Source organism: Amaranthus tricolor, chromosome 11 (assembly GCF_026212465.1).
Source record: "Amaranthus tricolor cultivar Red isolate AtriRed21 chromosome 11, ASM2621246v1, whole genome shotgun sequence".
NCBI lineage: Eukaryota > Viridiplantae > Streptophyta > Magnoliopsida > Caryophyllales > Amaranthaceae > Amaranthus > Amaranthus tricolor.
In genome coordinates this window covers 23,883,292-24,027,470 of record NC_080057.1, presented here as the reverse complement: position 1 = coordinate 24,027,470, position 144,179 = coordinate 23,883,292, and the positions used below count along the sequence as shown (strand labels likewise).

Genomic DNA, 144,179 nt, shown 5'->3' with positions numbered 1-144,179 from the left:
TGATAAAATTAGTTAATAAAATTAGCTGACTAAATCAATCATTGTAATTGGCGATTAATTGTTTACTATTTACCCTTTATATTAAATTTTAAAATAAGTAAAATGAGTAATCAACTAATATTGTTTTGTCATGTTTATTTCTTGTATTGATAGAGTGATTCCCAAGACGCTCATGCCTCGAGAGGTATGTCTCCCTATTGTACTTTGTCTTCCTTCCAAAAAGTCTTAAACCTTTTATTGTTCTTACTTCTAATAGAGTAATACCACTACACTGCATAATACACCTTTTCCATTACTTCTAACTTCCTGACTGGCTTATCTTAGTGCTTAACTATTGGCAATCAACAAGTCAAATTATGACGTTCCTTTATATTCCTTTATATAAGAGTCTTTTGATTTAGAAGGATAGATATTGACTAAATTGGAGTAAAAGTACACATTAATTTTTTAGGTTTCTTTTTAATTTACATCTTTTCGCAAGTTTAGAGCCTAAACACAAGAAATTAATCAGATAGAATAACATAGAGCATTTTGATTGTATTAATTTAAGAGGTCCCGTGTGATCGGATACCCAACTTACTTAGAACCACCTATTTCTAGTATGGTTTGGATATGAAATAGCCCCATCCATAATACTTGTTTTTTCAAAAAAAAATTGATGGTGTTGTTGTTGTTTACTTTGTGTGTGTTTTATAAAGTGATCAGTAGAATTACAGTACTGCTGCTTTCTTTGTGCCTTTTCTTTCTTGGCTTGTTCAGTGATCTGAACCTTTTGTTTTCATTCAAATGGTAAAGGAATCAATTAGTGGTCAGGGAATAGCTGAATGTAGAACACTTCTTTTATCCCGTAGGATTTGCTATAAGAACAAAATTTTAATGACAAATCTAATAAATGGATAAAAATGTTTAATTAGTTAACGAATTATGTTAATATATGTGCTACACTGATAGAGGTGTTTATTTGAGTTATGGGCTCGATTTCGAGTCAGGTGTTTCGTTTCGGTTTAATACCGAATCTTCTGTCCACATTGATTTTAAAATAATTTTAAATTTATTTTGAAGTCGAGTTAAGTCATGTGCAGTTACAATGTCGGGTAAATATCAAGTCGTTGGGTCTGTTTTGAATACTGGTTTTGAGGTTATGTCTTGTACTAGCCTTGTTGCAGGCCTGATGATTGCCTTTTCTGGTTAGGATTACCACTAAAAAAGTATAGTTGTTTGTTTATTGAGAAAAAGAGGGCGTAAAAGGTAATTTGTTTGTTTGTTTGGTGGTATTTTGGCAGATAACTGGCGAAACTGTAGGGGAAGTCAAGGCTGTGGCAGATATGCATCAAAGAAAAGCAGAGATGGCTCGCCACTCTGATGCTTTTATTGCATTACCAGGTCTTTTTTTAATATTTTTATTCCTAATTTATCATTATTAATTTTGCTATATTAATTAATATATATTAAAAAGTTTTTGAAATTGAAAGTTATAATACAGCGAATAAATTAGAAAGAAATTATAGAGTTTGAATATTATAAGAATAGAAATTCGATTCTCATCGCCTACGGGAAGATTATTAAGTTTTCCTCCTCTTGCTCGTAGGAAAATTAATGAAAAAAAAAATAAAAGTATTAGTAAATGGCAAGTATAAAGCAAAAAATAGCTACACAATAATTTATTTGTACTTTTTATCATTTAATACTTTTTATATATTGCGTTTAATTTGTAAGAAAAATAATTATTATGTAGGATCTTTATTAAAGTTGAGGATTCTTTGCATGCAATCTATTATTCCCTCAATTAAAATTTTATAATTCTCTTTCTTATAGAAGTATCAATTTTATTGAGAAGTTTGAGTAACAAAAAAAATATACTCCACTTTCTATTCCTAATAGATTGCAATAATGACATTTCACATGCTAAGAAAATCGCAACAATAATAAAATTTTGTAATTAAGATTAAAAATAAGAGAAAACGTGAAAAAGAATATGTTGATAACAATTAGAAAAAAAATGGTAAAATCATTATCTTAACTAAAAATACAATAAAAATAAAAAATAGACTAAAATAAGAAGCGTTACAATTGCTTAAGAACATTGACGATATCAAAAATCTTTAAAGAGCTTAAATCATCTTTTGTCATGGCATAATGACATTACTGCAAATCTCCTAGTCACACCACTATCTCTATATAGAAGGCATAGAAGCTAGCTACATACTCCTTCCGTTCCATTATACTAGCTGTATATCATTTTTTATGCAATTCAATGTGTAATTTTGATTAAGTATATCTCAAACTATTATTGACTAAAAATTATAAAAGTTTGATAATAATATAAGTATACGATTAGATAATTCAAATAAGATTACACTTGACTATATTTTTTTTCTTACACATAAGCTGCAATATATAAAATAAATATAAGTCTGAAGATTAATATTACCGTTATGTTTTATGTAGCGAGTATTTCAAAACAGAAAAAATATAAACATTACAAAAGTTACTCTATAATCTTCGTTTGTACTATATTGGCTTAAAAAACTCTCACAATTTTTCATTCTATTGCATTTTTTTTCGTACTTTTGGTTTTATGATTTTTTGGAAGTGTTCGTTAATGATTTGTACACCCTTTGTCCAGGTGCTTATCTTTGTCATGTTAGTTACTATTTTAAAACCTAACATACTGCCAGAGTCGATACCCATCAATAGGATAAAACCACAGTTCACAAGTACAATTTATCATAAAATTAGATGCCTATTTGCCTATTTTACTTTACTCCATACTTATGCGATGAAAACCTATCCTTTAACTCAATACTTATGTCCCTTTGGATATATATATATATATATATATATATATATATATATATATATATATATATATATATATATATATATATATATATATATATATATATATATTTTTTTATACTCCATCCCACTTTTTTCATCAATTTTTATGTATATATTTCTTTGTCTTTTGTTTCACACAATTTAAATATTTTATCTAAGGAGATTGTTCCACTATTCTTCCAAAACTTGAGTAATAAATAACTATTTTGTTTGTTCTATTTAATTTGCCTTATTTTTTATTTTAATTTATTTTAATATATTTGTCAATTTTTATATCATCTCTCTTACTTTTAAATAACTCACTGAACATATTACAAATTTAGTAGTGAATTATTGTCCAAAAATAAAAATAATACAAATTAAATAAAATGAATCAAAATGAAAAATAATGTAAATTCAATAAGAGGAAGGGAATATATATTAACAAACTTAGTGAATAAAGAAAAGACACCTTAAATGGGAAGAAATATTATGTTATGGAATGACTATTTTGTATATTTCTTCTACTTCTTTACATGTCAGGCACCCAATTATGCTCCCATTTTCCCATAAATTTTACCTTCCATCCCAATTGGAGTTAGTACCTGCCCATTTCTGGGACCATGCAGTCTTTTTCTTCTGAGTCCTCATCTTACCATCTCATTAAAAGTGTTAATTCGGTTTATCGATCGATTTTGAGTAAAGTGTTTCGGGTCAGTTTAAAATTAAGACTTATACCTACATAAGTTTCTACATAATAGTAAATCTATCTGGATGTCGATTCAAAGTCGAATTTAATTATAAAATTAAGTAAATGTCGGATGTTCGAGTCTGCACTTGTGAACCTATTCTCTTCATAAAATTGCATCATAGTACACTCATCCTTGGAGTACTCACAAGAACTGTATCTGATACAACTCATCAACTTACATAAAATTCTCCTATTATAGTGTAAATTTTTTGCCGATTTTAATCTTTTCGGATTAAAATTCTGATATTATTGTTATATAATGCAATTTTTGCAGGTGGTTATGGAACTCTAGAAGAACTACTAGAGGTGATAACATGGGCTCAACTCGGCATTCACGACAAACCGGTATATATATTTCATTGCAACATTCTTAACATGTTATCAAGGGTCGTTCTAAGAGATGACTATAAGTTCGACGGTTGAATGTTTGACAGATAACTTATATGTTGGTGTCCGTTGATTTCTTCTTTTTGACCTATTAATTAGTAAAAAAAGTCAAAAAATTATTTGGTAAAAGTTTCAATATCCCCGAAACAATATTGGTCACCTTTAACATGTGTGATTTCTACTCAGGTTGACTTTTTTCGTTAGTTTTTGACACTGAAACATATTCGCTTAATGTTTTATCTTTTGAATTTGTAATTCACTCAAAATTATACCAAAAAAATAGCCCAAAATTAATCATAATTCGTTTCGGCTTGTGATTTGCCAGAATTATTAATCACTTCAGTCAATATCTAATCTTAAGAATTATGGTTCAATCTACAAATTTGTAGGTGGGTTTACTAAATGTGGATGGGTACTACAATTCACTTCTCACTTTCATCGACCAAGCTGTGGAAGAAGGGTTCATTAGTCCTAATGCACGCCATATTATTGTTTCTGCTCCTACCGCGGAAGAATTAGTCAAAAAATTAGAGGTAAATAATACATTATTCTGTTACGCTAACACCCTTAAATGACTTCCACTTAGATTGCCATTAAATGACTTTTACTTAGGGTCGTGTTTGAAGAATTAGATGTACGCAACATTATTCTTGTTAATGATAAAACTAGTGATGTTCAAAATAGACACGATGACCCGAAAATCACCCGACCTTGTAACTGATTTGACCCGATGTCAAAGATTATTTACAATTATATAAAAATTAATATGGACTGAAAACCTGATTTCAAACCGACTCGAAACACCTTACCCGAAATCAATCCAATTACCTAAATGAACACCTCTAGATAAAACATAGGAAGTGTTTCCGATTAACCCTTAATAGTGCAAACGTCATGTACAGCTTCAAATAAATAAAAAATGCACCAGATTTATTGAGTAAATTTTATTTCGGTCCATTATAATCCAAAACCAAATGACTATAAATCTTTGACCGCATCAAAATAATAGACATAATATGAAAATCACTTCTTTATTGTTTATAGTTTTAATATGATTTTTGTGGCTTTCCATTCAGGAATACATTCCTTGCCATGAAGGAGTCGTTTCCAAAATGTGCTGGGAGATGGAGCAGCTTGAATACAGCCAGCAATGCGACGTATCTAGATGATAATGAATCATATACTCTTTCGTTTTTCTCGATTTGCATCATTTTCAATTTTAAGTTGTTCCACCCAATTAACATCATTTCCTTATTTAGAAATGAACTTTACCATATTCTTAATCCTTTTATTCTCATCCGTATATTTTTTTCATCATCATACCTAATGTATTCCGCTAATAGAAACTCATCATCATCATATATTAACTCTTTTAATTATCATTCACACAATTCACCTTATTTATTACCAACATTTCATATTCCTTTTAAAATTTACCCGATTTCTCTTTGATGCAAATCCAGTAGAACAGAGGGCTTAATTGTTACTAGTAAATTGAGAGGAAGAGGAGGATGACTAATTTCATAGACTCAAAAATCTTCAGTAGGAGGCTTTTTTTTTATTTTTTTTTATTTTTGTAAATTTCATTTGAGACAATTTCAAATATCTAGGCCTCGATCCAAATCTTCAAAATTTCTGGTTTTTTTTTTCTGAATTGTAACTATTAAAATCTAGTAGAAATTCCCCTCTGATTTGTGATATTACCTTTTTTCACTACTTCATCGGTAATACAAGTTATTACTCTATCATTACTCTTTATATTCTATCTTTTAGTTTAATTATTTAATTACTTTATTATATTATATTCAACTTATTAATTTCCGTGTTAAAAGTAAATAAGGGAAAATAACTTAAATGGGCGAGCCTTTGTCTGTCATGCTTTCATTAATTAGATATTTATAATACAATATTGTTGGAAAAAATAATTCAAATGTGATTCCATATTGAAGAATTAAAGAAAGGTTGACTAATATATAAGTTTGATGGGTTACTCCTCCTATTACCAATTGGTTTTAGAATGGAATCTCATCGGATTTGTGTGCAGTTAACTCTCCTCTTATGCGGGTCTTGTTGTGTTCATCCCAATAAAAATTTATCAAATATGCCCTACTTTTAACAATTTTAATTTTACCCACTTGCCATTCGACTTAAAGATTAACTCATATAAAATCTTATGCTAATGATTGAAGTCCTATAATATATTATCGTAGTTTGGTCTCTCCTATAAAACTAGGAAAGACAGACAAATGGTGTCCTGCTTTGGGCCACATGTTAGTGATACACAAGCAATACAAACATTGGACTAAAAATGCAGATGACCCTCCATTCTATTTAGTGTAAGATATGTTGAAACAATGAATGAGAAAAATATCAGACAATTCTCATCTTTTAAGTGCCAAATATGTAGTGATTGTCTCCTTCGCTTTTATTACTTGCCTACCTACATAAGCAACTCTTGTTCTATGAGTATGGTAGTGGGTCTCCAATCAATTCATCTTTTTTTTATCTTCCATAAATTCTCGTGTGAGACAATCTCACCATGAAACGTTTATTTACATATAGGTTGAATAGTCCAATTAATAAAATTATTAGCGTATGAATTCCTTATTTTAAGGTTGTCTTATCGAAAGACGGTCCCTCACAAAACTAGCTCTTAGTGTTTTTTTCCTTTTATTCTTTTATGGGCTAGTTTGGTGGGTGCGTGGGTTGATTTGGGTCCATAATTACTTGTTTAAGATTAAGTTAAATTGGAACTAAAAAGTTCATTGATAAATAGTGTACTAATAAATGGGAAGGATATGGTGGGTGTAGCAACTTAATTATGTCTTTTTCTTCTTGATGTGATTAAGGATGTCATTAGGAGGCCTTGATTTACACACAAGTACTCCTCATTTGGAAGATTTAGAGTTACAAATGTAACTGCCCAACAAATAGGTACTTGTAAAGAAATAAACAAGTGAGTCATAGGATGTTCGTAGTAAAATTAAACGGACAAAGTCATATTTGGTGGTGCAATAACCACAATACCTCGTTATCGCATCATTCTTACCATTATTGATATTGCGGCCGAAATTGTATTTATGCGCTATGAAGAGATGAGAATTGCCAAGTACTCATTTCTCTGTTGGAAATGGCCCTCAAATTCATGAATTCAATGACTTGGCCAATGCAAGGAAACAATTCAGTGGTCGACTACAATTGCAAATTGCAAATTGCGGATGATTTAGGGCGGGTTAGCAAGCTATAATTTCCCTACACCCTGTTATATTAAGCTGGAATTATTATGGATGTCGCATATTATCAGGTAACATGAGGTGTACACACTTCATAAGCCAAGGATATACCATCCCCAAACCATATGGCAATGTGAGGAAGGGCTCCAATCACTTATAAAGTGTGCACACTATCTTTAATTCATTGATGTTGAATAAACCATCCCAACAAACCCTGGGTGTACGCACGATTGCTCTTATGGTGTGAAAACGACCTTGGTGAAGAGACACAAGAATCAGAATGTTTATCAATTTCTGATGGGCCTTAACTCAAAGCATATACGGTAACGTGCAATCTCAAATTTTGATGCAAGACCCTATTACATCAAAGGTTTTCAACTCAAGAGATTGCACGTAAGGTGGGGCACCACATACGGCAAGACGGAGCAATGTAACATAATTCGCCAGCTAATTCGTCTTTTAAATTCAAAATTCGCTCAAAATTATTGAAAATAAGCCCAAAATTAAGTTTTTCGATTCACGATTCGCAGGGAGATTAGCGAATCATGTGACTGAGACGGAGTAATGAGCCCTGTAACCCTAGTCATTGTTCTTATTGTGGCACAGTAATTTCCTGAATGACGGTAGGGAGCTGCTAAAGGGTGGTGACAAGTCTAGTCCTAGCGACAATAATCTAGTCCTAGTGACAGAGGTGGTGGTCATAGGAGCGTATCTAATGATGCATTCAAGGCAGATTGTAGTGGTGTTCTACTACTCTTGAATAGCAATTGACAGCAAATTTTACGTATCATCAAATCTTTATCACGAAGGAGACTAAAGACTGTCGAGTTATGTTGGGCATTAGCCTAATTTTGCATAGTGTTCTCTGTTTCTGATTTTCATGTCATTCTTGTCTTTGTGTCCAAATTATTTGCTAAAATGATTAATTATACTACAATAAGTGATAGGCTATGTGTCATACACAATTGTAATTCCAGAACCTAGATTGAAACCAGTGAGCGGAGTGACAAGTATTTTTTTTCTTTTGGCAAGTATAGGTATATATAAAACCCAAAAAAGCAGTCCGAACTCGGAATACAAGGGGGGCCCCTAAGAGGGGCTACAAGGGACAAAGAGCCACAAAAACCAAATGTAAGAAAAAGTGGACACAGACCTATACGGCCCAACACAACCTATGCACTAAAAGCTAAAAGCAAAAAAAAGCCACAAAAACCAAATGCAAGAAAAATCGGACACAGACCTATACAGCCGAAAACAACCTAGGCATCAAAAGCAAAAGACACAAAAACCACGAGGAAGGAGGGAAGGAGAGGTCAGCCACACCAGGCCACAGCACCCACAGCCTCAAACAGCAGCAACATGGTCACACATAACAGCAGGGTGGGAGCCTGGGAAGCAGCACCAGCAGTCCATGGCTCCCAAAAACAGCACAACAGACTTAAACTGAATCCCCAAAACAGAATGCTAATGTAAGTGTTGTACTTTGGAGAAGGACAGTGAGGATGTGTCGTGCTGTGATGTATTGAGATTTTGAATGACACATGAGGGATCGATGTGGAGCGCTTGAGTCTTCACTAAAGATGCTAGGCCATGCCTTGAACAAGACAAGGCATGTGTTGGTAGGTTGCTTGAACAAGGCAACGTGAAAAGACCAAACAAAAGAGGCCAGCAGTAGCCGCTCGTTCGAGCAGGCCTATGCTCGTCGGAGAAGAAGTGCAGGCAGCAGACATAAGGTGAGAAAATCAGCTGCTCGTTAGAGCATTGTGTGAGCTTGTTCGAGCAGCTAGTCTTGGATTCCCAACAGTCAGTTTTTGAACGTTTATGGGCATTGAAGGGGGTTTAACTTCGAGTTTATTGGTATGTATTGATGTAGCGTTAATATGTTGACTTTAGAATATGGTATACCCTCTATATAAAGGGCATTCATATTCATAAAAACAACACACAACACACAACATAGAGTGAGCGCTAATACACAAGTGAGGGGCTAGGGTGTTAACCAAGAGAGCTTTCTTTCTTTGTGTTAGTATTGTAAGATCTCCATTGTTGGAAGATAGTTATCTTGAAAGGTTGTTCTCAAAATTGGGGGAGTTATTTATATTGTATTACTGAATCCAAATATAAATAAACATTTGCTTTGGGGAGGGATCCAAGATACCTCATATACATTTTGTGTTCTTCCATTGAATCTTATTGTAGTTTTCAACTTGTTTTTCATTTGTAAACCTTATTTAAGCTTTCATTTCACAGAAGATAAACACACCTGAGTCCTGACTGCAACCGCTCCAAGAAATCCCCCACACTAACAGGCTGAAGCAACCTCACAGCCCCACAGAAGCAAGAATTATGGCATCATCAGCTTGGGCACCCTTCATGAAAAAATTTATCCCTTTTACCTTAATTTTCAATATAAAGCGCACCATGAGAGTTGTGGTGTTTATGACCCATCAAACTTGAGTGGAATTTGTTTGATTGCCACACAATTAAATAAATGAGTTAAAGTTTTGCAAAGTGATGATGGAGGAGAAATTACTTGTTTATGCCATTTAATGTTAAAAATGAAGTGATGCAGCAAACTATTTGAGTTAACACTCCACAACAAAATAGTAGAGTAGATCAAAACTACTAATATCTTCTTCTAAATATTGCTTGATCCTTGCATGTTTAAGTCAACCTACCTTTGAATCTTGAGAGAGAATGTGTCTTAACGGCAGCATATGTGATCAATCATACTCCATATGTTGTTTTTAATGGGAAATTTGTTTATGAGGTGTCATTTAGAAATCACCAAATTACTCTATAATACAAGTGCTTGAGTGTATGTGTTATGCTAATTTGTCCTTGAAATATGGATAAGTTTAAACCAAGGTGTGTATTTGTGGTCTAACCCTTTGGCCAAAAGGGTTAACGGGTTTAAGATTTGGATACGAAGATCTATTGTGTTTGAGTGTCTGATGATGTTTTTTGTAAAACAAAATTTTTTGTTTGAAACCATGGGTTACCCGATGAAAGTAAATGGCAATAGTAAACTTGAGGTGCTTCATCAGCAAACATCAATTTTTGTTGATGATAATGGATCTATTGAAGACAGGGGAATACTCTATTGTACCATCTACTAGTGCATCGCTTGTCCACCTTGAACATGGGATGTCTTGCCTTTGATGATGCCTAATTTTGGATTCAAGTGCAGGAGTCATAGCCAAATATTCAACCAAGTCCTCTAGTGAATATAGGACATAGGACAGGGTCGTCGTGTACGTACTTCTTGAATTCACTTAAAGGACCTTATTACCAACACTATTCAAAAGAATGTTGTTGTCAATGTCACTAGTTCACCTTCTCCAATGTGGTCCTTAGTACACCATTTTCAATAACTAACTATGCTAATTGTGATAAATTCTATCACAAAGACAAACATTATCATGAAAAATTGAGGTCATTTTCTGCTTAAACATCTGCAATAGCGTTAAGCCAAGCAAGATGAAAAACGAAATTAATGCTCTTCAACAAGGTACATAGACTTTGAAGACATTGCCTCCCCGTGAATGTGGAATGTATAAAGTGAAACTCAAGCAAGACAAGTTGCTTAAACATTTGAAAGGACGACTTATTTTTTGGTAATCAACAATTTCCAGGAACTGATTTCAACGAAACATTTTGCCGCTGTAAACAAATGGTAATTGTTCATACTACTTGTATTTGTTGCTCGAAATTGAGAACTTCATCAAATGAAAGCTCACAATACCTTTTTTTCATGATGATTTAGAGGAGAAAACTTAAATGAAACTTCTTGGTAATCTTGGGTAAAGGTTTCCGACTTTGAAAGGCCTTGTATAACCTTCGCCAGGCACCTAGACAATATTTTTCCAAGTTATCTTATATCTTGAAGGTGATAGGATTTTAACAATCGTGAAGTTGAGCTATTACTTTGTCTATGAGTATGTCTTGATTTTCCATCGAGGTTGTATTTCGATAGCCAAGCAACATAGCACATTGCGGGTAATCCGGTGTTCCACAAACACATTCATTGTGATTTTGTTTGAATTGAGATTAAGACTGCTAATATTACTACTTATTACATTCACACAGGTGACCTATTCATACACACTTTTACAAAGCTCTTGGCAAATCTCAGTTTATGGCTCTTTGCAAGTTGGGAAATCAAAATCTTCATACTCCCACTCAAGGGTGAGTGTTAAAATATGTAAAAACATATTGAGGTTCATTATGATTCAACATATTTTTTTAAAGATTGGTTAATATTGTGTTTGTGTGCACAAATTTAGGAGATTTGTTAGGATATGCAAATCTTTTGAACTGTATGAAAATTCGGTAATTGGCCATAATCAACACATAAACACATAACACATTTTCTCCATTTGTGTGAAATTATCACAAATTATGCACAAATTACGCACAAAATATGCACGAATAGCTAAAATGCAGATATAATAAAATAAACAATCAATTACATTGGAACAGGAGGAAGTCAAGGAAGAAGAAGTAAGCCATTACCTAAACAACAGAAACCAATGAATCCTTCAAACGTTCCAGAAAATCACTCGATTGCTTGATCTTCTCGGAGTTTGTTTTCCTCAGATTTTCCTCATTTGTGATTTCTAATTATCACTCCAAATTGACCTAACAAATCCAACAGTAAAAGAAGTAAATTCGTAAGGATCAAATTCATAGACAAAGTATTAATCAAAGAAAGCTGACTTTGATTTTAAGGATTATATACAGCAATTCTAGGTTTGCAACCAATCTTTTATCTTCAAAAAATTTGCACCAAGCCAGGAGCAAAGAAAAGAGTTGAAGTCTGAAACAATTATCGGACAACTATGGTGATTAGTCTCATAGAATGTGGATTACCTAAAATTTGTCATTATCTCTCGTACAATGGCAACTAACTTTAAGCTTGAACAATTGAACAACTGAACAACAATGGCTGTCATTCACCTTCTTGTTTCTTCTTCTTTGATCATCTACAAACGATGTAAGAGAATATGTCAACGAACGCATCTCCGAAAATGGCAATGACGCCGCCATTGTTGCGCTGTCATTCACCTTCTTGTCCATTCTAAAAGTGACGTGCTTTGTAGCAATATTTCTAAGTATACGAATTGGGCGACAATTTTGCCTTTTTACGGTGTAATATGACATAATTAGAAGTTTTGTAGTACTGTGAAGAATTTAGTTTTTATAGCAATTGTTTGACATTTTTATGGGATTATCAGAGTTTTTAGCTAATGATTTTTATATTTTCTCATAATGAAAGAATATTATTACAAACAATTAAAAAAAGAAATTCATTTCTTAACTCGTTGCATTGCATGATATATCAAACAACAAGTAGAACAAATAATGTAATTTTGTTTGATATATATACCAAATAATTTATTACAATAACATTTAACGTTTAGCTATTATTGTGAGAGACCGCCTCTCAAAGAGACAACCTTAAAATAAGAAGTACACATCCTTAATTTCTTTTCAATTTGTATTAATTAGACTATTTAGTCATATATTTAATGCGTCTCTTAAAGAGATCATCTCTTACAATAATTTGTGATTAATATTATCCTTAAATTCAACAATAAATTAAGTATACACAATAGTTTTGTATTACTGACATATTGACATGTATACATTGTTGTCTAATTTTCGGTTTAATATTCTCTCTGGTCATTTGAATTTGTGATAGATGAAATTAGTTTTCGATGGAAAATTTGGTCTTATCTCAATTTGGACATCTACCAATTTCTTTTTTTTTTTTTCATCTTAATCTGTATTAAAAAAAGTTTTAGCCGGCAAATAAGTAAAAAATGCAAGTGACTAAATTAAAAATATAGATAAGATAGGGACAAACAATAAGTTTGAAGATAAGATTAAAGGTGAAAAATGAGAATTACAAAATCATCCTAGAACTGAAAATGTGATAAATTTAAAGAACAAACTAAAAATGTGCCGAATCTTATTTGTAAAAAAATTATGGAAAATTCAAATAGACATAGGACTATAAGCATAGTAGTACTGTTGATGCTATTTAGTAGGCCTGGTAAAAGCTGACCCGACCTGTTAACCTAATCTGAAACCGATCCGAAATTAGCGGGTTTGGGTTTAGATTTTTTTACCTAATTAATTAAATGGGTCAACCTGACCTGATCTATTTATTAAATGGGTTAAGTTCAGGTTGAATATTTAAATCCGAACAAAACCTGTATAACCCATTTATTAAATGGGTCAATTAAGGTTGGATCGACCCATATTATCTGATATTAACCGATTTAATATTTAACCTAAAGAGCCCAACATCAGAAAATACAAACCCTAACTCTATTAAAATACCCTACCCGTTTCATGTAGTATATGTATGGCATTCTCATGTGCCAACCCTATTAAAAAAACCCTAAACCAAAATCAAATTTTGAATTCAGAAGGCGTCGTTTCCTTTTCATTTTTCATCAACCCTTCAATCTGAAATCTTCACTGCAGATTTCACTGCCTCAATGCCAAACGTATACAATCATCTTCTTTTTCTCTTATTTTTTTTTGCGATTTATATTTTCTACGATTTTTTCGTGTTCTTATTTTCATGTTCATTGCTCTTATTTTCGTGTTCTTATTGTTCGCTATTCTTAGTTTTGTGTTCTTATTTTTCGTCTTCTTATTTTTGTTTAAGTTCTTTCGTTCTATGTTTTTATTCGTGTTCACTGTTCTTATTGTGTTCGATTCATTTGATCTTTTTCTTTTACTGTATGGCTCGTATTTTGTTGTTCAATTTTGTTCACTGTCCACAATTTTGTTTTATACTGAATTTTGTTTTCGACTCAGGCCGTGTTTTGTTTTTTTATATATTGTTCTAAATTTTCTGGATTCAGAACTATATTGGTTAGAAGTTTAAACTTTTTTTTTTATTTCTTAGGTATTTGATATCACTGAACCTGAACATTTAAAGTTTACTCAGAAGAAGATCTTGTGGAGGTTAAAAGTAGGGACGTAATTAATAAGAACTAAGAAGGATATAATGAATTGAAAAAATTGGTCACATGACCCAGAATATGAAATGTATTAGTTGAACTTTGAAGCATATATATTATGAAATGTGAATGGCAATGTAATGGCAATGTATTAGTTTATGTATTTACTATTTAGTTTTTAAATTTAGAATTATAAATGATATAATGAATTGAATAAATGGGTCACATGACCCAGAATATATGGGTCAAATGACCTGAAATATATAGGTTAAATGACTTGAAAAATTCGAATAAAATCAAATAAAAAAAAGCAAGTTAATTGGGTATTTAGCAGGTTGACCCGACCTGCTACAGATCAGGTCGGGGTTTTAGTTTCTGACCCATTTAATTAAACAGGTCAGGTTTGGGTTATGAGTCTATTGACCCATTTATATATGACCAGAACCTGAAAATGATCTAACCCAATCTGTTTGACGCCCCTACTATCCCTACAATAATAATATTGGATCATTGTCTACTCGAACCCATAGGCATAATTCTTGCAATACCTTTGATGAGAATAAATATAAGTTCAATCACACTCAATGGCTCTTGTGTAATGGTCCTCACTCAAACACACTAAAATTTAAATTTGTGGTATTCAATGAATTTTGAACAAGAGAACAAAAATTGAAAAATAATGGGGTGTTTGGCAATTAGTTGTTGGTTGTTGGTGATTGGTTTTTTAGTTGGCTTGTTTGACCAGCTGAAAATATTAGTTGTTTTTGTTGACTTTTAAGCTAGCTAAAAAAGTCAGTTGTTTGTGAAGATGTTTGGTAAATGTGAGTATTAGTTGTTTGTTGTTTATTAGAGAAAAAGTGGATCAACAAGCCAAAAGCCTACCAAAAAAGCTAGATGGAGCAGCTTTTTCATTTTGGTTTAAAAGCCAGCTTTTCAGCTGTTTTAAAAGCTATTTATCGAATACTTTTATTAGCTATTTGACAAACCAATAAGCCAAAAGCCAAAAAGCTAAGTCAAAAGTCATCTACCAAACAATCTCATATGCTAGTACTAAATTAACCAATAAAATCATACCAAGATTATATCTGGTTCACCCAAGTAAAAATATATCTTCGTTGGTGGCTATTATTTTATTGAATGACTTATAACAAGGTAACCCTTGAACACAAGAATCTTCTAATGGATTAGTTATGACAAAGAGAGATAGAGTTTGATGTGTTGCTCAGACTAGGATTTATAATGCAATATAATCAGGAGACTAATCGGAGATATTTAGAATAAGTATTTCACATATAATAATCAAAAACTAACAAAAAAACTCAAAAAGAATAACAAAACTCCTCTACTACACATACTAGTCTTGTAAACGAAAGATGATCTTCTGAATAGGGTTTGCTTTAATTGCCTACACTTAAAGATCGCTCGTCTAAGAACCGGTTAGTCCACATACAATTAATAATTTTTGTCCTCAATACAATATGCTAGCCTGAGCATAAAGACTACACGTCTAAGAATTGGCCAATTTAACTCGTGTCATGGGAACATCAATATGCTCGTCTAGGGCATAATGGTTGGCACTCATCCGAGCACCTAATGACGTATAGTTACCGCCTCGATCGTGTTGTTTGTACTTGCATAACTCATTAGTTGCAAGCCGAGCAATAACTAGCTTGAGCAGCCAATTTCCATAAGCTCATATGCTTGCTTGCTTAAGCATGTCCAAATACCTTCCTTCAAAAGCATTAGTTATGTCAACCATACCATAATGAATATTCACTTGACTATGATTTCTCAAGGGCTATAACCCCATCAAAACTTTAAAATGTAAAATTTTTAGGAAAAAGAAAAACGGAAAAATATAAAGTGAAAGTCTTACCGTATGAAAATTAGTTTATCCCATCTACTTGGTTCACTTCTTATTTGATATCCTCACATTCTTTTTAGGATAAATTGTAAAAAATAAAAACTATTGTTTTTCCGCCGAAAGTAAATTCAATTATTATTTATTTTTAAATAAATCCAACAATTGTTTATTTCTAATTGCTTGATCACAAAGATGCTTTGACAATGGTAATAGACAATAGGTTGATTTATTTTAAGCAAATATATCTAACATGTGTGTTTATTTAAAAATAAACAATATATGAGTTTATTTTCAATGGAGCAAACAAAAGTTGGTTTATTATTGATAATTTTCCCTTGTTTTTAATCGTATCTATAAATTTATGGTTTCATTTCATGTTTTCTACTTATTTTTAAAACTCACTAACTTTTTTATATTATTTATCAACTACAAATTAATAAAATAAAAATTAATGCTAAATTGTAAAATAGAATTGTATAGAGTATGTATTTCCTCCCATCCTATTTAGATACAACATTAAGATTTTCAGGCAACTCGATGCAAGATTTAAATCTTTATTGTCTATAATTACATACATGTAAAAGTTATATAAATTTGATATTTAATAGCTTCTTCTTAAGAGGAATCTAACAATATTTCAACTAAAAATATAATTTCTGAAATAAACTAAGAAAACACGAGACAATGTATAAGTATTACATTTAATTATGACAGGAGGAAATATATGAGATAAAGAATCATGAGTAACCTAGTAGTTGAAGGTTCTCCTATTTAATCCTGTAAAAAAAATTAATTCTCACAATCTACATAATACATATAGATTAACTAGTATAAAAACCCGTACAATGCACGGATTTTTAAATATGTTGAAATTTTAATGAAATTTTAGACTAATACAAATATTAAATGAAGATGGGTAATAAAGTATTTACATATGTATATTGTAATTGAAAAAAAATTAAATATAAAGAAAGCCAAAATAGGTTGTTAATTAGGAATTTATAGGTTTTGAAACACCTCTATATATACTACATTCTTCGTACGATGACATATTTGACCATTTTTGTCGCATATGAGAATTCTTAGTCCTTTCCTTCTAGTCACTCTAGAAATGGCGACATAAAATTTTGTCCATGACTAAAAATAAGTTAAGGTAAGAAGAGACCAATATGAGATATTGTTTGTCCTTGACTTTTATTAATAGTCATTAATATTCCATGTTCCCCTGTCATTATAAAATTCTTGAATGTAATTTAAACTCATGGTTATTTTATAAAATATTATTAAATAACACTAAGAAGAGAAATAGTATGAGCAAAAAAGTGGAATGGTCATATATGGCTATTTATATTGTAATTTCTACCATGAAAGTATTTATACATTTTTATTTTTATAGAGGAATAATTCAATTACAGAAAATCAGACAATATTTTAAGTTGATTGATTTTTATTGTACTATATTTGGTAGCTAAGATAGTTTGATTGCCTACACACTGATTGAAGGTGGTTGATTTTTTTTGCATTAATTTATTTGTTTCCATAATTATCATCTGGTTTAATATTTTTGACATTTTTCCTAAAATTTAAAATTGTAATTATGATAATCTAACAATGTAAATGACTGAATTTAATGATCAATTAAATGAATTTATGCTATTTAAGTTTTTAACAACTATTGCTGGAAAAAATGGTAATTATACTTCTAGTAATTTAATAAATTGTAGTATAATTGGAATAAATGTAATTTATTTTGCAGTATAATTTTCTACCAGTGTATTTTCAGTATTTTATCTATTTTTCAGTATAATTTTCTAAATTATACATTTATATGTAACATTGTAATTGGAATAATTATGATTTATTGCATCCATTAATGTATAAATTTTTTCAAAAATACAAATGTGTAAACATGTTAAGTCAAAAAATGCAAATAAGTCAAATTCCATCAATACTATCTAATAAAAAAAAGAAAAATAACATGCTTACAATCAAATTACCTTTTGCTAAAATACAATAAAATTAATAGAATGTATAATTCTCCCTCCTCTTCTTGGCCATAGAGAATTCTCTTCACCTTAACCCCAATATATAAAAAGTACTTCCCACTTCCCACTTCTCGGCTAGTCTCTTGAGAGACTGTCTCTTTAAGAGACGTATATCCAGCCAGCCGATTAAAGATTAATGTCTACTTACCGTATTTTTAATGCCTACTTACATTATCCTTAATGCTTAATTGTCATATCCTTAATGCCTACTTACATTATCCTTAATGCTTAATTGTCGTATCCTTAATGCCTACTTTCAATATCTTAGATGTTTACTTTTTTTTTTTGGTAAGTAAAATGTGTTATATACTAAAAGGAATAACGTAATACGCGCTCTAGTTGGAAGCCCCCCAAACAAGCCTACGCTCTAAACAAAAATAGGAGTGCGATAGCTCTATGTAACCCCCAAAAGCAAAAATCTCTATCTAGTTACAAGCATCTCTCTCATTCTATGCCTGAGCGGGACGAAGCCAGAGGAAACTCTGGTGGAGGCCCGAAGCGATACTGACATGCAAATCTTAGACGCTTACTTACATCCTTCTTAATGTCTATTTATAAAATTTTAAAAAATACTCCATATAATAAGCCGACCTAACTAGAGGTGGTTTTTCAAATAAATCGTTTTTCACAATAATTTCTAAACTAAGGTAAAGTATGACATAAAAAATCATTAAAAAAAGTTAAAGAAAAGAAAAAAAAAAAAAAAAAAGCAAAGTAAGAGGAATGTAATTATTAAAATACAGTCCACTCCTAGTTCCTACTCTTAGTTAACCAAATGAGACAAAGGAAAAAATAAAATAAATAAAAAGTTAAATATACAACTGTGGTGATTGTTGCTGCAGCTATTTGGACTCTTTTGTTCCTCTGTCTTCCTTTTTCCATGATCCAAAGCTTCCATTTGAATGAATCTTCCCAACTTCTAGAGAGAGAAATTAACCCCTTTTTGAGTGAGAAAGTGACAAAGAGAAGAGATTTTTTTTCATTTTATAGGAGAACAAAACTTTGTTTTATTTGCAAATACTCCATTAATCTTGTCGGTAGAGAGAGAAAATTATGAGCGAAATCACCACTCAGTTTTTGTATATTTTTATTTCTATTTCAATTGGGTTCTTGATTTTCAACCAATTTTTTGCTAAAATCTTAGGTTTTACAAGTGGGTTTTAATTTATTTTGATGATATTTATACCCACTAAAGTTCTTGATTATATGCAGATCTTGGTGTTTTTTGATATAATTTCAAGATTTTTATGTTTTGTATTTTAATTTAAACTTTGATTAAGATATAAATTTACCCTTTTAATTATTACCCATAATTTATTTGTTGTTGAAAATGGAAAATTTTTCAATATATTTTGAGAAGATTAATGGTGAAATTTGAGAGAAATGCTGTAATTTTTGGTCAAATTAGAAGAATATTTGGGTTTTTGAGCTGATTTTTTTTGGGTGAAATTTACTGTACTATTGTTAGATTTAGTGGGTTTTCCTTTTCTCTGGAGTTATTGAAGCCTCAAGTGAAGAAATATTTACTGCAAAGTTTAATTCTTTTGGAATTTCCATTGATGACGAGCTTACTAAGGTAAGAAATTTATTATTTGTGAAATTATTTTTATTTGGGTGACTTTATTTTTCCCAGATAATTTCCTTTTATGGCATATTATACCCAGATGTGTAAAAGTTTGTTCATTTTTTTCCTTGTTTTTACAGAGAAATTTTGATTAAAAAGTTTGTTGTAAGGTAGTTTTTTGGAGGTGGGTATTAGCTTGATCTTATCAGGTTTTGTTGGGAATTTAGCCATGATTACTTTTATGGATCCAAAAGATAAAATAAAAGAGGTTGATAATTGTTTAGATTCTCAACTATGGCATGCTTGTGCTGGTGGAATGGTTCAAATGCCATTAGTAAATTCTAGGGTTTATTACTTTGTTCAAGGTCATATTGAACATGCTAATGGAAATGTGGATTTTAGAAATTTCCCAAGAATCCCATCTTATGTTTTGTGTAGAGTTGAGGATATAAGATACTTAGCTGATCACGAAACCGATGAAGTTTATGCGAAAATTCGATTGATTCCGGTGGGTAATGAGATTGATTATAATGATGAAGATATAGGTGTTCATAGTGGTGAAGTTCAGGAGAATAAGCCTGCTTCATTTGCTAAGACTTTGACTCAATCAGATGCGAATAATGGGGGAGGATTCTCGGTCCCTCGTTATTGTGCAGAAACTATATTTCCGCGGCTGGATTATTCAGCAGACCCGCCTGTTCAGAACATTCTTGCTAAGGATGTTCATGGGGAACCATGGAAGTTTAGGCATATTTATAGAGGAACTCCTAGGAGACATTTGTTAACTACTGGTTGGAGTACATTTGTGAATGCTAAGAAGCTAATTGCAGGGGATTCTATTGTGTTTTTAAGGACTGAAAATGGGGATTTATGTGTTGGGATTCGGAGAGCGAAAAGGGGAATTGGGGGTGGGCTTGATTCAACTTCGGGGTGGAATCCGGGATCCAATGTTTTGAACTATGGTGCTTTTTCAGGTTTTCTTAGAGAAGACGAGAATAGGATAGCGAGGAATGGGAATGGTATTGGTTTGAACTCGGGTAATGCTTTAGTGAAGGTTAAAGTTAAGGTTGAGTCTGTTATTGAATCGGCAACCCATGCCGCTAAAGGGCAGCCTTTTGAAGTTGTTTATTACCCTCGAGCTGGTACCCCCGAATTTGTTGTGAAGGCTGGACATGTAAAAGCCGCACTTCAGATTCGTTGGTGTTCGGGAATGAGGTTCAAGATGCCGTTCGAAACTGAAGACTCTTCTCGGATAAGCTGGTTCATGGGCACTATATCCTCAGTTCAGGTTGCTGATCCGGTGCACTGGCCTGATTCTCCTTGGAGGCTTCTTCAGGTATAAACCTTTGGTTTTGTGTATGTTATTGTGATCATTTCGCCATTTTATTGGACTTGCTAACAATGCATGATTCGTGTTATTTGTATATGTGACGATTGTGCATCCTTCGGAAAATTAGAATACCGAAGTTCTTATAATTGCTTTAATTGTTGGTAAGTGTGACTTTGAGGAGAATTGGCCAATCGGGTTAAGTTTTTTCTTTTATATATCGGGGTAAGCAGGCGAATTCTCTACACGCAAAAGGGAGGGGGAATCAATCCTTCATGTAGGTGGTGAGAATCGAACTTGTGTCAAAAGGGTGAAAGGGAAATCTTTCAACTGGTACAGATAATGAATGATTTCTTGCTTTCATATATAGAGTTTGAAAAGGCATAAACTAGTCAAATAAAACCTATGTCTTGTCGAATTAAAGTTCATGAGCAGTGAAACATTCACCTTTTGAATTCGTGATTCGTCCAAAATGGTTTGAAAATATCCTATAACCGACCATAATTCGTTTTTTTGATTCGCGATTCGGATGGCGATTAGCAAATCATGTTCACATTGTCTAAAATTTTGCTAGTATGCTTTTCCCTTTCACAAAATTCCGATTTACCACTTTCCCTCGTAAAGTAAGAAATTTTTTCAATATTCTGTAACCTCTGAAAGAGCTAGTTTAACATGAAATTCTTTACTTCCCCTTTCGAAATCATTCGCTGACGGCTAAATCTTTGGTTTGCAGGTGACCTGGGATGAGCCCGATTTGCTGCAAAACGTAAAACGTGTTAGTCCATGGCTGGTCGAATTGGTATCCAATATGCCGGCCATACATATGTCCCCCTTCTCGCCACCCAGGAAGAAATTCCGCCTTCCCCATCACCCAGATTTTCCTATAGACGGCCAACTTCCGGTCCCCCCATTTCCCGGAAACTTCCTAGGGTCAAGCAACCCTTTTGGATGTTTACCCGACAATTTTCCTGCTGGCATGCAGGGAGCCAGGCATGCTCAATTCGGTCTTTCACTGTCCGATTTTCACATGAGTAAATTACAGTCGGGTCTCTTTCCTGCTGGCTTCCCAGCACTTGATCCCACTACTACACTTTCCAATCGACCCTCGAGTTCTTTAAGTTTTCAAAAACCCGCCAGCAACGATAGCGTATCTTGCTTGCTCACAATGGGAAACCCAAACCAGTCTGTCAAAAAACCCGATGCTACAAAACCCCATCATTTTGTTCTCTTCGGGAAAGCTATATTGACCGAGCGACAAATGTCGCTAAGCCGTTCGGGTGACGCGGTCTCACCTGTTCCTACGGGTAATAGTTCATCAGAAGGGAACGTGGACAAGGCAGGTAATGTTTCGGATGGCTCCGGGTCAGCCCTCAACCATGACCGCTCTTCTGTGGAACAACATCCTTGGCTCAAGGACAACCGTCCCGAAATAGACATGGAACTAGAGACGGGTCATTGTAAGGTCTTCATGGAATCGGAGGATGTTGGCCGAACTGTTGAGCTAACGTTGCTTAATTCTTACGAAGAACTTTGCAGCAAGCTAGCAAGCATGTTTGACATCGAGACTTCCGACATGCTTAATCGTGTAGTCTACAGAGATGGGACAGGCTCATCGAAACAAATCGGAGACGAACCTTTCAGGTAAGAACATTGCTTAGCTAATGTTGTTTTTAAGCCTTTGTTTCATATAGTGGCTAAACCGGCCGCTTAAACCAACTATTATGAAGGTGTTTGGTGCAGTGAGTTGTTTATTTGTGAAAAAACAGATTAAAAACTCAGTGCTTTTTAGTTTTGACATAAGCTAACTTTTCAATTGACTGAAAACTATTTATCAAACACTTTTCTCGTTGTTTTACCAACAAAAAACCCATAAGCCTAAAACCAACTAAAAAGTTATTTACCAAATACACGAAATTACTAATATACTATGTTTTTGCAATGGTACAGTGAATTTGCGAGAAGTGCAAAGCGATTAACGATATTGATGGATTCAAGTAGCGATAACGTAGGAGCGTAGAGATGAAAAATAAAGGAGTGCAAATGTACAGGTAGATTTATGGTTGTTTCAAGATGACCTATGTGATTGATGAAGATAAGATGTGAGCCAATTTTGGTCCTCAAAGTGTTAATCTTCAAATACATTTCCTTACCTATAAATTTTAATTTGAATGATGGAATCCTCAATTCTAATACAATTAATGTGTTTAGTTGGTAATGTCTCTTTGAGTGCATTAATTTTGCTACAGAAAAACTTCATATTTGATGGATCCTTTTAGAAATTCATAATTCTTGGAGTACTAGTCTATAGTAGTAGGAGCATGATTTTGGATATGCACTTTTTCTAAGTATTGCCTTTTTTTGGATTATAGGGTTGGCAGAAGGAAAGTTTGAGATAAGAATTTTGTATAAATTTATTCTATACTATTTTAGCGTGCACAAATATAAATATATAATATTTTTCGAGGATTGAACTTGATTGTACTTGTCTAGTGAAAAAACATATATTTTTTTTGTTCCTTTTAAGATTAGTGCACATTAAAATAGTGTCAATTAAGTTCATATAAGATTTTTTTTCAAGTGAGAGTTAGATGAAAATTGAATTTAAATTAGAGTCGGGGGACCCCTTTGGCCATGCTCTCATTTATGGGTATGAACTGCCGCCGTCATTCCCTCTCCAGACCCTGGCCTTAACTTTCTAAGAGCGAGATATACTGAGTTGGATGATGATACGATTATAACTAAAATAAGACCTAATTGAAAAGACAATAAACAACATCACATGGAATGTCTTAAAACTCACACGGCCGACTTCATTATTAGTTGTCACTACTTTACCTTCGTTGAGTTCCCAATTATTTGGGGATTGACAAATGTTAAGGATGAAAAGTTGTTTTTCTTACTTATTTTTTTTATGAATTTGCATTTTAAGATTTAAAAAATTCTCAGATATTTGAGTTTTAAGGTATAAATTCAGAAAGACATAGAAAATATTTATAGATACAAAAATATCAATTCAAAAAGACCATTGAAAAATGTTAGTCACTAGACATAATTTATTTTTTTATTTCATCTTCATACTCCCTTTTATCCCATGAAAATTGCTATATTTCTATTTAAGTTTGTCTCATAAGATTTGATACGTTTTTATATAATATTTTATCTTTTCATCTATTTCACATATTTTTCTTTCTCTTCCGAAGTAAATATTTTTACTCACTTTCTTAAAAAAAGCCAATTATAAACTTACTGCTAATCGCATGGGATAGAGGGACTGAAGGAGTATGTTTTTTCTTTCATTTGGAATTTATCTTATTCTATTAATATTTACTACTACCAATTAATATTTCAAAAAAATATTATTGTATTTTTTGTCCCTTTAAATTTGCACTACATGATTCAGAAAACTCTTTTATATTTAAATTTTATAGTGCAAATTCAAAGAAAGGAAAAGTAAAACCAAAAGGACATATTAGTACTTTTACCAACTTGATTAATTGGCCATTTTGGCTATGTGACTGAGGAACAAGGCGTGGATGAGACAGAATGTAGATTGCAGATTGTAGGTTGTGTAAATAAATGACAAAATACAGAATTTTGATTTATTAGAGCTTAGAGGCCTTCTAGTGCCCTAGAGAGAGGGATAAAAGTAAAAAAAAAAATAATTTAATCATTAAAAAATTGAGTATGTAAATTAATTCCTTCATCTCTTCATTGAATTAGCATTATTTGTTATCTTAAAATATTAAATTTATTTTGCATTATTTTTATTTTCAGACAAAATTCACTGTCTTTTTTAATCTCATCTTTACAATATAATTTCTTTTAATTTTATCCATATAATTCAATTTCTTTTAATTAATTACCAAATTTTTATTTTGTTTCCGTAAAATAATTTATTCTCTTTTCGATGCTAATTTTATAAGTGAAAAACGTAAAAATTAAAATTAAAAATTAAAAAGAAAAGCCAAAAAAACAGAGTTGGCACTTCACAGAAAGAGCATGAGGGGCCTACCAAAAAACAAAACAATAAACAATGAGTGAAACTGACATATTGGAGGTTGCCATTTCAACATCATGTCTTTGGTTTGTTGCCCACCCTCCTTGTTATTTCTTCTAACCAATTGTAAAATAGATAAAATTTAGTTTAAAAAATAGATTAAATTAAAGAATAAGATAAAAAAAGTAAGTGAAAAAAATAAATAAATACTTAAGATGAAAAGAGAATATAAATTTGCAAATAGATTAGAAAATTAAATGTGAAACCATTACCAAAATAATGTGTCAAATTAATAAAACAAATTAAAATAAAAAATAATGCAAAATAAAAGGATCAGACAGATTACTTATCGACTAACTTCAATTTGTTTTGGTAATATATTTTTAATTTTGACAAAGAAAGTTAGGTTATAAACAAACTATGGACGAATGTATTTACATCCATTCTCATTAAGCATGGAGTAAGGCATGCTCTAATTTGTAACTTTGATTCATATATCAAAATGTTTATGTTCACTATCTTTGTTATGAGTATCTATATAATATCAAATAAAATTATTAAAGCTAATATATTTTAAAAATACGGAGCTGAATTTTATCTTTTATTAGATTATAATATTACTATTATAAGTAGCAAAATTATAAAAATAAAGAAAATATATAATGATTATTTTTTTATTAGATTAAGTCATTGTGATTTTATATTTCAAAATTCACCTTACAAATTTGAATATATGATAAGGTGGTTCATTCATTGGCAAAACTAGAGTCTATTTAGTGCTAAGTAGATGTAAGGTAGTTGTTAATAGTTTGATAGTTGTGGGAAACAAACTAACACAATACTTGTCTAACTTGCTATATAGAATATTACACTTTGGCAAAAGTAATTGTCAAAATATAATATATTATTTAAATTAATTTTAAATACTTAATGTTTTATTTAATTATTAAGTTTATGATTGTTTGATCTAAAATAAATCAAATTTCAATAATACTTAAAATTTTATTTATTAAGATTTTAGCTCGCTCCCCCTAAAATTTTTCAAAGTGATTAAGATTTTACTTGGCTCGTGAAAATATGTTTTTATGAATTGATTTTATGTTAAGTTGTTTCCCACGAAATTGTTAAAGATTCGCCATTAGTGTGTAAGTTACTAAAATATTTTTTTGTCCCTTGAAATTTGCCATACTTTTGATTAAGTCCGTATCTTTAATTTTGGTACAATTTTAATTTAGGTGTCTACTATTTTCTCAATACTGATCCACGCAATTTAATAGGAGTAGTCTCTAAAACGGATTTATTAACATATTTCCTCTGCACGTTTTACTATACTTGCTATAATTGACTTTTTAGCAATTTAATGTGTTATTTTAATCATTATCATATTGAACTATACACATTTAAAAATTATAAAAAAGTTAATGTTATGAAAGTGGGCGATTAGATGATTCAAATAAGATCCCAATTGACTATATTTTTCTTTACACGTTAGTCGCAATATGTAAAATAAACTTAAATAATAAATAGTATTATTAATAACTATAATTTAGCAAATTTTTCAAAACTCAAAAATATATATATATATATATATATATATATATATATATATATATATATATATATATATATATATATATGAGTTATGAGTATTGCAATCTATTACAGACCTAGGTGCAATGAAATGTAAAGTTGTTAACCTAGGATTGTTGTTGATCAAAGTCTAAGTTGACTTTTTAATGTATTTTTGTAATTAAAAAAGGAGTATGGATTTAGGACGATAAGATTTTAACAAGAGATTTACAGATAACAAATCAATGGGCGGCATGTGGATGTATGTGTGTGCGACAAATCTACGAAGGGAAGGAAATCAGATCTGACATTAAAACATCTACAGTTTAGAAGGCAATAGTCACGCCACACCACATGTTTTAGTTTGTCGATTTTTAGTCATTCTTATTATCAAATTTATCTTATTTTTATTAATTTATTTAACATGAGCCATATCTTCTTTAAAATTTTTATCTATATTGTTAACTTAGTTTTTTTATCCTATAAACAATTTTTTTTATTTTTCTTATTTTCCCTTTAAATACCTATGGAAAAAATTTGACAGGACAGAGAGTACTAAATAGTACTTGATTATTATTTCATCCCTTCCCTTAATTTGCTACTAGTCGACCCGTCAAAAAATCAGGTCGGATCATATTTATGTTTGAGTCATATATATAAATGAGTTAAAAACCTCTTAATTTAAACCTTACTCGTTTAGTTAATTAGATTGAAAATCACAATATTGACTTAATCTATAACTGATAAGGTCCATTTGATTTCGATCTACTAAACCCGTTTAGGTTTTTTTTTTTTTTTCATTTTAAGGTTTTCATCGACTACATATTACTTTTAAACCTCAATTTTAAATTTTTAGATTATGAGTTATTTATTTTGTATTTTCTTTGAAAATAGGAAAATATTAAATGGGTTATACAAGTTTGACTTTAACATAAACCATTTGATAATAAACAGATCAGATCGAGTCGATCTATTTATTAATAATTGGGTAAAAAAATCTCAACCTAAATCCATTTATTTAAGGATAACTTCCAGTCGGATTAGCAAGTTGGGTCAACTTTTTGCTAAGCCTAGCTATTAGGGCTTTATTTCGTAAATAATTGTTGGCTATAATTGTTAGTTGACGGTTTGGAGTTATCGTCTAATTCAACTAATTGAAAGTATTTTGAATGATAAATCTCTTATTTAGGCTAATTATTTTGAAAATAATTCTTAAAAAAATTTGATGATTATTTATTAGAAAAAAATAAATTAAAAATTAAAACAATAAAAAAATATCTAATAGTTAATTAGACACAAGTTCAAAAAACAAATGTAACAACTAACAAACTCAAACATACACAAAAATAAATTTTTTAACTCGATCAATACAAGCAGAAGTAACACACAACAGATGGGCAACAACAAAGCACATAATAATGGTATTCCTAAAAAATAATGGTCTATTAATTAATTAAAATATTGGGATTGCAGCATATATTTTTTAAATAAATAGCTCCAAACACAAGGTCAAGGATAGCAATTAAAGCAAAGGGAAGTTATTACTTAAATTAATTAGTTTTATTTATTTAATTAAAAGGATTAACAAATTACTTCATCCCTTTTATTTATTTTGGATTAATTGTGATTTTAGATCGCTCCATTCATTTTGAATTGTATTTATTTTTGAATAATAGCCTACTATTTTTTTAATCAAATTCATATATTTCAACTTTTTTTTGAATTTAATCATACAATTTATTCTGTCTTTATTTATTATTAATACCCATTTTTTCTTAAAAATATTTTTTTTAGTTGATGCAATTCTATGAGGACTGAGGAGTAGAGGTTATTGGCAAATAGCTTGTTAAGATATTTTACCTTATATTGACACAAATAAATAATTAAATGGTTAAATCATCTAATTTTAATTTTAGTAAATTAGCTTGTACAAAATTTATTACTATGTATAAGTTGTTTTTGAACATTTTGCTACTAACGGTGTGTTTAAACTAAATTGGACAAACCAATTGAAAAAATCAACTGCTCAAATCTATCAGCTATCAGTCATTTTATTAAAAATTAATGTACCGATATCAAAATAAAAAATTATCATTTCCAAATTATTTGTAACATTATAAGATAATGCACTATTCATTCATCACTCTTAATTTGTAAGTAGTTTTTAATCTATAATTTAAAATATAGTCCAATTAAATCTTATTTAATTCATCTTAATGTTAAAATTATTAATATTAAATTTTTATAATTTTTTATTATATATAATTAAAATTATTAAAGATTAAACTAATATATTTATATTGCGTGAAAACTCAAATATTACAAGTATTTTGAAACATATTGTTTTATAAAAAAACACATTCTCAAATAAAATCAGAAGGCACACGTGAGAGTGAGAGACCCCAGGACCCACATGGAGAACATAAGAGGTGGTCAACAATTATGGGTTCACGTGTGAATGACATCACTTAAAAAAAACCAGTAGAGCATGTTGCGGCGTTTGGTGGTTTGGGCTGTTTCATCTTCTCATCTCATATTCTCATCCCATGTTTGACCCTTCTTATTATTATTTTTTTTTACCTTTTAGACTATATCACTGCTCTTTTTAGGGCCGGCCCTAAGAATTTAGGAGTCGGGGGTGAAAAATAAATTACGGTCTAAATTATATTTATAATTATAAAATTTATAATATAAAAAAAATATTATACGCCAATAATAGAGCTCAATGTTATTCGCTTTTAGTTTGATAATCATGCATATATAATTCAATAATTAGTAAATAAGATAACAATTATCATTATTAACATTGTAGCTTGAAGATTAAATGCACAATTTAACCACATAAAAACTCAAGTTCGATGTATAAGAAGGCAAAATTTATCCACTTTTTTCGTGGGCCTTAGGCGCAAGCCCTTCTTACCATTGCTTAGGGCGGGCCGTGAATCTTTTGCATGTCAATGATGCATGTTTTTATAAATTTTCTACATAATTAATAATAAAATACATAATAAATAATAAAATACTAAAAATAATTATGAATTGACTAAATAGTTGAATGATACATGGTAAATTAAATGTTAGAAGTATAAATTATATATGACATGGATGGAAACATATTTTGAATTGTTAATTATCAGTTTGAGTTATTTGATGATATAGTTCCTTAATATATATTGTATCAGAATCAATATAATAGATAATTTATGACTTCGAATCTCATATTAAGGTGGTTATTGATTGGGGAAAATATTTCTTTATATAGCGAACTTTTATAAAAACTATTTTCCAAAACAAATTGTGATTAATTTTTACGTTTTACAATATTTAGTTATATATAACATAAGTTATGAATGAAGTAATGATATAAAACTTGAAATCATGAGATGGTAAAATATGCATTGGTAGAAAATGAAGTATTATTAAGATTTATAAAAGTACTAGGTGATTGTCCTTGCTAAGCACGGGTTATTTAATATTTTATATAAATAAATAAAAAAATATTAAAAGAGATGAATAAGATAAAGAAATTAATATTGATATGCAATTTGAAATATAGATTTGTGTACCATAATATATATTACGACGGAAAATAAAGTTAAACGATATATAAACTTAGTGAAATGAATACATTTATAAGAACTTTTATCAATTATAAATATTGAACCACTTTTTTGTATAAATATTGTATGTTAAAGTATAAATATTATTATAATCATCACATATTAAAATCTTTAGTTTTTGCCTACTTTTGACCCATAAAACAACTACATATGATCTATCACGCATTAATAAGTATTAGATATCGTCCATCTCTAAGCACGACTTATTTCGCCTCAATTTGAATAAAGTTATCAATTTTACCAGCTAAAAAAATATACATCAATCAAAACCTCCAATAAATCAAATCCAAGCAATTCATATCCATAATTTAAATTTAATTATTTAATTAATAGTTCATAAAATTTATACTTAGTATAAAACCCATAGAAAAATATCAATTAAATACATTTGCTGTTGTTACCTAAAATTTAGTGTCTAGAATGTCTTTTAATTATTTAATTAATAGTTAATTAACTTGCATTGGAAAAAATTTACTTTTTAAGATGTATTAATTTAAGATTTTTATTAGAAGAAGTGATATATTTGTAAAGAATGTAACATATGTGATACTTTATATTTCCTTACATGCATATATTATTATTCAATGTAAATAAGACAATAATATATTCATTATACAATATATGTATAAATTTAATAAAATGATGGTAAAAGTTTAAAAAAATTGCCACAACAATCAATTTCCCAAAAGATTTAATATAAAAAAATTATAATAAATAAAGGCACTCCTTTTATATCAATACCTCTGTATCTAGTGTCGGTCTTTTTAAGGTGGCATGAGGGCCTGTGTAACGGGCCCATAAAAAGTTAGAAAAATGATAGTTTTAATATTCAATAGTTAGGGGCCTATAATAGTATTTTTAGTAATTAGGAGCCCACAATAAATACTTTTCACCAAGCCTCTCAAATCTCAAGGTCAACCCTAATTACCTTCACAAAACTTGGGTTAAAAACACAAAAAATTGTATTAAGAGTATATATTGTAAAAATAAATTATTTGAAATATATTATCTTTTTGTAGCTAAATTCTTTTGTCGCATATGTCTATGGTATCACCTAACTTTTGCTCCAAATTCCATTTGGGAGATGATTAAGCTATATTAATCTAATTAACTTTATTCTTAGGTTTCACCTAATTTCCCCATCTTATTATAATCCACTTATTTGAAAATCACAAAATAGAAAAACCATTACAAATATAATGCAATTATACCAATTTGTAAAAAAACAAAAATTTGATATAGGAAAATTAAATAAATAATGACAGTGAGAGTAACAATATGAAAACTTTGAGGTTTCATTAATAATAAGAATGACATGATAGTAACATTTACAAAATATAACACAATTATATCAATTTTGTGTCTTTCCTCACTGGAACCAATACTGATATTAGATAAGCCCACCAAATATTCTATAGAAAATTTCAAAAAATTAAACTCTGTATTAAAAGAGCACACTCATAAACTCTAAAATAAATTAGGAAAAAAAAAATATAAGATTTAAAAATATATCAAAAAGACTCCAATTTAAATGAAAAAGGACTCTAAATTTTTTTTAGACTTATTGGATAACTCATATCTCCTGCAAGTAGTAGTGTTTCCCTTCTTACTTCTTGTAATCAACTTGAACAAATTTGCTAAATTAAAAAAAAAGAAAGAGATCCATGTTTGATCATTCAAAATAATAACAATAATAATAATAGGCAATTAAAATCTAATTTTCTAAATGAATCATTCACATGCATAGAAGAAAACATGATATCAAAAATCAATAAATAAAAAAATTTAAGAAAATGAAAGAGATAAAAATGTACTAATACAAGAGATATGGCCCATTCATCGAGATTAGTTACGTACTTTGCTTCTCTCTTTCGCTCGAATTAACTAAACTAAAAAAATCTACAGAGAGATATAATCAAAATAAAAAAACTCAATTTTTAGATATGAAAATAGAAGAAAGATAGAAAAATTTTATTAGAAAAAAATCGAAGTAATTTTCCAACAACAAGCTGCAATGATCTTCAAAAAATGTGAGAATTAGTTTAATGAGATAGAGAAAGTCAATAATGCTATAGTAATTAATGCTTTAAATGTAAGGATTATTATAGTAGATAATCTAGTATTAAAGGCTATTTGAAGCAATAATGTATTCAGTACTCTAATTATTAGGCGGGAACTAAACTCATGAGAAAATAACATGTGTCCTTAGATGGTCTCTATTTTAGTATTAAATATAGATAAATATCTAATATATATAGATAAAATTTTAAAATATAATTAACTACACATCTTTTTTTGTTTTGTTTTTCTTTTATTTGTCAATTATTATTTATTTTTTTATAATAACTGTGAATAATTTTTTTTAGTGTTTAACGGTATCTTAGTTAAGCACAGTTTAATGCATGCTCAGTCATCAATGAGTTGTGTTGACTTTATCGAAGGGTTTTTTGTGGTTTTTCTTGCCACATTGGTATTCTAAGACCTTATTATTTTATAATGTTTATCACAATTTAATTAATATATGAGACGTTTTATATTGTTTATCATAATTTAATTAATATATGGGTGTTGTCTCATTTAGAGCAAATATTATTTTCTCAGATAAGTTCTTAAATTGAATTATCACTTAGCGGATGTGCTAGCATTCTTTTTGCCTATTGTATAATAAAAAATAAATAAGTAAAAAATATGAAAGGTTTTTGTTCAAATATAACAAAAAATTATAAAATGGAGAGAGTGATAATTTAAGTGTTATACATTCACCGTTCTAAATTTTTTTAGTCAAAGTGCAACCAACAAAATTGAAATGAAAGGAATACTATATTTGATGTCATGTTCATTCTTTTGATAAATATATTAAGTATATAAGTGAGAATAAAGATAAAGTGTATAATTAAACAGTATATAAGAGAAAATATATTAAGTAAGTTCAACACACCATAGAGATATCAAATAGAAGTATATGAAATGATTAATTAAAAGTGTGATAAACAAACTAAAATAAAAAAAAGCGGTACTCCATATATAATGGATGTTGTTTTTCTTTTTTTTCACTATACTTATTATATTTAATTTTTTAATGTAACTTTTTTATTTATTTATATTTTGAGTTATGTGCAATTAAAAATTATAAAAATTTAATAGGAATATTATGAAATATAATATTTTTTCTTACATATCAAACACATATATAAAATAAATTTAAATGATAAAAAATACTTTAACATAGTATTTTTTTTCATTTTATTATACTTTTTATTGATGATAATATTTTCTCACTGAATATATGGCTATTAATAATAAGTATACCATAGGAAAAGTAAAGGAGACAAAGGTGATTTCCAATGCATTGTAATAGTGTGTTAGTGTTATTGTTTTCAGAGCTTAATACTTGATGTTTGCCATAAAAGTAGGCGTACATTATTACGTTATAAATGTAATGTACTTGTACTCCTACTATACTACTCTATACAACAGTAGGCCCCACATTTAATTTAATAGAAGTACTTAACAAAGGGAATTAAAATAAGAACTAAAAGGATTGCTTCCAAACTACGGCATAGAATTAGATAGAAATTGTAAATCCCCATATAAAAAAAAAAGAAAAAGAAAAAGCCAAGAGACAAATAGTTATTGAGAGATCCAAGTCACGGAATTGAAGGATTTATAAACCTCTTGTTTGGTTTTTCCCCTTTGTTGGTCTTTCTTCACTTTCAACCATAGAGTAAAAATAAAACCCTATCGCATTACGTTATTCATGTTATTAAGGTTTTTAAAAACAATAAATCGATATTTTACGCGTTGTAACAGTATTAAAAAATTGCGTTTTGAGCTGTATTAAGGTATATCTATTGATTTCGCTCGATATTTAGGTGTTACGATATATAACGTATATCACTCCCGTTACCGCATCAATGTTTCATTATTACTATCGCAACTGTCACCACATTTTTATGCTATGCTTTCAACTACTTATTATGATTCCGTTTGTCAGTGAGACAAACTCAATTTTTTTATGTTCTTATTATTTATATTAGTTAGTCAATTTAGAACTATATATATTGGATATGTCTCATTGCAAGACCGTCTTATAAAATAATTTGTGTTTTACATTTTTATGCTTTGTAAGGTTTTATATATGTTTTTTCAATGTAAAAAAATATACATAAAATGCAAGGAAATGTTTCTTCACTAACAAAAAGAATTTATTAGAAGTATAATTTAACTTAGGATTTAATATTTTTTTATTTTTGGAATTGTATATGTTTTTTCTTTTGTATAAATATAAAAAGATTTTATTAAAAATATTTGCTACTTTCTAAGGTCCTTGAAAATTAAAAACAATATTGTCGACTATAGATTAAGAGGAATTGATTGATATTGAAAAATATTGTCCAATTGTTTGTAATGAACTAATATCCACGAGGAACTAAAAGATTAGAAATTAAGGTGAGACTTGAGAATTTGACATAAAATTTTGGGTAATACTTTAAAAATAAATATTCTATGTCTTTATTTGACAAGTGATAAAAGATTGATCATGAATTATTGAAGATTTAATTACAATTATAATTTTGCCAGTAAGTTATATTGTACCATTAAAACCAACAATTAGTGTTTCTGAGAATTCAGTTCAACATGATCGAATTAAACATATGGAGATTGATACACATTTTATCAAGAACAACTTAGAACCAAACGTTGTTTTGACGGGAGTAAACTTGTAATACAAATCATTGTATAAGGTGCTCTTACACGTAAACATGTCTTATATGAACTAAATAGTTCAACTATTATAACTTTTAAAAATTAAAATATAAACTTTTTATTTTGAGATGATTTCGGACGATTAATAATAATGAGAGTTGTTTGTTGAATTATGCCAAGTTACACAAAAGTGGGAGTAGAGTACTAGGCCGGGCCTAGTAGAGTTTTGGGCACCCATACTTCATGCTTTAGGGATTGCAACATCCCTTCCACTCAAATAATTGAAGTCTAGAGAGAAATTGATTCTACTAGTAGTATATATTCTTGGTTAGAGCCTTAGAGGTCCTTCAAATAATTCATTCTGGTAAATGATCATTTATCTTTAAAGTGAATATTTATAATTTTAAAATAATTATTTGATTTACAAATTGTTAAATAAGAGGGTTTCACGGTGAAATAATCTCTGTTAGGGCTAATTCACTGTACACTTGCAATCTTAAAAATGATCATCTATAACTTTTAAATGATCACTTATAATCTTAAAATGATAAATTATAACCTAAAAATGATCATTTACAGTTTTAAAGTGATCATTTTTATAGTCTTTATGTGATCACTTATCTTTGAAGTGATTACTTACAATCTTAAAGCAATTGTTTATAATTTTTAAGTGACTATTAATAACTTTATGTGACCAATTATAACCTTTATGTGATCACTAACAGTTTTAAAATGATAACTTTTTATAGTCTTAAAATGATCAATTTCAACCTTAAAATGATCAATTTCAACCTTAAAATGATCACTTACAATCATATGATCAAGTGGTTGGAATGTATGAGATTGTACAAACCTTTCTCACGGTGAAACAGTCTCATACAAAACTTGATATTGCTTCGATTCACTTGAGTCATGAGTAGACCCTCCTTGATCCTAAGTCCTAACTCCTAACATAGCAACAGCTCTGCCCCCAAATAATCCTTCAACATCAACCATGAATACGGTACTATGAGTCGGAGAATCTTTTAAGTAACAAGACTGATAAGAAAAAAGTCTCACAAGAACAGGCTTAAAAACAAACATGACATATACATGTCTAACAATTAACTATTTTCCCAGAAAGTTAAAAGAAAATTTCCAACAATTTACAATAACTGCTCTGGGGACGTAATTCTACAGTTAAATGATGAAAACAAGATCGCCTTAACTACATACGACACATTCTCTTCAACGAATTACAAAGTACATTGATACGAAAAGTCGAAAACCCAAGAAAAGCTTAGTTATAGAGATCATCTTCATCAGCTCCACCAGCTGAAGCAGCAAAAGCGTCTGCACCAGTAGTCCCACCATTAGAAGTGTTGGTGTTGAAACGAAACTCGGTGCCAAACCTTCTCGACTGCTGCAAGGTCTGAGCAAATGCCTGATATTTCAAACATCAGTGTCACTAACGCTCCTCCTAGCATATTTCATTGATTCCTCAAAATGAGCAGCCTTGATTTCAGCGACTTCGTCCTCCACATTCGTCCATGGCTTCAGCGTTTACACTTCTCCGCCTCTCACTTTCCATGTCCTGTAAAGGAGAAAACAAACCTCAAGTTTGATTATATCGCAGCACGAAATACTGGATTTCATGAAAAAGAAACATTCATTTGAAGAACCAAAAGGTACACAGAAAGGCTGTCAAGGAACCAATTTAACCAAAAGTTTAACATTTAAAGTGAAATATTTAGCGTCACGTATGAGGAGGGCTTGTGCTATATCCACATTTCAACCAAAGGACTCTGATACCATGTCAAGGAACCAGTTTAACCAAAAGCTTAGGTTCCTTGACAAAGGCAGAGCGTGGACTAAAATTCACTCGATAAAAGCTAGATATATGTTTACCTTTTCGATATTTTCTCGAACAGCATATTTGCAAGCCCCTCTGACATATTTCCGTGATATCGGCCCCACTGAAGCCCTGAGTATACTTGGCAAATGCCCTAAGATCAACATCTTTGGCAATAGGGGACTTCCTCAAGGCAGCCTTGAATATGGATAAGCGGGACTCTTCATCTGGAAGAGGAATAGATCAAGACGACCAGGTCTCAGAAGAGCTGGATCAATAATATCCGGTCTATTTGTTGCTCCAATGATAAAAACAGTATTTTTGGCAGTCATGCCATCCATTTCAGTCAACAGCTGATTCAAAACCCTGTCAGCAGCACCACCTGTATCGCCCTCGCTGCTTCCCCTCTGTAATACACCCACAGACACATGATTGTAAGAGACTTGTAGATGACAAGTTGCATCATAAATATGGGAGACCATGCAAGGTAAATCACATAGTAAAAACAACAAAAAAGTGTTCTGTTTGGCCCTTAATTAAAATAGAATATTAAGGATTAAATGGCGTTAGCCTAAAAAAAGAATTTACTTGGACGGGGAAATTCATAAATTTCACTACTATCAACTCAAACACAAAGTAGAAAGACCTGTTTCCTTCAGTGAAGAACTAAGTTCAACCAAACAATTATGTGTACACACCTGAGTTGCAATTGAATCAAGCTCATCAAAAAACAAAACACATGGTGCTGAACCACAGGCCTTGTCAAAAATCTTTCGAACATTAGCCTCACTCTGTCCAAACCACATTGTTAGCAGTTCAGGTCCTTTTACACTGATGAAGTTCGCCTGACATTCATTAGCAATAGCCTTCACCAGCAAAGTCTTTCCACATCCAGGAGGTCCGTAGAAAAGCACTCCCTTAGAAGGCGACATCCCAAAATTTTCGAATTTCTCAGGATGCTCAACAGGATATTGAACAGTCTACAGTAAGAAATCCAAGAGTGTTTAAAAGTCACAGTATTAAATAGAAATAAGTGTCTGGTACATGATTGAAAGAACATAAGGGAATAAAGGACATGCACACCTCTTGAAGCTCTCTTTTGACATTTTCAAGGCCACCAATGTCAGCCAAGGTGTCATTAGGAATTTCCACAACCTGAAGTACCAAAAGCCGTACATAAATACATAATCAATAAAAACAAATTAAGTAGGGGATTTGTTAATAATCAAATAATCATAGCATAAACCAACCATTTCACGCAGAGCGGATGGATTGCTCTGCCCAAGAGCAGTCTGGAAGTGTTCATTCGTAACAGCCATGGAATTAAGGATCTCAGCATCAATAGTCTCATCATCCAGATTAATGTCATCCATCTTCTCTCTGATGCATTGAACACAGCTTCAGTACATAAATAAGCTAAGTCGGCACCAGCATAACCATGTGTGTCCTTGGAAATTCTTTCTAAATCAACCTGTTGGATGAAAAGGAACACAAGAAACTATATTAACAAAGCTGATAACTCTTAACAGCAATTTCTATAGGAAAAATAGAGGTTCATACTTCAGAGAACTTCATGTTTTTAGTGTGAATGCGGAGAATCTCAAGTCTACCAATTTCATCCGGGCACACCAATATCTATTTCTCTGTCAAATTGACCAAACCTTTTAGGACGATTAGTAGCCCCCATAACAATAACATGTGCTCATGATTGAAGCCCATCCATAAGAGTCAAGAGTTGAGCAACAATACGCTTCTCAATCTCTCCATTGGTTTTCTCACGCTTGGGAGCAATTGAATCAAATTCATCAATGAAAATGATGGAAGGGGCATCATTCTCTGCTTCTTCAAAAGCTTTTCTGAGATTGCTTTCACTTTCCCCAGCAAATTTTGACATGATTTCTGGCCCATTAATACAAAAGAAAAATGCATCAGTTTCATTCGCCACAGCACGGGCTATTAAAGTCTTTCCTGACCCTGGAGGTCCACAGAGCAAAATTCCTTTAGGTGGCTTGACACCAATTGATTTGAACAACTTTGGGTGTCTCAATGGCAGTTCTACAAGCTCCCTAATCTGGGCCATCTGCTTCCTAAGGCCACCCACATTATCATAGCCAACCTCATCTAATCTATTTTCATCTTCTCGTTTAATAGGATCACCCTCACAAAAGATCTCAGTATCTGGGGCAACTACGCAATATTCAGGAGGATCAGTCTCAATGACCTTATATTCAACACTTCTCATTCCTCCTCTAATAAGAAGAAAGTCTCCTTTCCTTACTGAACAGTAGGCTTCAGTAAAATAAGCTGAAACACGCCACAAAAACAATTCAGCAACTCAACCATTGAAGAGGATTACATAGAACTAAATCAAGGCCATTACATAAGACAGAAGCTAATATAGTATGGAGTTTCAGCTCAGCCCATCAATACATTATAAGTGGTTGCATAACATGCAATGAGAAATTTACAGAACGTATGTTCAATTTGATTTTAATATTTCCATATCATAAGCTCTAAACCATTAGGAGAGCTTGTTAATTAAATCTGATACTAGGAATTCACATCTCTAAAGTTCTCATATTTATAGTTCATAGATGATTAGCAAATGTTCTAAAGACCCTTCATCAGGCTAGAGAATTGGTTCTCTGTCCTAATAGAGAGATTTGGCTTTCCTATACAATTGACTTGGCTGGTTTAAGGGTTAATTTAAGAGAAACTAACCCATAAAGAACCCTTGAGGATCAGAAAATAGAAGACATAATTGACTTGTAGCAATTCAGTCTAATACAACAAATGTTTTTTATAAAAGAAAATTAACAGAAAAACTTCCTACTTAGCTAGTTAGCTCCCAATAAAAGGACTCAACAAAAGTAATACTTGAGCTTAATACTTGAGCTTTAATTTGCAATAATGATTAATGAATCATGAGATATCTCAAAAGCTGTGCTATGCTGTTGTTATCTTCTTCCAAGTGTCGCTTAGCCAACATAACAAAGTTAAAATTTTACTCAACATGACAATGTACTTCTTATCGTCAAAGCCCATGTAGCCATAACTAAAGAGCAGGAAAAAACAGAAATCCGTATATTTTTAATGATGTATAATAGACTATATTAAAATGTCTCATTAAATTGTGAGCACTTTTATGTAAAGTTGCACATATATTTGCTACCAAGAGTACAATTGCACATAACCGTACTCCCAAACCTCGACCTAGGTGGGAGCCACAAAATAGCATTAAGGTAACGTGATGAAATGTATTGTACATATTTTTAATAATGTTTTCAGCGCATCTTCACAACAATATTGTAGGAATTTGAAATGATATACAATAAAGGAAACTTACGTTTCAGGTATGCATCAAAAAATTTCCCATTGACACCCTCAATAGTATCATCGATAGGAAGAATATGGACACGCTTTCCATATTTCATGTCGGGACATTGGTGTACGGAAACCACATCACCAACTCGCACACTTAAATTTGATCTCACAACCTTGTTCATCTTAATCTTAGGTTCTTCACATGCCTCGTCGGCAAGAACAATGCATATTGTATCTTTTCTTTTTTTTCCCTAAAAAGTTTCCAAAAACCAGATTTTGAAGTCAATATTGAAATCCTCTCGCAAAAACATGCCATCTTCTTAACTAAGTTAGTTAGAGTAATCCCAAATTTGGAAGACATCTTCCCATAACAGTCCTACATGAAATGTAACCTGGTCATCTCTTTCTGACAACTCATTAAAACTCTTATCCTATTCTGCTTGGCTGCTCCCCTACCCTCAACCAACATTATGATAGCCCCTACCACCCACTCTACTGAACTACTCCCTCTATTTTCATATATTCTTATCAAATAGAATTCTTGAATTTTAGTGTCAAACTTTGATTACGATTTCTCATTGAGATATAAGAAAAAACATTCATGTGGGATCTTGTTAGATTCATCTCAATGTATACTTTCTAAATATCAACTTTTTAGAATTTTCAAACTTAAAATTATTTGATTTTAAAGTTTGCATTGGGAGCTGTGAAAAAAGCGAATGAGGATAACATTTGAAAATAGAGGGAGTATCTAAGTCAATCTTATTTAGGCAGGGTCCATTAGAGTTAAAAATTGTTGCCGTTAATTGTAGAGTTGTAACAGCTTGCTTATAACTGTCCAAGTAGTTGTCTAAAGTATCAGTGTTCGGAAATGAGTTGTTATGGCAGCTATTGAAATATAATTTGTCATTATAGTTGGAAAAAATCAAAAGAGAATATTTGTCAAAAAAATATCGTGAATATTTTAAACATAATTTTTAATATTGAATGCTAAAAGTTCTAACAGTTATCATTACCGTTAAATGCAATTTAAATTAGTACCTTGCCAAACACCAACTTAATTTGTGAAGTAATTTTGATCTACTCAGACTACTTGTTCAAGCGCATTAAACAAAGTTAAGTGAGACCTTCTCTCGTGGATCTAATTCTATTTTCAAGTCTACTAAGGAAGCACAACTTCAAACTTCCATAAATCAAAATTTCAATAACTCACATTAAACAGTTCAGTTGGCTTTTTGATCATAAAAGCCATATAACATGAAACTCCATGACTCTTATTTTTCAACCATTAGGCACTCCATTGATAAACTCTTAACAAATTTTCAACTAAAATCCATATAATATTCATTGAATTTAAATTGAATGGCTAACTCTGCTTATTACATCACCATTCAACACCGAAATTCAAGCTTTATTGCAAGTTTATTCTTTAAAGAAAAAACAATCTAGGCAAATGGAAACCCACCCCATAAACACTATTCAAAGATCCATAAACCATATTACACGGTCAGAAAACATAAGTTCTCCTGCACTAATCAAAGATAAACATGTAACAATGAGTAACCTCAACATCTAAAATTGCAGAAAAACCAGCAGAAAGCAGAACATAGTCATTATTAGGCCGTGACAATTCATCACATAATCTTAACATGGCCCACTCGTATGGACACGAGACACCCAAACCCATGGGTCAAGAGCATTCACTTGCACATACTTGGTGAGGTTCATTGTTTCCCAAAATCATATGACAGTAGGAGAATTAGCCCACTTAATATATATGCTAGTTCACAAAACACTATTTTATAAATGTGGAATCTTATTTCACATGTGAAGTATTTTCAACAGTCATAGCATCTATAATTGTGCTAAAAAACCTCCAAACATGTATCCAATCCAAGTCATTTAATAAGTTTCCATCAATAGAGCATTGACTGAAAATTCCTATTTCTGAACAACTTCCGTTTCCATCATCCCAATAATTCCCTTTTATGGAAGAAAAACATTCTAATTCTACAGTAATTTGAAAATCTAAAAAATTTAATAAGCAAAACTTAGAAAGGTATTTACATGCCTGAATGAAATGAAGATATCTGGAACCTAAAAGTGAATTGTTTATACGAATTACATTACATTCCTCTTCATATGACTTCCAACATAGAATAGATTAAAGAAAAAATTAGCTAGAATAATTCAACTTTTTCATGATTTTCCTACAATAATTTCACCTATTGATTAACCATAAATAATCTCAACTTTAAGGGGTATTTAACTGGAATAGATTAACCATAAATAATCTCAACTTTAAGGGGTATTTAACTGGAATAAACTTAGACAATTCGATGACTTGCTAGGTAAAAAATAAATTAAAAATTAATTTAAAATTAGAAAAAGAATTTTAAAAATTTACATAAAAAAATCTAAATATTAAAAAAAACATAAATTTTTTAAAACATTTTTTGATAATTTTTTCGACATTTTATTTTATTTTATCTTTTCTTTCAAAAAAAATAAAAATTGGGATTATTCATACTTAATCAATACATTGATTATTATAGGAAAATCACGAATATGTTGAATTATTCAAATTAATTTTTACTGGATTAAAATACTTAAATCCAAAACATATACTCCCTAAAACATATCAAAATCTAAACGCAAAAGTAAATAAAATGGATAAAGAAATTAAACCTTGATCAAGACCGTATCACCGCGGACTAGTTGAGTGTTTTCCATGGTATAAGGATGTATCGAAACAACAGAACTATCATCATTAATAGCCTCGTCGACAACGAGACGATTCGGAGCATTCCTGCGCTCAAGAATCGCGGTACTAAAATCTCTCTTCGCTCCCTTTCTGAAACAAACAAAACCAAATCAAAGAAATTAAACTCAGTAAAATTAAAAAGCAAAATAAAAATCAAATGAAATCAAGAAGAAGAAAGAACTACGACTTACGAATGTGAGGATTCAGGATTGTCAAGCATGATTAATTGAGGAAAGAAACAGAGAATTGAATGCAATAGTATAGTAATAGTAGTAGTAGTCCAGTAGAGATGTTTCTTTCTTTCTTGAAAAGTAAAATGGGAGTATGAAAAAAGAGATGGCAAAAGGGGCGGGTTTTATTATAACAAGTTTCCCGCGACGGCAAATTTAATTAACAATTACCAAAAAAAAAAAAAAGTCTGTTATGAAATATTTGCAACTGAAGTAAATAAAAATAATTATATTAAAGCAACATTGAGAAATCTATAATGTCATGTTTGGTAATAATAATTTCATTTGTAGATTTAAAATTTGCTCAAATTTATTATTTGGAAGATTAAAAATTTTCAAATTTAAATTTGAATTAAATTTCACAATTATTTTTAAAGTAGTTAAAGTTAAAAATTTGAAAATGACTACCCAGACCTTCTCATTCTCAAATTCTTCATTTATAATTTCATTATTGAAATCTATAATTTAAAATGAAATACTTGCTCCTTAACACTACATAAGATTTTTTTTCAAACATAAAGAGGTCGATTCTCATCCCTTATAGAAAAGATTAGCTTCTTTTCTCCTTATCTGTAAGAATTCTTTAGTGAGAAGTAAACTCAGAATCTTATCTAAAGAAAATAGTACTCCTATATATTCTAATTGAAATAGAATTTGATCTCATAATCTATATGATTAATTTTGTTGTTTTAGTTCATAACCATATTAAAACTTTCACTTTACTACTCTTATTTTTGTTATCATTTTCCATAACATTAACAAACCTTTGATTTTATCACTCTTTTTGTATATTTCATCACTTATTACTTTAATTTTCGGACTCTCCTTATTCTTATGACAAAAATACATGCATCATTATGCAAGAAATGGAATCCAATGCAATATTATACTTCATTTATGAATACTATATTATATTCTTTCAGTCTTTTTGAATTTAATATACTTATTTCAAAAGGATTATTATGATATATATTTTCTATGCCACTAACATATTTTGTAAAGAAATATCACCGTTAGTAGGAAACTCAAAGGACAAAGGAATTACGAGTAAAACAATTTGTACATGAGTTCATGCTCACTCGAGAACCCAATTAGAAGGCAATTCCATCTCAAATAATAAAGTAATTTAAGAAAAGAAAAACATTCATATATCCAAATTTCTGAAGTCTTTTCATAAGATATTGTTGGGATACATTTACAGTGATGCAACACCATCAAGGATGGAACATAACTCTGTATAGAGTCCTTCACATTTTACTTTTATACAGAGTGAAGGGAAAATGTAAGCAGGATATATATATATATATATATATATATATATATATATATATATATATATATACCAAAAGAAAATTTTGATCACGGCGAGCCTTTCACGGAGTTATTAATATCATGATTCCTGAATTTCAAAAATTATACTTGAAGAGATTGGACTCCAGACTTGTCACTTGTATCGATTTTACCGGCGAAGGAAGAACCTCCTTGAGCTCCAATGGTTGAAGATGGTCTTTTGTCATCCAAGCCAAAGAAAGTGCAGTTTTGAAACGCGTCAAGGCTGCTGGCTAGAAGACGGTTTAGGCCACTCAGGCTATCACTTAAAATTAGATCTTCACTATAGTATTTACATGAAGGTACATCCAGCTCTAAAGGCCCTAAAGAGTCGGGCTGAAAATCAAAGATAGACGAGCAATGAGTATGTTATGCTGATGGGAAGATAATGGAAAGAGGATGTGTTTTCTCGTTACAGAAGAGGAAAACAAAATTCATGTATAAAATGGTGGGAATCTGGAAGTAAATTGGACAATTTGATATGTAAATGCAACACGTACCCAAAAAACATCCGTCAGGCTATTAAATTCTTCTACGGAACCTCCGATTTCTCGGGTTTCAGATGGATACTCGTCTATTTGATCATCCAAGGGATTGTCCTCATCCATGACTTCCTTAGGTGAATCCTACAAAAAAAAAGTATGCACGAAAGTGAGACTCAGCTAGTAAACAGTTTTTCTTTCAATTACATGTATGCTTGCACTCCTACACAAGTTTTTGACTTGGGGAAAAGAACCTGAATTGTGGTGTCCATCCCAGCTGAACTTGTAAAACACCTTATATCAGAAGCCGAAGAAAAAGCTGTAGCTGAACACGATACCTGGTTGTTAGATACAGCTCTGTTCTGAAATGAAAACGCATCGCATGTTTCTTCCGCATCCCAAATTGATGATGAATGTGGAGAGGGGCCACGTCCGCCTATCTTATTATGAGTTGATATATGAGCAGCGATAGCTGCATCAAATGAGTCACAAGAGAATGAAATCTCCGCAAGACATCCAGAACTTCTAAAAGTAGGAGTCTCGACACAGTCGGCATCCATAACATCTGATACATCAGTTAAATGATTCCTGACAGCAACATTTTTAAGGTTATCTGTCCACTCTTCGGTGGACAAACTTGGACTCGTTCTTGCTGTCTGATCAACCTACAAGGATAATGATGGATCAGAATTGGAGAAGCGCAATGCAAGAATGAGAAAGTCCGATCAGCAAAAACTCCTTTAACAGTTATATACCATTGACAGCCGCAGCAAGTTAGAACTGTGACTGTTCTCCAATTTTCCTCAAAGGGAATAAATGTAAATTCAGCAACTAAGCTCTGTAGATGCTAGGAAAGGAAAAATAAGAACCAAAATCCAAGAGTCTCCTCAATACCTTTTAATGCCATAGGTCAGCAGTACAGCTCCCAGTCAACTTTAAGTGTTGTTAACCAAGAACTAAATTAAATTTAAATAATATTCACAATGTGTCACCTTTATTGAGATTTCTACGGACCATACGGTCAATCAGCGATGATAATATAGGAATATCAATTATAAAGGTATAGAAATTGAGCAAATATTGAAGAGTAAGAAATATGGGGAAGGCATCAAAGATAAAAATGCATATAACTAAACGGCAATGCACTTACAAAGATAAAAAAGAAAAGTAATACCTTTTTCATATTTACAAATGTAGTAGAGTCATCACAAGCATCGTTCGATAGTAGCCTCAATCCTACGCTTTGCATCCCAAAACCATTATTCTGAAGATCCACATCAGCATTCATATTCTCATGACCAGAAGGAGCAGCTGTTGACTCTTCAAACGCACTTCCATATTTATCAGAGGCTTCATTGCTTAAAAGGTGATTAACAAGTTTCTCCGCGTTGTCCTTGTCTTCTGTTGGTGGAAATGATTGGTCCTCAAGTGCTTGCTTGCTTCTATTTTCTTGCACATTAAAATTTTTTAAAGCTAATAATCTTGTTTTTGAGATGCCTGACTGAAGCTCAGCATCATAGATCCAGCCATACCTTCATAAAGAAAAGAGAAATTCAAAATATGAATAGTTGACACCTCACAGCTATAACCAAATGAAGAGAAATAAGAGGCAGAAAAAACCTCAATCGGAACACTGTTGGACTACCAATCATGGCATAGACTTCAGCAGCAGTAATAGCTGAATCACGAGACCATCTCTGATATGCCAGCAGATTTTCTCTCTGGATATTGAAAGGGAAAAGCATGAGTTCTCCAGATGCTACACCGGAAGTACCCCACTTACGATCAAGATGCTCCAGAATAGAAGATATCTTCTTTCGTGTACTTAAAATCAACTCCAAATGTGGATTATGTTTGTCCTGCCCAACCATCCATGGAAGTCCAGTGTATACATATTCATTTAGCTGTTTTCAACTTATTAAGCATCAAAACTCAAAAGAAAAGAAAGTACACCAATCTCACCAATTCTAGACCCTTTCTGGTACTTTCATCAATTGGGAACAACTGCAGTGTAAGTTTCACATTAGCTTGAGCATTTTCCTCCATGACAATGCCTTTAGTAATGTTTGATGATTTTGCTTGTACATGCACTTGCACAGTTTGTTCAGAACAATTCGAGTCACCTACATAAGCATTCATTCATCATAAATTTGAAAACTTAACATTCAATGTATGGGGTAAAGAGCAGCAATACTATAACAACTGCTGAGCACAACAAGACATATCCACCTTGATTTGCAGTGGGATTTTCACCAGCCGTTCGCTCTAGGTGCTCAGCAGCATCAGCAACCAAGGAGACACCAGCCATGGCAGCCTTCTCCCATCTTTTCAATGCAGCTGCAGACAAAATACCTGCATTAGACCAAACATGATATTTGTAAACCACGGCAGGAGCCAGTCTTAATTTAGTTAAAGGTGTGCCAGATTCCCATAGAAAAGAAATGCAAAGCACTAAGCTTACAAGCAGGGATGGCGCTAAGACAGCAATATACATAGCTCAGCACCCTAAAAATGCAAAAAATACTTTTTTGTGCCTAAGTTCGGTTCGGAAAGCTCATTAACATGCTCGATAAATATTTATTGTATCATTTTGCATAAAGTTATATTTTTGACTTTGTTTTAAGTATTACTAGATTAGTTTATAGACTTTCTTAAGCGGAACTAGTTACTTCAAGTTCTCACAATAAGTAAAACTCTATATATTAACAAGGGTTTATTTATGAAAATTTAAAAAGTAATAACTTGAGTTCGAGTGTGAACTCAAATCGAGTCTCAAGATAAGACGAGCTCACAATATAGGTTTTCAAGCGAGCCCAAGGTATATAGCTCATCAAACTTAGAGCTCGAGACGAGCAAAAAGACGAAAAAAAAATCTCTTGAATGGGAACAAGTACAGTAGAAATGAGACGAAAAAAAGAAAGGAAAGCCCATAAGAGAAGCTCCAAGAATTCATTGAAGTGGGACAAGACAAGCAGTTTGAGAATCAACAAGTCTGACCACGTATAATAGGTAACCTAAAAACCTGCAATTAAAAGTACCAACGTTTCTTTTCTTTTAATGATGGATTTTCCCTTCAATACATGGATCTACGTATTCTCTCACTGTAACCCAATCTATGGATTACACAGTTTGTATGTCGATCCCATGTCGTGTCGACACAAGTACGTTGGCCCAAAGTGCCACCTTGATCATTTGTTCCAATGATTAGCAGAGATCCTAAGCACTAGGTAGACAAAAGGCTTATAAAAAGTTTGATCTAACCAAGTTTGAGGTTCAGGCCAACGTGGAAAACACAATCAAGTGGATAATTAATCAGCGTAATACTGCCTTTTGACTTGCGATGGTTGCAATGATCAAAAAAGTTGAGTGGTCGTAGAAGACTGTGACAAGGAGTGAACGATAATGATAGCATTCTTTTCAATGGGTGGCTAATTCATAAAACGTAAGGATAAAAAATATAGAAATTCGAACGCACTCCATGATCTATGTCCCGAGTCAATGAACTCTTCCACAACTTCATCCTATGTTTTAGGATTACACGTGGCATTATGTTTATGATCTTCAAGTGATTTAGTACTATCACTCCGTTATCAATTTTTCGAATAGACTTCAGACTCGTCATTCCAGATACTTAATAGGTGGCATTCCGTTTTCCTTTATTATATTTCGTAACTAGTGCATCTCATTCTATATAACATAGAGCTGAACTCATCTAGAGTTAGAGAAACAAAATCAGATCAATAAATATATATAGTACCAGGATCATAGAAATGAAAACTTACCTACCATAATTTATTAGTTTCTAAAGATATTAAACCAAATCTTTGAAACCATGGAAAAAAAAAAGATTTCTGGTTTACTGCAATCAAGATTTACAAATCGACATGAATAGCACATGTGTGCATTGTGATAAGTTTAAACTTATAAGTTGATTGAAAACCAAACGAGCACTATGCTATATTATCCTATCACGTCAAAAAGGAAAATTCAGTACAGCTCATGGCTTCAAAGAGGAAGAAATATGTTTAAAAAAAGCTTACACATGTTTATCTGGTCGAGGCTCAAATCATTTGAATACAGTTAGTTCAGCAAAATCAAGATTGCTAACACATGACTAAAAGGGTGTAAGTTTTGTACCTGTTTTCCGCCGCTGTTTGGATTTTGTCTGAGATGACTCTCCTTTATTGCTGCTGCGAATCACACCCATATTTGAATTACGCCGTGAAGATCCTCTAGCTTGTCCTGCTTTCTGAACATTCTGACTGTCAATTAAAATAATTTTAACAGCCCGAGCATCGTTCCCAGACAACTTGTTCTGGTTTGTAGCGGTGGTTGGTGAAGGAGAAGAATAACTATCTCCTTGAAGGGATCTTTTCTTTACATTCTTTTTTCTGTCTTTCATTAGTTGGTGTTCCTGCAGGCAGAGTGAAGTTCTCCAATGACAAATTTACTTCCATAACTATTCCTGATAAATAAAAATACTCGAGAGTTCAAACTAACCAGTGCTTCCACAAAAATTTTAAACCTACGGGGCTTCAGGTGAAGCTTTGAAGCCTTGCAACTGTACTTCTCCAGTAAAGACCACCTAAAATTAATTAACATAATTAAAGAAAGTCATATCCAAAGATGAAGAGACACTTAAAAAACAGCAAACCATTCTTAAATCATAGGCCATCAGAAAGTCGGTGAAAACTGTCTACAAAAGCAGAAAACCTTAATGAGATATTAAATGAAAGATATTTCATTCAATCATCCAGGTATATCCAAAGGCCAAATAAACGGCCAACTTTCCAAATGAAAAAAATGTGCAATTACTTATTTACCATACTTCGCAATTTGATGTCCAATCTTAGGGCGATACATTTGCAACGTAACTACTGCTGTCAATTGTTGGCAGTATTAAATTTAACTTAATGAATAAATACAGAAACAAATAGAAATATTATCCTAAAATCCAACAACTTCTCATTCAATTGTTAAAGGGATATCAACCTATCTGAATTCCACCACCATTTGGACTTTCTCAATGAAGAACATAGCAAGAACAGTCATAAAGTTTCCTTTAATCCTCTAGGTTCATTTATCTCCTACTTCTATTACACATTTAGTACAAAACATTTCTAAAAATTCAGACTAAGACTTATATCTACAGTGGTTCGTACATCAATTCGTCAAAAAACTTGTTTAATTATTAACTAGGTATAATTTCCCTAATCATCATTTTTGTAAATATATCTCTGCTAGTACCAGATTATATGGTCACCTACATAAGAAAGCTTTTTTCCTCAGAACACGATCATATTCCCGATTCACAATCTTTCGTACATGATTGTGAATGGTCAACCTCGCCAAATAAGTACCATACTCTCAATTCAGGATCAAAAAAATGTTCAAATAATTTAAGCATAACACAAAACATATTTCAAAAGTGCAAAAAAAGTCTAGGTTCAAACATTTTCAAGGTTAACATGTAAAATGATGGGCATTTTATTCGGTGAGATAATTTATAAGTATGATCCTAAGAATCAGATTCGCACTCTTCACGAGGCGCATATCAAAGAATGTGTAGTAAAAACAACAGTAAATTCTTGAAGCCCTCAACTCTCTTGTTTATCTACTATTCTATGCTCATTCAGGATATTAACAAACTGCACAAAAGTTTAGAATTCACATAATTAATAAGGAGTAAAGTATATGATAGAAACTCCTATGTTGCATCAATGTGGAACTGATATATATGGTAGCAAACGAATATGGTAAGGCATATATCCAATTCATATGCCAAAACAATATACAGAATTAGAGAATGTGGAGACAACATTGAAGTACGAGATTGATTAGAAATTATATTACCAACGCAACATTGCAGCATTAGTGTCTTTGGAATTTTTTGCATCTAAAGACAAGTCGGGACCCAGCAACTTGTTCATGCGTCTCACAAGTCTGTAATAATAATGCCGCACCTGTTTTTGAAAAACAAAAATATGAATTGATTAGTCAAAAAGATGTAGAGTCTCAAAGTAGAAAAAGAAAGTGCATGTATTCAGGGTACCTGGTCCTTGTTTTTACTTTGCACTCGACATGTGATTTTTTCAAAATTCTGCACTTATGAGATAATAGACTCCTATTAGAAATATATAATCTTTCACTTGCACAATTATAGACAGAGAGACTTGCCTTGCCAACTTGCCGCAATGCAGTGAAGAAGCATTCCTCCTCCTCCCGTGTCCAAGCAGCCCACTGCCGTGTTTGTCGTTTTTCTGTAATTTATTCCTATTCAGAGATGACATTCAAAGATTCCTTGTACTCTGTACAGAAAACATCAAATGAACTAGAGGCTTACCAGGCTTTGCAAATGTAACATCGTCAGATGAAGAAAGTATTATAGGTGGTTCGCTGCTTTGACCAACTCTGTTACCAGCACAATGGTGTTCAAGACATTGTATATGGGCATTTTCTGCTGTCTGCATGCTTACAACATAAGAAGAACTCTACTCTTTCATGACGTAACCTTGAATCTACATTCATCAATAGAAGCATAGTTAAAATCATGACAATAATAGCAGCAAAAAGAATAAAACAACGCAACTAGATACTCCGGTATTAGAAAAATCTTTTGATAATATTTTCTAGAAAATCGTTAATGTGTATATTAGACAGCATTTTCAAAAAGTGCAAGATTATGCTATCAATGGAACCAAGTAACTAATGATCCAAAGACCTAGAATTCTAGATACCAACTCAATCATCACTAAAGATGGTTTCTTTGACAAACCCAAGAAGCACGCCCACAACATTGTCTGAAATTTGTTCCTAAAATGTAATTATACTTAACAAAAATGGAATCATAACATTAAATGCAGAAACAACAACAAAAGCAGCATGATTTTAATTAGCACCGATCTCAATGCCTTTTGAATGAGATAAAAGATTCCAAACAAACAATGAAACACAGTCATAACAACAGAAACAAGATGCAATACATGTTGATCAAGCACTTGAAATAATGAAGTATCAATATTCAATAGAGCTCACAACCTATCTAGCTAAGCAAAGAATCGGATTCCTTTTCGTCCAACCAAAACTAAATCAAAAACAAAAATTATATTCATCAAAGCATCAACTGAACTCATGGACCACAGCAAAAAAACTTAAACAATGCTCCAGAAATAATAACCAACAAAGGAGCAAAATAATCAACAATTAAAGAAGATACCAAATACTATGAAAATCGAATTTATTTAAGAAATAACCTAATGGACAAATTTCAACCTTCAGAAAAGGATAATAATTATCTAATTCAATACCCTAAGTTCCGAAATGAAACAAAAGAAAGCTCAATTGTGGAAGAATTCCTATCAAACTAAGAATCGAATTACGAAAATGAAATGAATCGTAAAATCGCAAACGAAATTAAGAACAGAGAAATGTACAGTACCGAATTGAGATCAACGATGGCGGACGATTTCTGTGGACGCTGTAGCCGGAGCGGTGGTAAAGCTTCGTTGTTCTTTGCAAGTTTTTCTTTTTCTTTTTCTTTTTTTTTTTTTCCTTTTTTTCTTTTTCGTTTTTTACTTTTCCCCCTTCTGTTTTTAAACTATATACAGGAGTAATACTTAGATTTATAGATTGTAGAAGTAATTTTCGCTATATGGAATTTGTGGGTTTTTATAAACAAATAAGAAATAAAAATCGTTGTATGCAACGGTCTCGTGATGTGTTTTTTAAAAACGAATTAAATAATTTATTAATACAAATTATATAATTATATAAACTTTGTGTTTTGAGATCGTCTCACTGTAAAATAGTCTTTTTAATTTTCTTAAATTAAAAAGGAATGATAGTTTGAGAATACATATTAAAAGTTCACCAACATGAAAAAAATTAATTTAATAACATTTTTGAATTTTACATTTCCTTAAAATTCATTTAGGGCTAAGTCATGTAATTACTCTAGGTGTATACATTTGCTCTTATAAATAGAGGAACACCCTCAAGCATTTCATGCCCATTTTGTTTTAGGCATTCATTAATTTGTCAATTCTTAATATTACTAATAAATGTTATTATATTAAATCAATGAAAGCACGTAAAATCATATCTATCATAGATTTTATGGTCTTGTAAGTTTATTTATAAGAAACGATTAGAATATTCATGATTGAATTTGTAAGAAAAACAATAATTTTGAAATGTCCTCTAGGATCAAACATTGTCATCTTATAATTACATAATAAAGAACTGTAATATTAAAAAATTTGGACAAGCATATGACTAAAAATTACCAGAAAGTCTAGACTGACAATCTATCACCACTTTTCACAACAATCAAAAAATACACATTTGCATTTAAAATAACTAATAAAACTGTGATTTTGAGCCGAAATTAAATACAACGTTCCACAATAAATTAACGGGTTTGAGTTGCAAAGAATAACCAAATCCGAATATGTGGATCATAAGGACTTGTTTTATACAAATTATAATTTTTATGCTCTCTAGATAGGCACAAGTATACAAATCTTAAGGAAGAAACAGTCAAAGTTGATGTTGCAAAAAAGTATGCAAAAGTTTTTATCATATATTTTTCTAGCTAGAGCTTATAATATTGTTGGAACTTGGATTTATTTTCGATTTTAATTGTATTTATAATAAAAGTCTATAACTCTATCGTTGCCATAATATACAACAAAATTCAAATTTATGAAAATAAACTTAAACCTATTTAAGATTCGAATCCAAACCTAGATTTATGATAATACAAATATAAATTTTGAAAATTAGAACTTACAATTACAGATGTGAATTCGGATCTAGCCATCTAGATCCTACCTTAAAAAATGAATCTGAATCTAAGTCCCTATAAATGCGATTTAAATCCAACCCATTATCGTTACTAAACCTAGACCTTAAAGTTTGAAGAGGTCCTATCAGAAGTTCACATGATAGGCAAATACACTTTTATAGATACCTAACATTTTGTAGAAAAATGTTGAAACTTGAAACCATGCCTAATCAAATTGAGTCAACTTACCTTAAAAAGAAAGCATATGTCTTTATAACTATCAAAATTTAGGTGTTTTTTTGCTGAACTCAATAGCTATCAAAAAATGACATAGAAGTTATACACATGACATAAAAACTGATCAGTAACACCCAAAAGAACAGTTGCTGATTCTGAGGCTGGTGTCGAAATGCAATCAACGAAGCTCGACGTTTTCTTGCATATCAATGAGATATCGCCTTTCAACACGACCAATTATCTTTTATACAACATCAACCTGTACATAGGAGCCCCTCGAGCAAGGACATGTCGTTCCCAATCGGAACGAATACCAAATGGATTTTCTTTAAGCCATCCCCCAGGACCAACGGTCGAATCCTCTTCATCGTAGGCAATGGCGAGCTTATTCTTTCCTTGATTCAAGAATTGATTGCTCATTCTCGTAGCAACTGCTTCAATGTCCGATTGGAGAAACACCTAAAATACGAAGAAAAGAAAAAGTCGGTTACAACTAAGGGGGTGTTTGGTATCTGTTTTTGAAGGGTTGAAAATAGAATCAGGTAACCAAATCCATTAGCTAATGTTTGTTTTGATTGTGTGGGTAATCCATAACTTTGCCATAAGTTATTCATTTAATTTAGAAGGTGTTTAAGCGTCAATCCCCACCTCTCATACCCATAAACAAAATTGATTCATGCTCTTCACTTGAAGTAAAATAAATAAATAAATAAAACATCCCATATCCCGAATGCCATTGAGTAGATTCCACCTAGGTTCCCAATTAGGCGGGATAGGGGTTGGCTGTATGCAACTCTACCAAAATAAATACAAAAAGGATGTTTCGACTCTTATGGCAAACAACATCTGCATAACTTCACATAAATAAAAGTTGAACAATAATATGACACATAAATGTAAAGTACACCATCAAAACGTAGCAACTATTAGAGAATAACTCACATGTGATCCCACATTGAAGAATTAAAGAAAGGTTGACTATCATATATACTTGATGTGCTTCCCCTCCTAATGCCAATTGGTTTAGGATGAACCTCATCGGATTTGTGTCTAGTTAAATAAAGATGGTGCTATAAGAGTTAAATACCTGTCCTCCAGGAGCAAGTTGATCAGCTATAGCTTCAACTAATGACCTTTGCACCATCCTCCATCTATGGTCAGGCTCATTGAAATCAGGATTCGGACACTGAATAATAAAAAAAATAATAAATAAAAAATCAATCAGTTAAATAGTAGTTATATGGGCTTTTGATTTATAAAAAAAAATCATCATAATGCTCCTACTTAGGTCACAAGCCCACGTTACTGAGCTCAGCGATTGTTATCATTCTTAGTAGTATTCTTTCGATGTGGGAAAATAAGATCTCATTCCAAGTCATCGACTCAACATTTTTGACTATATATTCTGCAGAATTTCATCAAAGAATTTTTCTATAGAAATGTAGAAAATTATAGAAATGTAGCAAATTAGTGAGAAAACCAACAATGAAAAATCATAGAATTACATATATTGATACACAAGATTTTTGTTCATGATGATGTGTCCCTGAAAGAACAGCATAGTTGCACACGATATGACTATTTAGCCAGTGGTAGTACTCAACAGAGCAAGAACTACACATACAGTCTGCAGACCTAGCAAATGGTTTGTTCAAAGCATGTTTTTGTAAGGGTTGATTTAGATGAAGCCATATTCGAGTAGCAAGACATTTGCTTAGGCTTTCTAGCATGGAGAAATTAAGAGAAACAAGTTCCCCAATTTACAATGAATATTCTCTAGAGAATTCCCATCAAATATCCCCTTCTCCTTTTCTATTGAACAAAACCTCATACTGCAAAAAAAAAGCGGTGTAAAGTAACGATGATGCGGTAACGAGAGTGATGCAGTTACCATAACGCCAAATATTGGACAAAAGCATGAGATAAACTCTCAAACGGCCCAAATTGTGTTTTTACTTTTTACACCTTTCAACGCGAGAAATATCGGTTTGGTATTTTTAAAAACCTACAATGTGGTTGATACGATGCAATGCAGCTTGCACTATTCAACATCCAACAACTTTTCCTACATTACCTTTTGTTTAACCAATTTTAATTACATTTATTATTAAAAGACATTGAAAACAATGGACAAAATGTAGAAAATGGAAGGTGGATCCAATGTGCATGAAAACAAAGCCACATAGTTAATTCAATATAAACAAGTGCATATGGGATGCTATTTTCTTTAGTTGTCTAACAAATTTGTCCATATAATCATATAGCTCACCATTTTTGTATCTCATGTTCATTCCTCTAATGATGGCTAATGCTTCCCACAAAACTGAAAATCTTATAAAGTAAAATACAGAGTCGATAGGTGCACAAACTTCGCAGGAAAGTGGAGCACAAAATTGTCGAAGACAAAGAGATTAGTAGAAATCTCTATGATAGGCTAAGGCAGAAAGTATATTTCAGTTCTACACAGAATCATAGTAAAGGGCTAAAGGCTACACTGACTGAGAGAGCAAATTACAAATGCTAATATTAACAATCATAATAATAATTTTAGTAAAATGTTTACTTACTTGAATCGAAACAAGAACGAGTCTTCCTGGATAACTGGAAACAATGGTCCGAAAGGAAGATGTGGCATTTGTTGCTATGAAGTGTCTGGTAGAGATATTGTAAGAAAATATATAAGCAAAAATGGTTTGGGAAAGTACATTATGCAGCATATAAGACATGACTGGCTTGCATTACATATAGGTTATTTGTGCTATTCCTATCAATTTTTACTTATTTAGGTTCTGTTTTCAATGTGCAAAAATCAGTTTTTAAATCAGGTTGAATCCTAAAACTGGTATTTGAAAAGAAGAAAAACAATAGAATTCATGAATTAAATTATCATTTTTGTTAACCCATTCTAATACTTTCAGTATAGTGGAAATAAGGATTAAGCAGAGTAATGAAGTTTACAACTGCTCTAGCAAACAAAAGATAATTAACAAAGATTGAGGCTTTGGCCTGCAATTAGGCCCTAAAACGGATCAAGGAAGAATGGGGAACTAGATTTTGGAATTTGACATTAGAAAGCGTTTTCACCATCGACAGACATAGACGCCTACCAATGTATAGGAAGAGAATAAAAATCCCAAGTTCATTACACTGTTCAGAAAGTCTTTTTTGCCGGATGACTTGTAGGTCAAAAGGATGAAACTTGCACAAAACTGTTATGATGGTGGTCAGCAGATAAGTAACTCAGCAAATGTCAGAAAAGAAAAGAAAAAGAATTAGAACAGAATACAGAAGAATTAAGAAAGAAGAAGAATAGATGGTGGAATGCTTGTACTATGCATTAGGGAACGTTGTGTTCCCTCGAGCTCTTCGAGTGGCTCGATAACTCCTACGGTACAAGACCCAGATGATATTACAAGCATAGGAAAAGATCTATCCCTCCCTGTACTATTTAATGGAAAGTACAATATTCTAGAAGCCCTCCCCAAGTACAGCTCAGCATCACCAAAACAGAAAGATTCCCTTACTAACAGAATTCTAGCAGCTGCCTTCTAATGTTTTACCCCTTCTGGAATATGTATAACAGTTTGTGGGCCGTGGGTTAGCTTGGCCCACGACAAACTTGGACTTCTAACATCATTCAATTTTTTAGTAATGTATTCACAGATGGACTTGGAAACAAATCTCACAAAAAGTTGCAAACTTTAAGGGGTGGTAGATTATAAAACATGACTCTAATGGAGTACATGGTTACACACAATAGTAATGAAAATGTGACTTTGATGGGAAAATGATATGTGAAGGTTCAAGCTTATGCTTGTCCATCTCCAAAGAATTTTTTGCTTCACAAAATATATACCCATCCATTACCACATGATGGAGTGTTATTGGACAGTAATGCAAGTTTGTGAAGATAAACATATTGAAGATGAAGTTCCAGTCCCATCATAGTGCAAAAATATGATAAGGGGTGATGCGGCTATCATATCCCAAATTTTGGCCTAAAGCATGAAATATCGCTTGAAATAGCCTAAAACACGGTTTTTTACACCTTTTCGATACGGGTAATACCGGTTCCGAAAATTTGAAAACCTTTATGAATTACGATACGGCTGATACTATACAACACAACCTTGTTTTTGCCCTACGATCCCTATGAGAATGACTTGTTACTTTTCATGAAAATTTACACTAGATCGACAATTATGACTTTTTGCTGAAAGGGCCATAACTCTCATAACATTTGTGAAAAGGTCTTATAAGAGCAGCTTGGACCAACATTCAAAATCTGACATTACATGCATTGACAAACCTTTACCCTTCTTATGCATAGGAGATTTAACAAGGAATCATCGCTAATCAAGAAAATAAATTTCTCTAGTCATAAGAGACCATCTTCTTGTGAAGGAATACCGATACATACAGATTCTTTGGTCCCGGCTGATCTGCAGACTCCAGACAACGCTGCACCAACTGAAGATAATAAAGAGAAAGGACAAGTTATATCCTTCTGCATAATAGGCAAATCAGGAGCTCAGTTAATGGGGAAGAGGCTTAGAATAACCTTCTCATTCATCTCCAAACCAAGAAAGTTTAAATCCTTCCGCTTATTAGCCATTCCCATGAGAAATAAACCATTTCCTACAATCTCCGAGGCAAAAATCTTTAGCCAGAAACAGGACTTCACCTCTGCTCACAAATAATGTTTGTTCTATATATTTGAGAGTAAAGACGCAAAATAAAAAAAGAAAACAATATATCTTCTCAAATATATTATATAGAAGAAAAATTATAGCTGAAACCTGGGATCAAACTGTGCAAAAACTTAAACTCAAAAGCGATGTCGTGTAGGTCAAGGTCAAATTTTAAGGCTGAAACCTGAAGCCAACACTAATTTTCTCGATGGTAGAATTACTTTCCGGCCAGACATATCACACAATTGCAATTTGCAAGTATCACCAAAGTACTAAAACTACATATCTATCCCTTCATATTTATGCATCACATGCTCAAAATTTGCAGTTTACGGGTGATCTTGCAACTCAATCAACAAACTTAGTTAACGAGCTTCTAAACCAGCCAGAAAAACTTATATTCATATTTTTTTTCTTTTAGTTTTTTGTACGCTTGTACAAACATATTAAATTGGGCAACCATAAAGTAGTCACCCTGTGCCTCAGATGAAGACTACGAATAATTTTTCATAAGTTAACTTGACACCAAACAACATGGATGGATGTAAAAAAGAGGAGAGAATACCACTTCCAATATCAACTGCTAAAGATTGAGTTGCATTAGCATAAATCATGTTCCATGCTATCTCATATGGGTATGCCTGCAAACATTTTCCATGAGTTAAAAATTTATCTCAAGTGGGTATGTACTATACCTGCATTCCACTCTTAAGTAAATTAAGTGTCATATGGATGCAACTCTTAGGAAAACTTCAGATTATCTAACTTGGTTTTTAGCTCGTTGGCTTTTTTTTTGTTCCATATCCTTTGGTAAGTAAAAGTGTTTGCCCCCCTTTTAATCAAAGTGTAGGTGACAAAAAGGAGCAGCAACTAGGATATTATGTGGTTGAGGTGTGCCTCTAAAGCTCGAGGGATGATTGTTAACCAGCGCTATGGACAAAATGTTGGGAAGGATTATTGTAGGAAGATAGGAGTATTCAAAATGTAGATGGATAGATGGATGAGTGGAGATACTTTAAGGGACAGTAATCAAATTGAAGACATAAGAAAAGATTTAGGCGTCACAAAGGATAAGATGAAGGAGAATGTTGAAGATGGTTTAGGCATGTGCAACTACATTTTTGCACTATGTTCCAACTTTTTATCTTCCTTATCGCCTACCGGTTCACTATACCCCGTCTATACACAACTCTAAGAATATTTCAAGAGGATCAATTTACAAACATTTTGATAAGATAAAGAAAAGGTTCAGTATGGATCATGGATCTCTAACTATTGTATGAGTTTTATAATACGCGCACAAATTAAGTTTACATCAGTGAAAAAGTTGTGGTTCTAGGAAAGTAGAACATACTCTATCCAATGCCAGAAGGCCCGGAAGATTTCTTCCATTTAGATATTCCCAAACAATAGATGCATGCTCAATCATAGAATATTCAGGTGTGGATTTTGATGCCTTAAGAACCGCTTCGCATGCTAAATGGCCAATGACAGTAATATGACAACCATTTTGGCCAAATTCATCAAGAATAAGTGTCAATTTAGATGCTCCATCACTATGCTGATCTGACTGTCTAACTTTCACCGGACCTATCCATACAATCTTCTGAAAATGGACAGTATTGCGTCTGTTAGAAAAAACATATAACTCATGAGGTAAAAGAATTGAAATTGACGCAAGGTATAAGTATGAGGTGGGAATATGGGTAAACATTGACCTTTACCCAATTATGACTCTAACACAAAAAAAATAGAGTCAAAATGTTCTTCGAGGTATAAACAAAACACAAAAATGACTCAACCTGAAACCTAACCAAAGATCAAAAGGCCCACCTCTTGGTAAAAGAATAGAGGGAATCTAGGATATACCAAAAAGTAAAACACATAATGTGAACACTAAATCAATTATTAGTTTTGGTACGCTCTGGCAGCCTAATATTACAGTTGTGGTACGCTCAAAGACCTTTACAATGGGGTCATGATGCAATTATGCAGCCATAATTCAATACAATGCTTTGAAATGGAGGGAATAATCACCTTACATTGTGAAAGAAAAGTGGCAATCTCACTGAATGAGTTTTGTCCAAGATCAACAAGCTCCCAACCTTGAAATGAAATGTAGAGAAAGGAAGTCGGAGAAAACAAAACCAACATTTTAAATAATCTCGAGTTACTAGAAATCTCCCAAGGCCCATAAATATTTCTAAAAAAGCATTTCTAGGGCATCCGGATTTCTTTCCCAATTTACACATATACTTCCTCCGTTCTATTATACTTACTACATTTCACTTTTTGCATAATCCAATACGTAATTTTGATAATTTATATCTTGACCTAGGCTTAACTAATAATTATAAAAATTTGATATTATGAAAGTATAAGATTAGATGATTCAATAAGATCCCACTTGACTATATTTCTTCTTATACATTAGCCACAGTATATAAAAGAAGCTTGAAAGATGAATAGTACTACAATGTCTAATGTAGCGAGTATTTCAAAACAGAGGAAGTATAAGATAAGGACAAAATCAAAAAACGGAGAAAGTTACCATCCAAAATGCCTTGAGCAGGGAATGTTTGCATTTTCATATGCAATCGATTATTCCTACACAAAAAATCACTTGGCAATAGAATGGGTATGCTTCTATATTCAGCATATTTCACTATTTCTAGAGCCTCTTTAGCTCCTTCTCTCTCAACCAAAAACAACGGAACAGACATTCCCATGGCATGCATGATTTGTAATGCCATCATTCCCACAAAAACCATACCGTCACATCTGGAAGCTAAAACCCGCAAAGCTGCTCCTTTGTTCTTAAGTTTGCTTCCACCTACCTAGACAAATGATGAAACATTAAAAACCTAGCAAAAAATTGAATTAGATACAATCTATGTTACTTAGACTCGGGTACTCATGTTGGATACTGATACGTGTCCAAGTGTCGGATACGTCTAAATGTTCAATTCTGTGCCTAACATGAAGTGTCTAAGTGATACCAATGTCCGAGGATCAAGGATTGGACACAAGCACGTGAAGCAAAATGAAGAGTTCGAGTAACATAGGTTACAATTGATAAACATAATAGCATTTAATTTTGAGAGGCAGATAGTATCAAATGAATACCACTACAAAAAAGGGCCTCCGATCACATTCTAAAATCTTTTTTAATTTGACCAAACAATCTTCGAAATAAAAACCAGCCAGACAAGCATAACAGAACTGAGTCACTCCAACAGATGATGCTAAAATTTTGTGAGCCGTTGAAAATGAGTCATTGACAAAAATGTCCACGCCAGACGCTAATCTTTTAGCAAATTCGGAGTTATTGGCAATTTCCTGTTTGTAATGAAAAAGATTTTCAAGAAGTACAATATCTGCTTCGTCAAACTGTTCCATCTTCAGTTGCTGGTTTTCAGAAAGGCATTTACCATAAACAACTTTGAGTTGCAGCGCTGATGTAAGGATATCTGAAGATCAAGAAAGACGATTAGAAATTGATTAGTGTTTTTTCCTTTCTAAGCGAAAAAGATCTCAACTACGTACGGACCCGATGAGTCTTCAAAAGGCAATTTTAAATAGTTTATAGAAATAATTGAATGAACGAAGCATTGCACTGCAATAGGTCAATGATTAGGAGATGAAACTAGTGATGAATCAGTGTCGTACCGGCAACAGCCGCTTCAGATAGAATCTTGGAATCGGATTTGACATTCCAGCTACTAATCAAAACTACTTTTGCTCCAGCTTCACATAAATATCTAATGGTGAAGAATGCATTGGAAGTTATTGAGCTAAATTGGCCCAGTTTCTGGTTAAGCAGGATGGAAGAATCAAATCGGACCATAACGACTTTTGCAGAAATCTCTTGCATCGGAAATTTTTGTAGAGTTTGTATGGGTGGAAGTGGAAAGCCTTCCTCCCTATCAAGAACTTTGGCCTAAGTACAGAATAGGATTTAGATCCAAAACAACCAACAAATGTAACATTTTAAACAAGCTTTGTTAAATTGAGCTGGACTTACTGTGAATGCCAGCATATTATCGGGGAAACATGGGGTGTACACATTTCATAAGCTAAGGATATATACCATCCAAAATCATATGGCAATGCGAAGGACTCCAACAACTTATAAAGTGTGCACACAATCTTCAATTTGTCGATGCGGGATAAATCATCCCAACAAGCTTAAAAGGACGATCACACATAGATTTAAGATTATTGTAAGGTAAACCTTTCAGCAGGGAAACATACATATGTCCATCTATTTTCATTTAAGAGATTTGAGGCATATATCATAAAACCGGGGAGCTTCAAATATAAGAAAGACACAAAACTGATAACGATTGTACAATACTAGGCTATGACAATAATCAAATGACGAAATAAGTCAGAGCCATAGAAGTGCACAACCTACTACCTAGTTGACTAGTGCTCACCAGCAACAAATAGAAAAAACCTTAGTGATTAACCTCATTATGACGGTTAAAACATATCTATGGGGTTTATTTTGAGACAAAGTTATCTAGGACTTGCAGAGGTAATATGTGCTACAAAGTACATTCACTACACACACGAATTCCTTTTAGTGTTGGGCAAAAACATAAAATCCACAATCGCAAAGTAATATTACTTGGAGAGCATTTTACTTGTAAAGAGACCAAGAGAAGCCTAAGATGCCACACGCATGTTCTTCCAACTAAGGTAACAGCTATGCATATTGCATAATTCATTACCATTGTCGGCGCAATCTAAAAGGGATAAAGGAGTCAATGTGTAAACAACACATCCTAAACTGTAAGGAATTTACCCTAGATAGGCCATTTGCCAAGTAATGTGATCATTCTTTAACTTCATATTTTGTCAGCAAGGTGAACAATTTGACATGATTTCGTACAATCTAACATGTTTGTACGACATAATATTATCCAAATGTCTTAGGTGGCTCCTGTTAGGCCGTGACAATTCGTCACATGATCACCCCATGGGCCCACTTTTGTGGACACACCCAAGGGGCACCCGTGGGCTTGGGCCCACAAACCCAGGGCTAATGAGCGTTAATTTGCATACAACACTTGATGAGTTTCACTCTTTCCACAAACCATATGGTATTAGGAGGATTACCCATCAAGTATTATATACAAGTCTACAACCCACTATTTAAGGGATCTACCTTACAGATGAAGTATTTCCAACAGCTCCCACCTAAGCCAGGATTGAATGCAACCTCACCTTGTTGTTTCCCATTGACCATTGGTAGCAATTTCACATAAAAAAGAAGAGACAAACAATTCCAATCATAGAGAAAAAACATAAGTCCAACACAATCCTAAGCATATAATATTTACCGTAAAGATGTATCACAACAGAAACATTTTTTTCTTAAAATAAGTTGAGCAGCACATTATGGTACCTTAAAGGAGCTATTTGCAGCATAACTTGACATCTCTGAGGACCCTAATAGAATTCACATAAAAATATCAGATGAATTGTTTATTTCTGCTGGTAAAAGGGGTAAATTCAGTATTTAAAAAAAAAAAAAAAAAAAAGTTAAGGGCAGTATTACCGAGCCATAAAGATGAAAACCCTCCATTTCTATGGAAAATGGAAAACCTCTCATGGTTAAAGTATGACTCATTAAACTCCATTAGTAACTGGGATTTTCTGGAAAACCCATTGAAGCCATAATCATTGGAAGAAACTGTTGTTCCTTGCTTCAAATTAAGTGCAGCACTGCATTGAATAATCATCCTTGAATACAAAAAGGAACATAAATCTGATATTAATTTGAAGTTAAATAAGAGAGAGAAAAAAAATTAAAACAAAGTGTAATTACAATTACCCACATTATCAAGTTTGCTAAACTTCATTAGGCAGTATGTTTCTCCATGGATGGTAAGAATGTTACACAGAGCTCTTCAATGTTGATAATAGAAAAAAGAAAATGGGTTGAACAAGATTGAAGTATAAAAAGCAAAAGGGCTATCAAAATGACCAAATTTTCTATGCTTGTTTGTTTATACGCCATTGTGGTTGTGGTAAATTAACATTTGTAAGTTGGGAAGTTGGGAAGTGGTAAATTTTCTATATTGTATTTGGGTCTTAAAAGTGTGGACATAGACTCAAAGATTATGGACTCTAATCTGCACTGAACCTAAAAAGTCTAAAAATAGGTGGAGCATACCTTTAAATTATAGTTGGGTAGGGTCAAGACCCTCAGGGTTCAAAACCCATGCCATCTCTAATTAGGTTAACCGATAATATCTCTAACTAGGTTAACCGATAATTTTTATGTTTTTCATGCAATATGATGAGAAATAATTTATTCTACTTTTCTCTCTCATTTAAATTGTTACCATCAAATTTTTAACGTGAGAACTTTTAGAGAGCAATAGTAATAGTCCATCTATAGCACTCAATTAGCATTAATTTTTTTTTATTTTGAGTTGTCCAATTTATTTTGTTTTATTTCTTTATTTAAAAATAGACTCTATTACTTTTTTTAATCTCCAGGATACATTTTAAATATTTTTTTAGGGTTTTTCTCACTTATACCCACGTACTTTTAAAAATTCTCAACTGTATCCAATAAATTTACCAATTCTCAATTGTATCCAATAATTAGTAGGGTTTTTCTCACTTATACCCACGTACTTTTAAAGATTCTCAGCTGTACCCAATAAATTTACCAATTCTCAATTGTACCCAATAATTATTAGTAGAGTTTTTCTCACTTATACCCACGTACTCATGTTGGTAGCTGAAGCTGTTCAAACTTTGATCTTGGCTGACTTTTGTTATTATTACATCAAAAGGTAATTAAGCTTATTTTTTGAACTAATAACTTTTACGTTTCGTTTTATTATTGGTATTAGAACGTGTAAATGATAATGAAAATTTAAGCTAAATTTGCAAGAAAAAAACACGTGAAGGCTATTGATCATACTTGTCTTACTCTAGTAATCATATTTTTTTAAAATTCAGTAAAATATTTGCGGGAAAATAGTAACCACATGTAATCTCATATCGAAGAATTAGAGAGGATTAGACAAGCATATAAACTTAATGGACTACTCCTTTTACTAATTGATTTTATGATGAAAATTCATTACACTTGTGTGCAATCAACTCTCATGAGAAATTTATCAACACTTAATTGTGGATAAAACTTACATCGCCATGAAAATAACATATTACGAAAATTTACTCAATAAGTCATTTTATTACCGTTGTTTAGTATTTACCATCAAATGGACCGTTAAAGTCGCTACTCGCTACATTATAATGCTACTGGTAATTCTAAAAAAAAATTCAAAAAATTATTACTAACGCCTTAAATAAATCTAACTAACTGTTGTTAAGTTGTCATTAAAAAATGGTTATTGTTGCTAAATTAATACTAATTATTGGGTACAATTGAGAATTGGTAAATTTATTGGGTACAACTGAGAATTTTTAAAAGTACGTGGGTATAAGTGAGAAAAACCCTACTAATTATTGGGTACAATTGAAAATTGGTAAATTTATTGGGTACTGAGAATTTTTAAAAATACGTGGGTATAAGTGAGAAAAACCCTATTTTTTATATCATTCACACAGCTTATTTTCTATTTTTATTTATATTTATTATCACATTTTTGTACTTTTTTTAAAGCATTATCTCGATCCCGATTGAAACATAATTGTAGGAAATTTTGTTTAACCGTAAGGTTATTTTGGGTAAAATCCAGATTATTGAGACTTAAACTCCATCACGATTACACACCTATTTATCCCAATCGAAGAACAAGGTTATCACCAACACTAAGAAGCAACATCAGAGGTGACAGAGAGAAATGGAGAAATACTTCGGAAATGCATACAGGGGAGACCCAGGAGTACCACACGCTGACCAAGAACGTTTCCAGAACATCTGGATTGGTTCCGCTGTTTTCTCTACTCTTACTTGGTTCAATCCTTACATGTGGCAACTCACCAATCAATGGAAGTTCTGTTTCTTTTCCCTTTACCCTTTTTTTTCTTTTCCTTTTATAATTGTTCGCCATTAATCTCATGTTAGTTCTATATAAAGCTGTTATATTGTTTTGTGTTGTGTGCTATTATGAATTGACTATTTTCACTGCTTTGTAGAACAAATATAGGAGTATGTTTATGGGGATTGACATGTAGAATTTATTGGGTATTTTTGAGGTTTATGATTAGGGTTAGGGTTTTGAAATTCGAGGGTTTTTGTGTTCGTTTTCTTGCGAATTGTAAAATTAGATTTTTTAAATGTTTACGGTTTTCTTTCTTGGTTACTTCAATTGTGACGGTTCAATGTTCTTATTGTATTGCATAGTCAATTATACATCAATAGTTAAGGTAACAAAATTTAAGTCTAGGGTTTGTGCAGCTTGGATAAGATTGTGGATCGGTGGTTGGTGTTCAGTGGATACCATGCAAATTTGGTGCAAAGAGAACAATGTATCTGACCAGAAATCCATTGTATTAGAAAAAGGAAGTTTTAGTTACCAATTAATACTACTTTTTGCTAATAAGAGCTAATCATAAAGGTAGAAGCAACTTCTTTGTCAGTACAAGGTTGATGTTGCAGACATCCCCTCCCTTACCCTTCCTAGGCGGAACCACTCAATTGGCAGTGGGTCGATATAATGTTATTTTATTAGTCAAAACCAATTGGTATTATATTAATATCACCATTATCATATCCAATATATCCCGCTCATAGACATATCTGTGTGACTATGAAGGACAAAATTTCTTAAGTAATGGACATGGATGTCGTTGTTTGTTAGTGTCTAGCTCTTAGGCTATTAAATGTTTCTGTTTTTTTTTTTATTTTTTATAATCCCCCTTCTCGTTTCCTGATTTATTGTGGATGTGAGAACCTTTTTAAAGGTATTGAAAACATCATCCAGATGGGCATTTTTACAATGGGATTACGGGGTCATATCCAAATCTCTGTGGTCATCATACCTATTAGAATTTACAATCTGTCAACGTTGAGTTTTTCACTCTATAATATTCACTCTATGCGTTCATAGTCCATAGAATTCATGAACTTTCACTTTGATAGTAGGATCAGGAATCAGTTTGTGAGATGTCTGTATAGGTTTAAGTTACTGTTTTTTTGTGGTGAAGGTGACTTCTATTTCAGAATGTTTTGGATGGTCATCAAGCCTTTAGTTTTTTTTAATCTCAAAAGACTACATTTATCCTTATAACTGCATTGTATTGTAACCCCTGTTCAAGTTTGTCACAGAAGGACTTGCGGACCAACACGAATGTTTAGCGTGCTTTTTTGTTTGGATGTCTTCCAGCCCTGGTCCATTGAATTCCTTTTTGGTGATGAATGTTTATAACTTGCCTCCCATAAAGCTTGAAATGTTGCATTTTTACTGTACTTATCATTGCTATTGTGAAATTCTTTTGTACATTCAATTTTTTCTCGACAAACTATTTATACGCAATGAATTGGACAAAGAACAAAGAACTAGAAAAATGGATATGTTTCTTGGTGGTTGAAAAGATGGAATTTGTTCCTTTTTTATGACCTGTGCTTTTATTCCAGAAGAATGAATTTATTGAGTGGAAAACTTTGGTTTGGTTTGATATAGTTAATCGTGATATACTGATATTTGGTACAGGATAATTACTAGTTTCGTGTTTCTAAGTAACTTAGAGCTTTAGATTTCACCAGCATATCTATATTGTTATAGTTGTAGTGTGATATTTGGTAATCATGTCTGTTTAAGCAATGAGGAAAATAACCCGATTACATTATGTCTCATGGGAGTTTAAGCTGTTGAAACTCTCATTTAGACCAGAATCTTTTTGTTTTTGATCTTTTGAGATTGCTTTTAATAAAAAACTTTATATTCAAAATAGTACTCTATGCATTAGTCCTTGATGCTTCAGACTTCAGTCCATTTGGAGTGGTGAAATGCTACTATACTAGTGTGTGTTTAGTTTGGCCATATTGTCGAGTATTTTTAAAATTGTATATTTACATGTGGGAAGGAGGATATGAAACTTAAACCCGAGACCTCTGGCCATTTCCTTTTCATTATCGTATATTTACTATTCCATTCTATTTTATTATTCAGAAGTCATTAAGTGGGGGGTTTGGGGTTAGATATACAACCTTACCGTGATAACCAAGAGGTTGTTTCTGCGTGACCCGTTATAGCAAAAGCAGTGCAAACATCATTGTGTCATTTCTATGAGCTAATAAAACTCCATAAAGATCATATGATCAATGTTCTCATACTGGGCAATTGCAAACTGTAGTTGGCATGACAGAGCTATGATGTACGAACATCACCACTGGAAGAAGGCAATGGCCAAGAAGCAATATTATAAATTTAAGGTACACTATTTCTTAGTCTAGTTTTCATGCAGATTATAAACAATCATTGTCTTTCTTCTGAGTTTGTGTTTTCATTTGTTGCAGTGGAATGAAATGAGCAAAGACGTTCGTGACTCGTACTACTTCAACTGGCCTGTTTATTTCCCTTAGACGTTTTACTTCGACCGCTGCAGTTTCTGAGGTTTTCTTAAATGTTTTGGAAATTGTAGTGTGTGTGACCCTACGGGCTACAGCTTGTATGTGTTATCGTCTTCGCTTTGTTTCACTGCATCATTTCGTTATCTCAAGAAACTTGAAAGCTTGAAAAAGACTGCATAAGACTGCATTATGCAGTACAGTATTGTGATTCAATTTTTAAGCATGCGTAGATTGTTTGCCTATTGGAAAGCCCAGCATTTTATATATTGCGCTTGCAGATTGTGGAGCTAGTTTTTATGTTAAATTGTGTTTTGGATTTAGTTTTCGACTTTTTGTCTCACTAGCCAACAATTAATATCTAATTTTACTAAATACTCCCTCCGTTCCTATGAGAATGCACCTATTTTATTTTGGGTGAAATTTAGTAGAAAGTGAAATGATAGAATTGAGTGGTTAAGATGGAGTGAGAAAATAAGTTTGTAGATCAGATTTAAAGAAATAAAATGAGATTATTGCCAAAAAAGGAAAGGGTGTAAAATAAGTAGGACAAACTAAAATGGAAAGAGGTGCGAGTTAAGAGAGACAAAGAGAGTATCTCCTTAAACAACTAAAATTAACTTATATACCAACAAAAAAATCAACATTAACATTGAATAATCGCAAGGAAGAGTGATGGTAGTTCACACATGCCGATTAACAAAATAGTGTCCTACTTATTCTGTCCCTTTTATAGTGCTAAAAATTTTTTTTGGACCACTCTTTTAGTTTTACTAGTAAAATGTTTAAAATAGATTTGACAGTTTGATATTTATCAAAATTTTTGATTAAAGTTGATAAAACTCTACTTTAAAATAGATTTACAATTATATAAAAATTAATTGTATATAAGATTAGATTTTCAACCGATCTGAGATACATAATTTGAACTCGAATGAACACCTTTATATACTACATTTTTATTTTGAAGTTCTACTCATTATTTCATCTACATAACTTTTTATATTTATTTTTTAATCTTATTTTATGTAAAAAAAGATATAGAAGTAATTTTACAACATTGTAGTAGTTATTTGTAGCAGAATCAAATGGATGGGAGTGTGTTGATTTTTGAATAATGACTTCACTCAACAAATAATTATATAAGTTTTTGAATTGATTTTCAAAACATTTTTTCACCATTTTTTTGTATGGAGTTGAATCTTAAGAGTGTATAGAAACTACTCGCTCTATTGTATTTGATGTTTTCATAAGCAATAATCATGGAAATATATATGATAAAGTAGTGAGAAATATAAAGACAATAAACCGTAAAAATATCAAAATAAAATAATTGAAAAATATGTGAGAATCATAGATATTATAAAAATGTTAAAATTAAATTGAAGGAAAATATATGAAAAGAATAAACATTAAAAAGTATAAAATTAGGACGACTATGGAAAAATATATCCAAATACTATGATATCATTTAAATGATTTTATAGGCTAACAACATAAGAAACTGTTTTAAGTTGAAAATGAGATTATTAAAAGTATGTAGTCCAAATGGCTTTTTTGTCGAAAATTTATTTTGTCAAAACCTTTTTTGGAAAAAGTAATACATGCTCAAACGGAAAGAAAATCTAATTCTCAATCCATTATTTAAGTGACTACTGAAATATTTACGATTCCTTTATTAATATAACAATTTATTTTTTATTCCGTTAGGATTTTAATTTATTTTTTGATTTTAAAAAAAGGTTTTAAATAATGTTTTAAAAAATCTTTTGATTTGCTACTACTTTCTATAAGTATGTTATTTTAATGAATTGGAAAATTTTATTAAATCAGAGTTCTTTAACCATTTCATTTGCCATTCTAAAGAAAATTATTTTCATTTCAAAACAAAAAAAAATAGTTAAAAATTTAACTTTATACAAAATAAATGAAAGATAAATTTAAAAAGCATAATAGGAAGAGGTTAGAATTTTAAATATAAAATTTCCCTAAAATAAAATTTCAAATAGTTAATCCATCATTCAACGAGTTTTGTAATATTTTTTTTAATCAGTTTCGTACATTTTTATTTTTTGCACTTCCTTTTTTAATTCTCATTTCTATAATTAATTAATTTTTTATTTCATTTATTTTTTTTTATTTTTTCCTCAAATTTTATCATTGTAGTAAATGTTAGAAAAAAAAAAAGAGTTGGAGAAAAGAAAGGACGAAGATTGTGAGCGAGTGTGTATTGTGATCTTATCCCACTTCTGTACACCGTTGGCTTTCTGGTGATCAAGTTGAAAAAAATGGCGGTGCGCCATCTTCCATGGCCTGTTAATGTCGGAACACCCACTAAACTTGCTGTTCAAATGACCACTACAATGCCCAATTTAAAACTTACCCGTTTTAAGAATTGGGTCACTGAATTTGGGTCCAAGTCTATGAAATTGGCTCTCTCAAGCTCTCTCCTTCTCGCCCTTTCTTTTAATGGTAGGTACTGATTCTTCTCTAATTGTTGCTTCACTTGTTCTAAATATGTATTGTCATGTAGCTTTTGTGTATATTTTACTTAATGGCTTCCTCGTGTTTTTGGTTTATGTGCTTTTGGATGAGAATTTCAGCTTTGAGCTTAATTAAGAGTGATATTCAATGTTAAGGGTATTGATTGTATGTTGTTGGAGCAATGGATTTTTTAAGCTTCGTACGTTCTTGTTGTTAATGAGAATTCAAGGCTAAACAATCAAATTTTAATTGCCTAAGATCAATGGTAAGTTGGTAACCGTCCTCAATTGGGTTAAAACGCTACATCATAAAATTGGGGATTTAAGGAAAGAAATGCAAAATCACTGCAATTTGATAACATTAAGTGTTAAGAGTATATAATTCCATGATATGGTATCAGAGGCCAACGCGACAAGAGATCACGGGTTTGAATCTCAATCACCCCTTATTTAAAGTGGAATTTTCTATGCCTGTCCGCATCCACTCTTCTAGCCTAAAGGGCTCTTGTGTGAGTGGGTGTGTTAGAGTATATAACATATCTTGGGCCTCAACCATTAGCTTAAGCTTTTGGTTGAGTTGGTTCCTTGACGTTAAAGTTAACAAGATTCACCCAATGTGATTTACGTCCTCACTAGGCCTAGTATGTGTTGTTAATTGATGAAAAGCAAATATTCTTGAAGTACTCAAACGAGGTCTACAATGGAGGTTTTCCAAGAGTTAGAGATTTCCGGAAGTATTTAGGGCTAGAGGTTAGGATTACAATTGCGAGAGAATGCAATGCTTAAAGTAAGATTAGTTAAAGTCCAAGTGTATTTGAATAATCATGTTATGTTTGATGATAGACTAGCGAATATTATGATTTATTGTAAAGTTAATAGTAAAATAACTGATGGCCACATATCCTACATATACAACATTTTCACTATTTTTCATGGGTGGATTATGGATGACCTTCGTTCACTAATAGCTCCACCATTGATATTGCCCTTCATATGCACAATATGCAGGCAGCGTAATTGTATTTCATCTTCTATTCTCAATAGTTTGGATCTTGGGAGAAAATTTACAATTAGGTGGTTTTTGTCATCGGATATCATGTTGTGCAAACCCTTGGTACGGAATGTATGCGTAATTTTGCGACGAAAGTTCCTTGTTGATGCTCATGACTAGACCTCGTAGTATGTGCTTTTTGACAAAAATAAGAAGTAAATTTAGCACTCAAAATAATCTCTTAAAGTAGGAGTGAATGGTGTGGAAATTTATAAACAAAACACTTGTTTAGGATTCTAACTTGGAGTTGCATACTTGCATTACTATGGACATTGGCACTCAACCCTGTCTCTATTAAGTGGAAGTCTCCTTATCATAGTGTAAAATTGCGGTACCGGTCGCGATCACGGTGATGAAAGGGTGATGCGGTAACGAGAGTGATGCGACTATCGTAATGTTTGGATATCTGTCGAATCATTAGATATCCCTAAATACGGTCCAAATACGTTTTTTTTTTACTCCTTTACAAAGCGAGAAATATCAGTTTGTTTGTGTTGAAAACCTTTACAATGCGGCCGATGCGATGTGGCCTTGTTTTTACACTATGCTTATAGGTGTTGGATAAGCTTGTATGGCTGTATGTATCTTGAACACCGAAGCATGTGTGCAAGTAATTTTCATTGCGAGTTTGAATATGTAAAAGTGAGTTGTTCCGCTTTTCAGAGAACAATAGAGATGCATGACTTGATGACATTCATACACTAACTTTAGGCAATAAGAAGTTTGTCTTTCCAAGACCCTAGTTGATGAGTGTTAGTTTGAGAGTCTCATCAGTTTGTCCTATTTGAGTTTCCACCGAAATAAACGTTAATTATAGTTGCATTGAACTAGTAACCAGTTTTGTACATCATCACGGGAATGGCTAAGATTTTGCAAAGTGGAAAGCTTGATAACAAGCACTTCAAGTCTAGCAAATTGTGACAGAAACATTTTCTGTTCATTGCTCATGTACTCTCTCACCAAGTATACACTTCTAAGGTAAAGGGATCCGAGCAAAATCTAGTTCATCATAGCCCTTTATCATTGCTTAACTGTCTGCAAAACAAAAGTAAATCTTCATGAGCATATTGACCATGGGGACTATTTTCATCCTAACGTGAATGAGGCGAGATTTGCTTAGTCAAATTTATGTTCATATAATGAATGCATGTAAGGCTTGTGTATTTTGTTATTGCAGACTTCATCGTATGCAAGAGTCTATTGTACTGAGATTTATTGTTGTATAAGGACGAATTGCGCTAGTTAGTTTCTAGATATTGGTGTACAAATGACCGCTAAATAGCGCTCATAATTTTCACCATGCTTTTGCTTCCTTTGTGGTGGGTCACATTTTCTCCTCACGGTCGTAGGTTGAGTTTTCTTAAAGGGAACCTTGGTAAGTAGTGCTTTCTGTAGGTTACGAAATCCATGCACCCGAGTTCTCCCAAATCCAATGGGTTTGGGCTCTGGCATGAAGCTTTGGTATGTTGACTTGTTCTTCTAATTGCTTCTTGAAGGTTACAAAATCTATCCCTCCTGACTCCTGAGTACGCATTCCTTCTGAGGTGTTCAAAACAGATCTGATGGCCCGAAATTTATCCGACCTTGTAACCGAAACTGATTTAACCCGACTTCAAAAATGATTTACAATTATGTAAAAAGCAATATGGACATAAAACCCGATTTCAAACCGCCCGAAACACCTAACCCGAAATCAACCCGATGATCCGAATGAACACTTATGGATTTGCATTCCTTAATTTGATATGAAATAAATAAGTATACACTGTAAACATAGATAAGAAAGTTTCCTATTCTGGGATACTCCCTTCCAATGTTTATTAACTTGCAAGGGAAACAAGAAACATTTGTTCAGTACTATAATTTGTCAGAAGTATCTATAATATTGGCACTTGTACATTTAAAAGTTTCTTAAAGGTGTCCAGTCCTCATCTATTTTTTTGGCTAAGAAGCTGCATTCGATGAAATCATCTCGTATTGTAGTTGAGCATGCTGAAGCGAAAATGGGCGTTAACAAGCCTGAACTGCTTCCTAAGGAGTATACTGCTGTTATTGATGTTGCCGGCTTCCTCTCCGCTGGACAGGTGATTAAGCTATACTTTGAAGCTGCTTAAGAGTATACCTACTGCTTTGCAATAGAATTTTTTTGTTTGATGGAGACTGGATTACATGTGATCAGTCACCAAACAACTGTTGTTTATTTTATTGCTTTTGATTTTTTACGTTATCCAAGCTATTTGTCAAGGTGATTAAAGTAACAAACATATGTAAATGTTTTCCAGACCATCATATGGAGTGGAGTGTCACAAACAGTGTTACATAATTCGTTGGCTAATTCACTTTTCAAATTCGTGATTCGCTTAGATTGACCAAAAAAAAGTCTAAAAGTCGACCATCATTTGCTTTTTCTGATTCGCAATTAGTGAGGAAATAAACGAATCATGTGACACTAGTCACAAACTTCGATAAATTTTAGTCAGGCATTTCCTTTCAAAATTTCAAATGTTTGTCTCTACAAAAATTATCTTTGATAGAGTATATACTATTTTCTGGGGCTTTAACCAAAAGCGTAAGCCAATGGTTGAGAGTTGAGACCCAAGAATGTTATATACTCCATCATATATAACATATCCTAGGTCTCAACCATCAACTTAAGCTTTTGGACAAGCCTCATGATATCTTATATACTCTATTTGTCTTCAAAGTAAATACAACTTTTTAGGCCAAAAATTGTTTCAAACAAAAATTTGAAACCTGCTTCAACTATGTGAGCTTTTGTCCCGGGTATAACTTTGATCTTTGTACATAAAAAACAAATGCTCTCTTGTTATATTTCCTTCCAATCGAAGGTGGAGGATCATAGATAAGGATTGCATGCACTTTTTTACTACTCATTGAGAATGAATGGATATTTTTACTTTAATTGTTCATTTATGTAAAGTTGTAGATAATGTTTGCTATCAAGGGTCAATCGAAAATAACCTCTTTGTTATCACTAATAAGGGTAAGGTTGCCTACATCTGACCGACCTCCATACCGCACCCTAGGGGGGAGCCACGTATGGCATGTTAGATTAAGCTACCGAAAGTGTACACTAATGGACAACAATAAAATCATCCTAGAATAGATTCTCCTATAATAATGTTGCATCAAAAATTTCCAGGAAAAAAGACTTGCAGATGAGATTGCTGACCTTGAGAAAGATACAGGATTCAAGTTAAGGATCTTAGCACAGAATTACCCTGATACACCTGGTAACCTGAGTCTTTTTTTAATCACAATTTTGCTAGATTAATTTATCTTTCCACTTTTGTTTGCAATTATCTTTCTAGACGATAAATTTGTGTTATCGTATTCTTCTTAGGATTGGCAATCAAAGATTTCTGGAATGTGGATGATCGAACGATCGTATTTGTTGCTGATCCTACATTTGGTAAAGAAATTCACATTGTGGAAACTCATTTATGTGATCTTTTGCAGTTTGCTGATACATTTATGATTTATGATTGTCGATCTTTTCGATAGGGAATATATTGAACTTTAATGTGGGAGAACAAGTTGATCTTGATATTCCGCGTAGTTTTTGGAGTCGTTTGGCTGGGAAATATGGAAATATATTTTACTGGAAAGAAAAGGTGAGTCCCTTCAGTGTCGAGTTGATTCTCGTTTCTTTGCTTGTCAGAGCTGTTCAAATTTGACCCGATTAACCTAAGCCAAGTATGACTCGACTCGATTATAAATAACCCAAATATAAAATCAAATACGAATTTCAACATATTTTGATGTACAAATAAGGGTTGTAATTGACCTGATTCGAAACCCGCCCAATTACCCAAGTTTGATGTGAGGGCTCTAAATGGAAGGTCCTATGTGATCGAGCATTTTTGCACATGCCCAGAAGGCCAGAAACAACCTGGACTTTAGGATCGGGTTTTCGACCTTACTATATTTTCGTATTGAGGTTATCACTTGGCTTTATATTTTCCACAGGGAGAAGATGCATCTATTGAAGCAGCTGTTAATGCCATAGCATATTGCTTAAGGGAACCTGTTGGTCCAAGTAATTGCTCAGAGATTAGATAAAACAATATATTTTTTTTAGTGATGTAAGAAGCAACGGCAATTTATTATTTCTATTACAATTTATTGGAATTTATTAATGTTCATAATTTGCACCATATGACTCAAAAAGTTCTTACATATTAGGACCAGAGAGTATTATTTATCTCATTAACCTCTCAAGAGAAGCATAGGTAATTACCTTCCTAAACAAGACTCATCATCAGCTCAATATCCCACTAGAAAATAGGATCTGAGTGCGAAAAAGTGACGGACAATTCATACTTGTGCTCCTTTCAACCTTCCTAAACAAGACTATTTTCTTAATTCTTCTCTAGACAGAACTTAACGGACCCCTACATCACTATATATACACAAAGGAAAACTCTGACTACTCTCAATCCTCATTATTTGGGTTTGAACCCATCATCGTTTGCTTTTCGATGCTATTTATAGTTATTATTAGTGTTATACTCTCCATCAATAACATATCCATAAGAAAAATCGTCATATTTTTCAATCTTTTCGCAAGGAGTTTTTCTCAAGTAGAGAAGAATTAAGTAGGATTGGACGTGCCTAGGTCACTTATAGGGTCACTACTCACTACAAACAAAGCTCATATAGTATGTTTTTAGATTATAATGTATGGTTACTGCTCACTGCCTAAAAGATAAAGAAAGTATATGATTTGGTGATGAACTGATGATTCGTAAACTATAATAAAATTTGATGATGATGGGAAAAATAATGTCTATCTCTAGTAAAAAGAAAAAGATAGTAATGTTAGATGTATGGAAAAATAACAAATAAGAAAAAGATAGTAATGTTATATGTATGGAAAAATAACAACAATTATTATATAATGTAGAAAATTGATAATCTATCACTAATACTTTTATTAAAAATAAATTTCAAACATTAAAAATGACTCATAATGGAGTAGTATCTTTTATTATAAAATAGACCGATGGTAAAAAAGATAGATGAAAATCGCATCCAGCATCATGACTTTAGGCCATATTTGGTTCACGTTATTTTTTTTAATTGTAATTTACTAATCAAAATTTATTTTGATCAAAATTGATTTTTACTGATTATAATTTATTTTTATATAATTAACTGATTTTTGTTGATTAAAACTTATTTTTATTAATTAAACTTTATTTTTATTGATTACTTATTTTGACCGGATAGTGGATACTTATTTTTTAAAGTAAATTAAAAATGATTTTTACTTTGAAAAAATGATACTGGATAGTGGATACTTATTTTTTAAAGTGAATTAAAAATGATTTTTACTTTGGAAAAATGGTACTAATTAGTGAGTAATTATTATTAGGAGTAAAACAATTTGAATTAAATCATTTCATAATAAAAATGAATTAAACAGGGGTTTTCGGAGGATTTTGGCTTCCTTTAAACCCTAACTGCCGAAAGTAAGAACAAGAAAGAGAGAGACAGACAGATTGAATTGAGAAGCCATGAAAAGAGTAATTCTCAGAAATATTTTGTTCTTCACTCGCAATTTTACATCATCCCCTACCATTTCCAATCGAATTCCTATTCGTCGAAATCTGTTACCTCCGATTTCTCGTTCATACTCTCCCAGATTCTTCTCCTCTGAAAATGATTCTTCTGATCAAAGCTCTAAATCTACTCTTCCTGATGAGGTTGAGGATGTCAGCAATGAAGGTATTTACCCTTTAATCATTCCCTTTCTTATTATCTAGTTTTTGGGCTTTTTTTTCTCTGTTTACTTGTAAATCTATCTATTTATTGATTTTTATTCCAAAATATTGAATTGCTATATAGCTTGTTTCTGGAATTAGTTTGTATTTTGTGTACACATTTACATTATCGCGAATCGACAATACTAGTATAGAGTGGGCAATGCTGGCTGAACTATCACAGTTCCCGCCTACTCGCAAAAGCTATGAATTTTATGTTTTCTGCTATTGATTGACTTTCCGTTCTCATTGTTGTATGATTTATAAAAATGGGAATGAATTTTTTTTGGACTGTTTCACATTTTTATGTTTTATGATTCTGATTATTATGTGCAAATGTTATATCTAGAGTTGAAAAAGAGGATAGAACAGTACTTCAAGGGTGATGAAGAGGCATTCTCCTCTGTCTATGAAGCCATACTCAAAAGGAAGTTATCAGGGAAGCACGAGCTTACTGATGATGAGCTGTTGGAAGAATTGCGTTTTTCTCCAATTGATGGTATACGTGATGAAGATTTCGAGGAAGATTTTGAGGAGGCGCATGAAACTGATGAAGATATTCCGAATTTGTGTAACGCCGAGAATTATGTTGTGAATAGCTTACTAGAGGATGAGTTCTTTAGCATGGATGAGAAAAAATGGGGTTCCATTGTTCAGGAAGCAAGTAAATTTGGGCTTGCAAGGGACATGAAGGAGTGTGAAGAGATTTTAGAGGATATGCGCGATTGGGATAAGCTCCTCCCAGGTATATTGATTAAGTTTCATTTCTTGCAAGCTTCTTATATTTGCTATGTTATGTTAATCAGCTAGTTCAATGTCTTGCTATGTTCAAGGTTGTTTATCGCTTTTAGTTGTGACGTTATTCTAACCTCCAAAGTTAAGCATTTGTTGTCTAATAGGATCTTTAAAAAGCTTTTTCATCATTTGACACTATAAATTTAAGAAGGAAAATTCCAGCGCTTTATGAATGGTACCAGTAAGTTTTTTGGGTTATCAATGGTAACCTGTGTTATTTAACTTTCTTAATCGTGATCTTATTGAATTTTTTTCCGTTATTTCATTTTCCTTTATTTTCCAATCTTAAAAACTTAAAACTTTATAGAAAAACTTCCTTCATCATCCCACCACCTCCCACCACCCTTCCCACCACTACCCTCCCTCTTCCCACCCCACCCCAGCCCTTACCCTACTAGCCACCACTTCATCATCATCAGTCACTGCTCTCTAAAGTTAAAATCAATATGATTCAGATTTTTGTATTTAAGATCAAGAGTTTTCATATATCCTTAATTTGACAAAATAAAAGTACTACACAAGTACTAAGAAGCTTTCAAATAGCTAAATGACTTGAGGTAATGAATGAAATGGCCAAGCATCAAATGAAGTTTTGATTAGCCCTTGAAAATTAGGCCTTAGTTTTAAAAAGCTTGCCTATGCCATCTAAGGCTAGCACTTTAGAGCGCCTTATAAAGGCAAGTGCTTGATATCGTATTTTGGTATTAGCCTCACAAGAAACTCATTTAATGTGAGCACCTGCCACGTATATTTTCTCTTCCCTTTTCGGTAATTCTAATCTTTTTTCCAAACTTTTCTGCGGTTTTTTGTTAGAATTTTCTTTTTGTTTTTTCAGAACTTTTGTGCGCCTCACATTGAAAGGCTATTGATTTCCCCAAATGCCTAGGCCTAGTCTTTGAGGACCCTTAGCGCCTTATGGCGCTTTGCTCCTTTTTGTAAATAAGATGGAGGCAGATTGACTGAAAGTGAAATAAGGGGAAGATGGGAGAAAATCATGAGGGATTTAAGGATGTAATAAGCCATGGTTGGCTGGGCCAAGGGGAGGACGAATCCTTCACAATCGTGACCGTAATGAAACATTTTATCTGGGTTTCAACATCAAAGTTATTTAATATTCTAGTTCTTTTCAACAAGAAAACAGAGAAAAACGTATATCAAATTTTAAGTTTATATTGATTGTAAGTAAGCTATGTAAGGGACCACCCATATGTAAATGATTAGTCATAAGCTTCTGATAAATTTGGAATAGGAGAGAATTGATAAATAGTTAGTTAGGGAGACACGACTTCTGGTAGATGGGGGAGAGGAATGAATGGGGAGTCTTTTCAGGACGATAGAGTCAATGGAGGGGATATATGAAGAGATCGATAAAATTAATGGAAAGATGAAAGAGTAGGGAAGGGCTAATGGGATAAAAAGAAGAAGTGAAATTGGGTATAGGTTGTTCCATACCTATTGAAGGGAGTGGAAATAAGAAATTCCAACCACCACAAAGTTTACTTCAGTTGTCTCTCTACAGACAATTTCTTTATACAAGATGTGTTTCCAATGTTTTAAGGTGCTGAATGACAAAACAAATTTTTATAAGTTCCATTCTAAACGTCCAAATCAAGGATACAAGATGATTTTACAAAAGATAATTTGTTATCATTTTGTCATTTTCATTTTTTTTCTTAATTTTAGTTGTAGATTAAGAACTCTAATGGTAAATGATTACTTATTAGGAAAGATGATAACTTTTTCGCCACCTTTTACACCAGATTACGACTTTAATCCTAAATAGGGAAAGCAGATATTATGATCTTAAATGTTTTTGGTATCTGGAATATGTAAAGTTATACTAGTAGGGACGAGGAAGCAGTGTTTGTTTATCTTCTAGATCATCAGTATCCTGTCTCTTGAACATTAACCGCTAAGGCTTACATTTTTGTGGTGTGTAGTGGTTTACTATTAATGTGAGAGGAGATCCATGATCTCATAAGTCATACAGTCAGAATGTCAGATCGTGGTTAACTATCAATGTGAAATGGAGATTCAAGATTTCAGACAATCAAATATCAACAAGAAACTTTTAAGTGTAAGTGTATGATTTTATTAACATTGTATATGTGGATTGTTTCAGATGACATTAAGCGAAAGGTTAAAGCAAAGTTTGATGAATTAGGAGATAAATGTGAAAGACAGGAGCTTGAACCAGAGGAAGCATATCAGCACTTCAAGGAATTTGAGGATCAGATTGTGGCTGATTATTTGAAGAAGACAGAGCAAGAACCAAAGTCAGATGAGGCGACTGAGCCTGTAGAGAAGATGTCTGATGATCCACCTGGTAAGGGTCCAATACTCAGATGGCAATCACGGGTGGTAATGTGTCTAGGAGGTGATGCATGGCATCCCAAAAATAGAAAGGTGAAATTATCGGTGACTGTTAAAGAGCTTGGACTTTCAAAATATCAATTTCGTCGACTGCGGGAAATAGTAGGGAAAAGGTATCATCCTGGAAAAGATGAGCTAACAATCACAAGTGAGAGGTAAGCTTGAGATTCTTTTTTGTTGTATTTCAGAGACATTTTAGCCTGAAAATTTCTCTGCTGAGTTATATAAAGCCTCCTCTGCTTACTTGATTTACATTTTTAATGGGGAAACTTATTTACATGTCCATGGGTTGTTAGTGGTCTTTTCAATGTTTGTTGAACATTAATGGATCACTTTAACATTTTCTGTCACATTTAAGCTACAATTTAGCTTACTTGAGTCGCTTTCTAACCCATGGACATGCAAATAAGTTTCCCCATCAAAAAAATTCCAATGTTAAGCTTGAAAAGACCACTAATATCCACAAGTTTCTACTATTCCGAGAATTTCAAAATCTTTTGAAAGTTTCTCTTTTCTTCTTTTTTCATATTTTCCCTTGTTTCTCTGATGCCCCTTTCATTTGTACAAAGATCTCATTGACGTTGAAAGCGCTTCACATCTTATTTTGAGAAATTTGTATCAGGGAATGCACTCGACATATATTCTTTATTTCCATTTTCATTTCTGTTATTGTGGCATTAAGAATTCCTTCTTTCTGTTCAATTATGTGCACCTTTTCATATTCCTGTCACCAGAGGAGTTAGCTGCCAATGTAGGAAACTTGAGAACGAGCTTTCAAAATTGGACTCTGAAGTCACTTTCAGCTTTCCTCAATGAACTCAATGCAAAACAAAATTTCAATAAAATTCACTTCCACCAACTACAAGCCATTTACTCAATTGTTGAATCAGAAGAATATACTTTTCCCCAACTAGCTTATTTGAAAACCCAGTAAGAGTTTAATTTTCTTAACAGTTTGATGCTAACCTAGTTGAAGTCATGTTTTTCAATATAACTCTGCTTCTCCCACTGTATTTTTATCCTGTATGTATACTCCTTTAAAGTTCCCATTGAAACTTGTTAACCACAACTTCTATCTTCAGTAATTATTTCTTCTAATCAATACAAATTCTACCCAGAAAATTTTCAGTTTTTTTGAACAGAGAAATAATCTTAGTTTTCTGGACTTTAATTGAATAGGGGTGTTCAAAGATTTCAGTAATGGGGATGGACAAGTTATGATGAATTTTGTTTCCATGAGTTGTGTTTGAAACGATCATTAACTTGTCAAACTAAATTTGAAATACGACAACGCGAATGTACAATATGATGATAAAATCAAATCCTTGGGGTTTGAAAGAAATATTGATCTCTATTTGATAGAGGGACATTGATAAAGATATAGTATGTGGACCCAAACGGGGTAGGCCTGTAATTTAGGGGAGCAAAGCATGGGGATCGGAAGAAAAGGGATATAAGCATTGTTATAAAAATCCTGATTTTAATCTACTATCCTACGATTCAAAAACATGCGAGCGATTTGTATCTTAAGTAAGATCGTTGTGTTAGTCAAATCTTATGATCATAATTGGATTAAAATTTTGAATGGTAGGATCGGTATATGATTCTACGATCCAATGATCCAATCCAATCCTAAAAGTTTGTCTTAGTTATGATTAGTTTTACTTATGCACAATCCTACACTAATTTCTTTCACACACATATGTTTGAAAATATTTTATAATATGATAGAAGTTTTTGGTCATGGAATTTTGAACTAATTCTTGAATCTTTTTCTGTTTCATTCCTTAAACATGAAGTAAAAGAAATTTTATCTCAATTAAAACTTTTTAAATGAATCATTCTGATTAGGGACTACATATTTTATCATATTTTAGTTTATTTGTAACCTACCGTTTTGATACTAACCTTTTTTTGATATCAAGTAGGATCGTGAATCGTGATCCTCATAACCTTGGATATGAGTACCTAGAAAAGGGAAAGTAAATGTATGGGGGAGGGATCATGTGGCTCAGGAGGAGGTAGTGCTATTATGGATTTTGAGTAGTGTTTTGTATGCTTGTATTTTTAAGATATAATATTTTAGATTAGTGTGGTTGATTGAAACTTGTATTGACTGTTCGATGCTCATTTATATCTACTTCCTTTCGTGCATAAAATGCATAGTGCCAATGGTCTTACTTTTGTTTATCCTTCAACTGCATGATGCTTTGCACTGTTACATTTTCCTTTACCGAGATAATTTCACCAACGATTCAAATGTGTTTGATGATTTGATATTGTGGTTTATATATCTGATTATATACAAACTGTTCAAATTAGTCATGTAACTGTAATAGTCTGTCACATTTGACCTTAAGGAGTTCACAATCTGTTTTGGAACATCATATATATGACCTTTTGCTTTCAGGTTTGAACACCGTGAAGAGAATCGAAAGGATTGCTTGAAAACCCTGCTTAAAATCATCGAGGAGGCTGGTAAAGCTACTGCATTGGTAGATGAGGCCCGAACATCTTACGTCAAACAAAGGCTTAAAGCAAACCCAGCATTCATGGCAAGGTTGCTTGCTAAGACGAAGCAGACCCCAGTTGCTGCTATTTCTACATGAGTAATATATTCTCCCGTATTCAGTTAGCAGAATTCTGTTTTGCAGTGTTCTTCGTTGTTTTTTGGTCGAGGGGCATGCTCTCGACGAACAAATTTCTTGCTTGCTTCAGGCTTCAACAACTAATACACATGTGGGATTCATACATCGCCTTAAATAGAATATGATCTACCAAATCTACACAAGATGGTGGTCGATGAGGTTAATGTTAAGAAGGAAAACCATGTTATGGTCGATTAGGTGCAAAACCATTGCTATCGTACTCAAATGTTGAGCTAAACTACTACTTTCTCTGCCCGTAGATTTATAATTGTTATAATTTTATTTTTGGCTATGAATTACACTTTTCTCTAATTTTTATTTTCTACAATAATATCAGAATTTTAATCCCAATAGAGTGGGGAGGGACATAAAAAAATTGTATTCAATATAATGTTATATTCCCTCTTGAAATTTTAAAAGTGGAAACTTGAGAACTAATATTGCCATTTTATTATTCATGAGGATTTATTATTCTTCTTTAGGCATTATATTAATTAATTAGGAGTCATCCAGGTGTTTGTCTCGAGTGAAGAGACTCTTTGACTATATTCTTCTTTATGGATATGGTCATATGGGTTAGTTGCTATCTTTAACATCCCCTCACAGTTTGATTATAGTTTCTATGAGCGGAATACACTGAATACAGTAATGATAAATGATCATTCACATGAATTTTTATTTACATATTTTATTTATTTTTCATTTCATTTACACATTTTTCTCAACTTTTCATATAGTAAACCTTTCCCCTCGATTATTAAAAAACATCATCATCATCATATCCATTGTATTCCGCTAGAGCTGTTCAAAACAAACCCGACCCAAAAATCCGACCCGAAATCGAAAATTATCCAACCTGAAAAAATGTAAGTTTTTTAGGTTTACCGAACCGCAATTACCCGAACCGATACTTCACTCGAACCGTTTGATAACCGAAAAGGGCAAAATCGAACTCGAACTGCAACCGAATTTTATAACCGACATATAAACCTTAACCGATGTTACCCAAACTGAACAGTGATCGACCCTAGTCAAATCCGACTCGAATTATGCACGTAACCGAATGTAACCTGACTAAAACCGATTAAGATCGAACTGTTTTCAACCCGAACTGATACAGACCCGATCAATTATTAATCGAACTGTTTTTAACCCGAACTGATACAAACCCGAACCGATTGTAAATCGAACTGTTATAAATCCGAATCAAATTTTCACCTAATTTTAGCAAATTAAGTCCAATTTCAGTTTTCTAATAATACGGAAAAAGGAAGAACACAAGTTCTATACAGAAGAGATTGCATACAGAATATATATATATATATATATATATATATATATATATATATATATATATATATATATATATATATATATATATATATATATATATATATATATATATATATATATATATATATATATATATATATATATATATATATATATATAAACTAATTGAAATAAATTGATCTGCCTATTAGGGTTGGCAAAAGCTGACTCGACCTGCTAACCTGATCTGAAACCGACTCGAAATTAGCGGGTTTGGGTTTAGATTTTTGACCCAATTAATTAAATGGGTCAACCCGACCTGATCTGTTTATTAAATGGGTTAGGTTCAGGTTGAATATTTAAACCCAAAAAAAACCTGTTTAACCCATTTATTAAATTTAAGATGGATCAACATTTGCCAAATACTTCGTAAAACTAAGATAATACCAATTACCATGTATTGAGGGATTTGTCAGCTGAAGATGACTTTCAATAAGAAAGGAAGTTGTCCCACATCGGCTAAGGGATTTGTCAGCTGAAGATGACTTTTAATAACAAAGGAAGTTGTCCCACATCAGCTATGAAAGATATTAATAAAAGAAAAATCGTTTAAATCACTTCCACAGATCTCATACCAACTTACGCAGCCACGCCGTGAGCACAAAGCGAACTATTCTTTCGCCTTTTACTAAAGAATACCGTGTGCTCGCTGCATTAAGTGGCATACGTTTATTTTTGGAGGAAGCCTTTAATTAAGGTTAAATTGACCTGAAATATATGAATTTAATTACCTAAAAAAAAGTAGGTTAAATGGGTCATTAGCAGGTTGATCCGATCTGCTACAGATCAGGTCGGGGTTTCAATTTTTGACCCATTAATTAAATGGGTCAGGTTCAGGTTAAGGGTTTATTGACCCATTTATATATGATTCGAACCTAAAAATGACACAACCCGACCTGTTTGACACCCCTATCTACTATATCTTATAAAACAAATTGTAATTATTTTTTGTAAGTAAATGAGCATACATCAATTAAAAACCTGACTATTAACTTATTTCGATATTGACCCGATCAATAGTTATCCGTAACCGATAACTACTCGAAAAATAAAGCTCGAATCCGATCTGTACCCGAAAAAACCGAACCAATTAGTAATCGATGACAACCCGAGACCGATTGACACTCGACACGAACTTCAACCGACACCGAACTGATGCTAACCCGATAGCTTGAATAACCGATCTCTAACCGAACCGTGACTAATCGACTCGACCCGAGTGTGACCCGTTGTAACACACAGCCGAAAAATAACCGATCCGAAATGCAACTGAACCGAATAACACCCGTCCGAAACCGACCCGATCAACCGAATGAACACCTCTATATTCCGCTTATAAATACTATTGTCAGGGTCCGGAGAGGGAAGAAAGACGACAGCTCATACCTATAGAGGATAGTGCGGTCAAAGAGTCCCTCGGCTCAAGAAAGATTTTCAAAGAGAGAGAAACCCGCAATTTACGACCCACGTTGACCAAAAAGAGACTAAATTAATTATATATATTTGTAGCAATTCTTTGGAACAAAGAGACTAAATGTTTACAAATAAATGTATAAAAAAGTTGCTATTTCTGTCAATTAGCAGTAAGTGTTTATTCTTGTTATATTATTAAGTAAAACTTAAACAAATGGACCAAAAAGCATCTTCAGATTTGTCAAGAATGGGATTCGAACCCATGCCCTTTCGGACCAGTACCTGAAACTGGCGCCTTAGACCAACTCGGCCATCTTGACGATGTGCACAAATTTAGACTAAATAAATAAAAATTTATTACTAACATTAACTAAATTCTTTTTTTTTTTCCAGAATGAATTCATTTTATTGAAGAACTAAATAAATTTTTCAATAATTAACTAAATTCATTATATTAGTATCTCTTATTGCAGTAAATAGGTGTATTTTGGAAGGAGAAAATACCGAAATTGATGAATATTTTTGGAAAGAATGAAAAAAAGTTTGTTATTTTTTGAAACTGATGAATGTGGATTGATAGGTGAGTTTGCATATGGTTATAAATAATAAGCGAATTTATTTTTAGCAAATATATATGATTGGTGGGTTTATTTAAAAATAAACAATTATGATTGTATTTTCAACGAATCGAGTATAAATTGATTTATTTTTAATCATTTTTCTTTATATAAGGTTAAAATTATTTGTGTAAATTTTAAAAACAACAAAATAAAAAACATGATAGGGGTAGATTGCAATTAGAAAATAAAGTATTACTTCCTTTGGATTTATATAGTTGCTACAGTTTCTGTAGCAGCTAATATTCATCAACTGATCTTATTCGGCACATATTTTCCTATGAATGATGTAAAATATAGTCAAGTGGAATTTTGTTTGATTCGTCTTGATGCATATTTTCATAATATTAACTTTTTAGAAATTTTTATATAAAATTAAAGATATTAAAGATTAAAATTATACATTAAATTGCGTAGAAAACAAAAATGTAGCAACTATTAAAAACCGTTTTGGTTTGATTTGTGTCAAATCAATATTCAAATCGAATTTAGTTTTGTATCCAAAGTGTATTAGTGATAAAGATTAGGGATGCAAACGGGGCGGGGCGGGGCGGGGCGGGTATTGGCGTTACCATCCCCATCCCCATCCCCATCTGATAAATCAATCCCCATCCCCGCGGTGGGTATAATTTTTTTCCCCGTCCCCGCCCCGATGGGTTTGTACCTAATACCATCCCCATCCCCATCCCCATCTGGGTATCCATCCTCGTCTAATACCCATTTTACCCGCCCCACCACCCGTCAAGTCCCCGCTTAATACCCATCTGTGTCACATATTTATTTTCAATTATTTTTGAATTCCCCATTAAAGTTGTTCTTTCACCTTTCACTCTTGCTTATGACATTGCTGGTTCTGCCCTTCGTGGCTTTGGAATTCTCAAATTCATCTCTCAAGTTTCTTATTCTGCCATTTTTGTAAGTTTTTTTACTTACCCTTTTCAATTTTAAGCGAAAATTGATCCTTTTGTTTAGCATATTGAATATAATCCCACAAAATACCCAGATATAAACAGGGCATAAAACAAAATCAAAAAAAATAAAGGGTTTTAAAATTTAGGGTTTTCAGATTTTTTTTTAAACAATATAAATCGGAATTTTTAAAAAGTTTTAAAAAAATTTGAAAATACTTTCAAGAATTCCAGAAATTTGAAAATAAATTTTTTAAAAAATTTGTTCACTGGGGAGGGGCGGGGCGGGGATGGGGCGGGTTTCACCTAAAACCCATCCCCATCTCCATCCCCGCGGTGGGTATGAATTTTATACTCGTACCCGCCCCATGACCCATCAAACCGGGACCCATCCCCGCCCCATGCAAGGATGGGGCGGGTCTCCTATTAGACCCGCCCCGCCTGCATACCTAATAAAGATGGTGAATTGTTTCTCTTTGTAGACTTTTGTAAATAAATAAATGAATTTGGGAGAGTTTTATTTATAAAATGAGCAATCTAAAAAATTTATTTACTCAAAATTGATATGTATAAGTAGAATAATGCAATAGTAATCATGAGTCATCCTTCTTCCAACCTTGACTAACATATAAATCTTCCATATTTGAGATATCAATGTCATGCCCAACTACTAATTAATGAGTTAAATCTATTAAGTGAATTTTCCTTCCATCATCTCGTAGTTTGTGTAATTTCAATTTGGTACTATAAAAAGTCATGTTTAATGAATTTGTCAGCCCAAAAACACCCTATTAAATATTAAAATATTAATTGTGTTGTAAAACAAAATCAAATGACATCAACATTTTCCATTTTGATCCGTCCTACTTAATTTGCATCATTTATATTTTTTGGGTGATGGTCCACTACTTTCTTTTAATCTCATCCATACATTTTAACACTCTTTTAATTTCATCTACACAATTTATTCTCTCTTCATTTATTACTACATCCTTAAAAACTACCTTCTTTCTCTTTGATGTGAATCAAAGAGGACAGAATGTGTACACTTTAACCCTTTGACAAACGAGAACTCAACGGACAACAAGTGAATGACTTAAAGTTGAAGCATCATCATCATCATCATCATCCTATCTAGTGTAACCCGCTCATAGAAAAACTATGGACAGAGTCTGGGGAGAGAAGGACAGCGGCAACTCATACCCATAATGGAGAATGCGGCCAAAGAAGTCCCCCGGCTCGAGAAAGATAAAGAGACATAACTACACGTAAAAGATAAATTAAATGCCTATAAATAAAATAAATAAGTAGAACCAACTATAAAAAAAGAAAACAAAAACTAAAAATAAAGAAACGAGAGGAGCAAGAGGGTAAGAACACCAAAAGGTAATCTATGAAGATATCAGTAGTCTAAAACATGGATATGACGTCTCCAACTACCCCTATCCCTAGTCAGGCCTTCAGAGAGGTTTAACTAATGCAAGTTAACTTTTATTTGCCCATCCCAAGTTTTTCTGGGTCTTCTTCGACTCCTCTTACTCTCTACTATAATGTTTTCTACCCTCCTCATAAACGCATCGAAAGTCTTTCTCTGCACATGTCCAAACTAACTCAATCTATTTTGGTGCATTTTTTCAGAAATAGGGGCTACCCTTAGTTTGCCCCTAAACTCTTTGTTTCAAATTCGATCCATCAATGTGTGTCCACACATCCACCTCAGCACATGCATTTCTGTAACCTTCATCTTATGTTCAAAAATTTTTTTACAGGCTAACATTCGATCCTATATTGCAGAGCACGTCTGATTGCTGTCCGGTAGAATTTTTCTTTTAATTTACTTGAGAATTTTCCGCTTAGATAGCACTGCAGTGACTGCTCGCAAAGTTAAAGCATGAATTGCAAAATTATTTTTGAAGGAAAGAGAGAAAGTGCAAAACTAATTGTTTTATCATGTTACTCGAGGTGCACAAAGTTTGTTTCTACTTTCACATTTAAATTAGACCAAATTAAAAAATTATATAACAACTAATTAATTTAATTAATAAATAACTTACCTGTAACGAAGATGAATTCTTCACCTTTACAGCACTTCATGACTATTTTGCTCAATGACCATGGTAATTTACGGAAGAAATAAAAATTCAAACGGAAAATAGCGGGAAATTTGCCGCTCGTTCCGACAAAATGGCGACGGTCTGGTGACGACATTAATTTTTGGGTAAATAAAATAGCGATGAACTAAAGTTCGTCGCTAACGTTTGGTTTGAAACAGACCGGAGAATCTGAAGGGTGCAGACTTTACTGACTAGTTGTAGCGACGTGTCATTTCAATAATGCCACGTGTGAGACATGTTAGGCTGACGTGGTGTGGACCCAACTAAATCATGTTCGGATATTCGTATCTGGTGGCTTTTATTTTTTACTTTTAACATATCAAATTTTGGTGGGTAGGATTGGTCATAGTTGGATATATTAGTATTGGGATAATTCCACGATATTCCTCTAACCCACCCGTTTCCCACATGCCAATTCAATTAGAAGTGTCATTTAGTTTATCAAGTCGATTTCAAATCAGATGTTTCGGGTCAGTTTATAATCGAATTCTGCATTCACATTGACTTTTACATTATTGTAAATCTATTTTAAGACAGGTCAAATTAAGTTCGATTACAAGGTCGAGTGAATATCTGCTAGTTATTGAATTTGTTTTGAATACCTCTAGAATTAACAATTACGATTTCTATGGAATTCGTTCAAATCATCAGATCAATTTTGAATATCGTATTTACATTGGTTTTTATAACTGTAAATATATTTTAAAGTCGTCGGGTCAAAATTAAATTCTATTAGAAGTCAGATTATCTAGTATGTTTTGAATAATTTTAGGATTTTTAAATACTGCAAAATCCAATTGTTTTCAACAACTGAACAAAATATCAAAGATCAATAAAAAAATAATCTCTTTATTATCACTGTGTAATTTAAGTAGGGTATATTCAACCCCTTGAACTTTATTCATGAAGAAGCTAACACTATGTTATAGTGTTGGGTTGATGAAATGATGTACCAAATACAACTTATAGTAGCATCATGTATATGTATGTATATGTATGTGCATGGGTATTATGTATGTGAAGAATGAAGATGGTATGTATGTGCATGGGTTGTTATGAGAATGATATGATGATATTGGCAATACATAAAAGGGGGCCCACGTGTAATAAAAAAAAGTGAATCAAAGTCAGAGGTGAGTCAGCTATGTTGAATACTATCTGTGTCTAACAAATTGGAAGAGGGGGTTGGTCATCGGTCATCTCTCACCATCTTGTATTGCATGCTGAATGCTCACTCCTTTCTTTTATTTATTTTTATTTTATTAAATTAATTTATTGTGATTTTGCCGTCATGCTGATGTTGCTGATTCACTATCCACTTCCCTTCCCACCTCCAATGCGGCACATCTCTTGCCGTTTCGTCTACTTCAATTGTTAAGGAAAATAAGATTTAAACAATTTTTAAATTATGTGACTAATATTGAAAGAGAGACAAAATGTGAATGAAAAATATTTTTAAGTTATGAAAAAAAAATGTAGCAAATTAAATGGAAATAATAAAATTTAAAATGTAGCAAATTAAGGGGATAAATAACAAGTATATTTACTAATATCATATCACTCAATAATTTTTTATGTAATTTAATCGTATAATGCAAACTTAAAGAGACATAAAAAGAAGCATTTTATTTTCTAGCTAAAAAACTCTTATAGTAGTAATATCAAACATTTTCTTTGTTTCAAAATACTTTTATTATTTCTCTTTTTACGCAGTTCAATACACTAATTTGATATTTAATACTTCTAATTATGAAATGTAAAAATTATAAAAATTTGATATTAATATCTTTATATTGAGACGAATCAAGTAAAATTTCACTTTATAATATTTTAGCTTATAGATTAAAAACTAATCACATATAAAGATGATGAATCAATAATGTATTATCTTTATAATGGTGTAAGTAATTTAAAACGGAAAAAATAAATAATAAGAAAAATCTAATAATATGACAAAAACATTCATGTCACAAACTCACAATCCGCTAACTAATTAAATATGCATAATTTTAGAGGATGATCAATGATAATAATGTCAGCATATGTAAACTTGCCTAATGTAGCCGCATGTTTACACATAATGTATTTTGATTTTGAAATTAATTAAGTGTTTTCTTAATTAAATATAAAAATTTTGTAATAAATGAGACGAACTAAATAATTAGGTAGATGAAATTAAAAGATAATTGAATTACAAATTATTGTGAGAGACGATTTCTACAAGAAACGCATTAAATGTACGGGTTAAATAGCCTAATTAATACAAATTAAAAAGAAAATAAGAATTTGGACTTTTTGTTTTGAGGTTGTCTCTTTGAGAGGCGGTAATTTATAAGAGTAGCTATAATTAAATTGCATGGATGAGATTAAAAAAGTAGTAGACGTATCATTATTCAGAAAGAGAAATGATGCTATATAATATGATCAATTAAAATTGCAAACGATGCTAAATGAATAGAACGAAGAGAGTATGAACAGTTTAATATAATAGGAGTAAATTATAATTTAATATATATAGATATAAATAAGTTATATAGTAGTATATTTAATTAGGGCAGCTGAGGATAAGGTGACACCATAGTAGAACAAAAAACGGCAATCATTTATAAAAGAAACGACGTAGGAAATAGGATTTATGGTTTGGACATGGACCCAAGCGTTGTATGAAAAGAAACGGCAATTAATCAAATATAGTAAACGACGTAGGATTATATCAAACCCCTACTGACGTTGTGCCATACAAACTATTGTCGGCACGTTTTATCAAACATTTAATTGGAGAATGATCAGGTACGATCTTTTCTTAGTGACGATAAATATTATAATTTATAGATAATATTTAAATTTAATTCTTATTAATTCTATCTTAATCTTTGCTCTGTAATTCAAGAAAATGTTTAAACCAACATCTTTTCCTAAAAAGATATTTTCCACCCTACTCTCTAAAAGAATATATTGTGCAAAGTTCATGGTTTTAAATCTTTTAGATTTTTGTGGATGAAGGATTAAAATCTTGAAAAACACTAACTAATTTTAGGATGGTTAGCTTTGTTTTTGACGTTGAATATGGGTTTGACTTTATTTGTCGATGTTTATATGTATATCATTATATCAACATTTAAATCGACTTGAAGCGTAACAAATCGAACAAAACGATAATAAATGGTTGGATAAATGAAATGGTCATATAAATGGTGCTCAATGTCAAAGGAAGTTATCATTGACGCGATCTTCTTAGTGCAACAATGTAAATAACAATGTCAAAGTTTTAGTATTAAAAGATTAAGGTCGACTATATGAATTATTGAAAATATAGCATATATAGGGTAATTGACCCTAAAATTATTTTTCTTTTTCACCTTTAAGTTATAATACTATTTGGTCTCACTGTCAATAAACAGCTCAATACCCTTAATTCATCGTATTTTTTTGACCCCCATCTAATATCCTGATGATATTTGATATTCCGTCCCTCTATTTTAAAGTAGTGACTTCGTCCCTCTATTCAAAATTTGTGACTTTGTCCCTGTATTTTAAAGTTTTGAATTCGTCTTTAAAAAGTGATCTATAAATATCCTTAAAAGTCAAAAACCTTCTAAAATTGTATCCTTTGGATTTAATGATAATACATAATCATATGATTATACTAGACTCATAAAATTATATATATGATTAAAACTCTAATTACAATTTACAATCATAATTTAGAGTCTAAGAAACATGAAAAATACGAGTCTATACAAGCATTCGATAATAAGAGTGATCTATGAACATCCTAAAAGCTGGTTAAGTGAGTGAAGTCCTTTGGGAATGTGTATTAGTCAGACTAAATGACTTAATTTCATTAATAGTCCTTAATTTAATTCCTCTAATTTGTCTTTATTATGTATTTATTATAAGATTATTACTCCTAAACTTCTCCCTGACACAAATAGACAACAAAAATTTGGACTCATTTCATGTTTGACGATTAGTTTTATTATTGATTTTTGACTTTTGACTTTTGACTTTTTAGTTGGTCAAATAACTATAAAATATGACTTTTAAGCTAGTTAAAACCTAGCGTTTAAGCCAAAACCCACTAGCTGCTCATAGTAGTTTTTTTTATAATTTTTAGCCTAGTTTTCGTTTATAAACAACCAACAACCATCAATTTATTTTTATAAAACATCTCCTAAACAGTTTGGTTAAATAGTTGGCTTGTGGGCTAATACTTTCAATCGGTCAACTATGATAACATTTCTAGTCTAAGATTACAATTTCAGCCAACAACTCTAACTAATAGTTATATACGAAACAGACCGAGTAATGTTAAAATAAGGAGATATTTGCCAAAAATAGCTTTCCAAAGTTTTGAAGGACAATTTAAAAAGGACAAAATTACTTTTAAAAAAAAAGGACTAATAATTTGAAGTTCAAATAGGACGGTTGTATTATGGGTGGTTTAAACGTTAATTGGTTAGGCATGCAAGAATTAATCAGCAGAAAATAACATTAATTGTAAAATAATGAGAAAGGTAAATGGTTTAAAATGCGGAGAAAGGTAGATGATGAATTAGTCAAATCACCACAACCTAACACTATTAGCATTTAGAACATAGTAGAAACTTCTTATTATTTGTTAATAATACTACTCAGTGCCTCCCTTTTAAGTCATATATTCTATTAATTTTATTATATAGTTGTATAAGACAGTTTGATTGTGAGTATGTCATTTATCTTTTTTTCATTGGACGCTATTAATGGAATTTGATTGATTGACATTTATTTTGGATTTACCATATTTACGAATTTGCATTTTTTAAAAAATTTATACATTAATAGATGCAATAAATTACTATTATTTCAATTTCACTGTTATATATAAATGTATTGTTTAAAAATTATGTTAGGAAATATATATTGTACCGTGTAAAAAATTATATATTGTCTAATAAATTATTGAAATTACTCTATATGATGTACTATTTAATAAAGTATATTACGAAATGTATGATGTACTATGTAGAAAATTATACTACATGATAAATTACATTTATTTCAATTATACTGCAATTTAGGAAATTACTAGAAATTTGCCTTTTTCCAGCAATTATTCTTTAAAACTGAAATGACATAAAATTTATTTAATAGATCATTAAAATCAATTATTTACATTGTTAGACTACCATAATTACAATTTTAAATTTTAAGAAAAATATCAAGAATATTGAATTGAATGTCAATTTGGCAACAAATAAATTAATGCCAAAAAGCAGCCAATTGTAATCAGTCTATATGTAGTCAAACTATCTCAGCTATCAAATATAGTACAATAAAAATCAATTAACTAAAAATATTGTCTAATTTTCAGTAATGCAATTATTCCTTTTTAAAAATGTATTAACATTTTAATGACAAAAATTACAATAGAATAGTCTAAAATTTAATATTTTTATTAGTTTAAAATTTTATTAATATATTAACATATTTAAAAATTCGTGTATTGCACGAGTTTCTATCCTAGTTAGTTATATTTGTACGTGCCTTTTAATTTACACTGCTATTAATCAACGACGTTTTTGAGCATATGCAAGGTGTTCAATGGTATAGAGCCTTTTAATTTAAGGGTCCTCAAATACTGATTGATATTAGTTTAAACTGTATTAATTTAATCTAATTACTTGTTTTTAGACCGCAAACTAATAGAAAACAAAAAATTCGTGTATATTTTTGTTCCACCGGTACTTTCGATCAGTTAGATTAGATTTTTCTTTCTACCATAAAAAAAAGCAATGCAGTCACTTATCGCTTAGCTAACTGGGCGTTTAGTAATCCTTGTAATAAAGTTTGAGTTGATGGCGGTTTAATTTAGAATACTGTTTTGAATATTATTTCTTATTGATTAGGTCACCTATTATTTTAAAAAATTGTCAAGAATTTGATGATATTATTGTAATACTTCAATATAAAGAATTGAAAATGAGAATATATTTAATGCATAGCGGCTCCAATTCCCTCCATGAGCCATTTTGATCCATAAATTACACAGTTTTGATAATACGCATGTTTTTACTTTTCCATATTTCCAATTCACATTCTCTCTGACAAGCAGCATTTATGCTTTCTTAGTGTGATAAGTTAATCTCTCCGTTTCATATTTGTTCTCTTCAACTCCACATAATTAATTTATACTAAGTCTATTGTTATTGTTAACTGTTAATGTTAGTATCAACAGATATTGACTGGTTCAGAGATTTGTTTGATATCTAGTCTTTTTTAATTAGACCACCTTAATGTTTTTTCTTATTATTTTTTTTTGTTTTGTTTTATTTTGTTGTTAGTTTTACTTTTTATTTCATTTATAAGCATTTAATTTATCTTTTCCGTGTAGTTACGTCTCTTTATCTTTTGTGAGTCGGGGGACTCCTTTGGCCTCGCTCTTCTTTATGGGTATGAGTTATCGCCGTCCTTCCCTCTCCAAACCCTGTCCATAGTTGTTCTATAAGCGGAATACACTGAGTAGGATAATGATGATGATAATGATGATGACGACCACCTTAATGACAAATTGACAATGATTGCACAAGTAACAAGAGTTAGTGGAGTCCAAAAAGGTTCTCTGAATGCCTTTTTGACACCCCAGTTAGTATTATTCAGATATAAATACCTAACCAGGCCTTTTTAAGTGCATAGTAACTCTTAAAGGAATTTCATATCAATATCATACAAAAGATTTTTATGTTAGAGCGAACGCCGACGAGAACACTTACGATTAAAGTTAAACTATTACCTAAAACGATGAGAGGCTAAAATTTTCATATCAATATCATAAAAAAGGTTTTAAGTGAGAGCGGTAAAAAAATAACACAATTTTTGGGTATGAACAATTTTATTTTGTTGATAGCCATAATTCTAACTTTAATATAGTGTATAATTTGTGGGCCAAATATTCCATATATACTATCTTTTCATGTTCTTTAAGGATGAGTTGTGGTCATTTTTTGCCCACTATTGAGTAGTTTAGCATATTTGGATACAAATAAATAATTGAATAGTTTAACAATTTAATGTTAGTGGTACAATCTACAAATAAGCTTTTCTTAAAAAAAAAATTCTACGAATAAACTACTTTTGCTAATTTATAATAGGTTACCTCCACCAACGTGTTTAAAATCATTTGATAAAATTAGATAGTTAAACCAACTACTTTAATCAACTATCTGTTATTAACTATTTACCAAACATCCCATAGTAGCAACATGTAAATTTAAATGTTTTGCTTTTATATATTAGTAGTATTGATCCTTAATACTTAATACCAATAAGTCAAAACACAAACTACAAATATGTAGAACTATATAGTAATTCATTTAACATGAACAAGTACAAAAGCAAAACACCTTTTTCTTCATTTCCTTATGAAAATATCCTTTTATACAATCAAAAAATTGCAACATATGCAACATTATACTAATATAATTACCAACCACCAACCTTCATTACAAAGGCATTATTATTATTATTATTATTATTATTATTATTATTATTATTATTATTATTATTATTAATATATTTCTAATAACCAAGTTAGCTATAAACTCTACTATCATTACATATATTATCATTAAAAATATGCCTCACTATATAATTATATATACAAGTTTAATAAGGTTGTAAGAAAGAAGCAATAAACCAAAGAAAATAAGTTCCAAAATCTCCAATCACATAAGAGAGCAAGCATTAGGATTTTCATCACTAAACATTTGAGGGGCTAGAGAATATTCAGGTGCATTCCAATACTCAATAACTTGGTGTTGTTGTTGCTGACCATACCCATAATTATCTACTTGTTGTCTAGGGTCATAAGTATAAGCATAAGCACCATACCCATAACTATAAGGGTTATACTCCATTTTGTTCATTGTCACATTTTCCTTTGGGGCACTACTACTCCCTTCCGCGGCGTCTTTCTTGTCTTTCTTTTCTTCCTTCTTTTCTTCTTTCGGTTTTTCAGATGCTCCACCACCGCCTGCTTTAGGCTTTTCACCGCCTTCCTTAGGCTTTTGGTCGCCTTCCTTGGGCTTTTGGCCGCCTTCTTTAGGTTTTTCTTTTGAGTCACCGCCGCCTTCTTTGGGTTTACCTTCATCTTTCTTAGGAGGAGCAATCTCTACTACTCTCTTTAATTTTACGTTCAAGTATGGTAAGAGGTCTTTCATGTTCATTGTTCCTTTAACTGTGATTAAATCTTTTTGCAAGTCCACGTTTACTTCTTCCACACCTAATAATACACATAAATAAATTAATATCACTTTTTTTTGTCAAATACTAATCGAAAACAATCTAATTATTTGTATAAGGGTAAGGCTACATACATACGACTGATTTAAACCCGCATAGGAAGAAGTATAGACAAGAGCCACATAATAATAGAATTGAATTGATAATATGTTGTTGCAATGAAAAAATCATTTATTAACAATAGCAATAAGCCAATTACAGCTAATCAGCAATACTCCACTGTCCCCATCCAATAAGTTTCACTAGGGGAAGTACTATTGCTCTTCTTTTTCTTAACACTAGAAACTTCCTTTATGTGACTATATGAGAGCCGCGTCAATATATTTGACACTTAAACTGAATGAAGTATCCAACTTTTGTTTGTATACACAATTTCTACCAGATTGACAATGTGACAATGTGACAAATGACATTTTGACACCATGTTCCACATGATATATTGCTATTCCAAATTCTATGCCCTTTATTTATGACGAGAAATTTCAAAACATATTATAAACTAGAGGTTGAAACATAAACGTGTGCAATGACTAATACTCTATATAACTAACACCAGTGGCGGATCTTAAGCTATCATCAGTTAGAGCGGGCCAAAGTTACTCTATTAAAAAAAGGTACTTCTTCATCACAAATTTCAGGGGACCTGGCCCTTTTAGGCCACACTAAAGATCCACCATTGAATCGAACTATACTGTTGAAAAATAACTCACATGTGATCCCATATCGAAAATTTAGAGAGAGGTTGACTAACATATAAGTTTGATGGGCTACTCTTCCTTTTACCAATTGGTTTTAAGATGGAAATTCATCAAGTTTTGGCGTAGCCAATTCTCCCCTTATGTGGGTCGTGTTGTGTACAAGTCCAATAAAAAATTTATTACATACAAGGATAAAATTGCTTACATATAATCGTTTCAGTTTAAATGAGAGCTACCTAATGTAAGGGTAATTAAATGCCATTGTGAAAGCAAATTCCAAATAGGTAAATGAAAAAGACTCACCATCATACTTGCCAACAATCTTCTTAATTTTCTGAGCACATCCTTCACAGTGCACCCTTGTCCTCAATACTACGGTAGCGACCGGAGACTGCATCAACCAATTATTTATTAATAAATTACTCGATTTAGCTTTTCAAATTAATTAATGGGTAATGACGAATAACACACATCAGCAATCACCATTAGTTTACAATTTAAATTATATTATAAATTTTAAAAATAAAAATACATCAGCAACAACTAGTTTTAAATAGTTAAGTGATAGTTTTTAAATAATAAATCCTAAAATGATATCAATTCAAACAAATACATCACTATCATGGCTTGAAAGGATGAGATAATCAAGTGGATAGTACTCATAAAAAGAAAATATGTAACCAAGAACACAATAATATGAATCCTATTTAAAAAAAAAATCCAATATTTGGATTATTATAACATTATAGCTAAACAAACCCAATTATTTCAAGAAATAACTAGAAACGTAACAAACGTTTCATCGACCGTACCTCAATACAGGATCTCCCACCAATAAAAATATGTTACGACAAAAATGTTGGGTGTAATTGGAAATGTATATCTATTTAAATAATGATTTGATAGCATACACAATCATTATTAGCATCTTGGACACACTTCACAAAAACTACCAAACTAATAAATTAGTAAAATTTATAATATTAATGAATTAATTTGATTTGGTTGAAAAGACATTCTTTAGGGAATAATTACTTCAATGAATTTGGACCTTCTGTTAGAATGTTATTGTCTAAGAAAAACCAACAATAAAATGGTTAATAGTTTACCACACTACTGGTTTGATACAAAACTAGAGTATCGGATCTTGTATTAGTTGATGCATTATTTTCTCTAAGAATTTTTATTTGATTCTCGCTACCTTCTTCTCTAAGCCCTCTCATTCCTTCTTTGTCTACCATTATTAAAAAGAATTTATTATTACCCAAAGCAGTTTGAAAGGTGAAAATGAAAATTGCGAAGCTTTTGAGCAGATTAGAGCTGAAATCCATGGGTTAAAATGAAATATTTATCAATTCCTTGTTTGGGATAAGATAAACTTGTTAGATAAAATTGTGTACAAAATTTGGTAGCTTAGCTATGAAAATTTTCATTGGAATTTTAGAGAAAATATATGGAAGAAAACAAAAAAGTCAGTGGCTTTTGCACATCTAATTCACAATTCACACTAATGTCCTCCTCTTACTAAGACATAAAAAACATGATACTTTGATGACTAAGTCTCATTCTCCTTCCCATTCAACAAATAGTATGAGACTTTAAAATTCCCTCTAAACAAACATTTCATTACGACTTACAATTATAACATTTAATACCAACAATTTGAAAACAAAAAACTTAGGTAGGAGTTACCAAATAAAAATCAAATTCAAAATCATTAGAATAACGAATTAACCTACAACCCAAAACTCAAAACTCCCTAATTCAATTTTCACCGCCGATAAATATGATAAACTCTCATCCCCACTTGGTCGCAAGAGACTTTCTAGCCTTTCTTTCGATAAATAAATAAATAAATAGATATCGAAATCATGAAATATAATAATAATTATTGCTTATTCCATGATCATGAACATCTTTATTGCTCTTTGCGTAAAATATAAACTGAATTAAACAAACAAGTAAACATAAAGAAAAGAAGAAGTCAAAAAAAAAGCAAAAATATTTTTAGAAAAGGTATACCTTCTTAGGCTTCTCTTTTTCCTTCTTATCCTCTGACTTCTTATTATCACCAGATTTAGGTTTAGCCTCTGACTTCTTCTCATCAGACTTTTTTTCACCACCGCCGCCTTCTTTGTTAGAGGGCTTGTATGGTTGAAGGGATACTAATTCTACCTTCTTCTTAGTTTTCTCCTCTACTTTCTCCTGTATCTTTACTGCATCCACGTTTCCTACAACCGTCAATTTTCCATTCGCACAATCTGTCTTCACATTTTCCACTCCTACAATTTTACACGCAACAATTAATCTTAGCCGAACGCAACATAATTACATTTTAAAGAAGAGATAATTGGAAAAAAATTGTGATTCAAGAGCTTGAAAATTTGATGTAGAAAGTAAATTCAAATGAGAATTATTAGTTCTTTGGAAGTTACCCCTCTATCAAATTCCTTGAAAATAATTTTATTTGTTTGGTTGAATAGTAGAATTTGGAATTGATTTTCTATAATTCTTGGTAAATTTCCTTTTCTTATGCGCGTGAGCCTAACAATTATACACATTTTGTAATTACTGTAAAGCGTAAATTCTATGGAAATCAGACGGCTGCCAAAAACGCATAAGAATTCAATCGGAAAAATTCAAAGTTGTAACAGTAGAAAATAGAACGAGCCAGGTAATTCGGAAAGTAAAAACTGAATAGAGAACAAATAACAGATATTAATTTACATTAAATTCAAATAAATATTGATTAATGCAAAATTAATCAAGAGTAAAAACAAAAAAAAAAAAAAAAAAAAGAATTAGAATTTGGGAAAAAATTGAAAATGAGAATGACTTTAGGTTAAAAATTACCATCAAAATTTTTTATTGATCGTCTGACTTTTTTGGCGCAACCTTCACAATGCATATCAAACTTGAAAACGACGGTGGTCGCACCACCATCGGCCTTACTTTGCCCCTCATTTTGCTTCTTATCGCCATCTTTTTTCTGTAATTTAACCAAACACAGAAAAATATTCAGAAAATCAACATTAATTGATGAAAAAATTTAAGAAAAATTGGATGATCAAAGAGACAAGAGAATGAAGAAACTGACCTCACCCATTAGAGATGACTGGTAAAATTAGTAGGAGAAGATAATTTAGTTATATGCGTGGGAGGAAGAATGAAGAAGAAAAGGGTAAATAGAAGAAGTTTTATGAGATCCGAAGTGAAGGAATTTGTTTGTTGGGGGTTATATAGAGGCGCGATTGAATGAAGTGGAAAGTGTTTTATTCTATTTTATTATGTAAATTTATTTAGGGATCAGTTTTATCGTGAGATGGACTTTATATAGGTTAAATAGGCTAATAATACAAAGTATTAGCATATGAATTTGTGTAATTCATCAAGTTTTGTATAAAATCGTTTTATTATAAGATGAACTTATAAAAATAAGACAAATAGAGAGAATAGGAAGAAATATTTAGTAATAAGAAAATACAAAAATTGAAAAAGTGATAGAATTAAAAATAAAAATAAAATAAATTTATTAAAATAAACAAAAATAAAAAATAGGAGTAACATAAATTAGATAGTGTATGCCCCTTTTTTGATTTATTTTATCTTTAAATTTTGATTTGAATGTGTGGGGTCAGTTACTTCATGGCTCATCTTGTGCCTTTATTTGACCTTTTAACAATTTTTGTTTGGTTTCCTTCCTTGTGTAGAGGGGATGGTCTAGGGATGACAATTGCGTTTGAATTTGACTAGTTAAATTTGACTTTAGAAAAATAATTTGATTTTTGTTTGAGGAAAAAATTTTAACTTGAATTGATAAGAGTAGAAACTCTTGAAGAAATTGTTAGCTTTTAGTTGGTTTAATTGTTTGTAATTCTTTTTATTAGCTAGGATTATGAATTGGAATTTACTTTAATATATATTTTAAAGGGATTATAATTGTAGTTTCTACCAGTATCAATAAAAAAATACATAATATTTTTCCCAAGACTATTTGGACAAATTGTTGCTTATTTGAGTTATAATTTAGACATATCATAGCATACTCGGGCTATAAAGTTAGAATAGGAGAACTATTTTTCTATGCTAAGTAAAATTTAAAATGACATTATTGTTGTAATTTGCAAATTGTAATCAAGTAGAATTTGGAGATATTATAGTTTATTCGGAGTTATTAAGTTGAATTGTTGAAATCATTTGATTTTTATCCATATAATAAATCCTACTAAATTTGCGCTATATATATTTGGTGGAATATAAAAATTTTTTTAAAAAAAGTAGGTAAATAGATATTTTATGGTGAGGTGGAAAAAATATGTGGATAAAATTAACATGTAAGTTAAATATGTGAATGAACATTAAAGAATGAGTGTTAAATATAATAAAAAAATAAAAATGAGGTAAATTTGATGGAATATGCTAAAAAGAAAGTGTGACAAATTTCGTGGGATAGACAGAGACTATTGCTAGCTAATACCTAGGGGTGTTCACCAGTCCAAACCCAGACCGAATCGGCCGGAACCCGTTGGATCGGAAGATCGGAATTTTGAATATTTTAAGACCAGGCATCGGACCGGTTTCGATCTAACCTGGTTTCCTCCCAGTCCGGTTCGGGTTGAGACCGGTTAGACCGGAAGTAATTTTTTATACCAAAAATAAATTAAAATATAGAAGATTTTAAAATAATTTAGCAAATTAATTATTATAAAATTAAGATATTTGAGTTAAAAAATTATTTTTCCTTAGAAATTATAAATATAAAGCCCTTTAAATAAATATATACATAAAAATCGTAAATATTATTCCTCTTTAACATTACTTTTATATATTTTTCCGGGTTTAGACCGGATCGAACCGGAAACCCGGAATGAAGAATAATTAAGACACGGTGCCCGAACCGGTTGCATCTAATCCGGTCCGGTTTAGGTCCGCTCTTAACCGGTTCTGGTCCGGACCACCGATTCGGTCTCATTTTGCACACCCCTAAATACTACCTTCCATTATACTTGCTAATAGCTATGAATAGTGACATTTTCTTACACATCACAATCGGATACGAGTATTTTCAAAAGGAAGGAAGGAGTACTACAATAAGAGTACAGGACTATAGGATTATTTTGTGTCATTTTTCACAAGTTACAATGGGAGAACAGATAAAATCAATATGGCTGCTTTCTCCATTGTAAGAAACATGAAATTGGATGTAGACAAATTTATGTTTGGTGTGTAAGTACAAGTTCAACTAATCTTAGTCACACTTTTTATACTCCAAATTATATTATTAATTTTTTTAGTAAAGGCTACTCTTTACAAATTTTGGTTGATCCATCTATACTATACACTAGGTTATACATAAATTATACTCCTCTCTATTTGCTTTACTTGTCTTATTTGGTTTTTCAACACTATTCATCAAACACTCTTATTATGTAATTTATTCTTAATCTATAAGTTACAACATTGTCATGTGGGATCTTGTTTAATTCGTTTTGTTGTAAATCTTATTCATATCAACTTTTTATAATTTTTACTCAAGCACAATTAGAGAATAAGAAAACGTGCATTGGCAAATGAGCCAAAATCAAATGGAACAAGTACAGAGAATAAGAAAGGGTAGTAAATTATCATCATTAACTCAATATTCTGCTCGAAAATATGGTTTAAGTAAGAAAAAATAACAGATAATATATATATATATATATATAACGTCGTTTTTCGAGCAAATTTTTTTAAAAAAAATCAATTTTTATTCACATAATAATGTTTGTTAAGAGCATCAAATTTGGTGGTTGACAAAATTATTATATTTCACTTTTTATGATTTTTTTTATGCTTTATGGTTGAAAAAACAATCAACATTTTACTATGATCAAACAAAACTATCAATATCTACCTTTTTTTGTCACTATTTACTATGACTCACCTTTATTTTATTTTTTTGTATTTATATATTGTGTGTCGACTTATAGATAAAAAATTATGAATTTTGGTGCATTTATTTTATTATTTTATTTGAATAATTCACCATTAGACTTAAATTTTTTTTACATAAGGGACCCACTCTCATAGTCATTCGTGTTTTTTTTGGAAACAATGATTTTTTCGGCTATGAGTTGGTTTTTTAATCAAAGTATAAGTTTTTACTTTTGATGGTTAAAAAAATTACCACTTTAAAGATAAGGATAATAAACTTCATTTAAATATTATTTTACAGAGTAATGTCAAATTGGAGTAATTCATGGGTGGAGAAAAACCAAATTTTTCAAAGTGAATGATAAATATGATAAAGTTACTTTTATGAGGTGTTATTCCTCGGTGAGACAACCTTAAAATAAGGTTCTTATATATTAATAATTATATTAGTTTAGTGATTTAACCCATGTATAAAAACGTCTCACAATAAGTCTATCTCACATAAAATTTGCGAACATGCTATTTCATTGCCATAGGAATACACCATCTTTTTAAAAGAAAAATGCAAATTCTTGTATAACAAAACAATTTTGTTGTGAAACACATCCTTTTATATATACGCAAAACAGTTCAATTAATAAAAGCTCTATATTTAATGTCCTTTATTAGAAGAATAGATAAAGGAAAATAAAAATAAAAGAAACAAGTTTGAAAAAGAAAAATATGTGGCAAGACTTGATATTCAACCTAAGAAAAAAGAAGGTAAAAAACCATTGTACAAGTTTGACATAAAGGTAGTAGGAGGAGTAATTTATTAATGGCGGCTAATCGATAAAGATTAGGTTTGCACCTTAAGAATATTCATAAATCATATAATTAGTCGTACATGTAAAATAAATAAAGAAGAAAATTAATCATCATGATGTGGTCCACAATGCAGGGTCATTTGGTAGTTTTAAGGTTCAATCGCTTAGGGCCGAGCTCATATAAGAGCCAAATTGAGTTAATCCATATAATTAAAAATTAGTATTTGTATAAATGATTTTTAGCATGGATCGAACTTACACATTAGGTTTTTCAGTTAAATACATTACTACTGAACTATATAGTTGAAAAAATATAACCAAAACAGCATGCTACAATATCAAAGTAAAAATACATCATAATTTTTTAGAACACGTTAATATTTTACATATTTTCGCAACTAACGCATGTAATAATTAAACTAAAGTAAAAATAATATATGAAATTAAAATTTGATGACCTTTAATTTAACCGGGTTGTATGTTGTTGGACAATTTGCGTATGTTTAAAGTCTGTTGATGATTGATGTAACATGTATGTATGTCCATGTATGATGTGATGCACATATGAAATATGGAGAAGGTAAGAGGATGTTCATCATATGACAATGCCGTCGAGTTGGACCCTTGAATACTTTAATTATTAAGGATTTGGTGTATGACATTCCTGGAAGGACACATCACTTTTGGGCCCTTTATTGACCCGTTTTTAGGGCTATGTGGGAGTGGGACCCGCCATTCATGCGGATTGCGATGTCATGATTCATGAAACTGCTCGTATTATATTTTGTAAAAAAATTATTTTCCAAAAAAAAATACTAATAAATTCTGTAAATGTGTATTTTGATAATAATGTTGTTTTAGGCTTGTAGAAGTACTATAATAATGCATTCATGACCGCATTCTCCTTTATGCAGGAATCTATCAGTTTGAGAATTAATCTTGAGACGGAAATTTTTTGATCGCATTTTTCTTTATGGAAATGGGTTGCCGCAATTTTTCCCTCCCCAGACCCTGACCATAGTATCCAATAAGGGGAAAACACTAGGTATGATGATGATAATAATGATTCATAAAAGAAAAAAAACAAACAAGTCTTGTATGAGTGTCTCAATGTAAGACATACTCATTTAAGCAACTCATTAGTAAAAAACACAAAAAAGCAATAAAATCTGCATTGTCACTTGTTATTTTTTTAAAATAGTTTTGCTGATCTAATTGAAGTTGTCTCACGATAAGACGGTCTCAATAAAATATTAGTGAAAAAAGGAATTGAAGTTAAAATGAAAATTAGTATAAATTGATGTTTGAGTGGTTTGAAGTTTAGAGCATGCAATTTATTTCTTATGCTGTTAGGAGTTTGAATCTTTGCTCTAACTCTTCAACTTTTTTACACTTTTGAGTATCGTAGTCTTCCCTCTATTCTCCTTTCAAGTTCCTTCAATGGTTTTGTTTTCATTTGACTATTTAATTACTCCATGACACTATTCATTTACTCATTAACTAATTTCAATCTTAATTCATAAATTAAAGCATCATTATATGAGATATTTTTTAATTTATTTTAATGTAAAATTATTAATATAAATTTTTTATAATATCAAATTATGTAGAATTAAATACTTCAATCCCATAACAAAGAAATCCTAACACCGTCACTAGCAATACTTATCCCATAACATATTCCTTGATATATAAGGATTTGTATAGAAAATAATTTACCTTAAAATTAAATGTTTATGAACGTTAAAGCATTATTGTATGTCAATTGTACTGGTTGGATTCGACCTTTAGTATAAACTCACTAAAAATTGGGTCGATATCATTTATTTAGCAAGTAGGTGCTCTATAGAAGTAGATAATCAGACTTGAAAAAAGTTAAAAGCTCTAAAACAACCCATAAAAACTCAACAATATCTCTCGGTCTTAAACCATTAGGTTTCTCGACCCTAAAGAATTTCTTATAATTACCTTTTTTAGACCTTAAGAAAACTTATTTTTTCGCGTAAAAATAAAAAAACAACTTTAAAATATTTTATTTCTAGCTACCATTAACATAATTTAAAATTTCCGTATTAAAAAGGTATGTCAACAACATAATACTCTTTACACCTTGATAACTTGACACCTTAATACTAGAAATAATGTTATATGGATTCATTGTGTTGACTCTCCCTATTTTGATGGGATTTTCTTTTGCCCTTTTGGTTGTTATCTATTTACCTTTTAAAGTTATAAGGTTTTACCGATAATAAGAAAATATAAATTACGAACAAAATAGAAAAACTTATTAAAATTGTTGATAAATTTTTGTATAAAACTGTCATATGATAAATGATTTTTTTTTATTGACAAAGTGGTAGTTTTAACTTTTAATATCTTGAGTGTCTTTTCCGATGACCTTCAACTCGAGGTTTGCTTGGGTAAATAATGGTAATTTACGAATTTGATAAATTAGCTCGGAAAGTATTTATTGATTTATGATTTTAATGATTTTTTTTTTGTTTTGATTGTTTTATTAGGTTTTTTTATTTTTATTTTTATGGTGATTTATCATGATTCACAGATTTTGTACTTCAACTCCAGAGATTTCATAGGCAACAAAATCATAATTCACAATTCCTGATCCTGCAGAAGTAATTTGTACTTGTTACAGTCTTACAATGGCGGAAAATGCCCGTATGGGAAGTGTAAAGAAGAGATGATACTCCCTCAAAACTTATCGCCATTTCATATTTCTTGTTAATGGCGACGATTCGATGTATAGCCAGTTTTAGAAAGCCGATGTAAACAGTAAATCCATTTTCTCTTGTCGAAGACTTACGGGGTACTGTATTCATTCACTGTCGCTGTTAGTGACGACTGACGACTGACGACCACTTTGAGACCAAAAGCCACATAAATCGGTTCGTATTTGTTACTTTCTTATTTTCGATGTTTGTTATTGCTTTCTAATTTTTATGCTCTTTGATTACTGCATGAAAATGGTGGAGCATTTGTGTTTTTGAATTTTTAGGTTTGTTATTAGAATTAGGATTCAGAATTTTCAAGTTGTAGAGGTTTAAAATTTAGGTGAAGTTTGAGGGTGTGGGGATTTAAGGGTTTTAACACTTACATGTTTGAATCCCAACTTAATTGATAACGATGGATCTCTGCCTAACATTCCAAGTCTCCAAGTGGGTCAAATATACGCTGTCTATGCATCAACGCGAACACAACAATGGGAAAATTGTATTAGAGCACTAATATTTGAGTCTTTGGGCCTTTGAAGAGATCATTGTTGGAAGATAGGGTAATTGAAATGCGTATGCTAGTATTCTTATGTGATCATACCTTAAAGGTGAGATTCGAAATCAAAAGATCCACATGTTTTCTTGAATAAATAAGAAAATAGTTTTTGTTGGCTTAATCATGTGTTCACAAGATCGAGAACTGCACCAATTAGAAAAGTAGAAGATATAAAATTTTAGGAGATTGGAAGAGGAGGTAGGCCGAATTGACTTTGATGATAAGAGTGAAAAATGAGATTTGGGATTTGGAAGAGTATATGACAATAGATATGAAAGGGGGGTGACTTGAGATTATTGTTTTTCGTCATGGTAATTACAAGAGATGTTTTTGAAGAACAATATTGGACCTTCAATAGTTAGTGCAACAACTTGTTCCAAACCCTAAGATTGTTTTGATGGTAAAGAACCTTCCATGATCTGGCACAACGTTAAATAAGTATGGATGGATTAGCATGGGATTGATCCTTGGTAATCAAGGCAAGTAGTATAATGGGACATGTGTGAAGATTCTTTGGAAGCAAGGGGAGCCATATGAATATGTTGACGAGCGAGCATTACACTCAGCACACATTTGGACCAGTCTGCTCGTTGAGTCTTGCTGCCTACACTTTGTGTTCTGTTGCATTGTTGTCTACATACGTCCCAGCCCTTTGATTTCAACCTGTCTTGGACACTTTAGACTACCAGTTCCACTTCTGTTAGCCCTCTCTAACAAGATAAGGATGAATGGAGGAGAATAGTATGTATATATAATTATAAACTGTGGTTTTATCTAACCCATAATTGTGATTAGAAGGGTTAACGCCATTTGCAGATCATACCTCAGGTTTGGTGTTGTCGTGTTGAATATTATTCTAAACTTGGGCTTGTTCACTGATTCAAGGTGTCTTGGCCTCAGAACATAGAATATAATTGTTGTGGGATAAAAATTGATGTTTGGATGAGTAATAAGTCCGATTCCTTGTGGATCAGGTAGATTCATGTTGGGTACTTAAATGGGACAGATTGTTGATCCTTCTGACCAACGGTAGTTGCAAGTTGAGTATTGAGACACCTCTGCAATGTGAAGAATTGGATGGCTGCAGATTACAACATGAGCAACTGAACCTCTTATTCTATTACTAGTGGATATAAAGCCTTAAATGCTGATAGTGATAGTCCTTTAGTTGCTTGGTCTCCGTCTGATTGTCTGAAACAAAATCGCTACGTCTAAGTTTAGGTTGATTGCTTGACTGGAAGCTAATGAACGGTATAGAACCAGAGATTGGTTGGCTTCCATGGGCATAATTGATGACAATGTCTACTCGCTTTGTCCGGATCATGAAGAATCTCACAATCATCTCTTTTTTGATTGTCATTTCAGTGCTGCTTGACTGTCTATGCTTATTAATTGGTTAATTGGTTAATTGGTTAATTGGTTGAAGGTCCTTCCATTGTCTTATGCAAAGAAGAGAGTGATGTTTGCTACCTTTGGATAAACAGAAAAAATGTGCTTTGAAACGCTATGTTCTTTTCCCTTGTATTTATTGTCAATTTGATTATGTTTTTGTTCAAGCTAGAATTATTTGGTTCTTTTTTTTTTTTTTCAGATTACAGTGTAGGCTGAGGGAAGAGGAGGGGCAAACTGAGTAGCGAATCTAGGACCTTGTCTAAGCAAGCAGTGCCAGTACTTGATTCAACTGAGACGAGACCGAATTCTCGAATTATTTGGTTTCTTAAAAGCAAGTAAGGTGGTAGAGGATTATGGGTTGAGAGTTTTTTTAGAGGCTCCTGTTTTTGAGCTCATTTGTTGGCTGTTTAGCCTTTTCCTGCAATGATTTTTTTAAAAAAATAGTTTTTTGAGTTTATTACCACTCTCAATAAAGATGAAGAGAATGCCTTTTAGAGTCCAGTGTATATGAACTACTGGGGAGGTTTGACTTGCTTTTTCGAATGTTTCACCGTATCTTCCTGCAAGGTAGCAAAGGAGGGCTGGAGAGGGATCCACCAGGGGTCTTCCTCTGATGATTAAGTCGGTAAGGGTTTTGAGATGATTGCTGATAAAGCTTATAAAGAATTAGAGCTATTTTTGTACGAGAGAATAATGCTTGAGTTTCAGTGTAAAAGTTACGTTACCCTTGGTGATGTATGACACTATATGTTTATAGTGGTGGGCCTTAGGAGAGGTTTCCAAAACCCTAATGGCAGTTTAGGCTTTTACCTTAAATGAAATCTTTTTCGGGATCAGTGAAAAGAGAAATAGAATATTTTGTAAGCTTATGTGGCGTTTGGTGATTTGCTAATCCTTACACCATGGTCTCCACTCTCTGTCTTTTAGTTAGGTGTGGTGTCTTGCCTTGATGATTGTCATTAAAAAATTTCTATAAAACTTTTATAAATTTTAAATTTTCTTAAAAAATTGATCAATATAGTTTTAAAACTTTAACTATTAAATATTGACTTAAAACACAAAAATAAAGCTCACAAATAAAAAGTGATAATGTAGAACTGCAAATATACGTAAATTTAAAAAGGACAAAACTGTCACATTTGACGTCTTTTAAGGAACGAGCACTTTTTGAATCACGAGTCAAAATTCATGAATTATGACCCACTAATTTTCGATCAGTTAAACAATAATATGAGAACAAATTTTTTTTTGCCATCATTTTAGACTTAAAAAATATTTCAACATTATTTGGGAAAAATTACTCTTAGCAACAATCTCTCCACCAAAACATGTGAATATCTTTTTTTTTTATTATTATTTTCACTAAGACTTTATTATACAACAGCTAGTACGAAGTACTTGGTTAAACTTGAAACTATCCTTATCAAAAACAGCTCATTCAAGACTAAGCAAGAAATTAGATAACTCATATCTATCTATTGGGAGCAAAAGGGAAGTAGACCCAATCAACCATATATCTTCACTAGTTGCCATTCCCCATTTTATCTCACACAACTCATAATTTTAACTATTAATAATTTTAAAATAAATAATAATAATTAAATAAAATATATAGAGTCCATAACATTTTTTATTGAATACATATTCAACATTTTTTTCTTACAATTTTTCTTAAACAAATTCAATATAAATTAGAAGAATAATTTAATATGGACTTTAGCCGTTAGCAATCTCACATTCCTCTTATTTTTGCACGACTTTTTATTTTAATTTTTCTTATTGATTTTACACTGTAACCTTTGGTAATAGTCTCACTCTCCTTTTAATCGCATACACAAACTTATTCTCTTCTTTCCATCTTAACCATTCATTTATATCTTTCACTATTATTTTTGTCTTATTTTTCAATTATATTTTTTCTTTCTATTAAATTTCTTCCATTTTTTATTGGACGTAAAATGAGTGAAATAGAAAACATAAATTTTTTTATGAGATGGTCTCATTGTGAGATATACCTTACACTTTCAATAATAGAAAATTTTAACTTATAGACTTCTTATTTTGAGGTTATGTCGCGTAAAACGGACTAGATAGAAAAAGCAGGAGTTATGAGTAATAAGATCCTTATCTAAAAACAAAAACAAAAACAAAAAAACCCCGCCAAGCTAGATTTTGCCTTATAAAAGTAAACTCATCTTGTAAGAGTATTTTTTTCCCCTGCTTGGAATATACTTTGCTCCTTTTCTTGTAAATTATACTCTTATATGCTTTTGAAAAGTGCTTTCTTCTGTATTTCATCTTACTTGTTAATTTTTCTGTCTCTGTTTTTCTATCTATTTCATCCTCTATCACTGTTCAAAAGTATGGATCTTTTCTATGAATTGCTTAAAGAAGCATGTACTTATTTTCTGCTTTCTGTTTTAGTTGTAAGATTTATATCTTTGATAGTTTCTTTTGATGATGATGATGATAATTTTGTTTCTGGGTCTATCAATAATAATGGGGTTAATTTCTCTGCAACCGTTGATTATTATCATGTTGTAAAAAATAATGATGATCATGGGAAGAACAATCAAAAGCTATTAAGTGATTATGATGATGATGATGATGATCATAGATTGAAGGTTTTTACCCTTATGACCCACAAAGAGAATGAAGGGATTATTCTTAAGGACATTGATTTAAGTTCAAGGCTACTCAAGAATGTCATCTTTGATGAAGAAAAATTGAATTCCGATGGATTTGATGAAAATTTGGTTGACCTAGGGCATGAAATTGGGGGTTTTGAAGATAAATTTGGTGGGAATTTCGAAATGGGTAATAAAATTGTGGAAATTGATTGTAGGAAAGAATTAAGGGAATGTAATGAGGATGGAAGTCATGAAATTAGTGAGATTTTGGGTAGAGATCAAGTTTTGAACTCGAGCAACGTGTGTAAAGGGGAGATTAGTGGGAGAAAATTGGATGATGAAGGAATTTTAAGTGATGATGAAGAATGGGAAGGGATTGAGAGAAGTGAATTGGAAAAGAGATTTGCAAAAGCCATGAATTTGGTGGGCTGTAAAGATAATCAAGAGATTTTGATGAAGATGGGTAATGAAGTTAAGATGAAATTGCAGGGTTTGCAGAAGATTGCAATGGAGGGAATGTGCAATGAACCTCAACCTATGGCACTTATGCGCTCTGCTCGTGCTAAGTGGTATTGAACATTCTATCTTGTTGTTCTTATGTTGTACTACTATTATGGAGTTGCTATTGCTTGATCTGGTATTTTTGTGTTTATTAATGTTATGTTTGTCGAGGAACTATTTCAACCAAAAGTTTAAACTGATCACACGAGAGCCCATTTGGGTAGAAGTGTGGATGTCACTCACGCCCTTCTCATACATGGTGCTCAATATTGCACTTGAAAATGAGGGGTGTATGTGATTCGAAGCCGATACCTCTTGTTGCGTTGGCTTCTGATATCATGTCAAGGAACCAATTCAAACGAAAGCTTAAGTTGATGGTTGAGACCCATGATGTTATATATTTTAGCAATGTTGTTGGACATATTTAAAAGATTATCTTGTATAAGACGTTGATTCATTTGAATTATACTAATAGAATTATATAAGGTATGAATCTATTGAGATGTAGCATAGCTAATTATTCTATAGGAAGTTGTTTTAAGTGGTTTGTGAAACTATGAGAATATTCGTTGGATATTTGATAGAATTAATTACCTCTTTCTCTTGCCTGAAAGGATTCTCTAGTCTACACCAAACAAATAAAAAAGAGGTTTGTGAAGCTCAATTTTCCCTTTATATTTCACATTGTTCTGGGGCTCCATTTTGTGTAAGACAGTGATTTACTTGATATAATAATTCTTGAGAAAACACAACATTGAGGTAAATGTAGAACTTATTCACTTAGAACTTGGAAAGCAATGAAATCCCTTAGGCCACATTTGGCTCTTTTTGTCAAATCTTACTACATCTGAACTTTTTCCCTCCTCTTATGTCTAAAACAATCAAATAGTTTTTCTTTTGATCATTTCTTTGTATACTTCTACATGTTAACAAAGGTGACTAAGGTAGATCAATTGCACTTATTTTTTGGGGCAATTGTTACGAAAAAAGTATATGAAAAATTACCTAGAACTATCCAATCTTTCACTGATTTTCCTATAATATTCCCTATTAGTTGCTTGACATTGTTCAAGACGACATGTTTGGATTACGGATAGTTTCTTCGTTTACATGTAAACTTTCTAATATTAGTAGTTGTTCCAAAGATCGTTTGACTGTGGTGTAATCGTTATGACCGGTAACGGTTGCGATCGCGATAACGGAACGCTGATGCGGTAACGTGAGTGATACGGTTATCATATCGTCTAAATGTATGTCAAAACCATAAGATCTCCCTTAATGCGGCCCAAAACATGGTTTTTTTAGCCCTTTACAACGCAGGAAATATCGATTTGTTTGTTTTGAAAACCTTTACAATGCGATATGGACTTGTTTTTATACTATGGGGACAGTTCATGGCTAACATTACATTTCCGATCTTTCACTTGCTAATTCTGCATTAGAGCATTTTACTTCTGATTCCTGGCCAAGTATAGTAGTTTCTGTTCTCTGTTCTTCACAGAACAGGGGTCATAGATGCTATGAACAGGGATTTCGGCAAATACTAAATGTTTATAATGTCGATTGTCTGCAAGGAATGCATGGCAGAAACTGGGGGACATGAGTCGAGAAGATGCAATGGAACGGTACATCAAACTTCTTTCGGACAGTATGCCCAAGTTAATGGAAAGCCATTCTTATGTAAGTCTTCTGTGATTGTACATCAAGCTTCGTGTTATATCTTGAAAACCTCTGTTCGTATGTAAGTCTTCTGTGATCGTACATCAAGCTTCGTGTTATATCTTGAAAACCTCTGTTCGTATGTTCGTATATTCTGATGTTGGTACAAATTGTATTCTTGATTTTGATTTCTGGAAACAGTTCTGGTTCATATTTCCTCTCAAACCGTTTCTTATTGCTGCTTAATTGTTCTTCGTAATTGCACTACATTCGATTTCATGTATCTAAGCCGATGTCAAACACATTTGTTTCAGGCGAAAGAATGATCCATGCTGCTCACCTCCGACCATATCTTACGTATGATTCAACCTGTGGATTGATTCATGAACCACGATTTAACATTCACGATACCTCGACAAAATTGGGAAACTTCGGTTTTGCTTTTTACTTTCTGGGTTTTGTGATTGTGATTATTTGCCTTTTGACATACAAAAGGCTAGTTTTTAGGGGCTTTGCTCATTGTTATTGATATAAAAAATATTCTATTTGAATAATCTATCATGTAACTCTGTAGATATATTAGATATTTGGGTTTTACACAATTCTTTGTTAGATTCTACTATTAAGACAGACATTTAGACAATACTCTTCTATCACATTGAGATTGCTATATTACGTACAACAATGAGAGAACTTTTGATTTAAAATGTAGCAATCTTAACGGTACAGAGGAATAAGCTATCTTTGGGATGTTATTATTACATCTTTCTGCTCATCTTATGATATTCTAATACAAATACTACTATCTAAATATTATTCCTTAATTGCAATGAAAGATTCAAGATATCTTAGAAATACTGTTACATATGTATTTGAGAATTCAGTGTTGCAGGTTTGCTTGTAAGTTTTAAATTGTAGTGTAAACCATCTTATTCATTACTTGTCTGATAGTCTATTCTTAGGACTGAATATCAATCTTGGAGTGTGTTGCATCCCTTCTAGAATTGGGATCGTATCTGCGGCCGGGTCCGTAGGTTCCACCATTGCCTCCACCTCCGCCTCCGCCTCCGCCTCCACCTCCACCTCTGTATCCACGACCACCATTGCCCATACCGGGACCACCAATTCCTCCACCTCCACCAAAACCACCCCCTCCACAATAACCACCACAACCTCCACCATAGCCACCTCCTCCATATCCACCACCTGAACCTCCTCCATAGCCTCCACCACCACCTCCTCTACCGTATCCATTTCCACCACCATAGTTAGGATCAGGATCACTACCATATCCGTATGCACTATGCATTCCAAAGCTAGCTCTAGTAAAGGCTCCTTGTGTGTCTTTGCTTTCAAGGCCCGAGTCTTGGTTGGACTTGGTGAATGGGCGAGTCGGATTGAATGTGGGGCGAGTCAAAAGAGGGCTGACGTGATGTGTTTGTGGGTGCAGGGTGGGCTGCAGGTCATGCGGGTCGCGGAGTGAGTCCTTGTGGTCTACTGGTATTGTTCTTGCATCAACTATGCCAATTATTTCTTTTATGTAATGGCATAAACTCAAGAACACCAGCCACCAAAAGAACACATTGCATTTCTTCTCCATTTATTTCAAGCTATTTAATTTCAGTTGTTTATGGTTATATTTCTTGTTTAAGTTTTGAAATGGTATATATATAATACATATATTCCATTTCTTGTATATGACAGTTAATGGCTTAAGGGTTGTTAGAGCTTTCTAATTGCATGACAAGGTAGTGTGAAAAGTGCCTGATATATCAAATTCATATTATAAATCACTTTAAAAAATAATTATCTTGATTAGTAGAAGTTGGGAACTACATGGTGTCAGAAAAATAAGATGTCTGTTGAAGAAAATAATATACTTTTTAAAAAGAAAGAAAAAATTGAACCCATTGGCCATTGGATAGCTTACGTGGGTTTGTACTTTGTACTATCCTAATTCTAACATCTTTGAATTGTCATCTTTTCAAACTCTACCCAACCCGCTATGGCATCGGTCCAAATAGGGGTGGAATAAAAATTGAAAAATTTTTCAAAGGTTTTATGCAATTTTAAAAGTTATAATATTTTTTTAGCAATTTTGTATCTTTAAATACTTAAGATATACACATAATTTAATATTAAGGCATATAATTTTTCAGGGCCCTGTGCGATCAAACATGTTGAACATGCTCAGAAGTTATATACTTGTAACTAGAGACGAAGCGAGAATTTTGGATCAACAAACCTTCCAAATATCACACCAAAAGAAATGCTCCCAAGATATCACACCAAAAGCCAGATAGCATCTCCTCTTCGAGTCAATGAATGGCTGGAGAAGGAAAACTCTCCGGACACTTGGAAGCTATTCCAACACACCAAAAGAAAATTTCACGAACCCTTACAACAAATCAAGTCCTCGACAAAATCGTAAAGTATGGACAAGAAAATTTTTGATAATAGAAAAATCCTACTTCGACAGTATGGACACGTATCTATATCGCCTATTGGACATAGCTACCCAAGTACAAGTAACATAGATCGCAAAGAATTTTAGTTTTCACTATTTATTAAAATGCACCCGACATAAAATGCTCCAACTCTGATCTTACCAATGTAATAGACCAGTAGCATACAAGAGAGCACTTTGATCAGTGCATAAGGTTTCGGTCATTCATCAAAGCAAGAAAAATCGGTCAATTTCTATTATATTAAACAAAACCGTTAAAACAACTAAGGCGACTACTAGCCAATTTTCAGATCAAGTAAAAGTTCACTAAAGGACTAGACTAAGACCCCATTGTAAAAGTACTTCCTTCAATAGTCACACAGAATCGGAATCATCTGTGTATTGACAAACAGGAAGGTAGTATGTGTCTAGTTGCCAGTACTTCTGCCTTACACCTTTCCAAACATCTTCTGCTAGACAATGTCTGACTGGTAAAGGGATTAACTGAGTAGTATATCCCAAGTTTTCAAGTTCTAAAGAAACTAAATTGCAGTAAACAACATGAAAGAAGGCATTATCTCCACATAGACCATTGAAGAATGAGTAAATACCCCCGGGCTTCAATAATTTAGGAAGATGTTGGTGGAATTCTCGCATGTCTTCGTAGTATTCTCCATATGTGTCGAAGAATATACCTGAAACCACAATTTGGACAATCAAAAGCTTGCAGAGAATAAGCTGAACTAAAAGAAGCAAAGGAACTCTAAGAGGCAGAAAAGCAAGCAGACTAGACGGAAACACGGCACGAGAAACTAAAAAGAAATATAGACAATTAAGCAACTTGCTACTTCTATCTATGGTAATTGCATGTAAAGTCTTCCACACAGAGAAAGGGACAATGAGGATCCTAATACAGAAGCTATAAAGCTAAAAGCTTTTCTAAACTGGTAAAAAAATAAGTAGCATTAATAATACTTCTCTGTCCCGGTATAATTGCTACATTTTCCTCTCCCATGTAAAGTTTTTCAAGGAAGATATAGCTAATCCATTGGACGGTGGAATAATAAAGTTTTTAGATTGAATTACCATCATAGGAATCAAGCTGTGGAAGAACATCTTGCCACCGACCAAACAAAATCTTCACGTTTTCCTTCTCACCCCATCCATTTCGAAGCATACGATCATAAACCTCAGGGTGAGCCTCAATTATAGTATGTGAAACAGGACTATACTGCTGGATGGCTGTATCAACCAGACCCATTCCAAATCCAATATTCAGCACATGACCACCTCCTGAGCAAATAGCTTTTGCATGAGCCTCCATTAATGGTTTTTCCCATGCCATCATAACAGCCTTGCTATCTGTGTCCATCAGCTTATCTTCACTAAAGCTAACTCTATCGTCCAAATAACACTCATTGGAACATCCATTGTCTTTTTCTTTTCTTGCAATTGTACCAAGAATCAATTCAGCTTGTACCCCTGTCAAAAACAGAAAACCAAATAATTTTTAATTTAGAAACTGAATATAGTCATCACAGCAGAAACCAAGCATTACAACTAATAAATATCCCAAGTCATATATGCTTGTCCCAATTTCCATAGAAAATCTGTGTAAGAGGCGAAGTATACCCAAAGATAAAACATAGTCCATAATCATAAACCACACATTCATTAAAGCCAAGAGAACTTCAAGAAAGCGAAAGGAAAAAGAGAACATCTTTCTTGTTTCATCGACCCACTTTTCCTACTCGCGTGTGAACTTAATAAGAATATTTATGGCTAAAGCATAAAGCATGGTACAATGAGATGCGACATTATCTGCTTTCTAAAGAGTCCAACCCAACCATCTCGAGCCCATCCTTATTTTACCTCAAATCTTCTTCTACATCCCTCTACCTCATTTTATATGTTGATAGAATTATCTTCATTGGTTCAAATCCAACACAACTTAAAAATTTGATTGTATCTTAGCCTCTTGTTTCTCTTATGGACCTTAGCCCCATCCCATATTTTGTTGGCGTCGAATTTATTCTCCACTGTCACGGGTTATTTCTATTTTAAAGCAAGTACATTCATGACATTCTAAAGAAAGTATGCTTGAATGCAAATCCATCCACACATATTGCATCTTAACCCTCTCCTTCATGATTGTCCTCCAAGGCCTAATCCTACAACCTATAGTGCACTTGTAGGAGCCATGCAATTCCTATTTCTCACAAGACTTCATCTCTCTTTTACAGCTGACAAACTTTCACAATTCATGCAATCCCCTACTAAGTCATTCTAAATTTGTAATGCACTAAAACGCCTACTTCACTAGTTATGTTCTATGTGACAAGGACAACTTTGCAAGACTTCTCCTACATATTCATGCCTTTTTCGATGCAGACAAGGCAAGTGAGAGGGGAAAATTATGTAGGACTAGTGGCTACCTTGTATGTCTTGCTCATAATCCTGTTGCCCGGAGCTCTTAGCAACAAAAAAACAGCTCGCTCATCCACGGAAGCTGAATTTCGGGTCGTAGCTTCCACAACTACAGAATTATATTGGTTAACTTTAATTTTGGATTGGGCTATGCTTCAACAGTTACACCTACTGTATTTTGTGAAAATTTCTGCGCTGCTAATTATTCGACTATCCCAATGCTCCATTCCCAAATGAAACATCTAGCTATAGATTTTCATTATGTCCAAGAAAAAGTTAAGGAAGGTACTCTTCATGTAACTCACGTTTTCGGTGATAATTAAGTTGTCAATCTCTCTCTAAACCTCTTTCAAGGCCCCCACCCCATTTCGAGATTGGACTTATTAACGGATTGTTCATCTTGTGGGGTAGTTTAGTGAATAGTCTCTAAATATCCTTTTAAGTTGTTTTTTTCTCTACAAAGTTAAAGATTTATTCTCAAAAGGTAATCAAGTATCTCTAAAATAGCCTAGACTTCCATAGCTTAGTATTTCATTATTCTCCATCGACTGAATGATTCTACCTTCTTATTATTAAGCACTACTGTTATTCTCATCGAGTATATATTTTAAGTTTGATATATGATGCAATGCATTTTTTCGACAAGTCTCATAACCACACCCTTCCATTTATTTCAAGAAATCCACAAAGGGTAATCAATGGTTTGAAATAAGAGAAAAAAATTGTAACACAATAGAATACTCTCCCATTCTATCATAAATTGCTCAAATGATTTTCAAGGAATACTTTGCGCATAACATTCCTGAACAAATTAGACTCCATTCTGTATCCCGATAGGGCATATACTACACTAATGAATAATTTTCCATGTAAAATAAACCCCAAGTTATCCTCATTTCAGCTACTTCAAGTTTCAAGTCTATCAAACAATTAATTCCTGCAATTACAACTCATTGTCATTGTTACTAGGAGCTAATACGATCAATTACTATGTTTCTAAACTTCAAAACATAACACGATCAATTGAGCAATCATATTCCGAATTCCATAATTGAACGCCATTGTAACAACCAAAACAGAGTAAAAACAATTAAAATAAATCAAAAAAATAGTAAGGTTAGCGAATCAGAAACAAACTTGACATAATCAAAATCATAAAAGAGAAAATTGTGGATCAAAAAACGAGTAAAAGAATTGCAAATACCGGTATTAAGAAGTAGGTCAAATGCATCTTGGTGACCATTATCCATAGCAAAATCACCAGCAGAAAGAGAAGAAGGAGAAAGAGCGTTCCAAGGAGCACCGGCTTCAAGAAGTTTACGCACCACTTCAGTGTGGCCGTGCTTGGCGGCATGCATCAATGGAGTGAGGCCGTCAGCATCGAAGTAAGATACATCGTAACCGGCTTCAATGAACGAAGTGATGGTACTGAGGTCACCAGCCATGGCAGCTTGGCATATTTCCTCTGCTTTCTCTTCCATGGCTGCGCTTGGGTTACTCTCTCGAATCTCTAGGTTTGCCAGTTTAGTGAGGGTTTGTTTGTTTCATTGCTCGTAATTTCAATATTTTTTTAAAAATAAAATCAATAATTAATAATCAATAATCAATCAATAAGATATAGGGATACTAATAAACAAACGATTTGAAATACGTATAACACTATTATTAAAAAAATTTCCGCCTTTTTTCTATTATTGACATGAAAACTTTAAATATTTGACTTGATATTTAGAGAAATAATTATATAACGAAAAACAATAATATACATGTAAATCTTTATTTTAACTTAAATACTAAATCATCATCATATAATGAATAAGCTAACTAATTTGGCTATTTTTTTAACTAAATCCTCCATCCTATCCATCATGGTTGGAGACTTTTAAATTTTATTTATCTCAATTATCAATAATTACTATGAGTATATATTTTAATATTGTTGTGTAATAGATTATTTATTCACTTTGATAATGATAATATCATAATAACAAATACAAAGATTTAATAATTAAGTTTATGTTGTACATGATCATTATTAATTCAATAAATATTTATAGCATCCGTTTTTTACACGAAAATCTATCTAGTTGTTATTAAATAGAAGTAATTACTAATTATGGTCAATTTTGCTCGGATTATTTTTTGATGGGTCAATTTTAAATTGATCATTTTCGAGTCGGGTTATTTTCAATTTAGTTTGAGTTCAGGTTGACCCTGAGAGTCAAAGGCTTAAGGGATAAAACAAAGATTTTAGGTTTGTTAATTAATGGCGATGTTGATCACCAAATGACTCAAGGCACACTCTATTGTGAGTAATGATTGGGGTGCAAGAGAGTTGAGTATCTTAATGATGGTGCTTCAATAAAGCAAGGAAGGAGGATCTTTGATGTGTCATGGTGATAGAGTAGAGCAAGAAGATGGGGGGTGCATGAAGAGTGCCTTGAACAAGGCAAGAAGGTCCACAGAAATGGTGGATTGGTGTGCCTTGAACAAGGTACAAGATGCTTGGATGATGACTTAAACGAGGCAGCCAACAATAGGATCTAGTGGATGACTGGGAGCTGGTGCTCATTCGAGAAAACTGGTGCAGGGCCCTTTGCGAATTTCTGCTTTGACTTAAACTTGGTGGGCATGTTTAGGCTTTTGGGTTAGGGGCTATGGAAGGCTAAATGTGATATAGATGATGGTCATGTGCTATTGGCTAAGAGTGATAATGATGGTGTTTGGATGTTTGATTCTATACATTCATATCATATTTGTAACATAAAAGCTTATTTACAAGAGTGATGACTTATGAGCATGAGGGGGTGATCTTGCATAGTGGTGAGAAAGTTGAGATTAAGGCCATTGGAGAGGTGCATTTGAAGATGCACAATGGCATGTGAGAAAGCTTAGGGATATGAGATATATTCCCAAGATGATGAGGCTTTCATCTCATTGAGGAAGTCAAAAATGATCGGATACATCATGAAGATTCAAAATTATGGAATATCAAAGGGTGTCAATGGGGTGTTTACTACACTTGAGGAGAGACCAACATCATGTTGAGAGCGTTATAAGGCTTATGTTCAATCAATACAATGGTCATTTGTTGTTAAGGAGTAGAGACCCACTACTGTTATTCTTTTAGAGTTCTTGAGTCAAGAACTGCGTTTTTGATTTGATCAATCAATACATGAAGGCCAATAGGGAGGATGTAACCCTAGCTAGTTGGATGCGTCCTTTTATTACTTTTTATGTTGCTTGCGTATATTTATTCTCATATTTGTATTATAATTTTCAATCTTTAATAATATCGCTCTACCTAAACTTATGTTCTCCTTTCATAACTTTATTCTTCATCAAGCAAACGTCTTTCAATCAATTCTTAACAACTTATGTTGCTTTATTTTTGTTATTTTCTTATGTACTATGTGTCTCAATTGGTTACTCACCACTATGTCATAACACGTTATTAGTAGTTCTAGTGGGCTCTCTACTCTCTATGTAGCAAATAGCATGTGTAGATAAATTGAGAAAATAAATAATATGTACTTCACAAACTAATTATTTTAATTTTAAGTAGCAAAAAAAGAAAAAGCAAAGCTTTGCTTATAGACTTATAGGAGTACTTTTTATCACACTAAATTTATCTTATAAATATTTAGTTAGAAAATAAAAAACAAAATAAATATTACCAATAATAAGAGAAATGTGTAAATAAGATGAAAAAATAGTTTTAAAAGGTGAATAAAATTAAATTAAGTGAGTCATAATCAAATATAAAAATGGGATAAATTTAATAAATCAGATTAAAAAGAAAAATAAAGTAAATTTCATGAAACACATAGAGTAGTCTCTCTAGTAAATTTCATGAAACACATAGAGTAGTCTCTCTATGTCTCTAAGAGAGTATTATATTTTTCGTTTAACTTCGTTTCTTTTAGTTTGCTAAAATTTCCTTTTGAGAGAGCGCCTTTACCAATTTCTTGAATTTTTCATCTACACAATTTTTTTATATTATTACAAGGGTAAGTTGAGGAAATAGGAGGGTTAAGTGACAATCGAATCATTGCTAAAGGAAAACGATATCTGCTCTAACTTAGACAACTCATCAATTCTCATCCATACAATTTAACTCTCCTTATAATTAATATTATTCTTACAATTTAAATAATCATATTATTTTTGAATTTTTATGCAAAATACAAATATGATAATTTCTTTGAGAATGAATAAATGATGGAGTAATTCAAATCACAGTGTAAAAAGCGGTAACTGTCACGATCGCGGTAACGAGAGTGATGCGGTTATCATATCGTCAAAATATTGGTTGAAATCATAAAATATCCTTTGATGCGGCCCAAAACGCGATTCTTTTACTTCTTTACAACGTATTAAAAATCGATTCGTTTATTTTGAAAACCTTTACAATATGATGCGATGCGGCCTCATTTTTAGTCCATGAATCCAAAAATTCCAAAACATAAAATGGAGTAGTAAGGGACCACACTCATGAGCCATGCTCGCCCTGATAAAGCATTTACATCATGCATGCTTTCATTACAAGAATAATATGACTGTCTTTTTCTCCCTCCACATTTTTCTTTTTAATCTTTTTTTTTGATAGAAATTATTATTTTCTAAAGGCAGGGTATAAAAATTTAAAATACTATACATCTCGCCATGGGTAGCCCACCAATTCCCTGCCACTTTTCCACACATAAAATGAACTATCTTAAATTCTTCATGTAAATATAGTAAAAATTTACTATTCCAAAGTCCCATCTTATTTAATTCTTGTTATAGTCATCGTCTCTTTGTAAGTTCCAGGCTTTTTCTCCCTCCACATTTTTCTTTTTAATCTTTTTTTTTGATAGAAATTATTATTTTCTAAAGGCAGGGTATAAAAATTTAAAATACTATACATCTCGCCATGGGTAGCCCACCAATTCCCTGCCACTTTTCCACACATAAAATGAACTATCTTAAATTCTTCATGTAAATATAGTAAAAATTTACTATTCCAAAGTCCCATCTTATTTAATTCTTGTTATAGTCATCGTCTCTTTGTAAGTTCCAGGCTTTTGAGTAGTTGTAGATTTTCGCTCTCTTTGAAGATTTATTTTTAGTTAAGGAACTCATTTGACCGCACTCTTCTTTATGGGTATGAGTTGTCGTCTTTCTTCCCTCCATAGACCCAAATTATATTTTTTTCTATGAACGGAATATACTAATTATAATAATGATGAAAGTCACATCTTAATTAATTTGTATTCGTAAATATAATAATCCCATTAGTTCTATATAAGCATCTTTTATTTTTATAATTTATTTTTCATATAGATAGTTCATGAAGATACTTTTCTTCTTTTTTATCACATAATATATTTATGAATTTTAGTTGTCAAAATAGAATTCTATTAAACTCATGAAATAAACAATTGTAACAAAATTACATGATAGCGAACGTATTACTCCTCTTCCAAAATTGCTACTTAAAAAATTGGTACAAATATTATAATACATTAGTTATTTGGAAAATAAGAAAAAAAAATGAATTCAGTGTATTGAAAGAAAAAAAATGTGTTGATATAGATTAAATAAAGTGTTTCTCTATCTCATGGCTTTTGTTACATATTCTATTTTGATATGTCTCGTGTTATTTGCTATATTCTATTTTTATCATAGTCTATATTTTTTTAATTTACATCCGTTTATTAATATATCTTTTTATTTCAAACCCATATTATCTCTCCTTTTTTATTTACTCCTTTTCCTTGATTTTCATAAAAATTATACTTGTGACAAAAGCTACGGGGCAAAGAGAATTTAAATCAATTTTATAAAATACATGTAATAAATTAAGTGAGACAAATAAAAATGAAAAATAAAGCGCAAACAATGGAGAGAATAAATTAGTTGGTAATGTGTCATATAGTATATTTAAAGATGTTCAAACAGATTTGACAACTTGATTTTTACCTGTCTTGTAATCAAATTCAATTTAATTCGACTTAAAAAATGCATTTACAATCACGTAAAATAAAGATGAACATAAATTCTATTTTAAAATTTAAACCATGTTAAACCGATCCCAAATACTTAACTTGAAATCGAACTGAATCCACTTCCTCTTCTCAATATCAATTATCATGTGGGTAAGTGATTCGTGATTAGTGAAGGTGCAACAACCAGAACAATGAACCAAAACTAAATTATTATGCTCCAACATCATTCAACCCACCCCTCCTTTCATTGTCTTTTTCATTCATGTCAATTCTCATTTGAAGTTTCAACTTCTTAGCTTCTTTAATTTCATTAATTTACAGCAGATGATGTCTACTACCAAGAGTTAATTAGAAACACCCTTTTTTATTATTTTAGATATATTCGATTCTTTAAAATCCTGCTTAGGTGGAAGCTATTTAATGGTATTAGAATAATAAAATATTTGTTATATAGACGATGTCTGCCACCAAGAGTTAATTGGAAACACCCTTTTTTGTTATTTTGGATATATTCGACCCCTTAAAACTCCGCTTAGGTGGAAGCTATTCAATAATTTTGTAATAATGAAATATTCATTGCGGCCTTACAAGTTACTCGAACGAGATGTAAACTCATATTTAAAGAGGGCCTCTTTGTTATTTTGGGTATATCCGATCCCTTAAACCCCACTTAGGTCGAAGCTTCTTAACGGTATATAATTGGATAAATGGAATGTTCTTGCAGCCTTACAAGTTACTCGGACAAGACGGGTATATCTGACCCCTTAAAACCCCGCTTAAGTGGGAGCTTCCTAATGGTATTGAGGTGATAAAATATTCGTTGCAGTCTTACAAGTTACTCGGATGAGATGTAATAAACTCATATTAAAGAGGGATTAGTACTTCTCTAATCAAATGTTTGCACCTTAATAGGGAAGTGAATGTACAAAAAAGAGGATTGAAACACTATTTTATAAGCTAAATTAGACAACACATACACAAGATGGCTATATATGACAGCAAAAATTAAGAACTCCAAACTAATGAGAAGGGATTTTTGAGTATATTCTTTTTAATCAATCATCCTTTCTTTTACCTCTATTTTTGAGTATATTCTTTTTAATCAATCATCCTTTCTAAGGATATCGATTTTCTCTTCCATCATCTTCTCTAGGACGTCCGGCAGAAGTTGATCCTGATGCCACTCCGATAGCCTGACCGTGTGAGAATCTTTGCAACTGTATCATTCGGGCATAGCACCCATCCGGATAGGTCTTTAGTAGATGTGAATGCGAACCTTGCTCCGCGACTTTCCCATCATCGATAACAGCAATGACATGGGCATTTCGTATAGTCGATAGCCTGTGGGCCACCACGATTGTAGTCTTCCCTGAGCAAGCGCGATCCAAGGCTTCTTGAACCGACCTCTCGGACTCTGCATCAAGCGCACTTGTAGCTTCATCAAGCAACATTATTTCGGCCTTCCTCACGAAAGCTCTTGCGAGTGCAATCCTCTGCTTTTGCCCTCCGGACAATTGAACCCCCCTCTCGCCTACTTGGGTCTTGTAACCCTCGGGCATGGATGATATAAACTTGTGCGCATTAGCTAGGGTCGCTGCTTCGATTATCTCTGTCTCGGTTGCTTTATCGTTGCCATATTTAATGTTATCATAAATAGAAGTGCCAAAAAGGCATGGTTCTTGAGGGACTAATGCCATGTGCTGCCTCAAAGACTTTAGATTGTACTTTCGGATGTCTTTACCGTCAATCAACACCCTTCCTGACGATGGGTCGTAGAATCTAAGAACAAGGGAAATAACCGAGCTTTTACCACAACCGCTAGGACCCACTAATGCAAGGATCTTCCCTGCTCGTGCTCGCAAGTTCAGGTCTTGAAAGACAGATATATCAGGACGGGTGGGATAGGAGAAGTCAACATGCTTGAGTTCGACTTCCCCTCGAAGACGTTCAGGAACCGGTGTAGCATCTGGATCATCGGGTTCAATCTCGGTTTTGCGATCAAGAAGCTCAAATACTGATTTCATTGCTCGTCCCCCCTTGATGAAATCAGGAGCCAGTGTCAAGGTCTCAGCAGCACCATTGGCCGAGACCATAAGGACCATGAAAACCCGGATTGTTTTCGAGAAATCAGAGATTCCATGCTTAACAAGCCAAGAAGCATACCAAAGACCGAGAGCGTAGGAAGCATAAAGCGCAAACTGAGCGATTCCATATCCACTACCCGCAATCTGCCCCTTCCAGAAGCATCGTCGTAAAGGAGTTTCAAGGTTACTGCTAAAAAGACCGACAATTTTCACTTCTGAGTTGAAAGCAGCAACAGTTCTGACGTTTGACACAGCCTCGCCAGCCAGTTGTGTAGCCTTGGCATGGGCAGCCTCTAGATCTCCGGAGAAACCTTTCAGGAACATTTTCTGTGCACAAATCAATAAACGAGTAAATCAAATAAACACATAAAGGTACTGGCTTTTTAAGCAGCAAATAACCCAAACAAGCATATCATATTAACGGGTCATTAGCGGGTCAACCCAACAGGTCAAGGGTCGGGTCACCTTTTAACGGGTTTTGGTGTAAAGGGCCGGGCCAGGTCAGATAATTATAGGAATTGGTTGTGAAAAAAAAAATTAGCACTTTATTTTTATATTTTTATGTGATATTATTATATACATAGGTGCGTAGACCCAACAGGCCATAAACTAGAGTTAAGACTATTTTATGAGCTTTTTAAAAAGTGGGCCAGATTAAACGGGCTTTGACACTGTCCCGCCCGTTTAACATTTGACATGACCTGCTCCCATCCGGCCCGTTGAACACCTCTAATCATAAGCAACAAACCTGAAGAACAGTCGCAGCAACAACTACTGGGAAGACGGCGATGAGTACAAGGGCAAGACGCCATTGCAAAACGAACCCAGCAGTACAAGCAACAAGCATGAGGGCAGAATTCTGCATGATAACCGAAATTCTGTCGCCAATAGCTGACCGAACATTATTGGCATCGAGAGCTAGCCTAGCAGCGATTCGGGCACTCTCGTTTTCTTCCTGATCAAACCACGCCATCTCGTTCTTTATCAAAGCTGCCATCATTTTCTCCCTTACCCTTTTCGTCAGATTCTCACCGACCACATCCCAGAAGAAATGTTGCAGCGTGTTGAAGATAAGGGCGGCCGATGAAAGTCCGATTAGTAGATAGCAGTACTTAGCGATTTCTCTAATCATGAAAGCATGATCAGGGTTATAGTAAACACTAAGGACAGCACTAAGAACATAGGCAAAGAATGCGCTGAGTGAGCCACAGATAACGGAGCCTATAGAACCAACCAAAGCATACGGCCATTCAGGAGCGTTCATTTTAGCTAGACGGCAAAAGGAATTGGCTTGTTCTTTGAATGCCAGTTTCTCAAGCCGGTAATTTGCATGGTTGGCATCAAGGGAGAGACTGAAATCGGATGTAGAGAAATCAGAGAGGCGACGCGAATAAGGTGAGCGCCCATACGACGAATTTCGTGCAATGATTGGTGAGCTAACCGAGTTTCTGGCACTTGAAGGCCTGCAAGATTAAGAACAAGGTCATACACACTGTCACATGATTCACTAATCTCTTTGCGAAGCGCGAATAAAAACAAGCGAATCATGGTCAGTTTTGGGCTATTTTAGGGTCATTTTGAGCGAATCCTGAATTCAAAAAGCGAATTATGTTACACTGGTCATATACAATCACCCTGGATGCACACAGTTTAGCAATTTAATAGCAGGAAGCCAATAATTGAGGACAAATAAAATTAAATTATCTTTTCTCGGGTTTCATACGATTTACTAGTACCTTGCACTACTCTTTCGGGCGTTATTCAAGGTGGTTTCATGAGCAGCTTCTTGCATGCGAATGAGCTTGGCGTACACACTATTTTCTCCTTTGATCATGAGGTCATCATGGGTTCCGACCTCAGATACACTTCCCTGCTGCAGTACAGCCACAAGATCGGCCTTGCGAATGGTGGAGAGACGGTGAGCAATGACAAGAGTTGTCCTTCCAATCATAAACCGATCAAGTGCCTCTTGGACAAGCTTCTCTGATTCGGAGTCAAGGGCACTCGTTGCTTCATCTAAGAGGAGTATTGCCGGGTTTTTAAGCATTGCCCTGGCGATTGCGATTCTTTGTTTTTGTCCTCCCGAGAGCTGCAAGCCTCTCTCCCCTACCTGTCATTTTCAGGACAAACGAAGGTGTTCATTTGAGTCATCAAGTCGATCAAGTCAATTTTGGGTTAAGTATTTCGAGTCGGTTCAAAATCGTATATTATGTCCACATTAATTTTTGCATAAATGTAAAAATACATTTTTGAAGTCGGGTCAAATCGGGTTCAATTACAAGTGTTTGGTAAAAATCAAGTTGTCGGGTCTATTTTGAACACCTCTAAGGACTAACATCAGACTGGTTATCAAATTCTTGTCAATTTTAGATTGACTTCGCAATATGCATCTAGAAAAACAAACAAAGTTGCATTAAATCAAGCAAATGGGAGCATAATGCAATTTCTCTAAATTGCTCTTTCTCATTAGAAGTTAATGATGTACATTTTTTCCATGTTACTTCCTCTGTTCCACTTTGATCCTTCAATTACTAAAACGAGCAGTTTCAAATGTTCTTCTCATACATGTATATAATATTAGTTCGACCAAATTAATCTTTGTCAACTTTTTCTTAACAATTTTTAGAACATATGATCCTAAATATTTTTCACAACTCTATTTTTACAGTTTTAATACTTAGGGTCTCCGCGTTTTTCCTACTAAATTTTTTAAAATATTTCTTATGCTTATAGTCCTAACATTTTTTCTACTACATATAGTCTAAATAAATGATATCCACACTATATATCTCATTATTAACCCCACACAAAACATTCTCATTTCCTTGGTTTTTCCTAAGACTCAATATGAGAAGATTAATACATATAATTAAGAATTCAAAATTTTGGTAGATTTGTTTAATGTCTATATTTTAAAAACATTAACTTTAACATATGAAGGTATTGGAGAAAAGAAAAGATCCCTTAGGCCTACAATTTTCCATAAGACATGTTTAATCTAGAAAAATATTGTTTACAAAAAATGTACTATTCCTTAGGGAGTATACCCAAATAACATGGAATCTTTGCTTGATTCCCATACCACTATTCTTTTATTTTTATTAATTATTATATCTTTTTTTATTCTTTTAATTGAAAGAAGGCTTTTACATAGTTCCAATAAGTCTTTGCTGACCCATAATTTGAGGGAGTTTTCTATCAGAAAAAAGAAAACCATTTTTAAATAGCATTACTTTCTTCACTCCCACACCGATTTCACCATTTTAGATGATATTAAAGTAGAGTTAAAATATGTATATGAGAATATGAAAAAGTGATAGACATTTTTATAAAAGAAAATTATAACAAAACAAAATAAATAGACTAAAAAGAAAAATGTGACAATCTTTTAGAAATAACGAGAAAAATAAAGTAGAGAGTGAGTATAAAAAATAATAGAAAGTGACAAATAGTCAAGTCCAAAATGGTCCAAGAGGAAAAAGAGTAAGCTATAAATATTTGCACATGCATTGTTGACTAAGACATGTTAGCTTTTGTTTAAATGCATGACCAAATACAATCTCTAACATTGACTTTTTATAGGGAGACAAAGGTTAGGTTATGTTTGTTGACCAATCATCCCAATTTCAGTCCTTTAAGAAACATAACCCATGCCTAACTATGTACTACTTCACACTATTCCTAACTCGGGACCAGGGCCAGAGTAAAAACTCACGCGTCCCGCTTATTTTATACTCCCTCCTATTCACCTTAAGAGTCCCATTTGACTTTTCACAGATTTTAAGGAGAGTCAAAAGTAGGATCCTAAGGGTAGGAAAGAGACTGGTATTATGGGTTTTTAATGTAAGGGAGAAAATTAGTATGGGTAATGGAGGGTATAATTGAAAATAGGATAAAGTTACTAAGGGCATAAAAGTCAAAAACTCATACCAAAAATAGAAATGGAACAATTAAAATGACTTGACCATAAAAGGAAATGAGACACATAAGCTGAATAGGAGGGAGTATTATTTATAAATTTTCGACCTAAAATTAAATACTACTCGGTCCCTTTGAATAAGGTATTTTATATTAAATATTGTGAATATTTTTTAATAAATGAAAAAGGTAAATTATGCGTAGAAAATTAAAAAGAGTTAAAATGTATAAAAATAAAAATAATGCTAAATGTGTGAAACGACCAAAATAGCAAACAATCGGTCTCCTAAGAGACCATCTTTTTGAGAGACATTTTTCATATCCAACTTATTAAAGCTTAATTAAATCTAAAAAATGATAATAGACTCACCAAATTAGGGATGATTTGTTAAAGAAACTCTCTCACAAGAATTTGCGAATAGCAAATGATGTTAAATGAATAGCACGAAAGGGTAATTGAACTAAATTGTGCGTATGAAAAAGTAATGTAAATTAAGGTGCACTATTATTTGAGACCCATAATTTTAAGGGTATTTGTTATTAAACATATTTTACATGCCCAAAACTATGTGATTGTTATATGAATGCAACAAAGAATAACATTTTCAAAATAATAAAAAAATTTAATAGTAATTTAAATAAAAGTATTGGCAAATAAAAAACAATTTTAATAGATAGAGTAAACCTTTGAAATGGCGAAATAGTACTTTAACTATTTATCTATGGTTATTCAAACTTGTCATTGCAGTCAAAATACCGGCAAAAACTACGGAAATTCTGAACACAATAAATGAGACCAATACTAGAATTTTTTGGGTACTAATGAGACTAAAAATAGATTAATCAATTAATTCTATCTTGAAATAAATGGAACGTATAACGCCTACATAATTATTACCTTTCTCAATATAGTAACCCACCTTAATCTTTTAGTTTTAAGGTTTCGACATTGTTATTTATGTGACGATGATGAAAAGACAAAATTTTTCGTGTTATTTTTATTTATATGGGTTTCACATGATTTTGGACAATAAAGACGGAACTTGGGTGCTAGAGAAATAAGAAATCCTTGACTTTGAGCTACATATTCAATAATGAGACTTGGTACCCATGCATAAGTCTGAACAAAGAGAATTATAGATTGACGTGGTGATTTAAGAATTTCCCTTTTATCTTTTAAGAGTTCGATTCTTTCAAAAATAATTACCGTTAAAAATTATACAGCCTTACCCGTATTAAAAAAAGTGTTAACAAACAACAAAGACGTGCAAATATACACAAGATATCATTAACACCACATCTAAGTAAAACCAAACCAACAAACAAGCAATAAATTGGGTCTAGATTCACAAAACCTTACTCCTCAGTGCCACCCAATTTGTGGTTTTCTATTTTTGGATATAATCTCGCCACTTTAACCAATTCCACCCAACTGGGTCATAAAGAATACTCCATATATTAGTATTATGTAGAAAGCTATGTTATTTGGACTCAAATACTGATGTCGAATACTGGTACGTGTCCAAGTGTCGGATACGTCTAAATATACAGTTTTACGCCTAAAATGAAGCGTCTAAGTGTCATTCCAATTTCCGAGAATTAAGGATCGGACATGGGTACGTGAAGCAAAATGAAGAGTTCGAGTAACATATACTGAAAGTAAAAAATGTGGTGAATTTTATATTACCTGAGTGTCAAAGCCATTAGGGAGCTTAATGATAAAAGAATGAGCATTGGCAACTCTAGCAGCTTCTTCAACCTCAACCAAGCTAGCATCTGGTCTTCCTAGAAGTATGTTCTCTTTAATGCTGGTTGCAAACAAAGCAGGCTCTTGGCTCACCAACCCTATTTGCTGCCTCAACCATCTAAGCTTCATTGATTTTATGTCATGCCCATCTATAACAACTTGTCCTATACCAAATCATTTAGGTTTGTATCAGCTAATATGTAATACTACCATATAACAATCCAACAAAAGATGTGACAAAAAGTTTGTGAGAGAGCTACGAGATACCGTCTCTCGGTGGGACGACGTCGAAATAAGAAGCCCGTATGCTAATAATTGTATTAGTTGGGTTATTCAACCCATGTATAGGGAACGTCTCACGGTTACACCGTTTTACACAAGAATTTGTGTTGTGAGAAAACTAAGTAATCATTACAACATCGACATAATAGATGACTTAAAAACAGCTAGCACATCATCCAAAACTTACGGTTGTCCAGCCAATAACCATTTGTCGAACAGACTCTTCATGTAACAACCTTCCTATAGTCACTTAAAATTAAGTTTGATCAAGTTTGTGAGAAAAACAAGTATTCTTTACAACATCCACATAATAGATTACTTAAACACAACTACCACATCAGCCAATACTTACAGTTGTCCAACCAACAACCATTTGCCGAACAAACTCATCATGTAACAACCTTTCTATAGTCACTAAAATTAAGATGACTCAAAATTAAGTTTGTGAAAAAACTAAGTAATCTTTTACAACATCCACATAATAGATGACTTAAACACAGCTAGCACATCAGCCAATACTTATGGATGTCCAGCAACCAACAACTTGTCGAACAAACCCATCATTTAACAAACTTCCAATAGTCACTAAAGTGAAGATGGGTATGAGAAGGTATTTTACCTTGAGTGGGATCATAAAATCTCTCAATGAGAGAAACCACAGTGCTTTTTCCAGATCCACTACTACCAACTAGAGCAATGGTTTTCCCAGCAGGTACAATAAGTGAGAAATTGTTAAGAATTTTCACATCTGGTCGGGATGGATATGAAAAGTCGACATTTTTTAGTTCAATTTGCCCTGTTACCGATTCCATTTCCGTGCCTGATTCTTTGCTTCGATCAATACTCGGTTTGTGATCAATTACCATAAAGATCTTAGCAGCTGCAACTTTTGCCTTGGCGAACGCACTCATACTCGGAACTGATTGTCCTAAACCTCTGATCAATCAAATTAGGACAAGTTTAATCCAAGACTCATAATAACAACAGCTTGATACAAACAAAATGTCGATAGTTTACGAGCATAACTTACATTCCACCAATCATGACCGCGAACATAGTAGCTATGGCAAGACCTCCATTCGTTAAATGGTGTCGAACAAGATATCCTCCGTACCAAAGAAGAAGTGCATAACAACAAAAGACAACAAAATACGTTCCACCCAATCCCAAACCCTTCGCTAATCCACTCTTATAACCGAGCCTTTGGGCGATTTTCAATGCGTCCGAGTAAGCTTGTAGAGTCCTCGATTCACCCACAAACGCGAAGACTACTCGAATTTGAACGATTGTCTATAAGTTAAGCACCAATTTAGTACGCATAAATTTTTTAACAAAACAAATGCTTTGATGAATCAAAGGGTCAAAATAGCATCAATAGAGAACACCCATATAAATTTTTTCAACAAAACACATGCTTTGATGAATCAAAGGGTCAAAACAGCATCAATTGAGAATACCCATATAAATTTTTTCAACAAAACAAATGCTTTTATGAATGAAAGGGTCAAAATAGGATCAATTCGAGAATACCCAGATGACATGCAACAACAACAATGTCAAAACTTTAATCTCAAATGATTGGGGTCGACTACAGATACCGAGTTTCATTTCAAAGATTGGTCATTGAATTATACCTGTTCAACAATATTCCCAGCTTGTGACATAGCTCCTTGGCTCTTACTAGAGAGTTTAGCTAATGTTGTAGTGTGGATCCCACCAATAATAGCAATTAGAGGAACAACAGCTAGTGTTACTAAAGCTAATTGCCATACAGCAGTAAATCCCACCACAAAACCAGTCACAAATGTTGCTAAATAGTGAATGAAACTACCCAGCTGCGAATTCATCCAAGAAAAACATTTTTAAAAAAATAATTAGCATTTTTATGTAAAATGACAATTAAATATCCAAATTCACAAAAAAAAAAGGGAAAAAAAATTCAAATTTTTACCTTCTCACTTATGGCATCTTGAACTAGTGCAGCATCAGTGTTAATGGCAAAAACAATATCAGAAGTTCTAACTTGTGTATCAAAGTACTGAATATCCTGACTCAATGCTGCTTCTAAGTACTTGATCCTCATTTTTGTTGATTGTCTTTCTCCGGTCCACATCCAACAAGCAATTTCTGTCCACCATTAAACCCAAAATTTGCATTGATATTAAAAATGGGTATAACAACAACAATGTCAAAGTCCTAATCCCAAAAGATTAGAATCGGCTATATAACAAATAGATCCGTTTCAGTGCTCGTCCACCACAATTCCTACCCTTAATTCATTTCGGTTCTCTACCATCTCAACCCTGGTCGTCTACCCCAATTTCTCCTCAATCCATTTCGATTTTCTACCCTCTCAACCCTGGACGTCCACCACAATTTCTCCCCTCAACTCATTTCGATTTCTATCATCTCAACCTGGTCGTCCACCACAACTCCCCCTCAATTCATTCCAATTTTCTACCGTCTAAACCCTGGTCGTCCACCACAATTCCCCACTCAATTCATTTCGATTTTCTATCATCTTTACCCAGGTAATAGTAAAGATTTTAGTTACCTGCCCATGAAGATGCCCAAATTGCAGCTCCAACAACAAGAAAATAATATGCATACTACACATAAAAAAAAGTAAGTTAAAAACCAATCATTGATAGTTAAAAGTTTCAATTTTTCTTTAAAGGGTGTTTATAAAATGGATTAAAAGAGTAAAAGGAAGTACCTTTAAAACTTCTTGCATCATTTTATCAGGATTATTAGCATAAGAACCAAAAGAATTAACAAGATCAGCAAAAAATCTAAGAAAAAGAGGCAAAGAACACCCATGAACAAAAGCTCCAAGAGAACCAATCCCCATTAAAATATAATCCAACCCATCAGCAAATCTAAACAATTCTTTGAATGCAACTGCAGGAGGACCTTCTTTAGGCTTCTCTAATCCTCCTTTTTTCCCTTCAGAAGCTTCCATTTCTATTTGTGGTAATGTTTTTGATTCCTTCTCTAAATTTAGAGTATTTTCTGTAGTTGTTGATGATGAATTGTTAGAAGCTAAAAGCTCAATACCTTGCATTTCAGACCATCTCCATTGTTCAATTGTCTTTATTTCCTTAGAATTTTGTGACATTATTTGTTAACTACCAAATTTGTGCTTCTTTTATAACCCAAAAGAAAAAAGGCTAAAAAATAAAAAATAAAAAAAACCCCACTTCTATTCCTCCTCCCTTCACTCTCTCCGAGATGGGTTTTTTATATAAAAAAAAGAAAAAAAATAAAATCTGTACTTTGTTTTAATTAATGCTACAAAGCTTGGTTAGAACACCATCCCAAGAATAGCAGAGAATTACTAGTGGTACGAATTTACATATGTTTCTGTGTAAATAATTTAGAGAGGGAAGGAGTTAGTGTAAAGACAGAAAATATTTCATTAATTTGGATGCTTGTTTAAGTAGGAAAAGTGGGAAAAAAATGAAAGAGAAACAGAAAGTGACATATGATAAGGCAAGATAGATTAGGAGGGGAGAGAAAGAGTGGGATGTGGTAAGTAAAGATCTATATTCAGGTGTTGGGGGCGGGTTACAGAAATATTGTCACACAACGATGGATGAATTAGAAATTGTATCTTTTCAGCAAAGATTTATCATTGTTTGGATTTGTATAAAGAAAGACTTTTAACGTATCTGTGAGAAGGATTGAAAGTATTATAGTAAAGGGAAAGAAAACTCGAGAAAGATTTAAGAGAACTTATGAGGAACAAATAAAAAATAACTTGCATGAGTTACACCTCTTTGAGGACCTAACCAAAGATAAGGGTAGTTGGGGGGAGTTTATTCATGTTTTAGACTAGTGACACTCTCTCGATACATGCCCAAGCTTATGTGATTAGATGTGGGATTGCGGACTTAGCTTTACTCGGTCCTTTTTGTTACAGGAACCTTTTTTACTGAGGTTTTTTTTAGGATCTTTCTCGAACCGAGGGAGCTTTTTTCCGCATCCTCCTTTATGGGTATGAATTGTCAACTTGTCGCCTTCCTTCCCTCCCTAACCTTGATCATGGTTTCCTATGATCAAGATACACTGGGGACGACAATGATGATTTTTAATAATTTTGTTCCATCAAATTTGACCCCTTTCATTTCAGTCGATCTTATTAATTTTTATTCATTTTTAATCATATTTCGGTCTTTTTTTTATCTCATCTACACATTTAATTTAAATACTTTTTGATTTCATTTCCAGTAAAATATTACTTTACCCATTTTTTAAATTTTCTCCACTAATTGTCTTTGGATCAAAATTTGTGAGATAGGGGGTAATATACACAACTAACACAAGTTATTTTGGGTTAAGTCAAATTATATGTTGATTTGATCAATTTCAGACGAATAAAATTTATGATTATACTCTATAATTAAAAGACACAAATTATTGTATGATATGCTCTTACTGACTACCTGAGATGTGCTCGTAAATTGGTTAAATGATTTAGCTAATACAAATAAAAATGAAAATTAGACTAAAAGCTCCATATTTTATGAGGGTATCTTATAAGAGCAAGTATTTAAAATTAAAAGGATGGGACAAAAAGTACTGTGAATACTTGAAATATTAGTTTTGGACCAAATTCTAAAGGGAGTAGAAGTAGAACTAATGTGATTGTGTGTGAATTCCGCCCAAAAACATAATCAACGGGAAAAAGAAAAGATAGTACACTTTACTCTAAATAGTAATAAATGTTTTTACTATATAAAGGTTAAAGTCAAAAAAATTCTTACCCACAAATGAAATTTTAAAATTGGGTTTAATCCCTTTATGCCTTTATCTTTATGGTAATTTTTTTATTTAAAATTTTTTTATAGTGAATAAAGAGATAGACAGATAGTTAATAAAGAGATAGTTTAATGATTATGGTTACTTTTAACTTTCAAATTAAGATAAAACGTGATCTTGTATAGTTAAAACATAACTCTTTACGTCCCAAATAATTAGCTTTATTTTTTTTAAGCTTGTCCCATTGAATTTCCTAAATTCTATTTTGGCTATGACTAGAGGTGTTCAACGGGCCGGAACGGGGCGGGTCAAAGCCCGTTTAAATCCGATCCACTTTGACCAGATTTTTAAAAGCTCATAAAATAGTTTTTTTAATTATACTTTATGGCCCTTGGATTTATGTATATAATAATATCATTTAAAAATATAAAAAAAGTGGTAAGTTTTTTTCGCAATTATTTCTTATAATTATCCAACCCGATCTGGCCCGACCCTTCACACAAAGACCCATTAATGACCCGCCCCATTATCAACCCAACCTACTAATAACCCGTTAAAATGTGACCCGACCCACTAATGACCCATTAAAATGTGACACGACCCACTAATGACCCGTTAAAATGTGACACGACCCACTAATGACCAGTTAAAATGTGACCCGACCCATTAAACACTTCTAGCTATGACCCACATTATCTTTTTAATTCCATTAATATATTTAATTTATGTTTTCGCCCTCATCCACAAGAAAATCTAACTTTCCGTATAATAGAGTACATTTCTATCACATTCACTCATATTTTTTATTTTTACCCAATTTCTATTTGGGGCGGCTAATTTTTGGAATAGAGAAATAATGCAATTTAAAATATAAAATTATTTTTACTCAAAGCATTCTTACCATGTGGACCCACTCCATCTTAATTCTTACTTAATTACAAAAATTTAACATAGACTAAAATATAGGCAACTCAACTATTAATTCTTATCATACAGATTAAGTTCTTACGACTAATTGATTTTACACATTAATAGTTAGAATTTTTTGGATGCAATAATTATGTGTAATTTGAACCTATTTATTTAATATTTAAATAATAAAATATAAACTCCAATGAGTTAACCCACCCCCACGGTTAATTGTCCTAATTGAAGATAAAACACCACGACTAGTCACTAAGTAACAAACGTCTCTTTTGTCTCAAGTCACTTCAACACTTTCAAACTCAAACATTAAGCTGCCATATATATTTATTCCGTTTTTTAGAATTTGCCCCATTTAAATAAAATATTTTCGTATAATATAATTAAAAAAAGTAAAATCAAAAGGATATGGTAGCTAATAGTTTAAATAAGTAGTTACTAATTCAAAGAAACGAAGTAAATAAACCACATAAAATAATATATATGGAAACTGTTTTTTTAATTTTAAAATTTTAATCAAAACTAAGATAATCACTAACAACATAATGGATAGGCAAAACTACTAAATCAATCGTCAGTCGGATTATTTTTCATTTTAGTTTAAATATATAATATATGTATGATGAATCATTTTTTTTTAAATAAAAAGTGTAATATGAGATATATTGCCAATTATTATAAAAGATAGTCAATACAACTGATTTCATGTATATATAGGAGACTATTGAAGCTTATATACTCTAATATATTCATTTCAAGTCAAAGTTAAAATCAATTCTAATAAACTAGTGTTTTCTCAATGATCACCTCCAATTATTAAACGAGATATGTTAAAACACAAAAATTATTAACAATAAAAAGTAGAAAAATTAAAATTTTAAAATCTCATATTTAACTTTTCTTATAATAAAATCACGCCTTTACTTTAATAAATAAAATTTTATTTTATAACATTATTCATTTAAAGTACCATTTTGTCGCTTAACTTGTAAGTATCGATTTTTGTGATTTTTAATGGACGCAGATACGTCATGCAGTAACAAGAAATTTAGTTGCAGACTTGTAGTTATACAAGCTTAAAGACGCAACAAAAATCGACCGAATAGTACTTTAGATGAATAAATGATATAAAGCTGAAATATTTGTCCATTTTAGAATTTTTCACTTTTAGAGAGAAAACTTAAATAAGTTAAAAAATATATTGAACATAAAATATATTTATGTTAGCTTTATTTATGCTAATCAATGCTTTTTTTTTAAATAATTTTTAATAAAACCAAATATCCATATTTTCCTTAATAAAAACACTATTTTTTCTAAGATGCTAAATTTGGAGAGTCTAAGAGAAGTTTTAATAGATTGGTTTTATTAAATAAATATTTAATTTCTATTAATGAATTATTATTATCTTGATTAAGATTGAAAAGTGGAGAAAATAGAAACAGAAAAGTCATGAATATAAGCTGTTAAGATGTCTCTTTCTCAAAAATTGGCCCTATAAAAATGTAGTAAATCTAATGCTGTTTATCCCACTTCAATTGCGGGAATTCCACGCTGCCTGTACGGTTTGTCTCCTAATCTTGATAAACCTTTAACAAATTGACAAGGGAAGGAGGCCCTATTTTCAACCCTAGCTAACATTTTATTGTCACTTTGATCTCATCTTTATATCCAATATATTTTGCTTATAAAATTTATGATTATGATTTAAAAATGATCAAAAACGGTTAATTATAACAATTTGCAACTCTTCTTAGACGAATTACTGTGGTACCATCATGGAGAGCGCAAGTAAGAAAAAAAAATACTGCTTATGATATCATAATAAAATTTAGATAAAAAAAATAGTTGGAATGCTTGAATGTATTTTGAGATGTAATCGGGGTGGATTGACAATTTAAGGCGAGTTCAAGCTTGTACTTATGACAATAAGAATCTTACTTACAATTATGATGACAACAATATTGTAAAGGTTAATTTAATCCCAAAAGAATGGGATCAATTACATGAGTTAATAGTCTATTTTCAATAGTCGTCTATATGGATCTTCTTTTCGACTTACTACCATCTCAAGTTGTAAGTCTACATCCTTCATATTTCTTTCTACATTTGTTCAGAACTTCTTTGGTCTTCCAGGTCCTCATTTTAAGTTCCCTAAGTTACAAATTTCTGTCTTTCTTATTCCTTTGCTAATGTTCCACCTTTGTGCATCTCCGAACCATCTTCTTATTTTTCTTCTATGCGGAGTCTTCTACCAAAACAATATCATCAAAAAATTCATACATCAAGATAGTTTAGAAATGATTAAGTAACCCAATACCCATCTATAAATGCAGCAAAAAGAGTTCTCCAACCTTAATAAAGATTCAAAAATCACCCATTACTACTTAAATTTTAAATTTTTCTTCAAACTTACTCACTTTATCCTATGAAATTCACCCTACTTCCTTTATAATATTCCGTTTCGCCAAGCTTATTTTATTTTTATATTTAATCGTTAAGATTCATATATTTTCTTTTATTCTTATCCACATATTTTACTAACCTTTTCTTTTCATTCTTACATTTTTTTTCACCAATCTGCAATATCTATTTTATCTCGATTAGTATAATTTTCCATAAATACCTATGAAAGTCTAAAACTAACATAACAAGTACAGAACTTGCCTTGATTAGTAGTTTGAAAGAGGTTGTAAACCATTTACATTTGTTTTTGTTCCAAATTCTAATTTCCAAAAAGAAGAGCAATAAGTTGGTAAGTAATCAAGTGATCACTCGAAAAGAAGTTGATGCACTCAATTACTCACTCAAATAATCGGTGCATGTGACCCCCTCATTATGCGCTTCTATTGTCTTTCTTGCTCATTGCTCATTTCTCATTGGGTGTGCCTTCCAATTTCTCATTCTTCTATTAAATATAATCACTAGAACATTATTAAATTAAATTATATTATAATTGTTCACCCTTGATCTTAAAAGTTATCATGGTACTTTTGGACCCCTTTTTTTTATACTTAATATAATATATATTTTTCTTGTCCATTTGCTTTTTTACTCTATTTATCGATGAATCTTAATTTATAATTTATTTTTAATTTTTAAGTTAAATTGTAGTTATATGGGTTTTATAGTTATTAATTATGCATAGTTATAACTTTTTAGAATTGAAAAATGCTTAGATAAAGTGTAAAAAGTAAAGGCACAATTAATCTAAATTTAAGGGAATACGTATAAACATATTTTGAGTTTGTAATATATATATATATATATATATATATATATATATATATATAGGTCAAATGTGAAAGTGTACATGAGTTTTGACCAGTAATCTCTGAAGTGCGTAACGATTCTTTGAGCCTTTGGTCGTAAGAGAAGTTCCATCACCCATGACACATTTTTTTACATGAGCTACTGATGAGCTAAAAGTCAATGAGCAATTACCAAAATGTAAAAAGTCAATGAGAAGTTACCAAAAAATATAAAACTCAATTAACATTTCCAATTTTTTTTATATTCTTATTTATGTTGAACATGTAAAAATAAGATGAATATTATCCCACTAAAGCTTTTCGTAACATAGATTTAGTGACATTTTTCATAGATGTTACTATAGATTATACTAACAATTACATATGTCACTAAAGATTAAAGTTTCACTAAATCACTTTATAGTGGAATTTATAATAAAAACTTACAATTATTACACTAAAAATATAAATCAACGGTATTTTTTTAATTCCACTAAGTGTCGCGAAAAGTTAAATTTATTGTTGTGTTCGTCATTTTAAATTTGAAAAATTTGTATTTATAGTATGTACAAACTTGATAGCAAAATAGCAAATTTAATAAGATGGAATGAGTACTATAAATCA

General features: G+C 32.2%; 12 protein-coding genes, 2 long non-coding RNA genes, 2 other non-coding genes and 1 pseudogene across 22 annotated transcripts in view; 8 read left to right on the top strand and 9 right to left on the bottom strand.

The window, feature by feature from the left end:
- LOC130827603 (cytokinin riboside 5'-monophosphate phosphoribohydrolase LOG4-like) overlaps positions 1-5,945 on the top strand; it is an 8,101-nt gene extending 2,156 nt beyond the window's left edge. Inside the window, exons 3-7 of the mRNA XM_057693369.1 lie at positions 154-184; positions 1,284-1,383; positions 3,846-3,916; positions 4,348-4,491; positions 5,035-5,945. Coding sequence (XP_057549352.1) covers positions 154-184; positions 1,284-1,383; positions 3,846-3,916; positions 4,348-4,491; positions 5,035-5,127 — 439 coding nt within the window. The 3' untranslated portion in view covers positions 5,128-5,945. The remainder of the gene's footprint in view (positions 1-153; positions 185-1,283; positions 1,384-3,845; positions 3,917-4,347; positions 4,492-5,034) is intronic.
- Positions 5,946-5,966: 21 nt separating this feature from the next.
- LOC130827604 (uncharacterized) lies at positions 5,967-12,446 on the bottom strand. The gene is made up of 3 exons (XR_009047231.1): positions 12,064-12,446; positions 11,707-11,832; positions 5,967-9,560 (listed from the first exon to the last, which is right to left on the bottom strand). It is a non-coding gene; the product is annotated as an uncharacterized LOC130827604 (long non-coding RNA).
- A 6,451-nt stretch (positions 12,447-18,897) lies between these two features.
- On the top strand, positions 18,898-23,271 carry LOC130827602 (auxin response factor 18-like). The gene is made up of 4 exons (XM_057693368.1): positions 18,898-19,656; positions 19,785-20,980; positions 21,705-22,612; positions 22,919-23,271. The coding sequence occupies exons 2-4, from the start codon at positions 19,874-19,876 to the stop codon at positions 22,986-22,988; spliced, it is 2,085 nt and encodes a 694-aa protein (XP_057549351.1). The 5' UTR covers positions 18,898-19,656; positions 19,785-19,873; the 3' UTR covers positions 22,989-23,271.
- Positions 23,272-35,936: 12,665 nt separating this feature from the next.
- On the bottom strand, positions 35,937-43,080 carry LOC130827601 (cell division control protein 48 homolog E-like; annotated as a pseudogene).
- A 1,224-nt stretch (positions 43,081-44,304) lies between these two features.
- On the bottom strand, positions 44,305-52,438 carry LOC130827600 (TSL-kinase interacting protein 1). 4 transcript variants are annotated; one of them, XM_057693363.1, is made up of 14 exons: positions 52,263-52,438; positions 51,168-51,342; positions 51,002-51,084; positions 50,877-50,924; positions 50,678-50,787; positions 49,325-49,409; positions 48,962-49,238; positions 47,054-47,176; positions 46,787-46,947; positions 46,445-46,683; positions 45,999-46,356; positions 45,079-45,489; positions 44,843-44,968; positions 44,305-44,678 (listed from the first exon to the last, which is right to left on the bottom strand). In XM_057693363.1, exons 2-14 carry the CDS (start codon positions 51,292-51,294, stop codon positions 44,427-44,429), a joined length of 2,400 nt encoding a protein of 799 aa, XP_057549346.1. In that variant the 5' UTR covers positions 51,295-51,342; positions 52,263-52,438; the 3' UTR covers positions 44,305-44,426. The 4 variants fall into 4 exon arrangements, with proteins under 4 accessions (XP_057549346.1, XP_057549349.1, XP_057549347.1 ...); XM_057693366.1 differs by having other exon boundaries at positions 45,163-45,489; XM_057693364.1 differs by having other exon boundaries at positions 47,054-47,161.
- A 1,135-nt stretch (positions 52,439-53,573) lies between these two features.
- On the bottom strand, positions 53,574-64,669 carry LOC130827599 (uncharacterized). Of its 4 annotated transcripts, none has more exons than XM_057693359.1 (14): positions 64,384-64,669; positions 64,104-64,288; positions 63,951-63,994; positions 62,207-62,477; positions 61,664-62,007; positions 61,089-61,374; positions 60,575-60,642; positions 59,892-60,143; positions 59,103-59,178; positions 58,408-58,484; positions 58,267-58,316; positions 56,414-56,498; positions 54,934-55,032; positions 53,574-54,305 (listed from the first exon to the last, which is right to left on the bottom strand). In XM_057693359.1, coding segments are annotated over exons 1-14 (2,061 nt in total). In that variant the 5' UTR covers positions 64,386-64,669; the 3' UTR covers positions 53,574-54,083. The 4 variants fall into 4 exon arrangements, with proteins under 4 accessions (XP_057549342.1, XP_057549344.1, XP_057549345.1 ...); XM_057693361.1 differs by having other exon boundaries at positions 61,910-62,007; positions 64,384-64,650; XM_057693362.1 differs by having other exon boundaries at positions 61,089-61,370; positions 61,969-62,007; positions 64,384-64,650.
- A 1,544-nt stretch (positions 64,670-66,213) lies between these two features.
- Positions 66,214-69,334, top strand: LOC130827598 (uncharacterized). Its single transcript, XM_057693358.1, has 3 exons — positions 66,214-66,524; positions 68,828-68,906; positions 68,991-69,334. The coding sequence occupies exons 1-3, from the start codon at positions 66,373-66,375 to the stop codon at positions 69,054-69,056; spliced, it is 297 nt and encodes a 98-aa protein (XP_057549341.1). The 5' UTR covers positions 66,214-66,372; the 3' UTR covers positions 69,057-69,334.
- A 1,871-nt stretch (positions 69,335-71,205) lies between these two features.
- LOC130827597 (thylakoid lumenal 15.0 kDa protein 2, chloroplastic) lies at positions 71,206-76,753 on the top strand. Its single transcript, XM_057693357.1, has 6 exons — positions 71,206-71,513; positions 74,559-74,659; positions 75,739-75,829; positions 75,940-76,008; positions 76,101-76,210; positions 76,566-76,753. The coding sequence occupies exons 1-6, from the start codon at positions 71,330-71,332 to the stop codon at positions 76,656-76,658; spliced, it is 648 nt and encodes a 215-aa protein (XP_057549340.1). The 5' UTR covers positions 71,206-71,329; the 3' UTR covers positions 76,659-76,753.
- Positions 76,754-78,007: 1,254 nt separating this feature from the next.
- LOC130827239 (uncharacterized) lies at positions 78,008-84,645 on the top strand. The gene is made up of 4 exons (XM_057692903.1): positions 78,008-78,326; positions 78,711-79,106; positions 81,279-81,684; positions 83,940-84,645. The coding sequence occupies exons 1-4, from the start codon at positions 78,116-78,118 to the stop codon at positions 84,136-84,138; spliced, it is 1,212 nt and encodes a 403-aa protein (XP_057548886.1). The 5' UTR covers positions 78,008-78,115; the 3' UTR covers positions 84,139-84,645.
- Positions 84,646-86,094: 1,449 nt separating this feature from the next.
- Positions 86,095-86,210, top strand: LOC130827966 (U5 spliceosomal RNA). Its single transcript, XR_009047279.1, has one exon. It is a non-coding gene; the product is annotated as a U5 spliceosomal RNA (small nuclear RNA).
- Positions 86,211-87,161: 951 nt separating this feature from the next.
- Positions 87,162-87,242, bottom strand: TRNAL-CAG (transfer RNA leucine (anticodon CAG)). The gene has a single exon. It is a non-coding gene; the product is annotated as a tRNA-Leu (tRNA).
- Positions 87,243-98,133: 10,891 nt separating this feature from the next.
- On the bottom strand, positions 98,134-102,789 carry LOC130827338 (heavy metal-associated isoprenylated plant protein 3). Its single transcript, XM_057693019.1, has 5 exons — positions 102,637-102,789; positions 102,393-102,528; positions 101,562-101,821; positions 99,843-99,930; positions 98,134-98,821 (listed from the first exon to the last, which is right to left on the bottom strand). Exons 1-5 carry the CDS (start codon positions 102,643-102,645, stop codon positions 98,265-98,267), a joined length of 1,050 nt encoding a protein of 349 aa, XP_057549002.1. The 5' UTR covers positions 102,646-102,789; the 3' UTR covers positions 98,134-98,264.
- Positions 102,790-108,617: 5,828 nt separating this feature from the next.
- Positions 108,618-112,543, top strand: LOC130826913 (uncharacterized). The gene is made up of 3 exons (XR_009047147.1): positions 108,618-108,688; positions 108,822-109,161; positions 111,135-112,543. It is a non-coding gene; the product is annotated as an uncharacterized LOC130826913 (long non-coding RNA).
- A 518-nt stretch (positions 112,544-113,061) lies between these two features.
- Positions 113,062-116,866, top strand: LOC130826911 (uncharacterized). The gene is made up of 3 exons (XM_057692545.1): positions 113,062-114,134; positions 115,641-115,746; positions 116,040-116,866. The coding sequence occupies exons 1-3, from the start codon at positions 113,200-113,202 to the stop codon at positions 116,049-116,051; spliced, it is 1,053 nt and encodes a 350-aa protein (XP_057548528.1). The 5' UTR covers positions 113,062-113,199; the 3' UTR covers positions 116,052-116,866.
- On the bottom strand, positions 116,684-117,325 carry LOC130826682 (glycine-rich protein 2-like). The gene has a single exon (XM_057692249.1). The coding sequence runs from the start codon at positions 117,323-117,325 to the stop codon at positions 116,684-116,686; it is 642 nt and encodes a 213-aa protein (XP_057548232.1).
- A 936-nt stretch (positions 117,326-118,261) lies between these two features.
- On the bottom strand, positions 118,262-122,152 carry LOC130826912 (protein arginine N-methyltransferase 2). Its single transcript, XM_057692546.1, has 3 exons — positions 121,803-122,152; positions 119,258-119,653; positions 118,262-118,866 (listed from the first exon to the last, which is right to left on the bottom strand). Exons 1-3 carry the CDS (start codon positions 122,077-122,079, stop codon positions 118,547-118,549), a joined length of 993 nt encoding a protein of 330 aa, XP_057548529.1. The 5' UTR covers positions 122,080-122,152; the 3' UTR covers positions 118,262-118,546.
- A 5,285-nt stretch (positions 122,153-127,437) lies between these two features.
- LOC130826776 (ABC transporter B family member 1) lies at positions 127,438-138,162 on the bottom strand. The gene is made up of 10 exons (XM_057692354.1): positions 137,336-138,162; positions 137,174-137,228; positions 136,571-136,746; positions 136,254-136,454; positions 135,650-135,909; positions 135,239-135,555; positions 134,278-134,501; positions 130,409-130,782; positions 129,421-130,135; positions 127,438-128,999 (listed from the first exon to the last, which is right to left on the bottom strand). The coding sequence occupies exons 1-10, from the start codon at positions 137,735-137,737 to the stop codon at positions 127,704-127,706; spliced, it is 4,020 nt and encodes a 1,339-aa protein (XP_057548337.1). The 5' UTR covers positions 137,738-138,162; the 3' UTR covers positions 127,438-127,703.
- Positions 138,163-144,179: the final 6,017 nt, after the last annotated feature.

Bases quoted from the DNA above. Each gene is read 5' to 3' on its own strand.
- LOC130827602 (XM_057693368.1), top strand. From the start codon at position 19,874: ATGATTACTTTTATGGATCCAAAAGATAAAATAAAAGAGGTTGATAAT. The intron at 20,981-21,704 runs GTATAAACCTTT...TTTGGTTTGCAG, and splicing joins CTCCTTGGAGGCTTCTTCAG to GTGACCTGGGATGAGCCCGA. The intron at 22,613-22,918 runs GTAAGAACATTG...GCAATGGTACAG, and splicing joins ATCGGAGACGAACCTTTCAG to TGAATTTGCGAGAAGTGCAA.
- LOC130827600 (XM_057693363.1), bottom strand. From the start codon at position 51,294: ATGCAGACAGCAGAAAATGCCCATATACAATGTCTTGAACACCATTGT. The intron at 50,925-51,001 runs GCAAGTCTCTCT...TCATAAGTGCAG, and splicing joins CATTGCGGCAAGTTGGCAAG to AATTTTGAAAAAATCACATG. The intron at 49,410-50,677 runs GTAATATAATTT...AATTAATTTTAG, and splicing joins AATGCTGCAATGTTGCGTTG to GTGGTCTTTACTGGAGAAGT.
- LOC130827599 (XM_057693359.1), bottom strand. The intron at 62,478-63,950 runs GTACCATAATGT...TTCTGTACTTAG, and splicing joins CTGCAAATAGCTCCTTTAAG to GCCAAAGTTCTTGATAGGGA. The intron at 56,499-58,266 runs GTATGTATCGGT...TATCTCTACCAG, and splicing joins CAGCCGGGACCAAAGAATCT to ACACTTCATAGCAACAAATG.
- LOC130827598 (XM_057693358.1), top strand. From the start codon at position 66,373: ATGGAGAAATACTTCGGAAATGCATACAGGGGAGACCCAGGAGTACCA. The intron at 66,525-68,827 runs GTTCTGTTTCTT...TGCAAACTGTAG, and splicing joins CAACTCACCAATCAATGGAA to TTGGCATGACAGAGCTATGA. The intron at 68,907-68,990 runs GTACACTATTTC...CATTTGTTGCAG, and splicing joins AGCAATATTATAAATTTAAG to TGGAATGAAATGAGCAAAGA.
- LOC130827597 (XM_057693357.1), top strand. From the start codon at position 71,330: ATGGCGGTGCGCCATCTTCCATGGCCTGTTAATGTCGGAACACCCACT. The intron at 71,514-74,558 runs GTAGGTACTGAT...CTCGTATTGTAG, and splicing joins TCTCGCCCTTTCTTTTAATG to TTGAGCATGCTGAAGCGAAA. The intron at 76,211-76,565 runs GTGAGTCCCTTC...TATTTTCCACAG, and splicing joins TATTTTACTGGAAAGAAAAG to GGAGAAGATGCATCTATTGA.
- LOC130827239 (XM_057692903.1), top strand. From the start codon at position 78,116: ATGAAAAGAGTAATTCTCAGAAATATTTTGTTCTTCACTCGCAATTTT. The intron at 78,327-78,710 runs GTATTTACCCTT...TGTTATATCTAG, and splicing joins TGAGGATGTCAGCAATGAAG to AGTTGAAAAAGAGGATAGAA. The intron at 79,107-81,278 runs GTATATTGATTA...GGATTGTTTCAG, and splicing joins TTGGGATAAGCTCCTCCCAG to ATGACATTAAGCGAAAGGTT.
- LOC130827338 (XM_057693019.1), bottom strand. The intron at 101,822-102,392 runs GTAATTTTTAAC...GTAAAATTGTAG, and splicing joins ATCAATAAAAAATTTTGATG to GAGTGGAAAATGTGAAGACA. The intron at 99,931-101,561 runs GTATACCTTTTC...TGGTTGATGCAG, and splicing joins AAAAAGAGAAGCCTAAGAAG to TCTCCGGTCGCTACCGTAGT.
- LOC130826911 (XM_057692545.1), top strand. From the start codon at position 113,200: ATGCTTTTGAAAAGTGCTTTCTTCTGTATTTCATCTTACTTGTTAATT. The intron at 114,135-115,640 runs GTATTGAACATT...ATTGTCTGCAAG, and splicing joins CGCTCTGCTCGTGCTAAGTG to GAATGCATGGCAGAAACTGG.
- LOC130826682 (XM_057692249.1), bottom strand. From the start codon at position 117,325: ATGGAGAAGAAATGCAATGTGTTCTTTTGGTGGCTGGTGTTCTTGAGT.
- LOC130826912 (XM_057692546.1), bottom strand. From the start codon at position 122,079: ATGGAAGAGAAAGCAGAGGAAATATGCCAAGCTGCCATGGCTGGTGAC. The intron at 119,654-121,802 runs GTATTTGCAATT...TGTTTTTGACAG, and splicing joins TGACCTACTTCTTAATACCG to GGGTACAAGCTGAATTGATT. The intron at 118,867-119,257 runs GTAATTCAATCT...TTGTGGTTTCAG, and splicing joins ACAGCTTGATTCCTATGATG to GTATATTCTTCGACACATAT.
- LOC130826776 (XM_057692354.1), bottom strand. From the start codon at position 137,737: ATGTCACAAAATTCTAAGGAAATAAAGACAATTGAACAATGGAGATGG. The intron at 134,502-135,238 runs GTAAAATACCTT...GATTTGGTATAG, and splicing joins ATTTTATGATCCCACTCAAG to GACAAGTTGTTATAGATGGG. The intron at 130,783-134,277 runs GTAATATAAAAT...TGAAAATGACAG, and splicing joins CTAATGGCTTTGACACTCAG to GTAGGGGAGAGAGGCTTGCA.